Source organism: Equus asinus, chromosome 5 (assembly GCF_041296235.1).
Source record: "Equus asinus isolate D_3611 breed Donkey chromosome 5, EquAss-T2T_v2, whole genome shotgun sequence".
Lineage (NCBI taxonomy): Eukaryota > Metazoa > Chordata > Mammalia > Perissodactyla > Equidae > Equus > Equus asinus.
Window position 1 is genome coordinate 21674856 of NC_091794.1, and position 144179 is coordinate 21819034.

Below are 144179 nucleotides of genomic sequence, written 5' to 3' on the forward strand. Positions count from 1 at the left end.
TAGTTTTGGGGTGGTTTGTTAAGTGGTGATAGATACCTGATACAATTATGTCAAAAAAACATTCATGCAGGTTTGAAATGACTATGGGCTGCAGTGTAGACCCTCTGCTTTAGATAAATGGGTCTAAGCAATCTCCAGAAGTCCCCTGGCTCCAGCATACTGCAGTAGCAGCAGAATGATTTGCCTGTGTATGAGGCGTTAGCACAGAGAGAGCCAGACCAAAGGGGCCATGTCGATAGAAACAAGTGACAGGTTGGTAACAAACCATGTGGATTGATGCCTGCGGACCAGGCAGCTTATAGGACATTTCAGCGTCTGTCAGCATAGACAGATGAAATTGTGGTGTTATATAAGCTTCCCTGGAATTTATATGCAAACCTGAGAGGAAGTGGGGGTGCAGACCCCAGCTTCACTGAGGCTAAGTTTTTATTATTCCTGCAGGATACAGACTCAAAATCCAAAAGTGAATTCAAGAAAAATATTTCTTGCACCTGAGTTTATGAGTGCATTGGGTCTTGAATCTCTACTGATCTTGGAGGTTAGTCTTCAGTGGTTAGGAAAAAAAAATGAATGGGAGTCAATAAAAGACAAAGGAAAAAGCTTTACTGCTTTATTTTTCCATAAACTTCCGAGCTCTTTGCACTGAATCAGCTTTGAAGGCAGATTTAAGAGATGTTTCAGTTCTTTCCTAAGGTGTGAGAGATTTCCCAAAGAGTGAGAAAGTGGTAGCAGATCCCTGACTGGATAAAAATTACTTTGAGGGGCTTGAAAATATTTAAAATTGAATAAACCTATTGCCAAACTTTGGGGGGGTTTCTCCTAAGTGGGTTAACTTTATTTCCTGTTTTTATAACAATAATTCAATAAAACAAATATTTGCTTTGTAACTACTGTGCAGGCACTGTGCTATATACACACAGGAAATACAAGAATAAACAAAACAGGAACAAATAGTTCTGACTGTACATCTGATGGTTTTCTATTTTAATTAATGTAATCACGCACTCATCTATTTTACAATTACTGAGGACCTCCTATGTGCCAGACTCTGTGAGATGTGGGGGATACAAAAATGACTGAGCTTCAGTCCTGTTCCCTAGCAGGGCAGTGTACCGAGAAGACTGACCCACAATCGGGCTGCTACAACAGAGTGCCATTCATGCTAGGACAGGGAAGAGCCGAGGGTGCTAGGGGAGGGGTTGGGGGCACTCAGCCCTGCCCAGCAGGGCACAGAAGGCTTCCCAAAGGAGATGATGCCTGAGCCAAGTCACATAGAATGAAAGTTGGATAGGGCATTGAGCAGAGGGAACAGCGTGTGCAAAGTCAGAGAAGTGGAAGTGCAGGGCATTCAAAGAACTGTGTTTAGGGCAGCGTGACTGAAACAGCAGAGTGGACGCGTCTAGCGAGGAAGGCTTCTGGGAGAGGGAGAGAGTGGGCAGATATTTGAAGCAGGGGAATAGGGGAAACTTCTGGGCAGGGTGTGTCTTCTAGCACTCAAAAAGACACCCAGTGGAAGGAGCAGGTTGTGTGTTGGGGTAAGGCAAACATATACTGGACTGGAAGAGTCGCAATATGGAAATGCTGAACAAGAACAAAGATGCTAAAAACCAGACAAAGGAGGATGGATTCAGTGAACCAAAACTGGGAACATGTGAGGTGGAGAATTTGAAGAGGACCAGGCATTGGAGACCAGGTATCTCCTTCATATCATATTTCTGTTTTTTTTTTTTAAAGACTGGCACCTGAGCTAACAACTGTTGTCAATCTTTTTTTTTCCTGCTTTTTCTCCCCCAAAACCCCCCAGCACATAGTTGTATATGTTTTAGTTGTGGGTCCTTCTGATTGTGGCATGTGGAACACCGCCTTACCATGGCCTGACGAGCGGTGCCATGTCTGCACCCAGGATCCGAACCAGTGAAACCCTGGGCTGTCGAAACGGAGCGTGCGAACTTAACCACTTGGCTACGGGGCCGGCCCCCTCATATTTCTATTGTATAACTAGAAAGATGTTCCTTTTCTGTAGTGGGAAACGGGCGATTGTGAAAGTCGAGGTGGGAAATAAGAACTAGCAATGAGCTGCATCCACAAGCAGATCAATTTTAACATACATGCGAACTGATGATCTGGAAAGTGATTCCCTTAAAACTATCTGTGCCCATGAACCTCTTAGAGGGGATATTTGTACCCATCCCAGTCGGAAGACCACTGATCCACACCAAGATGGTGGAAAACATTACATCCAGGAAGCTGGGTATTGTTACAGGTAATGTGAAGGAGAGTGTGACAGGCTTATGGAGCAATCACTCCAGAACCGAGACAGAGGATGGAGGACGCCAGGACAGATGGCTTCAAGACAAAGATGGAACTGATAGATTACCTGATATACTTGATGGTACTGAGCAAGATTTTACATCCTTGTTGAGTTTAGGGGTTTCAGTCTTCACAATTACTTGTTGAAGACCTTGGTAAAGCTTAGTGGTTAGCCAGCTGAGAAAACAAACATGGTACAAGAGACGGGCTGTGAATAAGATGGTAAGGCATTTTATTAGATCAGAAATAGATATACCTGGAGGGTAAAAAATTGGTAGCAAATAAAAATGGTAGCAGTACCATTTCCTGTTTTGCCAATAGAGGGTGTGACAATCAGGTCATGATTACGGTGGCTTGTGTGGCCTTGAGAGGGAGGAGTGGCTCAGTTCATTAAGGTGAGATCATGTGAAGGAAGTCAAAGAACTTGACGAACTCTGCTATAACAGGGCCGTAAGGTACAGAATCTGTAATCCATGTATTCTCTACTTTTTTGATATTAGTCCATTATCTTTCTCAAAGGGTGAATCATGGTCTACCTACATCAGAATCACCTGGTTTGCCTATTAGAAATACAAAATCCTGGGGCCAGCCTGGTCGCATAGTGGTTAAGTTCGTGTGCTCCACTTTGGCGGCCTGGGGTTTGTTGGTTTGGATCCAGGGCTATGGACCTACACACTGCTCATCAAGCCACGCTGTGGTGGCGTCCCACATATAAAATAGAGGAAGACTGGCCCAGACGTTAGCTCAGGGCCAATCTTCCTCACCAAAAAACCCCCCAAAATCTGTACCTATTGCTATACATAGAATCGGGAGAGAAGGACAGATGAAATCCTGGAATCTGCATCTTAAACAAGTACTTCAGAGGATTTTTATGTACTTTTTTGAGTTGGAAAGCTACTGCTTTAAGTCCTTAAATGGAGGTGCTGATTAATTATAACTGGAAGTCAGATCCCTTTCCTACTCTATGGAGCAGCCCTGGCAGGCTCCAGCTCCAATTCTGCATGAGGCAAATACACTGTGGAATACCTGAGGCTCAGGGTTCTCCAGAGTTAGATTTCCTGGAACCCTTCCTCTCCTATCACAGTGATTTAACTCAGTCTTGCGATTAGGGAGAAGATAATTTTTCATTTCCTTCTCCTCCTTCCCCCTAAACAGTATGCTCCTTTGAATTTTAACAGATATTAAATCAATGCAGACATCCTGTTAGACCTTCAAACTTCTTAAAATAGATGCTACCTGTGCTTCAAAAATTTCAATTAAACCCCCCAAAAATAAATTTCAATTAAGTCAACACTTATTAAATACCCATATGAGGCCCTGCAATAGTGGGGCTACAGCACCCACTATTGAAATGAAGACTCAAAAGCTCCAACTAGGACAGTGATTAGGAGCTCTTCATCCTAGTCTAACAGCTGAGCACAACTGTTCCATGCAGTCCATCTTCAGAATGGATAGAAAAACAGCAGGGTCAAGGCACTTGGATTATATCATGGAGGCCTCAAGTTCAGGGCCTTCTGAGAAGCTGAGATTAAGCTGATGTGGATCACCCTCCTTGGGAAAGCGACTCTTAGAGCACTAAGGTGGAGAGACCAACCCAAATCCTTCGTTGGATTCCAACTAAGGGTCCTGCCACCTGAGGGACAGATGAGTGGCCATATGCCTTCACATCTGGTTATCTCCACAATGCGTAAGAACATTGGCTAGCCATCTAAATCACAACAGGAAAAAAAAAACAAAAACCTTTCTCCATGGTAGCAATTTGTTCCATCAACAAAGTAAGAAAATTAGAGATGAACATTCTTTAGAAAGTGTTTTCATATTTATACTTATTATCTAAAAGCAATTTTTATGAGCAGGTCTCAGGAAGTCTTAGTAAAAATTAGGCTTCAAAAACATTCTTTTGAAGAACTCTGGCTAATAACATTCATTTTGGCAAACAGCCTTTTGCTGCTACTAACACTTGTAACAAACTTACCCTAGATTATTAAAAATCATTTTTTCTTTGAAAACCATAACTCAGGGAGTCAAGCCCGACAGCAAGAAGGAATGGAGTTGAGTACTACTCATTTTTCAAGGCTGACCCTGAAGCCATCAGTGTTGGGTTACTTTTATTTTATTTTTCAATAAGGAAGAAAATAAAGAAATTGGGATTTATTTTAATTAAGGGAAAGAGGAAGAAAGAGGAGAAAAGGAGAGGGTTTTTGATTTATTTTTTAAAAGAGGAATACACAGCGCTTTGGCTGGTTTGGGTCTTTGTGGATGCATTTGGTTTCTACTTCCTAACTGCACAGCCTCTGTCACAACACACTTGTGCCAAATTCCACATACAGATCCTGATTTGCATAGCTCTCCTTTATGTCAAAAAAGAAATCAAGGCTAAGTCTTGTGGGGGAGGATGCAAAGAAAGACTGGAGAATATTCTAGCTGATGAAAAGTGCTTTAGCAATCCTTTTCCAAATTCCCAAGACTGCCTTTCTAAAAGCTCTCTCTAACATTCTTATTTTAATATCTTCTTTCAGAATACCTTGATTTCCAATCTTCTTTCAGAATACCTTGATTTCCAAAGTACTTCTGAAATTTAATTAAAATGGAATAGAAAGGGAATTTAATGTTTTTCCCCTAGTTTTAAAATGAGAAGCTGAAACTGTGTATTTATTATTACTATACTTGAATAGGGAGCAAAATGAGGAGTGCAGAGAGCTGTGGCAGAGCTGGAGAGAGAATATGTGTGAAAAGGTGTTACTGAATAAGGGAGCAACTTACAGTTTTTGGAAACCAGGTTTATATATTAAAGAACTGGGGAAGAGAGTTAAGCAAAAACGATGGGTAAAAAAAGTAACAATGAACAATTAATGCCCATACACACACACCGCCCCCCAAAATTCTGGATTATGAAAGCCAAGAATGCTAGTCCATAACTGATGTAAATATGTTGCTCTGGAACTTATTTTTACTTCTCGCCATAAATACACCATTGACACAAAGAATGATATTCTTAGTTTACGGACTATCGTTAAGGGACAAATCACGAGTTGATTTGTTCCTTCAAAAAAAATGAAAACTGAAGAGGCTGTAAATCTCTCTTACTGCCCTTGTGCAAGTCTTAGATTTCAGCCTATTTCCAAACTGAAAACAGTAAGAGAGTGCAGACAGCTGTAACCTAAAGAGTGAAGGATTTAGTGAGCCGTCAGTTTCTTGCAGAATTCTTCTTTTCTGGTACTGCTGTTCTCTATGTATTATTAATCTATTTATATTTAACTCTAGCTATTAGTCTGCCTCTTCCAGCCACGGAGCCATTTGCAAAGGAGAGGAGAGGGAGACAAGGGTGGCTATTATTAGGCATCCTTGTGTGTGATGAGGGTGGAGACAATTAAATAACACCATTTTGCTTCTTTGAAAATGACAGAGATTGTTCAGGGTGGACAACTTAGGGCTGGTTAACATAACCTTTCCCCCCAAGAAAGTAAAACAATAGAGATACATTTCTGAAGTACTTAATTAAGCCTTCAGCAAGGAGTGTGGGAGAATTACAGACCCATAAAATCCCTACGGTTCTAGGCAAGAGTCAATTTTCTGTGCGGCACTCTGTCACCGCTCATTTACTGCATCATTTTGACAACATCTCATATTTCCACAAGGCTTTTACATAATCTATAAACAGGGACAGAAAGGTGAGGAACAGAGAGAATGGGGACAAAGTTTGGACCGCGCCCCCCCCCCCCGCCACTGTCACTTCCTTTCAGTTTTTCATGAAAGGGTGAGGCTGAAGGGTGGCATCTTAAGATGATTTCTTCAAAGGCTGAGACATTAATAATCAACACAGCAAGAAGAAAGCCCTGAAAAACTGCCTCTGCTTGCTCAGTCTTCCAAAGGAGGAGTGTAATTCAGTCATAATGAAGGCTCTTTAATGTTCCGCCCCCAAACCTTTTTCGATCAGGAAAGCCTGGAATCTGCAGGCAAGAAAGATAATCACGTTAAGTCTCAAGCAGACAGAGTTCAATTGCTAACAGTCTTTAAATTTTACCCCCTATTTTTTGTTTCTGTATGTTGGCCTCTTTTTCCTTAAAGAATCACCATTATGAGGTTTTACTCAGAAAACCATGGCAGATTCACTAAGAAAAAGTCTACCAAATGGAAAACATTTGCCAACAAATTGGTGATAGTGTCATCTAAATCAGAGAGGATGAAGGTGAATCTCGTAACATTTACCTATTAGACTTTTATATGAATTATCTGCACTGTGGGAGACTCTGAATATACACCTTTAGTCTCAAACAAATGATTTTCTTCTTTTATTTTATAATGTAACTTTACCCCCACCCCTTTTTTTTGTCCCTTAGACACTTATTTTCCCTTGATCTGATTTTTTCTTTTTTATTTAACAGGACAGAAGAAAATCAGTTGCTTGTACCTACAAATGACTTCCCCTCACTTTTTTTTTAATCACTTCTGAAAATAAACTTGGAAATCACCTCTCTCTAAATTTAAGAACCCATTTTATCAAGAAAAGATAGATACTGACCTGATTACCATCTCTTAAAAAGTATCTCTTTTCTATGACCTGTGAAAAACAAATAAAGATTTTAAGGGTTTAGCACACATACCTGGAAAAAGTGGTTGACTGCAATGGCCACTAACAGGACTAAAAGGCACATATCCAAATTAAGAGTCTTTTCAATAGCTACAGATGTCTAGTACAATGAGTTAAATCTGGTGCTAATAAGATCAGGATTGTGGGAGTATTTCCATAAAAGCCTGCCTCATTCCAAAAAGCATTAGTGATAGAGTAAAGAAAAAAATGAACAAACAAAAACAACTGAATAATTAGCAAAAGACACAAGATCCCATGCAATTCCTAGTCTCTGACAGGAAATTTGCCTCTAAGTTTCCTAGCAGCCAGCCCCAAAAGGTACCAGAGAGAACCCATAAGACAAAAGCAGAGCACTTTTCTACTACAATAGTACAGCTATTCCTAACAGAGAATGCTGTGTAATATAATGAACTGCCACATCCCTCTAGTAAACACAGTGATAAATTCTGTAGGTCCTCAGTGGAGAGAGATGACACATCGACATCAGGCAATTAGCTTCTTTTTATGGACTTAATCTGTACCCTTCATTCAGTAGTTTCAGAAGTGTTATTTGGTCCGTGGGAGAAATAAGGTGAAGCAGTGGATGAATCTGCACAAATCCATCACTACTATTGAAAAGAAACCCTCAAAATATATGGCCTATTATAATGAGTTTAAGAGCACCATATGTTCAGATGATGAAAAACAATTGAAAAAATAATGAATTCTGTTCTAACACTTGAGAAACTGCAATGGTTGCAGAAGCAGTATTATTTTCTTTACTTAGAGCTGTTGTGATTAAGAAAAGTTAATCAAATAAGAATACAGATTAGCTGGAGATTAACTTTAAGACATTGGAATCTAGAATTATGAAGCTAAGAATTCCTCTGAATAAGAGCAGAGTGTCCTCCAGGCCCACGCCAGCTTGCTCTCACTGGCCTGACAGCCAAATCATCCAGATTCTATTTTCGTGACTATGGTTGGATTACTTTTAGCCACAAGAGACTCAGCGTAAGGTGGCATTCGCTGTCCTGAGAGATTAAAATACTCGACCCCACAAAAACCAAGAAGGGAATGATTCTCTTTCCCCTCTCCGGGGCAGGACAGGAAAATCCTATCATGTAGAGTAGGGAGGAATTACTACTGGCCAAATGAGTCTGGAGGAGTTAGATTTCCTCTTGGAAAAGAAATCTTTACACTAAATTCTGGAAGATATGATGTAGAGAAAACTGGGTGAAATACAGCTGCAAAGTGCCTTGGTTTCAGGCAACCGCCTCAGTCTGGAGGTCTGGCCAACCTCCTAATCTACATACGTGTTTTTATGATTTAGGCAATGAAGAGAGAAGCTGCCTTTTTGCTTTTGCTCATAATTCCCTACCCTCAACTTGCAACACCCTTTTCTTACCAAATCTTGCTCTCTTCTTAAAACCAACCAAGTTCCCTCTAATTTCTTTCTTTTTGAGGAAGATTAGCCCTGAGCTAACATCTGCTGCCAATCCTCCTCTTTTTGCTGAGGGAGATTGGCCCTGAGCTAACATCCATGCCCATCTTCCTCTACTTCATACATGAGATGCCTGCCACAGCACGGCTTGATAAGCAGTGCATAGGTCTGTGCCCAGGATCCGAACTGATGAACCCCGGACCTCTGAAGCTGAGTGTGCGAACTTAACTGCTGCACCACCAGGCTGGCCCCTGATTTTTTTAAAATAAAGCCTTACCTGAAAACTTGGGTCACACTAGTCTATAAGCCATTGTTTCTCTAAGATATAACTTTACTTTTTAATTTCAAAATTAATAAATTATTTAAAAATTTAAACAACATATTGTGGGATCTTTCCATGTCAGACACAGATCTGTAAGATGTTGCTTTCAGGGGAAAGAATTTTGTATTAGGTGAGGGCCAAGGATCTACACCACATGGAAGTTCTTACATTTTAAGTTTGAAAACAATGTGGAGAGAAAATCTGGTTTCTAGCAATGCTTCCCAACATTTTTCATGACATGGTACTCTTAGAAAATGCTAATATTTGTACAGCACATTTACCCCAGGGTATGGCACTGGGGTAAATGGAAGAGACTGCCGGTCACCCAGCCCAGGGGGCTCTGGTTGCACTAGAACGGAGGGGATCACTATCTCAGCACACCTGTGTCCCTTTGCCATACACCAATCGGGAAGTGGTGCAATGAAGCGAAAAATTCCAAGTGACCTAATATTAACCAGGGAGGGGCATGGGGCTTATCTTATGCTGGCACATTGGATAAAGGTCCAAATATTAGACCCCTAATCAGCTAAAAGAAAAATGATTCATAGAAAAGAGCTATGAGAAGAGAAATGATTTTCTTGGGAGATTATAGTTAAAAGGAACTATAATACAGAAATTAATCCTTTTCAATAATGCATAGAGAAATATACCCTATTTTACTTTACTACACAGTGTCAACACTGGGCAAACAACTTAAACTTGGTCAATACTATGTGCAATGCAGCCATGTGGCCTGGTGAAGGAAAGGCAAACAGTGCTCTAATTTCCCAGTATGCTGAGTCATTCTGTTTTCATCCCGGTCAGGACAATAAGATGATGCTAGCAGGAGTCAAGAATTGGAATGCAAAGGTTTCTGATGGGGAAAGATTAGGGAATCAAGAAGATGATGTAACCTTAAAAGTAATAGTAATGTTTATGTGGAGAATATTAATAGCTGGGAGAGCAAAAAGAACTCAGGGCTTTAACTAAGCTGAATTTCCTCAGTTCAGTGCCTTTTGAGGGGGTTAGGGGGAGAATAAGTACAAAGAGAGCCAGAAAACAGGAAAACATAAATTGCTCTAAAGAGGAGAATTAAGTATCTTTTAAAAAAACCCATTTAAATCCAGTAGCTTTCATCCTTTGCTTAGAGAACGCTGGTGAGAGAATAAATAGGCCAGCAGGACTTTAGCAACTATACCAACAGACAAGAGACATCAAAACAGGTATTATTCAGGCTGTGAAGTTCAAGACAAAGGAACAAAAGGACAAAGCATTCTACAAAAAATTTAAATTCCTGTAATATATAAATTAAGTTTAAAAATAACAATTGAAGCCATTACCTTATCAAAAAACCTACTTAGCTTGACAGCATTGGAAGAACCCGCAGCTAAGTATCGTGGATTTGTGCAATCCTAGAAGATAAAACATAAAATCCACAATTAAAAGTTAGGAAACATAGCTCTTTGTTAGTTATTACTGTTCCTGTTGCACATTTCTATACTAAAATATTAGGCATTTTACTCTCATAAAATATTCACGTAAATTTTCAAATTATGATGCACAAAGCAAAGATAAAAGTGCTAAAGGAAGATAAGGACACTTTTGTTATTTAAGCAATTTCAGAGGATACTGAACATATTCATCATAATTCATAAAGGAAGACAGGATTGTCAATATCTTACTAATAACAAAACCAAGACACCAATCAGGTGACCTACCTACATTTACCCTGAAAAGCAGAAGTAGAACCATTAAAAACAGTAAACACTTCACTGTTTAGTACTCAACTAATTAAGTACTGTGCAGTTCACACAAACAGTAGGAAGCATGAATAAAGAGTTAAGAGGAGTAAAGAACAAATAGAATAGTTGCCAGAGATTTCCCACTCATTGACTGCAGGGTACTACATCTCTTGGTAGGTCATAGAAAAAATAATAAACAATAGATACATTTTTTGATAATAAACAATAAGTTTATTATTATTAAATATCATTAAGTATTATTATTTAATAATAATTTTTTTTTGTGTGTGTGTGTGTGTGGTGGCAGATTGGCCCTGAGCTAACATCTGTTGCCAATCTTTCTCTTTTTGCTTGAGGAAGATTTGACCTGAGTTAACATCTGTGCCAATCTTCCTCTATTTTGTATGTGGGACACTGCCACAGCATGGCTTGATGAGTGGTGTGTAGGTCTGTGCCCCAGATCTGAACCTGCAAACCACGGGCTGCCAAAGCAGAGTGTGCGAACTTAACCCCTAGGCCACCACACCAGCCCTAATAATAATTAAATAAACAATAATAAACAATAGATATATTACTATTAAGTAGGATTTTTAAAAATAGAGAAAAAATGGGGCCCAGAAGAGACAAACAATCTGGACTATTAAATCACTGCAATGACTAGTAAAGACCTTAAAAAGTTTACTATCTTTTTCCTGGAATTCCAGTGTCGTGCTGCCTTCGCTTGTCATCATTGACTTGCCACCTCAAGAGAGAAAACAGTCATGAGCTGCATAACGATGTTTCAGTCAATGATGGACCAAATATACGATGGTGATCCCATAGGATTAGTACCATAGAGCCTAGATATAGGTAGGCTATACCATCTAGGTTAGTGTAAGTACACTCTGTGATGTCTGCATAAGGATGAACTTGCCTAACAATGCATTTCTCAGAATGTATCCCTGTTGTTAAACAACACGATTGTACTTTGATTTTTTTTTTTGGTGAGGAAGACTGGCCCTGAGGTTTACCTGTGTCAATCTTCCTCTATTTTTTATATGTGGGATGCCGCCACAGCATGGCTTGATGAGCAGTATGTGGGTCTGCACCCAGGATCCAAACCTGTGAACCCCAAACCACCAAAGCAGAGTGCATGAACTTAATGACTGGGCTGGTCCCTGTACTTTGATTTTTACCTCAAATGCCACCTAAGATCAAACTATGAGGATATCATGTAGGGTCCTTTGCAAGAATGATATTTGTCTTCCAGTTGTAGATCATCTGTGTCCCTTGGGAAATTACTGAAATTATTGTTGTTGCATTTATTCTGTTTTGTAATCCCTAAGCCTACACGATTCCTTCCCAATGGATTTTGTAACGATCACCTATTTTGTCCATATACAACATTTCAAGGTTCACATTTTAAAATTTGGCTGGAAACTATATAATACATTTTCCAAAACCACAAAAAAGAGATTACAACAAACTTTTCAGAGATCACAGAGTACTAGAAAAATTAGAGGTCTTTGAAGCCAGCAAGCTCTGAATCAAATATCCGTCCCAACATTTCTAGATTGTGTGACATTGGTTAGGTTACTAAATCTTTAAAGTAGAGTTTGCTCACTTGTGAAATGGGGTAACATCACTTATACTGCAGGATTTTTGTAAAAATTAAATGAGACAACGCATGTCTGGCACATAGACGGTACTGAAATATTAGTTCCCTTCTCTCTTCCTTCCAAGAAAATGCTATCAAATTGAATTTTCAGACACAAAAGCAGCTAACATAATAAAAGATAATTCTATATATGGATTAAACAAACTGAACTGTCATCGTGCAAACTGTTGTATTTGAAATAATGTTTGAACACATTTAAACAGCAGTTGGGGCACGTAAGAGACAAACTGTAGATAGAACTGTGTTAGATATGTTTTACAAAATGGATATTGATTACATAGTCATCAGAACGTCAAAAGACTTCTGAGGTGATTCCAAATAGAGCCAAAGTACTAAATACAAAAACTAAATCAAGCAGCAAACAAACAAAATCTCCCAAAAACTTAATTCTAAGGATCCACAATTTCAGGTTGACCGGGCTAGAGAAACCCAATGATTTTAGGATGAGAATTTTAAATTGAAAGAGCCATCTGCTTTTGATCATGGCTGAAAGCAAAGCCTGAAAACTAATAGCTCTAAATAGCTTGTCCAAGCTTCAGAAAGGAATACTAACTAAGGAAGATGTTTCAGTATGATCACTTTGAAGTAAACACAGAAAAATTTGTACTCGATGAAATAAACCTACCAGGATTTTAAAAAATAAGTAATCTTCTTCCTGTTTATAATGTAAGCAATTTGCCTTTTTTCAGGCACAAGATAACTGATTCCATCTTTGATGGATACACTTACGTTATATTCTTCCTTTTCTATAGTTTTAAGTAAATTCATACAGTAACCAAAGATGCTAGCACTAATATTGTTACATTAGTTTATTTGAGGGTTTATATTTACTTGCTGAGTCTTTTTGATTGCTATCTCTTTTTGATACTGTTACCCCATTCTCCTCTCCTTTTTCCTTCCCTGCATGCTCAAGACCTTCTTGTGGTTTCTGCTGTGTTCTTGAAGCCATACACTGATAACAGACAAAAGTATGTTGCATGTGAACTCTGTGGAGACTGTGTTTGCCACAGTACCACCACTTGAGTACCTTTAGATCTTGTTAACAATTAAAAGACAGCCTTGCCTTTCCAAGTAGGTGATTGTCACTGAAACCCACAGGCACTAGAAAGAGAGACATTCCAAAATACATTAAAAGTAATTACTGGAACAAATTAAGTGTATTTGATGGTAAATTTCCCTTTGGAAATAATGTTCAAAGGAAGTAACCTCAGCACTTCTTCAACAAGGACATTGTATATTCTAAGTAGCAGGAATCCTCTGGAATATCACAGTCCAGTGCTGACTACCTGGGGGATATATGCTGAATATTCCATGGTGGCAGCTAAGAAAAATAAAGCACCTCCACTGCAAAGTAGAAGGTAAAAAACAATGGCATGGCAGACAGAAGCTGACTCATTTATTGGGGCAGAGGTGGGGTTGAACCAAGCAGTGTTCACAAATGTTGACTCGCAGAATAAGGGCATTAGAATAACCTGAGTCATTTGTTAAAATTACAGAGTCCTGGTCCTTCTGCCAGACCTTATGAATAAACTGTGGGGCAGTTACTTAAAATTTTTCTCAGATGCTGTTGGTAATAAGAATATGCAGTCAGGTTTGGGTAATTGTTAATCTAGATAATTTTTAAGAGTTCTTTCAGCTCCAAGATTCTAAATGTTAGTTGAAGGATAATTAAGTGGAAAATAGGCTTAACTGTACAGCACAGGCTCCGAAGTCTGAGTGCCTGGTTTGACCTGTGTAACCTTGGCCTAGTTATCTCTCTCAGCTCCTAGTCTTCATCTTTAAAACTGGGGATAATAACAGTACTTGCCTTAGACGGATGATGTGAAGATGATGAATGTGAGATAATGTACATAAAGCTCTAGAACAATGCTCAGCACAGACGTGCTCAATAAATGGTACCCATTGGCATTATTATACTACCACGCCCACCCCACGTCTGAATGCCAGCACACTGAATATGTTGCAGAAATCCTACTTGTGAACAATGACATATAAACCATGACTGAAGCTGCTGCCCAGAATCCTTCTCTGGGCAACACTAACTGGTTTATCTGAGGGCTTATCTTAGCCTTTTTAGTGCCAGGTTCTAATTGAGCTAAATACCTCAGGAAAAGACTCAATCTTCTGTATACATTATACATATAAGTTTATACAAACTAATGCTTATGAAGCACTCCTGGTTTACAGGTTGTAATTTTCTCATTTATTTGTTAGCCCTTTTTAAGGTAAACTCTGTAGTTTAGAAGCTAAGAGGCTTTTCTGAAGCACAAATAGTCAAGGAACAGCATCACTGACATTCTTTGTCATCTTAATTCAATTATTTTTAAATTAATTAAATTATTTTGACTTTGGTGAGATATTTAAAAATCTTTTCAAGAAAAAGCCCATGATTTACATTATTCATAGAACAAAGTTGGAACATTCCAACAGATCAGTATACAAGGAGGCTGAAGTGACTGTGCACATCTGACAGTCTTTGTTGATCCCAATCTTTACTACATTTTGGACTAGAACCCTAAAAGCCTGATTTCAGGTATAAAGCTTCTTTTGCAAGAATATGTGACTTATGAAGTCTTTGGTTTTGCCTTCACCTGATAATAATACAAACATGCTTTAGTGAAAATACACACCAAATTAATCTCTTCCGCATTGAAATCTTCAGCCAGGAAAGCAGTCCTAGTTAAGACTTCATGGCGCTTGGTTTCATGAATCTGATCCAGTTTAGTCCCTATCACCAACAGCGGGATTTGGTTATCAGCAAACTGTTCCCGGTCATAATCCCTGTGATAAACAATAATGAAGAGGTGAAGAGAATTTACCTTTCTGATGTGGATGTGTAATATTTAAATGCAACTAGCTTATCCTACTTTACTGATAATTCACTGACTCTTACCTATCACCAATAAACCCATTTTTCTCCCAATTTCTTCCACCTACTTGTTTACTTAACAATTCATCACCATCTATCGAGTTCCAACTATTCATCTAACTACTCAAAATTTGTTCCCATGAATCTTTATAGATTACTTGAATAACTAAGTGCCCACCAGGTAGACCAAAGTAGGTTGACTTGTCTTCTCCCAACAGCTCAGGAATTTTTCTGTGTAGATGCAGAGACTGGATTCAAACCTCAGTGGAGAGAAAACTCAGGAACCTTGCACAGCACTCAAGCCTTGTGCCAGAGGGGAAAAATGGAAAGCTTCTAGGTACCTTCTTGGATATACATAAGCTCTACATCTACCATACATATTTTTGTCTATGAATAATAAAAAAATAGATCATTTTAGGGAAATAAGAAATAGGAATGCTGAAGGCCAGAATAAGTCAACCACAGGAGATGCCATATAGCCTGGGGAAAGATGGATTCAACAAATGGAAAGGGAAGGAGATAGCTGAAATGCAAAATGAATAGGAAAAGAAAATAATTAAGTACCAAATACCTAATACTTGTTTGTTCTGACACAAGAGCTGTGGGAGGCAGAGGACAGGCAATACAAATCATTTAGGGTTAGTGGCCTTGGGTCACTGGCTATTAGAATCCTTTTTTTCTATTCTTACCCAAAGGACAGAGTGGTGTTCTTTCTATTACCGAAAGGAACACAGAGCCCAATGTTGTTGAATTAATTTAAATTCTGTTCACATATGAGAAATAAAACAGATTTGAATTTCTGACATGTTATAGGCTTAATTTACAAAAGTCAGCAAAACCTGGCTGCGAACACCTTATGACAGTAAATCAATATTGCGTAATCCAATCAATACAACTCAGTTGAGCATAGCTTTTTTTCTTCCTTTAATATTACTTTTCTTTTTCTTTGAATAATCTAAATTGTGGGGGCATGAAAAATTATCAAATTCTTTTGCCCTTCATAATAATCTTACAGAGCTTCAGTTACTGTTCAGCCTTGGAACACAATTGTTTTGAACTATGTAACCTCCCATTTCATAAAAATATTATTTTATTTATGCATCAAAGCCAATAATAACTGGAGTTCAAGACTTTTGATTCTCCTTACCAACATCAACCCTGACTTAGGAGACATGGTCCAAAACTGCAATTTGCTTTCTTAGAGAATGAAGTATTGATTGTCTTCCTTTTGCATTATTTCCTTTTCCTATACTCACTAATTCTGGCTCAGATACAAATTTTTATATATATTTTATTAAACATCATCTTTGATACACATATATCTCTGTCACTTGTAGTCTTGTATAATTTCTTGCACATGTATTAACATATATATGGTACTATATATGTAACTTAAAATATATATGTTGCCATATATATATAATTTGTTCTCTTGTTTCTCTTTTCAGCTTTCCTTTTTTCTCACTTTCTTTCATTAAATCTTACATCCAATTTGAAGTCAGATCTTGAGATTCCTTTTTTTTTAACCGTTAGGTGAAAAACTAGTGGGGAATTTTATCGTGGATAGATAAGGCTGATAATACCTTAACACCACAAAGAGACAGACAACCAGGTATTGTAATATATGCAAAATACCACTATGGAAAAACAAAAAACTTGCATCTTTCAGGCCACTATATTTAATACCATTTTAGAGAAGATTTAGCATTCAGAGAAACAAATTTAACAGACATTATAGGGATACGGTCAGCAAAACCCAGGACACAGAAAACTCTCCAGGAAAAACAAGCCATCTTCTTTCACAAACAAACTGCTAAAGGGTAAAAAAAAAAAAAAGGAAGGGGAACTTAAGATCAAAGACACTTAAGAAACCAAACACAATGAGTGGATTTTATTGAGATACTGTTTTGAACAAACCACCATTTATGAGACATTTGGGGAAATTAAAATAATATGTGATATTAAATAATTACTGTTAAATTTTAAGTGTGACAATTATATTTTGGTTATGTTCAAAAGGTCTTATCTTTTAAAGTTACACATTGAAGTATACATAGATGAAATGATATGATGTCTAGGATTTGCTTCAAAAAATAAATGAAGAGACATACTGTGTTTATGGATTGGAAGATGCAACAAAAATTCTCCCCAATTTGATCTATAGGTTTTAATGCAATTCCAATAAAAATCCAAGTAGAATTTTTGTCAATATAGACATGCTGACTTCAATTTTATATGGAAAAGCAAATGAGCTGGAATAGCTAAACAATTTTGAAAAGTGATAACGTGGACGGAATCACACTGCCTAATTTTAAGACTTACTCTAATGCTACAATAATCAAAACAGTGTAGTATTGGTGAAGGGATAAAAACAGATGAATGGGACAGAATTAAGGAATCTAGAAATAGACCCATATAAATATGGTTAACTGATTATTGGCAAAGGAGTAAAAGCAATTCGATGGAGAAAGGATAATCTTGTCAACAAACGGTGTTGGAACAACTGAACATTCACATGCAAAAGTTAACCTCAACCAAAACCTCACACATTATAACTAATTCAAAAAGGATCATAGATCTAAAAGTAAACCTAAAACCATACAACTTCTAGAAGAACATAGGAGAAAACCTGCATGATCTGGGATTAGGCAAAAAGTTCTTAGACATGATGCCAAAAGCACAATACCTAAAAGAAAAAATTGAGAAAAGAGACTTTATCAAAATGAAAAATTATTGCATTGTGAAAGACACCGTTAAGAAAATAAAATGACAATCTACATATTGGGAGAAAATATTTGCAAATCAAACATCTTACAAAGTGTTATTTTGGGTACGTTCCTATGATTGCTGTAACATTTCAAGCCAATTGTGAAGTAATCTGGGCTTACCCATTTGTTACCAAGACTCCAGTTGGCACCAGATCCCTGTTGAGAGCTTCCAATGACCAACGATACAAGTTTTGGGATGACTTCTTATTTGTTAAGTCGTGTACTAAAATAATACCTAAAATAACCAGAGAAAATAATGTTGATACTGTAACAATTCCTCTTCGTTTTACAATTGGCAAAGTGAGGTGCAGTAAATTCAAGCATTAGGTTGCTTAATGAACCTAGCATTTTAGTATGACTAACAAACTCAGAGACAATTATTTTAAAATTTCCTCTACAAATTCTCACAAATGATTACCTACAAAATTTTCTTTGTCATTATGTAACTTTTTGTAATTCTACAAGGGCTGACAAAATGTCATCAAATTTTTAGAATGTCTTTTCTTTGTTTCTTCATTCAACACTTACCGAGTGCCTTCTTTGCCTGGTCCTAATTGCAAAACTACCTCATCAATAAAAATAAGCAAAACCACATCAAGTATATAGGGAATTATATTCATTCAAAAAGTTAACTGTTTCCGCACTGTGCATAGTACTGTTGTAGACAGTACTTATGTGCTACATATTGTACTTTATGTGCGTTATCTAATTTGATTTTTAGAACAGTCCTATGAGGTAAGAACTATTTTACCTCATTTTACACATGTGGAAACTGAGGCTCAGAAAGGTTGGGTAACTTCCCCTGGACACAGAGTGGTCACTCCATGAATTGCAATTATATCCTCTATTACATACGTCCATCTGGAAGTCTGTTCCAGGTATCTGAATTTCTACAACTGGATGAAATTTCTGCACCCTAAAAACACCCTTAGGTAGCTCTTTATTACATAAGACTGTCTCCCAGGAGCAGATGAAAGAAATCTCTATCTCTGTGACATCTGGCTTAGACTATGGGACTCCTAATGGTCCTATCATACATACTCAACTGACTGGAGAACAGAACTCCCAGAGAACAGTGTTTTGAAAGTTCCATGTTTTATGTCAAGTACCCAAAGTACAATTTCATTTCTCAATATTTAGTTTATGACAATAATATAAACAGAAACACTTAGACAAAGCAAATATTTAATGTTCTGAATTACATTGTTAGAACCTGGAAACACAAACTGGAATGTGATATGTAGATTTAAATTAAGAGTTGTGAGTAACTAGATCTTTCTTAAATTAAGATGAGTCCAGCATTCCACAGAATTTCTTAACAGATGATCTATACTCCTAGACCATTAATAAATGGTAGAAATAAAAAATGCTTTACCATTTACAGAGTTGTAGAATACTGCTCTTGTGCTTTTCACACTGCTGGCACTGCCCACAGAGCCTCCAACATCCCATAATTCTATATAGTAGGTCTTCTCTTCTGGTGTTCCTTCTTTGTAGTCATGAACCTAACAAATCAATCCATCAAAATAATTATGGCCACTAAGAAAACTGCTAAGCACCCTCATTCCAGTTTAAAGCAGTGGACATTCCACATGGGCATCTCACCCTCTGATTCTCTGCTCACCACCTCCTATCTTTTAAGCTTCCTTCCTCTAATATTCCAACTCTATTAATAGTCTTTGACCCCACAGTACCCTATAGTTAATTGATCTTAACACCTTTCACGGCTCTCCCTTCCACTTGCAAATCCTCACTTCCTTCCTAACTAAGCACAAATTCCATGACTATCTTAGTGATGAATCATACTGTATTCACCTGGAAAAATTCCAACCCAATTACAGTCAGGTGCCACTTAATGAAATGGACATGTTCTGAGAAATGCATTGTTAGCTGACTGTGTCTTTGTGCGAACATCGTAGAGTGTACTTAAACAAACCTAGATGCTATAGCCTACTACACACCTAGGCTATAAGGTACTAATCTTATGGGACCACCATTGTACACGTGTTACACAATGAATGGCTGTATATTCACCTTTTCCCTCATTCCATGTCTACAAGCCAGCTAGCTGAATGTGAAGCTCAGAAAAATACAGATTCAAGCTGACTGGATTCACTTTAAATTCAAGTGCACCTTTGGAGCTTCCCTTTAATCAGTTCCATAGTCCATTTCCTCTTTTCCTCTCCTAGATAACTCATACTTTCTCCTCTTTTTCACATTTCCAATATGTCTTCCCTATCCTCAAGCACAGCTAATAACCTTGCTTCCTGAGACAGAAGCAATCAGAAGAGAACTTCTACAATGTGTTCTTCTCTATCTATCTGAAGCATCTGTGCCCATATAATCTGCTTTTGCTCCAGCTATTATAGATAGGCTGTCTGTGTCCCTGAGGCCAAATCACCCTCTTGTGCAGGAGATCCCATCTCCTCTTTCTTATCAAAGATGTAGCTCCACCAATTCTCCCCTCTCTCCCTTTCATCATCAAATTTTCCCTCTCTGTTGGATAATTCCCATCAGCATACAAACATGCCATACTTTTTCCTATCTTAAAAAAAAAAACCTTCTCTTCACCACCTTCTCCAGCTATAATGCCACTTCTCCATTCCTTTTTATAGCAAAGCCCTCCAAAGAGTTGTCTATTTTCAACTGTCTCTAATTCTTTCCCTTACATTCTCTTCTGAACTCATGCTTTTCACACTTTTGCCCCAATTACCTCACTGAACTATTCCTTATCAAGGTCACCAATGGCCTCCACATTGCTAAATCCAATGATCAATGAAAAGTTTGCATCAGTTACTCTACTATTTGTCACAACTAATCACTATCTGCCTTGCAAGACTTTCTTCACTTAGCTTTCAGGATATCACACTCTTCTGGTTTTCTTCCCACCTCTCTAGCTAATCCTTTTTAGTCTCCATTTGGGTTGTCCTTATCTTTCTGATGTTGTATTGTTCGAGTGTCCTAAGGTTTAATTCTTGGATCTCTTTTCCTCTCCGTCAACACTTGCTCTCTTGGCAATTTCATCTAATCTTATGATTTTAAATTCATCATTATGTTGATGAATTCCAAATTTACATCTATCCTGGACCAGCCCCTTGAACTTCAGACTACCATATCCACTAGACTACAATTTGGATGTCTAATAGGCACCTCAAAATTAACATCTAAAAAAAAATTTCCTTATCTTCCTCCAAAATCTATTCTTCTCCCAGTTTTCTCTTTCTCAGTAAAAGGCAATTCCGTCCTTCCAGTTACTTGAAGGGCCAAAAACTTAAGACTGATCCTTAACTCCTTTCACACTGCATATCTGATTGTCAACAAATCCTATTGCTTTTGCCTTAAATATTTATCCAAAATCTGTTCATTTCTCACCATCTTCTTTATTACCACCCAGGTCAAAGTCTCTGTCCATCTCTTTGCCTGAATTAATATAATCATCTCCTAGCTGATTTCTCTACTAGAGCATTGCCCTGCTCATGTGGTCCACCCCCAACATTGGTTTTCTATATAGTAGCTAGAGTGATCCTTTAAAAATCAATGCTAAGTTAGATCATACCAACCTTCTGCTCAAACCCTCTAATTACTTTCTTACTCAGAGTAAACTTCCTTTCTCAGGTCTGGACTCTATAGGCATTTATTGCCTGTACTATATAACTATTCAGACACAAATTGAGATACGGGGCCACCTTATCTATTAGAATAAAGCTAAGAGCCAGATTATAGTATGGTGGTTTAGGGGTGTACATCAGAATCTTCTAAGAATTTTTTTTATTTTTAAAAATATACAAGCTAACAAAAGAAAAAACAAACATGTGGGACTACATCAAATGAAAGACCTTCTACACAGCAAAGGAAACCAGCAACAAAGTGAAAAGGCAACCTATGGCATGGGAGAAAACATTCGCAAATCATACATTTTATTAGAGGTTAATATCCAAAACATATAAAGAACTCACACAACTCAACAGTAAGAAACCCAAACAATCTGATTAAAAAATGGGCAGAGGAACTGAATAGACATTTTTCTAAAGAAGACACAGATGGCCCACAGGTACATGAAAAGGTGCTCAATATCACTAATTATCAGGGAAATGCAAATCAAAACCAGAATGAGAAATCACCTCACACCTGTTAGAACAGCTATCATCAAAAAGATAAGAGAAAACAGTATTGGCAAGGATGTGAAGAAAAGGGAACTCTTGTGCACTGTCGGTGGGAATGTAAATTGTTGTAGGCACTATTGAAACCAGTATGGAGGTTCCTAAAAAATTAAAAACATAACTACCATATGATCCAGCAATTCCACTTCTGTGTATACATTCAAAGGAAATGAAAACAGGATTTCAAAGAGATATCTGCATTCCCATGTTCATTGCAGCGTTATTCATAATAGCCAAGATTTGGAAACAACCTAAGCATCCATCAATGGATGAATGGATAAAGATGTGGTAAATATACACAATGGGATATTAGTCAGCCATGAGAAAGAAGGAAATCCTGTCATCTGTGACAACATGGATGGAACTTGAGAGAATTATGCTAAGTGGAAACGATCCAGACAGAGAAAGACAAATACTGCACGGTATGGATTATATGTGGAATCTAAATAAAAGGTCAAACTCATTGAAACAGAGAGTAGAAAAGTGGCTGCCCGGGGCTGGGAGGTAGGGGAAATAGGGAAAGGTTGGTAAAGGGGTACAAACTTTCAGGTATAAAATGAATAATGTCCGAGGATCTGATGTATAACATGGTAACTACAGTTGATAATACCATATTGTATAATTGAAATATGCTAAAAAACTAGAACTTAAATGTTCTAATCAAAAAAAAAAAAGAAAAAGAAAAAGATATGGGCCCAGCCCCTCAGCTGAGTGGTTAAGTTCTGTGTGCTCCACTTTGGTGGCCTGGGTTCATGGGTTTGGATCCCAGGCACGGACCTACTCCACTCACAGGCTATGCTGTGGAGGTGTCCCACATATGAGAAAATAGAGGGGGACTGGCACAGATGTTAGCTGAGGGCTAATCTTCCTCAAGCGAAAACAGAGGAGGATTGGCAGTGGATGTTAGCTCAGGGAGAATCTTCCTCAGCTAAAAAAAAAAAGATAAACCAAGCAGTGACGGATGTGTTAATTAACTGGATGGGAAGAATCATTTCACAATGTATACATGTATCAACTCATCACAATGTACACTTTAAATATCTTCTAATTTTATTTGTCAATTATACCTCAATAAAGCTGGAAAAAAAAGGGAGAAAAGTCCTCAAAAAAAGAGAAATATCCATGGCAGACTTACTGAATCAGGACCTTTGGGGTTCAGTCCTAGGCATGCTTACTTTGAACAATTCTCCAAATGATCTTGCTGTAACCTCTAGTGAGAACTGCTGATTTTATAGAATGGAACTATTCTGGTATCAGGAGGCCTAGATTATATTCCCTGATTGCCACTGATTATTCCCAATATCTTTGGGCCTCAGTCTGTCTATAAAATGAAGGAATTGTATTATGTGTATTATGTGGCTCTGAAATGATAAAAAGCAAGATATCTCAGTGGTTAAAACAGATGTCATAAAATGCAGTAAAACTCACATACTGTATTTAACAGAATGCTTTACACTTTTTACTTATTCCCATTTTTTTTGTCCAAATCGTTTTGTCTAAGGAAAAGTTTAAGTAAATAAGATACTCTACAGACAGCCAAATAGACATTAAGAGAAGACAATTATCAACTGACTGAATAGCACAGAAAAATGAGAATAGCAAAGTCATAGCAGTTGGGGACCATTTTGGACAACGAAAATTAATCCTGTTTACTGTGATAAAAGCTATCACTATTTTTCTATATGGCATAAATAACTGATAATATGTGATCATGCTAAGGCATCAATAAAAAGGTTAAATTACATGAGTTCTGTTTAAGAAAGCAGGAAAATGTATATTTTAACAAGATTTCTAAGCAAAACCACTCGAAAAAAACAATACAAGGTGTTATAAGAAGTCAGTTACCTGTCATCAAAAAGCTCAGCCACGTTAGCGAAGCTTTCTTGATCCTGCTCCCCTCCCCCTGTGCCCCAAAACCAACCAGGGCAGGTTAGGTACTCCTCCTATTTGCTCCCATAACATCCTGTACCCCTCTATCATTTCACTAACCACACTGTCTTATTTATCTGCTGATATCTCTTCTATTAGACTTTGAGCATAAGGACAGGGATCATGTATTATTCATCTTTGTAGGCCTAGAAAATAGCATAATACCCAGCACATATTAGATGCATGGATATGTTTGTTTAAATCAACAATTAAATTAGGATGTTTCTTCCTCCAAGGTTTTATTACATTCAGTTTACTATTTTACTGAATTCCAGTGCTTCTCAAGTGCAGTTCTGAGAATGAACTAAATTAGAACCATAGGAAGTTTGTTAAAAATACAGATTCTTGGACCACTCCTGAAGCTTCTCGCGTGGGGCTCAAAAATCTTTACTTTTAAAGAAAGCTCCGTAGGTGATTCTGATACATAATTAAGTTTGGCAATCACTGCACTATATGACTTTTTCTCTGAAATTATTTCAAATGTCTAATGTTGTCTCCTCTAAAAGACTAACTCCTCTAAGAATAGCCACTATATAAGACAATTCCCAGGTAGCACGCCCTCTCAGCTTTGCAATGTACCAAGTCTGCTAGCCAGCTCCCTTTTGGCTATGCATGCTCTCAAGCCAGATTGACCCACTCATCTATACTCTTCTCCATCACAAAATACCTTCCCTAATCAATCTTTTCATGTTTCCCTCCAGAATTAGAAGAGAAGGTGGCCTTCTTCTTTTCCAACTTGCTCAATTAATACTAAGTTTAACTTAATTCATATGGAATGAGTTTTAAGAACTTTAATCAGTAGCTTGTAGCTATGACATTCTATCTTTTACATGGGTGAGTGATCTCCAAGGGAAAACTTGACATTATAACAAGTATTGTTCTTGACACAATAAGTGGTACCTTGGTGCTATACTAAAAGCCCAACATGATGGGGGGTAATGCCAAACAACAAGAAATGTGTTTTATATTTAAATCAGGTCATCAAGGATATGATACTTAAAGGCATTACAGACCTTACAGCTATACAAGGAAGGATTTTCTCAACAGATAGCAATAGTACGTGCTGATCATCACATGTGAAGAGGAGCCATACTCCTCAATGCTGCTGTCACTTTGGTACTTCTCGTTTACTCACCTCTTGACTTTTTATTGGAAAATAAATCAAGACTAAGTACAAAGGTTTTATCTCATTTGAAGAGTTTATTCATTGTTTGTAACTTTTAAAAAGCAGAAAACAAATTTAGTAAAGAAAATGATATACATCAAGAGAGAATACTGGATGTTATAGATGCTCTCTAATAAGTTTGGTTTAGTATGTGTGCCTGCAGAATCATTACTAAAGAGAAACAGGAAGGTGGGAGGTTTTAGGAGAGAGTCGGGAGAAAAAAGAGAAGGATAGAAATGAGCAACTAGGACAGTGCACTGGGGAGCAGGAATTGAATTGGTTTCATTCACTGCTATACTTCCAATTCCTTACAGCGCCTGGTCCCCAGTAGGTATGCAATACATGGAGTGAATGAACAAAGTAATGAATGGATAGTATAAAGGTTACTGCTAATTGCCATTTCCTTTCCAGTAATCTTGTTTTGCCTTCAGCCAAGCTCATTTTCTCTATTTTGTAAAAAAAAACCTTCATTTTTCCTTCTGTTGTGTACCCATTCACTCCATTATTTAACCTCTAAACTTTGTGAAAGATTAATTTAAACCCTTGTCTCTATTTCCTCTCTTCCTACTCACATCATTTGGTTTCTGCCACTAACATTCCATTGCACTTTCAAAGATCAGTACTGACTTTGTCATCACCAAATTCAATTCTTTTTTCTCTCCCTCAGTCCTTATATTGCTATAGTATTTCATAGAAAAAGTCAAAGCCTCCTTCATGAAATTTCAAATCTCTCATCACTCGTGTGGTATTTCATCAACTTGGCTATCCTACTTCTTTGATCAATCTTTCTCTGACCCCTCTTTTTACCATCAATTCTCTAAATATACCCCAAGGTTCTCCCTCAGCTCTTCTCTTTGTAAATTTTCTTTTTTGAAAACCTCATCAGCTCTCATGGTTCAGGATTATCTCTATATGGATGATTCCAACTCAGAATTCTCTCTTAAGCTTCAGCACCTTATTTCCAAATGCTTTCTGGACAGCTTCAGTTGGATAACTCACAGATACCTCCCTTCATCATGTCCAGAACTGAATTCATTATCACTTTCCTTCTCTTTCACCTAGAATATATATCCCCCTCCTTGAGGAAGAGTCCATTTGTCCATTGCCCAGGCCACCCACTCAATCATTAACACCCGGTATAATTTTCCATTCTTCACAAGAGCCTAACTTTCTCACTTAAACTGCTGTAACACTAATTTTCAGTATCAGTGCTGTCCCACAAAACTTTCTGATGATACAAATGTCCAACATAGCAACCACTAGCAATGTGTGACTACTGAGCAGTTGAAATGTGGCTAGTTCAATTAAGGAACTAAATTTTTAATTTTAGTTAATTTAAATTTAACCAAAGTGCTACATGAGTCTAGTGGTTACTGTATTTAATGGTATTAGAATACTTTCTTCTTAATATCATTCTTGAACAAGAGGCAGTACAGAGTAGTGATCAAGAGTACAGGCTCTTGAACCAGACTCCCTGGGTCTGAATCCCAACTCCATCACTTATTAGCAATGTGACCTTGGACAAATCATTTAACAACTCTGTGCCTCAACTGTTTCATGTATCAAACAGAGACACTAATAGTACCTACCTTGAAGGGTTGTTGTGGGAATTAAATGAATTAGTATGTAAAATAGGTGCCTGGCCTAACTAAAAAGTGTTAGCCATCATTCATCATTATTGCTATTTTAAAGATCATTTATATATAAACCTTGTCCTGCCTCTAATCCCACCTCATATTCTTAGTGAGGATACAGTCTGCCTTTAAAAAAAATTGCTCTCCAGTGCTTGTACACTGTTATGCTGCCCAAAGAGGAATTCAATAAATATTGATTGTATGCAATGTGTAAAGTAGAGTTAAAATCCCATTAAAGTGAACCAGAAATGACAAATCAATTTCTTTATTTACAATTTGTGAAAAGATTAAGTTCTATAAGTCTTGTTTTCATAATTAAGAGTAGCCATGCATTTATATTAGTCCCATTAGACTTGGGGCAACAAAATTAGAAGACAGGAACAAATAAAGAATACCACAAAACAAAACTTTTCTCTCTTTTCCCTTCAGTTCAGTTATGAAGACCTCTGCACTGCATAGTAAATCCAAAATGTTAATAATTACTAAGTTCATACATTACGCTCACTAACTTCACCCAATACTTGAAATTAAACAATTACATTATCACCTTTATCCATCTCTATTTTTGGTTGGCTCTTAACAGATGTGAAATGAGTGAAATGGAGCAACTGTTTCTAAGAGTTCTGAAGAGTGTGTATTCATGGGCCTACGCTGATTCTGGAGATCCCTTCTCACAGGTTTCAATAACAGGGGAGCTGTAATTGCAATACAAAAGCTGCTACAGAAGAAAGGGTTCTTTCAAGCTATTTAGGTAAAGGTTTTATCAGATTTAATCATTCTTGCTAGAGGAAAGAAATGTTCACTTTATTATAACAAGAGTCAAGATGATTTACATGTCTATGACAGTTTTTTCCTTAAGATTATTGCTTAAAAAAGCATTTCACTTATTTTCTCACTCAAGAAATGCATTCTTCACAAAGATGGAGGACAGATATCCAAGATACAATGAAGAGTAATAAAAGCAAGGCCATTATCAGCCCCACACGCTCCACTCTTCCACAATAATGCAATTCAGGCCAGCCTGGCTTTAAAGGAGTCAATTAGTACCATAGTCATTCCAGTAAAATCAGTCACGTTACATGACATGTGTCTTTGACTACTGTAGCCTTTATTCCAGCCTCTTTTTGGGCAGTTTTGTGTCCTCCCCAGGGTTCTTTGGAATTATGGGAGGAGTTAAAAAATCTGCAGTCTAGCATAAGCATAACTCAAGGAAAGTCCAACTTAACATTCTCCAAAATCAGGGGTTTCCAAAGAGAATTGCTATTGTTACTTCTAAAACTTGGTCAGAGTCTCGAGAACTAACTAATCTCATGTTGGTCTGCCCTCTGGAACTTGCATAGAAGCACTCCTTGCAGATACAACCAAGTCTCCACTGTCATATGCAGGGGACGGTTGGGACAAAACTTCTTTTGGAAATTGTGCCACCAGTATACTCAAGACATTTTACATCTCTGTTATCCTCAGTTACCATACATTTTGGGTCCTTAATTGGTTTCTCATATTCTCATCCCTAAACTACTTTCTGCTTCCTCTACCCATCATTCCACCTCCAATTGTTTCCTTCCCCTAAATCTCTTCACTTTTCTCATGGAAACTTACTCCATGGTTACAAAATTCCAACATATCCTTATCCTCAGTCTCATTGTATTAACTGATGCCAGCCTCTACTCTGAGGACACAACATCTCCTGCTGCCCTCTCAGGTGGATGCTGTTCACTCTTCCTCATTCTAATTACCCTGGAGTTGAAAAATAGGAAATGCCTTGGTTACTCTCCAAAGTTACTTGTAGTACCTTATTCCTCTGCCCTAACATAAAAAAACCTGTTTTCTTTAGAGGCTTTGGACCATCTAGCTATACTCCCTTCCCTCTCCCCTTGCCTTATTGTTAATACCTACTAGCTTCCTATCAGCATCGGATTCATAGTCTTGCCCCTCTGCTCTAAGTCTCATCATTTAACCACTTCCATATCCACTTGGAAAACTGCTTCCACATCCTACCCAGTGTTCCTAAAACACTATTCACCTACACCAGAATCACCTCAGGTGCTTCTTAAAATGTCAATTCCCGGGCACCATGTATAACTCTGAATAACTCTGAGGGCAACGTCCCAGAATCAAATTAAAAGACTAAAACTGTCAGATTGGTTATCAGAACAAAATTTAACTATATCCTACTTCCAAGACATATATATATTTATACGTATTTGCTGTTGCAAATGGCAGGATTTCCTTCTTTTTTATGGCTGAATAATCAATTTTTCTTTACTCATTAATCTGTTGATAGACACAGAGCTTAAAAGCTCTCATCACAAGAAAAAAAATTTATAACTATGTGAGGTGACAGAGGATAACCAAACTTATTGTGGTAATAATTTTGCATTATATATAAATATGAAATCATTATGTTGCACATCTTAAACAAAGTAATATGTCAATAATATCTTAATAAAACTAGAAAAAATATGTTGGTTTAGCTATTTTATTATCAGACAAGATAGACTTGAAGGCACAATGTATTACCAGAGATAGAGGGACATATCACAATGATAAAATGTTAAATCCTTCAGGAAGTTTAAACAATCTTAAATTAGTACTTATCTAGTAATATAACCTTAAAATATATAAACAAAAAACAAACAGAACTAAAATGAGAAATGGACCAATCAACACTTTTAGTTGGAGATTATAACATTCATTCCTTAGCCACTGATGAAACAAGCAGGCAAAAAAATCAGTTAGAGATAGAGAGGATTTGAACAAAATGATTAACAAACTTGGCCCAACTGACTACACTCAACAACTACAGAATACGCATTCTTCTCAAGTGCACATGAAATATTTACCAAAATTGACCATATAATGGGACAAAAGTAAATTTCACCAAATTTCAAAGAATGAAATAATACAATGTATGTTCTGAGCACAATGAAAGTAAGATAGAAATCACCATTAAAAGATGATAAATGTTCTCAAATGTTTGGAAATTAAGCAGCACATTTCTAAAAAACACAAGCCAAATAAGAAATCACAGTGGAAATTAGACAACATTTTGAACTGAATGATAACAAACAAAATTTCAGAGATACAGCTAAAGCTGTGTTTAGATGGAAATTTAGAGCCTTAGAGCTCTAAAAGGAAGCCTGGGGAAAAAATCAATGAAACTACTTCCCATTTCAAGACGTTAGAAAAAAGACAGCAAATTAAACCTAAAGAAAGTATGGATGTAATAAGGAAAAGAGCAGAAATTAATGAAATACAAAATAAATATATAATAGAGAAAATCAACAAAGCCAAAAAATGGTCCTTGATAGACCTCTGGCAAGACTGATCAAGAAAATAAGAGAAAAGCTACAAATTACCTATACCAGATATGAAAAGAGGAATATTACTGAAGACTACATATATTGAAAGACAACAGAGGATACAAAACAGATTTTTTGACAATTTACATGAAATGGACAAATTCTTTCAAAAACATAAGTTACCAAAATTAACACAAGAAAAAAATAGTCGTTTTCATATTTTCTTTAAGGCTATTTAAAAATTTCCCACAAAAAAAATCTTTAGGCCCACTTGGTTTCACCTGTGAATTCTTTCAAATATCTAAGAAAGAAATAACACCAATCTTACATAAACTCTTCCAGGAATAGATACAGGAATAACGCTTCTCAACTTATTTTATGAGGCTAGCATAATAACGCTGATATCAAAACCCCACAAGGAGATTAGAAGAAAGGAAAATGATAGGCCAACTTGTCTCATGAATTTAGATGCAAATCTTTGAAAAAATATTAGCAAACTGAATTTAATGATATCTGAAAAGACTAATACATCAAGACCAAGTTGGATTTATTCCAAGAATACAAAGTTGGTTTAACATTTAAAAATCAATCAACACAATTTATCATAGTAACAAAATAAATCAGAAACACTATGATTATCGTGAAAAAGCAACTGATAAAATCCAATACTGGTTTTTGATACAAACCTTTACGAAAACAGGAACAGAAGGGAACTTCTTTAATCCGATAAAGCATATCTACAAAAAATTCTACAGCAAACACCATAGTTAACGGTATTACATTGAAAATTTCCTGAGATTGGGAATGAGACAAGGATGCCCACTGACATCACTTCTACTCAACGTTGTACTGGAGATTTAGCCAATTCAATAAGACAATGAAAAAAAAACAAGACAAAAGGTAAATTACAGGAGCAGACTGGGCTTTTGGTGGGGATAAGAGGGGCAGGGCAGGGGTAAAGAAGCTGGCAGAAAATTGAACAATTTCAGTTCTATTTCAACTTCAAGCTGTAAAGCACTATACCTTAACTTCACGTCTATTAAGCTTTTCTGATCCTCCCAACAAACCTGTAGGCTAGATAAAGCAGGTTTTATTTACCTCTATTTTGCAGAGGATATACTAAGGCTCAGAGAAATAAACTGATTAGTCTAAAGTCACTCTTTAAGAAGCAAAAGGCAGGGGCCGGCCCGGTGGTGCAGCAGTTAAGTTCACACGCTCCGCTTCTCAGCGGCCTGGGGTTCGCCGGTTCGGAACCCAGGTGTGGACATGGCACCACTTGGCATGCCATGCTGTGGTAGGCGTCCCACATATAAAGTAGAGGAAGATGGGCACGGATGTTAGCTCAGGGCCAGGCTTCCTCAGCAAAAAGAGGAGGACTGGCAGTAGTTAGCTCAGGGCTAATCTTCCTCAAAAAAAAAAAAAAGCAAAAGGCAAGATAGGGAGTGACTCAGGAGGTGGGAGTTTAAAGGGAGCTAGAAAAGTCCAAAGGGAATTTTGTCTAGAACTTGTTATTGGGTCTCCTGAACTTAAATTAAGTTTCCACTGAACTCATTATCTAGAATTTGTTTTTCTTCTATATCTAAGAATTTGGGAACATGGCAGGCTGAAATGACACAGACAGGCCCCCTCTGACTTCAAATTCATAGAAATGCCATAAAAATATTTTTTAAAAATAAAGAGGACAAGTTCAAGAGAAAGAAAGGAAAATCCCCAGATGCTAGAAATGAAGACAAAACTTAAAATCAGAGTGAGAAGTGGGAAATGACCCAGATTCAGATATAGCTTCAGGGGCTGGTCCCTGGAGTTTCAGTGCCCATCTGGGAATAGAAATCTGTTTCCCAGCTTGTGAGGCAAGAGCACACGTGGATGAGTGACAAAGACCAGACTGTAGCTCCCTTCATGAAACCCAGACCCTTGATGAGCTGCCCAGTCAGTGAAAGAGAGTAGGAAAAACTCTATCCACTGGCTCAGGAAAGCAGAAAAAACTTTCTGCCAAGGACCTTGGGTAGGGTGGTAGTGAGTAGATAAAAGGTCCACAAGAAATGGAAACCACAGGCCCATGCTACAATCAGATACTGGCGGAATTTACACTTATCTAGATAGCATGGAAACTCCAAGGTGAGAAATTACAAGGACCACTGAAATCTCTAGTGCATCTCCAGTGCTTTCACAGCAACAGAAATGAAAAGGCACTGTGCTTTCACAACACAGCATACAGGACTTCCACCGGAATGAGGAAAAAAATCCTGCTGAAGATGTGATCATCTTTAAGAATTACAAACCATACAAACAGATTCATTTTCATGAAGTCAGCAAATACAGCAAGTAGGATATCCACCACCCATCCAGAAAGAAATAGAACAAACCAAAAGAAACCATAAAATAGTATGTTGAAAATGATTAAAATTAAAGGTAAAACCATTATCGAAGATAGGATATTTTGAAAATTTTTGACATCTGAAAAAGAACCAAAAGGAACATCTAGAAATTAAAAATTACAGTTACTAAAATGAAATATTGAGTGGAGATATTAAAAAGCAGATTAGACATAGTCAAAGAGATTCTTGGTTACCTGGAAGGCAGATGTGAGTACATCATCCAGAATGCACCAAGGAGAAATACAGAATAGAAGACATGAAAGTGCAATTAAAAGATACAGAGGACAAAAATCTAATAGAAGTTCAAAAGGAGAGATAGAGGGAATGAGGGAAGACAAACAGATAATGGCTAAAAATTTTGAAAAAGGAAGACAGACATGAGAAGCATGACAACTTCTGAACAGGATGACTAAAAACTAATCCACACCTCGACACAGGTTGGTGAAACTAGAGAACACCAAAGACGCCGTAAAAAAAAATCATTTAAAAGCAACTAGAGAGAAGAAATTACCTTAGAAAGAAAGGAATAATAATTAGGCTGACAGCAGATTTCTAAGCAGCAGGAATATAAGTCACAGACCTTGGAACAATAGCTTCAAAGAACTGAAGGAAAATAACTATCAATGTAGCTAAATACCATTCCTTCCCTGTTTATTTCTTAATTCAGTGAGAAGAGACACTTGGACAGGACTAGCTGGAATTAGCAAACACCAACAACATCCAGGAAGATATTTAATTCAATAGAAACTGTACCTGTTTCCTAAATGTGAAGTGGAACAGACAACCTAGACAACAGGCTCCAGAGCTTTCACATTTACACTATATTTCTAGCCAAAATTTGGCCATCTCAGTGGCAAAGGCTTAGGCAGATTTATTTATGGAACATACTAAGTGAACTCTAGATATATGGCATAGTAATTAAAACTGAAGTCTCTGGAATCAGACTAATTGGGATCAAATCTTGACTTTGTTATGCACTGAGTGTATTTGGTGAAGTTACTTAACTTTTCTATGCCTTAGTTTCTGCAGCTATATTTCACAGTTTAAAAAAGATTAAATAAGCAAAGGCATGTAAAGCATTTGGCATGGTATCCAGCACAGAGTAGGTGCTTAATAAAGCCCAGCTATTATTATTACTCAGTCTTGACTACAGTAGTGTAATTTGATTATGTAGTTTGAAGGAGTTATCTTTAACATGACTATAAAAAAACTAAAATAAAAGAAACACATACTCTGACATCTACTGAGCAGCCCACGGTCCACGATGGATTTCCCAGTACTTGATTTTGGCACAGAAGATGAACTAGTGAAGATTTCCCAACTCCTGAAAGAGATACAAGAACTCTGGTCATATAAGAAACTCGCTGAAATCTATTATGGCAATAGTAAGTCTGAGAATATGGAGTAATAACGGTATGTAAAGTACGGTTGTTTAAAGGATGTTCAGCATACCAACCATTTAATAAGCTTTACTGATAAAGAGAAGATGGTCAAAGACAATGGTTCTCTCAAATTTAGCATCAGAATCACCTGGAATGCTTGTTAAAACACAGAATGCTAAGTCCTGCCCCCAGAATTTCTGATGCATCAGGTCTGCCTTGAAGCTCAAAGATGTAGCACTTCTAATAAATTCCCAGGTGATGCTGATGCTACTGGTCCAGGGGCCTCACTTTGAGAACGGCTAATCTAGTACAATTTCATATGAACTAATCCCTTTCCTTTTGAATGATTTCATCTATTTAGCCTATTTTAGAACTGTAGAATATTAACAGATCTTGGAGGTCATCCTCTAATCTGACCACCAAGGCAGAGGTCCCTTCCAAAGTACCTTGTTAGATAGTCTTCCAGATTGTGCTTGAACACTGTCAGTAACGGGGACTCATACTTCACAATTCCAAATTTAGACATTTCAGTTCTTCCACACAGTGATTTTTAAAAGGCAGCCAACCATTTGGCCCAGACTTACCCTGTGGAAAAAGAGAACAACTCAACTCTCTCTTCTACATCTTGGCCCTTTATCTTAAGGCAGCATTTTCTTTTCTTTTAGAGCTCCTGGATTCAGGGCAATCTAGTTATTAATGCTAGGGTTAGCATTCTGAGATCTGTACAAACAGGCAAGGGAATGACATTTCCCTATACATCCACGTGTAGTCACTCATTCAATTAACATTTTGAGATACCATCATGACAAGCATGGGTGGGGAATCTTTATGCATCACTAGTTGTATCAGAAATTTAGACCATCTATTTGTGTGCATTACTGTGTATGAAACTATCACTTATACTTATTTTTATTATAAAAAGTTATATTTACAGACAATCTAGATAGTATTAAAAAAAAAAGAAGCAAAAAAAATCACTTGAAGAGCACTGTTGTCAACATGTAGGTTTATTTAATTCCAGAAGCAGGGTTTTCCTATAAGCAGGTTGTTATCGTGAAATACACAGTGTTCTTAACAACAACACATATGCCTTTGTTTACACACCTGGTTCTGTCTGGAATGTCCTTCCCATCCTGCCCCCTCCATTTCCACTCTTCCGTTGGCCTGGTGAATTACTTTCAAGACTCAGCATCATGCTAATCATAAAGTCTTTTCTGACTCCACACACATATAACTATGGCACATCATCCACCATCCTCTGGGTCTCCACTATATCCTGTACGTTTTTCTATAGAGCACTTAAAATACATTATTACATTACATTTGTTTACAGGTTTTACCCACTTTTAATTTTAAGTTCTTTGAGGATTGGTACCAGGTTTTAGTTATCTTTTTTTACCTCGAATATTCAACATGGCCTTAATTAGTATTTATTTAGTGACTAAAACTTTCCATGTTACTACAGAATCTTCCTCAACATTTTTAATGTTTCCATTGAAGTTTAGAGAGTTGACATAACAATTTACTTAAGCATTACCTCATTATTAGATATTTAGTGTTTTGAAATTTTCACTATGCTAAGAAAAGATTTGTTTAAACGTTTGTTTAAAATTAAAATTATTTCCCTAGTATACCTTCCCAGAAGTGAGATTAATATGTAAAAGGAAATGAACATTTCAAGTCCTTGATATACACTGACACCTTTCTTCTGGTTACTCTGCCACTAGCCATACACATAAGCCTGCAGGTCTTGTTGCACCTCAATAATATCATCTAGTTGCTTTTTCCTTTTTGTTAATTTGATAAGAGAAAAAAAAGTGATATCTCACTTTAGTCTGCATTTCCTTACTTTCTGGAAAAGATATACACTATGATCATCTTTGCTAATCAGCTGTCTTTCCTCTCTTATGAATTATCTATTGATGTGCTCTACCCATTTATCTACTGGGTTTTAGTGTTAGCAATTCACATGACCTCTTCACATATTAGCCGTCTCTTGTAATTGATCAAACATTTTCTCAGGTTTCCCCTTCCTTTTTTTCTTTTTTCACATACAGACACTTAAGATTTTTGTGTACTCAAACTTAGCTTTGTCTTTGTATTTACTGCATTCCATCTGTGACCTTCAGGGCATATTGTCGATTTTTGTGTTTGCATGTAGGTTTGTTTATGTTGGAGACACATATCTAGGCATTTAGTTATCAGCTTGATGCAAGGCTTGAGCTTCTAGTTAGGCTTAACTGTGTCAAGAGTAAACATCTTTATGCAGTAATACTGTATAACTCTCCATGAATTAACTTTGGGTGATAAGAGTCAGCTAACACTTGATGAACTCTAAACAGCAAGAACAATTGAAAGTACCAGGAACAATGGCTAACTATTCATTTCTTTAAGAATTTTGGGAAGTTATGATTCTACATTTTCACCACTAGAACTAAATTAGATCAAAAGAATGCACTTGATTTGCTGGGGGAGAAAAAGGCCCAATATAATTAAATAAGTACCCAGTTCCAAATATAGTTGTTGGTAATGTGTTATGCTCATCTCTTATCTTTGAAAGAACAAAGAGAAAACAGCATGAGCATGTTAGTGAGACTTTCAGGATTACTAACTAAATTATCAAATATCTCTAAATCCCAAGTCATTCCTTTATTTATCTGTGAAATCCTCAACATTTCTTGAAGGAAATAAGCCTTTATTCAAAAGTAAAGTTTGAAGTTTGAATACAAGGGAAGATGAAGTGTAAAAAGTATATTCTAACCTGTCAGACAGCAAATCACTGTTAAAAGGGAACTGATAAAAAGGTAATAACTGACTTTGCACATATAGCCTAACAGCACTGAATGTGTGACAAGGTCAACCACTTTTCCTGGTGGGCATGGCTGCATCTTCTGTTTTACAACTAAACTATAAAGAAAAAAAAAAGCTTACTAATTGCCAGATCACTTTTCTACATTGAGTGCAGCAGCCAATTCAACTCTGTTTTGTAATGCATTGACTCCACAGTTATAACCCCAGCACCTAACACAGTGGCTGCTATGTAATAGGTACTTTAAGCATTTTTGGAGGAAAAAGAAAGAATAAATTGACCAATTCCAACAATATGTAACATGAAGGGATTGTTAGATGCAATGGAAAGGAGAATTATAGACGAGAGAGAACACCCACTTTACATATCATGAACTGTGTTAGCTCTGGATTCCTGTTCTAAATCCTATTTAATGATACTCTTACCAAGTCTCTTTAGACCACCATTACTTTCTTCATCTGTAAAACTGAGTCATTTTATTAAATTAACTTCAGGACCACCTCAAGCTAAAGAACTGGAATTGACACAAATTGGATTATGTTCATAGCATTTCATAATGCAGTTTTTTAAAGGGAATATTAAATAGTGCTCTCTGTAAAATATTCTGTAATGCAAATAATCTTTAGGCAATGTGAAAACTTCCTTAACCTTCTCCTCTCCCCTCAAATTTTCTTCAGTTCTTTAAGGCTAGTTTTCAAGCTCTCTGGGGTATGTACTCCACTCCCAATCATCTGGCACAATGTCTTTGCTCACAGCACACATTCAAAGGTCACCTCCAGAAAAGCAGGTCTAGGAAATGCTAAGTTAGCACTCATTCCAAGTTCTTAAGAAGCATAGGAGTGGAGGTTATAGTGAAAAAGAAAAGCTAGTGAGAGGGGAGTGGGGGAAATGCAGACTTCTATTCTAGTTCTCAAATTTCCAAGGTGTCAAAAGAAGAATTTTAACACAAGGATTAAATTGGGCTTGGCTTCATAATATGGTCTTTATCTTACTTTCTCTATTTCTTACAACCTAGCACATACTATGCTTTCAATTAAGATTAAAGAGAACAAAGCAATCAAGAAGCTCAGCTGAGAGTAAAATAGGACTACCATCCAATACTTCCTTTCATAAATAGCCTACTGTTAAGTACATTGACTCTGGGTTCAACTTGGTTTTATCATTCACATCTCTCTGCCTCAATTTTCTCATCTGTAAACCAGGGTAAGAGGGCTGATCTCAGGATTAAATAAATTAATACACGCAAAGCACTTGGAACAGCGTGTCAAAAATTGACTATACTGGAGCCATTTTAAAAGGAGTCAGAGCCACCTTTCCAGAGAAACTGCTTTGATGTCTTCAACCTCAGACTGGCCAAACCTTTGGACTGGGCCAAAATGGCATTTGTTCTACATGCAATTGTTTGAGAAGTCAGCAGGAGAATGGATAACCAGATAGCAAAGACTGAGGGTTGTGGACTTTCTGAAGACAGAATCAACAGTCAATCAGTTTAGCCAAGACCAACTCTCTGCCTCCAATTCCAATTAAATTCTTTGTAATACAACTGTCCCTTCTTTGCCTTTAAATGCCCAAGACTTTTATTCCTAGCGGAACATGTCTTGGATTTCTACCTGAATCTGTCTCCCGAATTATAATTCGAATGGCTGAAATAAATATCTGCTGCTTAAATTGTAGGGATTTTTACTCGGTTGACAAGTGTCATTCTTCTTAGAGTCCGTTTTGATGTGGGCTCGGGGAGCCGAGTCCTTGAAAGAAAGATTTCTTGGACTCTCAAGCTGTGGCAGTAATACTCTTTTATTCAGAGAATAGCGTGGAATAGCATGGGGACAGGACCCATGGGCAGTAAAGAGCTGCAGGCATGGGGAGAGGACCCATGGGCAGTGAAGAGCTGCAAACACGTGTTCAGGGCAAGGCTAAATTTAAGGCATAGGTATATGAGTTATCTCTTTACAAGACAAAGGAAAAGAATATGTAAAAAAAAAAAGTTGTTAAAATGGTATCAGTAGAGGCGAGGTCTGGTTATTGGGTGATCCTATAACTTTTAGATAAGAATCAGATCAGGTTAAGTGAATGGCTGAAGCCACCACCTTAAATATTATCTTCAGCTAAAGACAAAAGACGTTGGCGGGGGGGGGGGGGGGGGGGGGGGGTGTCAGTTACATGAGGTTACCAGACAGTAAACAAGAGCAAGATTATTATGTAGACTTAAGTCCTTGCCTTCCCCATTAAGAGTTTCTAGAGATAAGGTCATCCCCACTTCCTCCCGGTGCAGAGAGGGGGGACACCCCTACAGATGCAGATCTCCTTTACAAATGTAAACATCTCTTAACAAAGGGCAAGTAAATTCCACTTTTCAGAGCCTCTTTCCTGTCTGCAGTTTCAAAAGCAACCTGCCCAAAATAATCCTCATCGGTTTGACTGACTTAATGAACCAAACCTCTTGATGGGGCAGTCCTAACTTCTGTCTACTTCACACAGCACCCAATATAGTACTCAGCGTGAGGATATCTTTTAAAACAAAGGAATTGACAAAACACACTAGACTACAGGCGCCAGGGAGACCAACGTGGAGAACTGCGAGGGCGGAGAAGGACTGGGGCTCTGCACCCCCTACCCGCGCGACGCCACCGCTGCGTCAAACAGAGCAAAGTCCTCTGGGAAGTGTAGTCTTTAGGCTTGAGAGGGCTTTCAGCCACGGACCAGACACAGCGAGTTGTAGGGGAGAGAGTAGTGAAGGGGGAGGGTTATCAGATAACTCAAAAGTGCCGGGAGCCCCAGAATTGGGTTAAACCGCTCACCTGAGTCTCCCAACACCAGTACCTTCACCCGATCCAGGGACGCCATCTTGCCACAACCTTCCCGAGGTGAACACCTTTTCCGGGACTGTAAGCCAATCAGAGCTGGGTATGGAAGGCCGAGCCTTTAATTTCATTGGCCAATCGGAGCATGACGCCTTGATTGAAGGCTTCACTGTGCTGATTGGCCCGCCTGGTTAAGAGTAGCGGTGGTTTCCAAAGCTGGTCGCAGGAATGATGCGTTTTCGTTGTCGCACAGGTGGCGTGGCTCGGTTAAGCCGGTAGTTGAGGCGCTGAGGGAAGCTGTAGTGGGAGTGTTCGAGGATTCGCTTTGGTAAACCTTATTCCCTGTTCCTTGTTCTCGGTTCCCTGGCCTGGAGTCGCATTTCAGGGTTTCTCCTCCTTTTCGCTCCTCTCTCCTTAGCTACCCTCTTCCTCTTAGGTACTCTCTTGACTTGGTCCTCCAAAGAACCATTGACCCCGGAGCGGCCCGTGTGCGACCTCTGGTAGGACGGACTTGGCCTCGCCGAGTGTGGCCCTGGACTCAGCTGGCGGAGTCCGAGGGAACTTAGGGCCTCGGGGTCTCGCAGTGGGGAGTAGTGAACATGACTGAACCGGGCTCGTGGAGGGCAGCTGGTCCGGAGGTTTCGCGGTGATAGCCGCTTTATGTAGGAAGGCGTGGAGAATACCATGAAATATGGTAACCGAGAAAACCACAGTTAGATGTAGAGAATCCAGATTCTAGAACTGGAATAGTAGAATACTGAAATAATCCACCTGGGCTCTCCGCATCTGCTCCTTTCTCCCTTTATTTTACGCCCTGCAGTCAGAGTCATCTTTTAAAATCGCGAATTTGATCTTGTCACCTTCTGTTTAAAACCATTTGAAGTTTAGGAAGAGGATTTCTAATAGCCTATCCTCTACTCTGGAAGCAGCAGTGGAGGAAGTGAATTGGGGGAGGCTGGCAGGGTGGGCGTGTTGGCAGAACACGTGCTTATCTGTTGAAAGTTTTATGGAAGTACTTGCCTAGCTGTGCTGGATGCTGGAAAGCCGGTAAACTAGTTTAAGCCCCCAGCCTCAGAGATAGACATGGAGAAAGTACGAGTATGTGCCCTGCAAGAAAGAAGGGTGAAGTGCTATGGGAACGTGTGAAAGGGAGTCATACTAAGCTACCCAGGGGAATCTGGGAAGATCTCTCTGAGGAAATGTCATTTGAGATATGAAGGATGATTAGGAGAAGGGAGTTTGGGCTTAGCTTTGAGGGCAGACAGAACAGCATGTGCGAGGGCCTGAAAGTGGGGAAAGCACATACGGCTCATGTGGCACTGAGAGAATGCCAGTCTAGCTGGAGATGAGGCCCATGGGTAGACAGAGTGCAGAGAATGCATTCGTCTCAGTGTTGTTTCTCTAACTCTGTGCTTGGTGCACAGTAGTCCTTACGTGTTTTTATGATTAGAATAGTTCAAAAACAAAACCAATTTGCCTTTGGGGGTCTGGGCTGGTTAGGGAGATAGGTGAGGTTGGGAGACGACTGATGGACTCTGAGACAGAAAAGGGCTGGCCTGAGAGGTTGCACACTCAGAAGTCTCCAGAGGCCAGCCAAGCTCCTTCCCTCTTTAAAACTGTCACCTGCTCTTCAGCTTCAGCTTATTGTTTCCATGTGGTAACATGGCCTCACTTTTTTCCTCAGATAATTCCAATTTTCAAGAGGAGCTGAAAGTTGAAATTTATGTGAAATCTCACAATTTTAAATGTTGACAACTAATGTAATTCAGAAGATTTTCAAAACATTCTTTGGGTCAAACAGTGGCAAGGCTGCCAGTTTGAGACCTCTGACCCAAGTAACTTAAGAAATCCAGAAATTGAGGAGGAGCTTCAGCCTAAGTGGGGAAGTAGAAGTGGTGGAAGAGAGAACACAGTGGTCAGGAAGGAGCATTTTAGAAGACAGAGATTTTGAACAAGGTGGCATAACCTGGCTACTTTCCTGAGCTCCACTTTCATTTGTTCAGCTACCTGCTTGACATCTTCACCAGAATATTCTGTGGTGAAGATAAGCAACTAAAAGTTGAACACTTCATTTCTTCCAAACCTGTTCCTCTTCAGGTGCTAACCTATTTCTCATGGTAGTACTTTTGTCCTCCTAATTACTCTGTCTCAAAGCAGATAGCTACATGTTATTGTTTAATATTAAACTATGTTATTTTTTAATGGCTATTGCATTTCAGTTTTACAAGATGAAAAGAGTTATGGAGATGGGTGGTGGTGATAGTTGCACAAAATTATGAAAGTATTTAATACTACTGAACTGTATACTTAAAAATGGTTAATTGGTAAGTTTTGTGTTATGTGTATTTTACCGTAATAAAAAATTGTAAAAAAAACCCCAAATAGCTATTTAAAATTTTCCTACTCTGTTACTCTATTTCCAATATATTATTGGGTCCTTTTGATTTTGTTTCTGTAATAAGTTTCATTCATCCTAGCCTCTTGCAATTTTGCTCTCTTCCTTAGCTCCTCATCCTTCCACAGTGCGTCTATCTTCACTTACTTCAGTCCATTTCTCATGTCGTTATAAGAGTCACTTTCCTAAATAGGGGGTCTTATTGTGAATGCCAGTGCTTAATGGAACTCTTATGATATCAAGCCTTGAAAGCAGAACACTTTACATGAATTATCTCATTTAATCCATACATCAACTCTATGAAGAAGGCACTGTTAATCACTTTTTATATATGAGGAAGCTGAGACAGAATTTTCCAGGGTCACATGCTAAGAATGGTGGAACTGGGATTCAAAACTCAAAAACTATTGGACTGCAGAGTCCTCATGTCACTCTCTTGCTCAAATCTTTAGGGTCCCCTAAGGTGTTTCAGGCAAAGGAAACAGGGTGAATGGTAAGTGGCACTGGGTCCTCCCCATGCAGGATGTGCAATGGTAGGTTATGTGATAGCCAGGCACCAGATTTGTCTGAGCAGTGGTCAGGGACTTTTTATGTGTATTAGAGATACCTAAAGAGCTTTTAAAATAAGATAATGCCTAATCTGGCCCTCCCAGCCCAGCTGAAACAGAATCTCTGGGAATGGGGCCCAGGGTGGGTATTTTTAAATGCTCCGCAGATGATTCTGCCTAACAACAAGGGATGAGAATCATTGGTCGGAAAATGGAGTGTATGGAATGGGAGATCAGGGAGGGGAATACGATAGTAAGAAATAATACTGGAAAAGTGGGTTATTTTGACATTTGTCTGCCATTCTTTGGTCTGTTGGATGTTTCTGAAGCCATGTATTGTGTTCTGCCAACTGTTGAGCATGTAAAACAAAACAAACAAAAAAACCAAAACTGGGCTCAAGTACAATGTATAGACCAAATTGGAAAGGAGAACAAAATGTATCTGGTAGCGTGCTATGATACTACTTTGGTGTTGAATCCAGCCCTTGCTGGGCATCCTTAAGCCTTGGGACGAGCAGAAGGCTCTAGGACCACAGGTTTGGATGTAGGTGCTACTTTGTTATCTCTTGTATATAGTCATGCCTGTGTATTTAGAATATGAAGTATATATTACAGCTGACTCCTTTTATTTTCCCTTTATTACAAGTAGAGCATTATATCCCCCCCCCCAAAAAAAACTATGTGTATAGATTAGTTATTTAGGAATATCTTATTATAGTACTGTGGATATAAATAATTTCTTATAAAAAGAGATCAAATTTGATAGGATTGATGGTAACCACTGATTTTAAATAAAAGGTTCAATAGAAACTAGTGTTAATAACAGAATATGACTCCCTATTGAAATAGTTCAATGGGATATCTGTTAAAAATTTCTCTATGGTGCAGGGAAATTTCATTTGACATAGTCTGGGTGGATAGCCTGGTCATTTTTAGTTTAGGACCTTTTAAATCGATATGGAAGCTATCCTTATTAACAAGTGCTTTCTAAGCACATTACTTACATTCTCATTTATTCATCACAGCCTCATTGAGGTAATTGATATTATCCTTATTTCTCAGATAGTAAAGTGTGGCTTGAAGTTGTTTGAGGGATTTGCTTAGGATCACACAGCTACGAAAACAAAACACAGGCTGTCTAACTCTGAATTCCAAAGCCCAGGCTTTCCAACAACCACATGAAAGTCTAGCCCATGCCAGTTTGGGCTTCTAGAATACAGCTTTCTGGGTCATGGACAGGAGAATTGGGTACACTTAGCTTCTGCTTTGTCCTGCAAGGGATCCAGTAGTTAAGGGTATCTTGGACTTTTATTTTTTTAGGACTGTATGGTGTTTACTTAATTGGTCATTAGATTTAACTTTCAAGGTTGGTAAAGCTGTCTGGATCTAAGTGTTAATTTCTTTCAGATTTATAACAGTAATTTTGCCAAACACCCCAACTGGTCATTACTTATGTGTTTAGTGGTTTGTTGTGATTTTATTGTGAGAGCATGACTATGTAAAACATCCTAGAATATATTTTGATATACAAATTTTACTCAAGAAAGACACTTTAAGGATATGCTAACTGCTAGGTTTCTCAGGGGGTTTCCAGCATTCCCAAAGATCTGTGGCATTAAGAATAGTGAGACTTCAGAGCCTGCCCAGTGGTGCAGCAGTCAAGTGCGCACGTTCCACTTCAGCAGTCCGGGGTTTGCCAGTTTGGATCCCGGGGGTGGACATGGTACTGCTTGGCATGCCATGCTGTGGTAGGTGTCCCATGTATAAAGTAGAGGAAGATGGCATGGGTGTTAGCTCAGGGCCAGTCTTACTCAGCAAAAAGAGGAGGATTGGCAGCAGATGTTAGCTCAGGGCTAGTCTTCCCCCCCCCCCAAAATAAAATAAAAAGTAAAAAAATAATAAATAAATAAAAAGAATAATGAGACTTCAAGCCAGCTGTGATGGCCTAATGATTAAAGTTCAGTGCTCTCTACTTTGGCTGCCTAGGTTCAGTTCCTGGGCACAGAACCACACCCTTCCTCTTCAGTAGCCTTGCTGTGGTAGCAGCTCACATAGAAGAACCGGAAGGACTTACAACTAGAATATACAACTAGGTACTGGGGTTTTGGGAAGGGAAAAAAACAGAAAGAGGAAGATTGGCAACAGATGTTAGCTCAGGGCGAATCTTTCCCAGCAAAAAAAAAATAAAAAAGAATAGACTTTATTTAGCTTTTTTGTGTGTCTCTTTCTAAAGTAAAGTGGGCTTGATATGTCATTGCTGTAAGTAATAAGTTGCTTTTTGGGATCAAGCACACTGTAGATCATGGAAATAACTATTTAAGAAATATGTCAAGCTTTTTAGATGTAATCTTTTGTGTACTCTACAGAAAAATCTTGTTCTCTGTTAAATGCTTAGGCATTGTAAGTCTTAAAACAATGTTTTGAGTACCTTTGTGGCACTTCAAGAATAGTGGTAGCTACCAGCTACCTAATGGGTTGATTATTCTAGATTTAAAATGATCACTGTGTCTTTAGCCTAGCTAACCTTCTCTTTTTTTTTTTTTTCTGAATTCAGTATATCTAAAGTTGAAGTTTGCTGCTAAAAATGGCAGACCCAGACGTCCTCACTGAGGTTCCTGCAGCATTGAAGAGGTTAGCCAAGTATGTGATCCGGGGGTTTTATGGCATTGAGCATGCTTTAGCCTTGGACATCTTGATCCGGAACCCCTGTGTGAAAGAGGAGGATATGCTGGAGCTGCTCAAGTTTGATCGGAAGCAACTTCGATCAGTTTTGAATAATTTAAAGGGAGACAAGTTCATCAAATGCAGAATGAGGGTAGAGACTGCTGCAGATGGGAAGACCACTCGCCATAACTACTACTTTATCAATTATCGTACTCTTGTAAATGTGGTCAAATATAAATTGGACCACATGAGAAGGAGGATTGAAACTGATGAGAGAGATTCCACCAACCGGGCTTCCTTCAAATGTCCTGTCTGTAGTAGTACTTTTACAGACTTAGAAGCTAATCAGCTCTTTGATCCCATGACAGGTGAGATTTTTCCAGTTTATGGATCTTTCTTTTAAGTAACTTTAAAATAAAATATGTATGTATCCTTTTTCTTAAATTGATCTAATTTTTAAACCAGTCATATATATCCTTATGAAAGTGAATGAATTGGTATCAGTCAGCATACAGTCATTTTTAGTCATCTTACTGTCCAGTTTGACTGTCATACTATTTTTAAAAACTTTTACAAAGCCTTTCTGCTTCACCAGGGAGTGTCCTCTCCCACCCATGGCCCTCCTACCTCTGCTCCCTCCCCCACCCCTTATTTATTTATAGCTGTAGCCCAATCTGAAGGGTTGACTTCAATACTACTTTGAGGCTATTCTGACAGCTTTATTTTTGACCTCTTCATTCAACAAATATTTAAGTACCTACTTGTGCCAGTCACTGCCAGACAGTTACAATGCAGTGTTTTTAAACACTTTCTTAGTGGAAGTGCAAAGTGCTATCAGGAGTATATAACTAGGGCATCTAATCTGAATTTGGAGAAGGCCTCTAGAAGAAGTTAAGTAACAGCTGAGACCTAAAAGATAAGTAAGAGTTAGCCAGATGAAATAAGAGGGGCACCCTTTCCAAGTTAACAAGTTGATAAATATTGTCTCTTAGCCATTCATTAATGGAAAAGAATTGTCAACAAGATATATAATTTGTTTCATTTAATTAAATAGTTTTAAGGATTTTTCTTATCAACACAGAATTCATAAAACATGTATTTTCTAAAAATACAGTGTGTCTAGCATTAACATGAGAAACTTGAAAGTGCTAGGTTGTCTAGTTACTTGTCTTGTTATTTGGAAACTGGAAAAGAGACTATAGTTTTGCTAATTACTTGGTGAATCAATTTTGGGTTATTTTCTAGAGATAAAAATCTCTAGAAAGATTCAGTACTGTTAAGTTAGATTGTCCTTTGTTGGGGCTAAGTTCAGGAGTATAGGTCACTTTTTAGTTCGTAGATCTACCTTTTAAAAAACTATATGAAAAATGTAACTTAAACTTGCACACTTGAAACATTTTATTATAAAAAAATTACAGATTTACATACATATTTAATCTTCTGATTTTTGTATATGTTATGAATTGTACATTAAAAAATTTTTTTGATGGGAAATAATCCCAATATCAACTAAGATTGTTGACAAAAAGCTAGAGCTAGCCTGTGACTTTTTTTCCTTATTTACTGTGAAGCAGTCGTTTTGGATGAAAAGTCATTTAAAGTATTCACATTTGTGTTAAATGTTTAATTTGTCTGAACCTAATTATTTACCTTGAAAGGGCTTAAGTAGGAGAGATCTTAGTTACAAGAAAATCTTAACCATCCTGAGTATAAGAATTGCTTGAGTGTGCTATAAAGGAAGGTGGTAGAATATATCTGGAGCTCTTTCAAGATAGACTAGAAAAGTCTCATGATTTTTGCCATTCACTCTAACAGATTTCTTAAAGGAGCTCTGGGTTTTGGTTTTGTGATTCTCTGCAGATGTTGGTGTTACAGTGGTCATCTTCGTCACTCTTGACTGCAGTGGAAGGTGTTGTCCAGTCCCTCAGAGAGGGTAATCTAAAGTAATGTGCTTCTACTACATATATTCATCATTTGGTTCTTATTTAATTTCATGAAACTTTCTAAAAGGAAGTTATTCCACTCTTGTATATCAGTATTTAGGAGATTGGTCCATGATGCTCTTTGAATTTCACCTAGGGTTAGTGTTTGAATGAAACTAATTGTAATCAACAGGTGGCCTGTGGAAGAGATGGCCTAACACCCAAATATAGTCAAGGTTATTAGAATGAGGGAGTTGAGAAAGGGTAGGGGACAAGAAAACATTTTATGAAAGAGAGCTAAAACTGAAACAGTCATTGTGTGGCCAGTCTGAACAAAGACTGAATTAATATGAGGGTATGGTCAGCATGAAGTGGAGAAAGAAGGAGTTCAGGAGAGCAAGAATAGTCACTTTACCTTGGCATCACTCAGGGGAGGGTGCCCTGATCAGCCAACACTCATAATCAACTTAATTGGAAGTTATGTCTCTACAGTGAAGCCTGAGGAATCATAATTGAAAATTCTTCATCATTGGTGACCCTCGTTCTGAGAATGTTCTCGCCTTTTGATTATAATGTGGTTTTTCACTTGAGCTTTCCTTTAAGGAGAGCGTGTGCTGACTGGGTGATATTAGGCCCCAGTCTGCTTGTCAGCTCTGATGTGATGTTTCACCATTAATACCTTGACACCCTCCCTTGGTCTATACATTCCCTTTAGAAATCTTGGTCTTTTTCTCTCTGCTCCCTTCCTGTTTTGCTCAGTATTCACCTTCCTGCCCCTCATTTTCAAGAAGATGGGAAATAAACATTTGGTATGTGTCTCAAAGGAGGAGGAGGGAACTTTTTCTGCTGTAATATTTATGCTCTGTTGAAATTGATAGTGTAGTTTTCATCCTAAGCCCAGTCCTGTACAAAGCTGTTCTATTTCCTGGTTGCTATTGGAGATTGACGATATTTCTGATCAAATGATGGGGATATCTGATGGGCTTCTATCTCCATTCCCATATGAACAGTTATTAGGTTGAACTGTGGTTTATATTAGCAATTAGGGAATATTCTGAAATTAGATTTGAAGCCTTCTAGACTTTACGGTTTCCCTGACAAAAAGTTCATAACTCAAGTGTATGGACAGTTCTCTGCCACTGAACAAAGGGTAGTGACTTCTTAGATGAGCATTGGGAATTTCTATGCTCAGGGAACTCTGAGTCCAGCAAGAATTGTTTTACCAGTGTTGATTCGCACATAAGCCAGTGATCTTCCTACTTCAGTTTCCAGTTTTTCCCTACCCTCTCCTTTTTCCTAAAGAGTGTAGGTTCTCTCCATACTTTCCATTTAGATTTTGCCTTTGGTGTTCTCTCCGAATGTTTGGTGTTTGGTATGTATAGATACTCTCTTTCCTTAAAATGGAATAGCCTAGCCTTTGCCCACTACTTCTTGGTTTCAGAAACTTAATCAGGCAAAACCAGCTGTTTGACTTCCTGAAATATGGGGGTTTTATGTAATTAAAACAAAGAAAACATGACATGAAATCCCTCAAATTATCAAAATAGCATCTTGTGGTTCATAAATGTATGTTTTAGATTTAGCCAGCTTTCTGATCATGTAAATAGAATTTCTACTTTAGCAGTCTCAGTCATGGATGATTTAGTTAATGACACTTCTAAGTTAAATTCAGCAACAGACTTCCCCAAAAGGGAGGAGGAGACCATATTCTCTTTTTAGATATTAATGTTGGATGATATAGAAATAGCTTTATATTTTCCATTTTTAATTTAAAAATTATGCAGCCATAAAGCCAGAGAAATTTTTGAAGAGAAAAAAATTACCCACAAAACCACCAGCCTTTTGCATATTATCTATAATTACAATCATAGCCAAGAATAATGTGTTATCTCTCGGTTCCATAATGTACCAAACTCCGGTTTCTATCTAGTGTTTCATATATGTTTTAACAGGTATGATTTCCCCCCACTGTCCCATTTTCCTTTTCAACCCTTTTGGGGACTTTGATTTTATCTATTTTTTTGCTAGTATAAATTTGATGCTTTTGATACTTTTGTGTATATAGCATTTTATTCCTGTTTAAGTTTTTCTTTAAGAAGAATTCTGAGCAGTGGAAATATTGGGCAAAAGAATATAGTTTTACAGCATCTGTAAAGGCATATATGGCACTGTCATTTTATTGTGGCTGGGATTAACTTGTTAGATATTTGAGTTGGAAATAGTTTCGGAGCTGCTATTACTGAATTCACCTAGAGACCTGGCAATCTTATTTTAAATAAACTTTGAAATGAGTTAAATTTTTTAAAAAGGAATTTAATAAGGGGCCGGCCCGTGGCTGAGTGGTTGAGTTCGCGCACTTCACTGCAGGCGGCCCAGGGTTTTGTTGGTGGGAGTCCTAGGCGCGAACATGGCACCGCTCATCAAGCCGTGCTGGGGTGGTGTCCCACATGCCACGGCTGGAAGGACCCACAGCTAAGAATACACAACTATGTACCTGGGGGCTTTGGGGAGAAAAAGGAAAAATAAATCTTTAAAAGAAAAGGAATTTATTAAAATCTTAGAAATAGGAATTTAGAAATTACTTATCTAGTTCTGCTCATCAAATGATGTGTGTATGGGTGCACATACACATGCCTACGTTGTGCTCTAGGGATTGGAGGATCCTACAAAGTAATGGATAAATCTAGGGCTATATAGATTTCTAGGATGTCTTAGATTAAATATTAGGGAAGAATATATAGCTTTCATGGAGATTCAGCTTGTTTTGTGTGGCTCCCTGGAAAAGACTTAGAGACGGATTTTAGGATTAGTATGAAAGAAGTCTTTAATAACTAAGTCAGTCTAAAATAAAATAAGTCTCAAATAACTGCTAAAAATAGCCAACAGTGGGAATTGTACCTTTTCTAGTGGTTAGTTCAGAGCCACTTGGGATATTCAAGTAAACCCCATATCTACTGTACTTGGGATATTCATATACAAATTTAGGGTTAATCATGTGAGTTCCTTCTTGCTTTGTGACTGCAGGTAAAGCCTTTTGGTTTATAGAAGGATCAGTTTCCTGATCCCTGTTTCATTAAAATTCCTCTCTAATTCCCTTACCTAACCTTTTTAAATTGTTAAGGTCTTATATTTGTGAGACTCTTAAAGACTTGTTAATAATGTTTACCTTCATAGAGCAGGCTTTTTCCTGTCTTCATCTCTTTCTGCTTAGCATAGGAGATGTCTTATAAGCAGTATTTTCAGTTCCTGAAAAGCTAAAAACACAAACAGACAAACAAAAAAGAAATCTTTCAAGGTTATTTTGCTCAATTGCTGATTTGGAATCTTGCCCAGGATTGGTTCATTACAAAATTATGCTGGAAAGCTGAGCGGCGTGGATGTTTTTGGTGGTGGGAAGTGGGTATTATTAGAATAAGTTAAAAAAATTAAAAACAAGTTATGGAAAGATGTAAGGAACAAGTATGTTCCCTCTCTTTTTTTTGGTGAGGAAAATTGGCTCTGAGCTAACATCTGTGCCGATCTTCCTTCCGTATGTGGGATGATGCCACAGTGTGGCTTGACAAGCGGTGCTGTGTCCACACCCAGGATCCGAACCTGCAATCCCTGGGCTGCCGAATTGGAGCATGTGAACTTAACCACTACACCAGCAGGCTGGCCACAGTATCTTCCCTCTTTTACTCATTCTTCCCTGCTACCAAACCCTTAAGACTGATTTTTAAAAAAATTTTGTTGCTTTTGATTTTGTGGATTTGAGAGCTTTTTTTAAAAAAAATGTTTTATCTTTTTTGTATTTTGATGCTGATTACATAGGAGCTAATTTATTTGTGAAGAGTTGCTGTTAGTTTTGATAATAGCACATAATATTCTATTGATAATTGTCTTTCAAATAGTCATATAAAACCACAGACTTTTCGCCTGCTCACTGCATGCTGAAATGAATTTGTTTTAGGCCTAATTTAGAGGATTTATTGCAAGCTTTAGCATTCAACCAAGTACCATACTTAAATTTATTTTCCCTCCCAGGCGTAGTACATTTTTTCCCCTATATAATGAGTTCCAGAATCTAGGAATGATGCTTGATTAGACCAAATCTAGAAGTGTCCATTTAAGGAAGGACAGAAGCCAATTTCATTGAAAGATAGAGTTTTGGGGTGTGAGATTTTATTGTGTACGTCGTTAATACGTTTGAGATCTGAATTTAAAAGTACATTAAACTTGCTTGGTTTTTTCCTTTTGCATGCAAACAAATGAGTATTTTACAGTGTTACATGTTCTGCAGTGAACTGTTAAAGGATGATTTTTCAAATTCCTTTTTATTACAGGTAAAATAATTCTAGGAAATATGTGACTACGTCCCTGTCACGTCTGTTACTATTTTATAATAGCAATTCCTTTTCCATTCATTTACTTAGTCGAACTGAAGAAATTTGCTTTATGAAATAAAGTTTGGAAATTAGAATAGAAGGTGACTTTTTGAGACTAGTATTTTAATGTGTATGCCCCTGAACTTTTTTCTTTTTCTGCTTTTTCTCCCCAAATTACCCCAGTACATAGTTGTATATTTTTAGTTGTGGGTCCTTGTAGTTGTGGCATGTGGGACACTGCCTCAGCATGGCCTAACAAGCAGTGCCGTGTCTGCGCCCAGGATCCGAACCAGCGAAACCTTGGGCCGCTGAAGTGGAGGGCACGAACTTGAACCACTTAGCCATGGGGCCGGCCCAGTCCCCTGAACATTTTGAGTTATAAAAGTTACAACAAAGGACTTTGATAATGCTTTCAAACATTAGCCTAAGAATGACTGTAACTTCTGTGTATTAGTTAAGAGGGAGTTGAGTGTCGTTGGAGGACTCAAAATAATTGTTTTCTGTCTTCTAAAAATACATAAGTAATATATGTATATAAATTTGTTAAGGACTCAAATCATAGAAAACTATGTAGAATAAAATGGGAAACCTAATTTTTCCTCTCTCTTCTCCCACTCAATGCAGTCCCTGATCTCACCACCTTTCAATGTGTTAACAACTATTAAGTTTTGTGGTTATCCTTCCAGTCCTTTTACCTTACATCCCGACCCCACCTCACCACCCCGCATAAGCCCTTTTGAAATCTAAGAAAGCAAAATGATTCTTTTTCTTTTGTTTTCTTTTCTTTGGTGAGGAAAATTGGCCCCAAGCTAACATCTGTTGCCAATCCTTCTCTTTTTGCTTGAGGAAGATTGTTGCTGAGCTAACATCTGTGCCAGTCTTCCTCTATTTTGTATGTGAGCTGCCTCCACAGCATGGCTTGATGAGTGGTGTGTAGGTCTCCACCCAGGATACGAACCTGCGAACCCAGGCTACTGAAGCAGAGTGCATGAACTTACCCACTACACTACTGGGCTGGCCCCCAAAGTGATTCTTAATTAAATATTTTGTTGTTATAACAGCTTATGGTTATTAATGCTTGGCCAATTTCTGATAGTATTGTCAGGGATTTTTAGAGCGCTTATTACATAGGGACATAATCAGTGTGTTCAATGGATGTCATTTTCAGAATTTTTTTTATTTTAAAGCAATGGCTGTAATAGAGTAAAATGACAGTGTATTAGGATTCTAGAGCCCTGGCTTCTAGTCTCGGGCTATGTTAGTAACTGTTACCTTGGGCAAGTCCTGTAATCATTCGAGGCCTTTTAGCATGTGTAAAATCATAAGTTCAGTTTAGTCTATACCATACATGGTTTCTGTCAACTCTAATTTGAAAGCACCCTTTAATTTGGAGAATAGTTGACATTTTGACATTTTAAAAGTATATATAGGTTTGGGGTTGTTTTATCACTGCTGGTAGAGGATGGTGTTAGTGACTTGGTTAATTCGAAAGCCTTGGTTAGCAGTTGAAACTCCTGGTTATAGTAGTGTTCGTGTAGAGAGCATGCTCTGTTCAATTATGTCACCTTCAGAAACACATTGTGACATAATGGAGAATAATACTTACAATTTTCTGGCAGTCTTATTTTTCCAAGCTCCCTGGTTCACTCCCTTTCCCCAAATCTACAAAATCCATAAAATATTCACCGAGAGGGAAAACAATGTCCAAATATGCTTCCTAAGGTATATATGGTGGTTGGATTTTTAATCTAGTATGTTAGTGATGTGTCTTGCAGTTTTATAGTTTCCTCTTTATCTCACTAAAATCCTAGGAGTTCTGGTCCTAGATGCTTGGTTTTAACATGGAACTGTTAATTGTCATAAAATACTTTTATCCAAAGTTTTCTCATAGGATTGTCCAGGAAAGTTATCTAAGCTGTTCTCTCTTGCTTAGATTTTGCTGCCCATATGGAATATCTGTCACAGTAGCTCGTGGCCTTTCTAAAATGCACAGTCCCTAACAGAACTTATAAGGTCTTTTATCTATATTCCCCGCCCCCCCCCCCCCCCCCCCCCCCCCATTTCGGAGACTTTATTTCTACTGCTCTCTCCCATGTTCACTCCACAGCAGCTGCACTGGCCATGTTATTTGTGCCTTGCATGCACCAGGCCCACCTTCACTTTACGTGCCTTTTTACATGCTGGTTCCTCCTGCCCAGATATCCACCTGACTGGCTCCTTTATGCCTTTTAAGTCTCTGCTCACATGTTGCTGTATCAGAGAGGTCTTCCCTGAGTTAACTATATCATAGAGCAATGCTCCTTTCCCTTCACTCCCTTTTTCTTTATCCTCTTTCCCTGCTTTGTTTTTCTTTAGTATACTTATCAATTTCTGATGTTATTTTTTGTCTTGACTACCCCCCACTAGAATGTGAGCTCCATTCCACAAAAGCAGCTCAGGAGATAATTGGCTAGACTTAGGAAGGCAGATTGTGGGAAATCCTCGGGACATCAGTCCCTCTGGGCTGGGGTGAGAGCTCTGCAGTGGCAGACATTTGATCCTCCCGTTTCCTTGGCCAGCCTTGAGGACTTGGGCTGCAACCTGGCTCCCCCTTCGGCTCTGCGGCACCTGTGCCACCTCAAAGCAATTGGGCTTATTTTAATTATTTGGGGGGGAGGGGAGGAAGATGGCTGAATAATATTCCAGTTGCCACTAATACCTTTGACAGATCTTTGACAGTGAATTCTGGGCATTGGCTGATGACCTGTTCATTGTATATACTGGAGTGAAGAGGGAAAAGATACAATCCTAAATAATGTCTAATTTTGGGGGAATTTGACTCATAATGTTTTCTGCTCTTTTCCTCAATGATAAATTTTTAAAGCATTCTTTTCAAAGTAAGGAGGGTAAACATTTTTTCACCTTGATTTTATTTGTATTTATTTATTATTCCCTTGACTTAATATTCACATGACTGAGTGCTATGTTTGTTAAAATGAGTAACATGTTGGAAACAATTAAGTGGAAGACGTTGGCCAGCATAATAAACACCACTTAAATTTTCTTTTGTGGTTAGCAAAGGAAAAATATTAAGTTTGAATTTTGTTGAATTTTACTATTTTTTTTCTTTTGTTCCTAGTCCCTTCTCTCCCTTCCCCCCACCCCTGATTCATTTTTGTTTTTACATTTCTTATTTTGGGAGAAAGTTAAAATTGTGTAGAATTCTTCCCTCTTCCCCTCACTCTCCCTGCTCTCCCTTTTTCGTATCCATAATTAGGTCTCTTTCTTTTCTCATTTTGGAGTGATAACTTAATTCATTAGAAGAGTCCTCAGTCATAGAATTGGGATATTGATATACTACTGGATAGTCAACCCTAAAATGTGGTTTTGAAATATCTGTTTGTTAAAGATCTTTTTTTCCCTACTTTCAATGCCTGTTAGTTATCTACAACTGGATATATTTTGATCCTTCTGGCAAATCTGATAGATTAAAACTCAGGTGAGTAAATGCCAGGCATGTGATAGGCACTTAATGTCTGTTAAGTAAATTCTTTGTTATAAGTCCTCTCTCCTGTTTCTTATTTTAAGAAGGTAGAGCCTATGTTTATACATGGGGGAAGTTTGCTACACTGGAGCTGGCAGGGATGATAGGAGGTTGGGAAAGGGATGTGGAATTCAGGATGATACAGTGAATTTAGTCTTTTGAGTCAGAAAGATTTATATTTGCATCGAGGCTGGTGATTTTTGTTTTTAAGTTATGACCTGGTAAATTTAACCTCTCTGAGTCTTTATTCCCCTGTATGTCAGATTTAGATAATACTGTTGGCACAGACTTGGCTGTGAAGAACACATGGGAATATTTTTGAATTAGCTTTCTCAGTTCTTTTGTGGTTTGTGAATGTAGATAATCAAACGAATGTGTTATTATTGAACTTTTTTTCTCCTAATCCCATCATTTGTCAAACTTTGCCTAAAGAATCTTTGTAGCCTTCATTTTCTCCTTGCTGCCACATCCTTAGATCTAGCTTGCGTGTTCTCCTTTATGTGGCTTGGATTCACCATTTCCAGTTTTTGCCTTCTTAGTCTTATGTGTGGGAAGGGAAAGATGGTACAGAGCTCTGAGTTTCAATTCCAGTTTCTTCTCATACTTCAGCAGTGTATTCTGTGCACGCTACTTAGTACAGAGTGGTCTAGTTACAAGAAAAGTTGGGATATTTATTATATTGATTACTTAACAACAGGTCTCCACCAGGGGTGTACATTAGAATTCCTTGTGGGACTTTTAAAATTTGCATTCCTGGCCCATTCGAGACTTACTGAATCAGCATCTCTGGGGTGGAGCCTGAGTATAATTAAAAATTCTGCTAGTAATTTTATGCAAACACTCAGTTAAGAACTGGCTTATTGGAAGACCACCTCAAGCCACTAAGGCAGATCAATACTTATAAATATTAGTTTTGATGACCTCATGTTCTTTCCCAAAATCTTTCACTTTCCTATTACTAAAGAATGAAGTCAAAATGAAGCTTGGCATTCAAGACCCACTTATGACCACCCTAGTTTATCCTATTAATTCCATTTTTTACCATTCTTTTTCATAACCATATTCCTACTAGAATGAAATTGCAGTTTAGCATTATTTTCAGCTACCTACTTCTCTTATAATGATCTAGAATGTCCTTTCCTCTTCCACCTTTCCTTGATCTCTGTAACAACTGCTTTTCTTCTACCTCAAAAGGCACACCTTCTCCATAAACCTTCCCTAGTGCCCTCAGCTAGAAGTCATATTCCTTCTTTGAACTCCAGAACGCTTACATGCTTTATTTTTGTGGTGATCCCAGATCAAGAGGAGGCTGGTTTGTAATGTTTTGAAGACATATTGAAAGGATTGTTAGTGTTGCTCTTTGTCTTAGCTGTCTTTCTGTGGTCCAACCAGAGCACTTGCTTTTAGTTTATATGTTAGGTATTTCTTCACTTAAGGAATGGGATGTCTTCCTTTAAAAATAATTTTGAAAACTACTGAATTAGATAACTTCTCTGTAGTATTCTCCAGTTCTCATTGACAGTCTCTGTAAGTACCCATCTTTCAGCAGTCAACATAAGTCCCACATCAGTGTGTTTTCTTAATTCAGGTATCCAAGAGCTGATTTAGACCTTACTTTATATGATTTATTTTTTAACTCCCACGTGGATTATATTCCTTATTGCCATTGAAGAGAAGAGGCTGAGGCAGCCTGGAATAGTTAGAGAATAAGATGGCATACCAGCTAAAACCTCTCTAGTCAAGGTCACTAATTACTGTTTGTTACTAAATGTAAAAACTGGTTTTCAATTCTTGTTGACTTTGAAAAATTAACACCATACCATTTCCTCTTTGAAACACTTTCCTATCCCTCTGGTTGTACCATTTCTGTCTCAACGATTCCTCTTTCCTTGGGTTTTTACCTTGACTACCAATTCTTCTCACTCTTAATCTCTTTGGATGCTCTGATCTACTTTATGGCTTCAGTTACCATCTATATGTTGTTGATTTTCATATAAAAATTTCTAGTCCAAATTCCACTCTTGAGCTCTAAGCAGTTGTAATAATTTGGCTTCTCACATAGCCATTTTGATGGCCAGTGGGCAACATGGATTCAGATATCTAAACCAACTTTATATCTTTTCCATGTGAAGAAAGTAGAACTTGTTCTTCCTTTCTTTCTTTATTTTGGTAAATAGTATCCTTCTCAAGTTGGTCAAGCTAGAATCTGTATGTCAATGCCTGTTAGTAAAGACCATCAGGTACGTGCCCGTAGTCAACAAAGAGGGCTTTACTGATGCTTTCTGTAGCAGGGGAAGCATGGGGAACCATGGACTGTCTCAGTAAGACTGTACTGGACAGACTTAGAGAATTTGGTTATTTGTTAGGTAATTTTGGGGAGGATTCAGGGACATGGTGGGGGTTTGCTATGGGTTGGGTGTTGTCAAGAAGTGAGGATAATTCTGTGATTGGATATCTTAATAAATCTTATCTAGGAGGTAAGAGGAAGAGGACAAGGCTAAAACTGCAATCGTTAAAGCAGCATCAGTCATTCGTGTTAGCTGCGATTCTTTTTAGTTGTACAGAGACCTTGCTTTTGTCTGTACTCAGACAGATTCAGACTCAAACTGGCTTGGTGTTGCCTCACTTCCATCATGGTCACAGAGGACCTTATCTGATATGGGTGATCTGTGAGAATCTGTTTGACAGAAATCATCACAGCCTAGCTACTCATGCTGGGCCACCGCCTACCTGTGAAGGGCTGTTTTTCTCTATCTTTCTCACTTATTTGGAACAGATATAAAAGATTAGGTAGCATTTGGACAGCAGGAAGATGGATCAAGAGTATTTTAGACAAGGTATATGAACAAAGAATTTACATGGTGTTGGCTGTTTATATGTGAGAAGCAGTAAAGAAACTTATTCTGCTTGAAATATATCAGTAGGATCTCTTGTTATGTTGCGGTAGAGATGCTTAGTTTGTTTATTCCTTACCTGGGGAAGATGGGTTAGGGGGTGGGGTTATGTATCAATCATATATGGGGCTTTTTAAAGCTAAATGTTTGTGTACTCACAGTGTGCCAGGCACTAAGTATTGTATGATCTCTTTCAATCCCTCAGGTAAATTGGGTTAGAAAGGAAGGACACCTATCCCTGGCATTGGGAATAAGAACCAAACTGGAGATCCAAGAGGGGCTAGAGATGTAGACTGTTAAGTAATTTTAAGAGTGTGAGTTTCAGCATAATGTTTTAGGTTTGAGTCCTGCCTCCTTCACCAATTACTAGTTGTATGATCTTGAGCAAATTACTTAACCCCTTAGAACCTCTGTATTTTGCAGATTTAAATGGACAATCATACCAGCCTCAGACGATTGGTGATACTTGGTACTTAGTAAGCACTCGGTATATAATAGCTGCTCTTGTTACGTTTTTTTAATTGGCTACACGTTTTTGGACAAATCACAAAACTCCTCAAAGTCTCTTTCCAGGCTTGGTATAAGGATTGAAAAGTGTGCATAGAAGAGTTTTAGAAACAGAAAGCAGTATACAAATAAGATAAATAGTAATGTCTAGTATATCATCTCTCAAATGTTTGAATCTACTTGACAGGTAAAGGACTGTGTTTATGATGTTTTTGGGCCAAATTATATAGAGTCTTGAATGTTAGGATGCGAAATTTAGATTTGATGCCGTGGACTTTAGGAATTCAGTTACCAGATGGACTTTAGAGCAGGGGATAAGATGATAAAAATGGTGGGATAGGACACTTGGAATTGGAGAAGGAGAACCTAGGGGTTCAAAGACCAGATTGAGGAAGCTATTTCAGGCTAAGTAATGGTGGCCCAGATTAGTGAAATGATAGTAGAAGTGAAAAATCTGAGATGTTTCTAAGGAATTACCACAATTTAGTTACAAGTTGAATGTGAGGGATATAGAAATAAGAACAATAAAGGCTTCTGAACTTTAATTTTGGAAATGGATTGAATTAAATTTGTTTAGAGAGAAATAATTAGTAAGTTTGAGGAAATCGCCTTGAAACAACGTACAGGATGACTAAGGACTTGGTTTTAGGTGTTTATTTGGCTTTCCCCATAACGTAGACCCTAATGTGTCATATACAAAAGGAAGGCTGTTGGGAAAAGGTGCAAGTTTCAATAGGAAGCTATAAAGAATTTGGTTTTAAGTTAAAATAAGTTAAATGTTAGAAATATGATTAAAAACTGTTTGCTATGCATGGTACTGGTACAAAAACAGGTGCACAGATCAATGGAACAGAATTGAAAGCCCAGAAATAAAACCACACATCTATGGACAGCTTATCTTTGACAAAGGAGCTGAGGGCATACAGTGGAGAAAAGAAAGTCTTTTCAACAAATGGTGCTGGGAAAACTGGAAAGCCACATGTAAAGGAATGAAAATTGACCATTCTTTTTCACCATTCACCAAAATAAACTCAAAATGGATCAAAGACCTAAAGGTGAGAGGCGAAACCATAAGGCTTCTGGAAGAAAACGTAGGCAGTACACTCTTTGACATCAGTATTAAAAGGATCTTTTCGGACACCATGCCTTCTCAGAGAAGGGAAACAATAGAAAGAATAAACAAATGGGACTTCATCAGATTAAAGAGCTTCTTCAAGGCAAATGAAAACAGGATTGAAACAAAAAAACAACCCACTAACTGGGAAAAAATATTTGCAAGTCATATATCTGACAAAGGCTTAATATCCATAATATATAAAGAACTCTCGCAACTCAACAACAAAACATCAAACAACCCAATCAAAAAATGGGCTGGAGACATGAACAGACATTTCTCCAAAGAAGATATACTGATGGCCAATAGGCACATGAAAAGATGCTCATCATCGCTGATCATCAGGGAAATGCAAATCAAAACTACACTAAGATGTCACCTTACACCCGTTAAAATGACAAAAATATCTAAAACTAATAGCAACAAATGTTGGAGACGTTGCGGAGAAAAAGGAACCCTCATACACTGCTGGTAGGAATGCAAACTGGTGCAGCCACTATGGAAAACAGTATGGAGATTCCTCAAAAAATTAAAAATAGAACTACCATACAATCCAGCCATCCCACTACTGGGTATTTATCCAAAGAACTTGAAGTCAGCAATCCCAAAAGTCCTATGCACCCCAATGTTTATTGCAGCACTGTTTACAATAGCCAAGACGTGGAAGCAACCTAAGTGTCCAGCAACAGACGAATGGATAAAGAAGATGTGGTACATATATACAATGGAATACTACTCAGCTGCAAAACAGAACAAAATCATTCCATTTGCAATAACATGGATGGACCTTGAGAGAATTATGTTAAGTGAAATAAGCCAGCGAGAGAAGAATAATCTGTGTATGACTCCACTTATATGAGGAATTTAAAATTATGGACTAAGAACAGTTTAGTGGATACCAGGGGAAAGGTGGGGTGGGGGGTGGGCACAAAGGGTGAAGTGGTGCACCTACAACATGACTGACAAACATTAATGTACAACTGAAATTTCACAAGATTGTAACCTATCAATAACTCAATAAAAATAAATGGTCAAAAAAAAAAACTGTTTGCTATGTCACAGTTAGTGGTGAAATTACTTTGAAATGCATCAAAAAGTGATAGGTAGATAGAAATGTGATAAATATAGCAAACTATTAATTGTAGAATCTCGATGGTGGGCACATAGATGTTTACTATAAAATTCTTTCAACTTTTCTGTATATTTGAAAGTTTTAGTAATAACTTGTCAGAGGAGGAGTGGAGATATCAACTATTTGCTAAAGGATTTCTCTTGCCTGACATGAGACTATTTTTTTCTCTGTAGGAACTTTCCGCTGTACTTTTTGCCATACAGAGGTAGAAGAAGATGAATCAGCAATGCCCAAAAAAGATGCACGCACTCTTCTGGCAAGGTTTAATGAACAAATTGAGCCCATTTATGCATTGCTTCGGGAGACAGAGGATGTGAACTTGGCCTATGAAATACTTGAGCCAGAACCCACAGAAATACCAGCCCTGAAACAGAGGTGAGTGTAGGCCTTGTGTCTTACCAAAAACACTTTGAAGCTCACCCTTGTTTTAACTACCTGTACTTTGGAGAGCAGGAGTGGGTAAGTAATTTACCAGGAGACTAAATACTATAATGTTACATGGATTCTAAGCTCTGCCACACACGTCTTACTAACTTGTGCCTGTGATGAAATTTATACTGAATGCAGAACAGTGTGGGCCTTAGGCAAAAATCTTTAAATAGTCAGATTTGACTTCAAGTACTCACTCTGCTTGGGCCTGCTGCAACTCAGCCAATTGTTAGCTAATCCTAAATTGGTTGTACCTCTTGGGGATATTTGAATTTTCCTAGCCAACTTCTGGGGGCTGAAGTTCTTTAAGGGATACAGCATTCGCTTTTTTTGTTTTTAAAGTATTTTAACCACACATTTCTTGGCTGCCTTAGTTTTCAGTGCAACTTCCTTGAAAGTGAAACATAGTTGGTGTTACCTGTGGGTAAATACTTCTAACTATGGCTCCCTATTTTTATCACTGTACCCTAATGTTTGAATTGCAGAGAACTGTTGGCCTTTCAGCAAGCCAACCTGTTGGTGATATTTAAAGTCTTCCTATCTTTCTTCAATGGAATTCCTTGCTTTTTCCATTATATCTTATTTAATACTCACCTTAAAGATCTTTAAAATTTTAGTTTTGAAATAATAGTCTTCCCTTACCCTGAGAAGGGTTGTATCTTTTAGAAGTTCTAGAATTTTTAAAATAATAGAAAAAGATTCAAAACTGAATTGTCACTTTTGTCATCTTTAAGAGACGTTCTCTTTATAGAAGAAACTTAAATATACAGAAGGAGTGAAACTGGGTGTTTCTTATCTAGATTTTTTTTCTTCCTTTTTTTTTGCTGAGGAAGATTCACCCTGAGCTAACATCTGTTGCCAATCTTCTGCTCTTTTGTATGTGAGCTGCTGCCACAGCGTGGCCATTGACAGACAAGTGGTGTAGCTCTGTGCCTAGGAACCGAACCTGGGCCTCTGAAGCAGAGCATGCCAAACTTAACCACTAGGCCACTGGGGCTGGCCCTAGATTTTCTTTAGTATAACGTTTGCTGGTGATTTAGATTTGTCTTTATCTGTGGTAAGAGTAGAAATAAAATCTATGTAGTGAACTCTCCATAGTTAAAAATATCTTTCTAAAAATATTCTTCCAAATTTTAAAATTTGTTTGACTTGTGGTCAAATCTCTCTTGCCTCAAACTGGAATAAAACCAGTCTTGAGTTTCTATGATGGAGTACTAAAAACAAAAGACTTTTAAAAGTCGTCTTGTGCTAACATTTATTTTAATTGTCCTGTCCTTTATCTCTACTCTTGTTGTTGTTCTCAAAGTACCAAATTCTTGCTAACCTTCAGAAGATAGTCTTCAGAGTTAATGCTAAAGATGGAGCGTAGATGAAAACTATGTGTTCAAGGTTATATACGGAGAGAAACAGAGTAACTTCAGACTCATTTAAGAGTCTGGATGAAGGGGAGACAGACAGCTAAGGACAGGGATGTAGTTGGCCAGGTCAGAACTAGAGAAACATTGGTGGAAAGAGACAGAAAAGGTGTATGGTTAGCTCAGGGAGACACATTTGGGGGAAGACAGGCATATAGAGCAAGCTTGGCACAACAAGATAAGGATGTTGGCTGAGGATAGTAGAGATAGTAAAAGGGGTCACAGAGACAACCAAGTGAGAGAGGAGAGACTCAGAATGTAGAGCAAACACAGAAACACATAAATACAGATCAGGCCAGGAGAGAAGAGAAGAGAAAGAGAAGTGAATGCTTGAAGGAGACCAGAATTCAAAAAGCCAACTTCCACCAGTGTAGGCAGATTATAGTGAGGACAGAGACAACAGCCTTTTGGAAGACAACATGGGACAGGTAGAAGATAGAAAGAGAATGACTAGGGACAGAAAAAGATTAAATTGAGACAAACCTAGTAAATCATGAAAAAGACATTAGATGAATGCAGAAAGAAATAAAAGGTAGAAAGAGACCAGTTACTTGCAGCTGCAGGATAAAACTTTAATATAGCAAGACAAATAGATGGATTGGGTACAGAGAGATGCCTCGTAGACTTAGACTCAGAGTAGGAGAGCAAATAACTGGTACAGAGGTGATGGGAAGGGATGGTTTCCAAAGCAGCCCTGGGTATAGCTGGAGGCGATAGCTGGCAGGCATGGATTAAATGACTGGATTGGCATGGATTGGACGACTGGAGAGAGCACATTTCTTGATAGCAAAAATAGCACTTGATGGCAGTGGGCCTGTAGAGATCCAGAGGCAGAGCAGGAAGGATGGGATAAGCCCAGGGTTACCTGCAGAGGATGGTCAGAGAGAGACACAGTGCTCTCAGGGAGAGATGTAAGGGGCCAATCAGATACATGGGCAGAGATATATACAGAGAAATCTCAACTAAGCATGAGGCAGAAGGCTCAAGTAGGTAAAAGTGGGCCAGGAAGAGCAATGGAGTAAGTAGAAATGAAGTTGAACCAAAAAGAAGGAAAAATAGTGAACGACTTCTGAGAGAGAGAAGTGGTACAGAACATAAAAACAAGTGAAGAAGTATTGGTTAGGCTCAAAATGAGACAGGCTCCACTTAGGAAACAGTCCAGGATCCATGGAAAAGATTTAGAGAAGAATGGAAGAGAAGTAAAGGAGAAACATGGGGCCACGAGAGTCAGCCAGTGACTGAAAGGAACACAGCAAAAGGTATGGAGACAGATCAGGTCGTTTATGAAAAAAAGATAGTTTATGGGATAAAACGTAGCTGTGTAAACAGAGAGGGAGGGAGAGTCATGCACAGAAGTTGATGCAGAAAGCATCAGTAGCAGGCAGAGAAAGACAAGGCACGAGCTTAAACACACAGAGAATGGGGTATAGTCAAAAGAATGTGGAACAGATTGAAAGTGAAACAAGCAGATAAAACGGGGGAGCAGCAGAAAGACTGAAAACTTGACTTAACTCCTAGAAATGAGGCAACATACAAGGAATGAGCAGGCCTGGAACAAGCTAAGAAGATCATGGGTAGTAGCAGTAAAAAGCAAAACAAAATAGACTGAGAATTAGATCATGGTTACTGCAGGGTAGAGATAATGGTTGGGGGTGGACCTGGAGAGTCGGTGTAGGTGCAGGGATGGAAGAACACAACGCAGTAGAAAGAGTCTGATCTGTGCATAGGGATATGCCTTTTTTGGTGAGTAGCAGGAGAAAAGCGTTAACTCTAAGTTGAGGTCTGGCTTTGTAGAATACTTTTCTAGCTTCCCAGCGCACCAAAGAGAAAAGTGCACAAAACCGCTTTGACTTATTCTGTGTTGAGCTGAGAGAATGCTTTTAAAAATGTAACGCATTTTGTTTTGCTTGTTTTGTTTTTGTTTTTTTTTTTAAAGATTTTATTTTTTTCCTTTTTCTCCCCAAAGCCCCCCAGTACATAGTTGTATATTCTTCGTTGTGGGTCCTTCTAGTTGTGGCATGTGGGACGCTGCCTCAGCGTGGTCTGATGAGCAGTGCCATGTCCGCGCCCAGGATTCGAACCAACGAAACACTGGGCCGCCTGCAGCAGAGCGCGCGAACTTAACCACTCGGCCACGGGGCCAGCCCCTGCTTGTTTTGTTTTTTAAACAAAATACTCATGAAAGATGTGACTGGGAGAGATTTTGGGTTATGGATTATGTCACCATATCATTCTCCTCTCCCTAAGTAGATTTATTGAAACATCTTAAACTATAAAACCTTCGTCATTTATACACACCAGAGGATCCAGGAACTTAAATATAAATATGCCATGTTCTTCTAACCCATTCAACTTTCACCTTGAGGTATGAGAGAGGTTTCTCAGAATTGTTAAAGCATGATTGCTACATAGCATTTATTTGTAATACTTTAGTATTCACCTCCCCAGCTGCCCTTCTTTTCCAACACCAAGACTTTAATTTTTCTTCTTCCTGTCCTCTAATCTTTTTATATAGCAAGGACCGTGCAGCAGCTACCACTGGATCTGCTGGCCTGGCAGGTGGGCACCACCGGGAAGCATGGGCCACCAAAGGTCCCTCCTATGAGGACTTATACACTCAGAATGTTGTCATTAACATGGATGACCAAGAAGATCTTCATCGAGCCTCATTGGAGGGCAAGTCTGCCAAAGAGAGACCCATTTGGTTGAGAGAAAGCACTGTCCAAGGAGCATATAGCTCTGAAGAGATGAAGGAAGGTAAGAGTAGAAGTCAGTAAAATGAATATGACTTGGGTTCAGTAGAAAATGAACCTGACTTAATGGGAAATTGCCTGGGCAATTCTTAGTTTTATTGGTAATCCACTGTATCTGTTTTACGAAACAATTGCATAATACTAGGAAGTAAGAAATTGAGCAATAAGCATTAAAACCAACCAATATACTTGTATTATCCTTCAACTTAGTTGAAATAACAAATAGCTTTTTAAATCTCCATTTTTAAATTTCAGAAATTACTATCTATTTATCCTAATTTCTTAGAAAAGTGCTATTGTGTTCAAGGTGGCCAAATTCACCTCTTCTTTATTCTTCTGTTGCCCTAACTTACCTGCAGTTTTATTTCTCTGAATTGGGAGCCGTAACTATACACTAGACCAAATTTCTTATGTTGTTTCTTCATAAATACCAAGGAGTTTGTGCTGCCTGAATTATATAAAAAGATATTACCTGAGTGAGAATCAAGGATTCTCACCATTCAAGAAGAATTATGGAACTTTACACTAGAAGACTTTAGAAATTTCTGTGAGCCCTAAAGTGGTAAGAATTGCACAATAACCAGAAGTTTGAGAACTGCAAGATTTTACCTTTTAAGTTTTAGTCTTAAGTTACTGGATTCAAAGACTTTGGGTGATGATGGTTTAGGAGTATGTAGAAAATGGGAGGCTAAGACTGGACAAAGATCGCTCAGAACCTGGGAAGGAGGACTGAAAGGAAGTCTGTACCTCTGATTCGTTTCCTCAGCATTGGAATCTGTGTGCCCCTATTCCCAGGTTATGTATCATCACTTGCATATCACCTGATTATGCTGCTTTAATGCTAAAGAATCATCAGTAATTGAAAACCACTGTTGTTGTTTGGCCTTTCTCCTAACCTCTTTTCCCTTCATACTTCTTTACTGTGTATGCTAAGAATCGTAAAAGTAGTGTGGAGTTGGGTAGTGATGGTAAAAGCAGGTAATACCTTTAGTGTGATTCTCTTTGGTGTTTTAATTCCAATCAGAAAAAGTTTTCCTTGGCAACCATTTTTCACTCTCCCTCCTTGCCACTGATTAGCTCGGGTACGATGTTTGGTTATTTTGATTCAAGTTGTTTTAGTTTATATAGTAGTTAGACTGTCAACTATTTAATAGATGTGTTTTCCCCAACTTGGCTTCTTGCCTGTTCTTGAGGCAACCGAACGTTCCTTTCTTTGAACTTAGAAACAAAGTAAAATAAAATAAAACTATTGTTAGCCAATATTAAATATGGTTAGACTCATAAGCTTAACATTCGATGTTTACAGTTCCTTGAATGATAGAATTTCAACTGTAAGTGCCTTAAATAAGTCGTCTAGCCTACCCAAGTTAGTTTTGTGAATATTTCTTTCTCTATACAATAGGATAGTATTGCTGTCGTGTCTAAATTTGTCTTTAAGTTTTATGATAGTAGAATAGGCTCTATCCAGTGAATGTGTGAAGTGAGTCTTATTTGTCCTACTTAATTTTCCTCAGACTTTGTCTTTTTAATATCTTTCAGAATTTTATAGACTTCAGTCATGTCCTCATTACTATACTGAAAGTTCTAATTTCTTTTGATTCTGCTTTCCTTACAAATAGTCCTCTACCCTCAAGCGACCTCCACCCACAGTTTTTGTTTTATTTTAATTAGATGATGGTCTTTTTCTGGACCATCTTCCATCATATAATACTTTACTTGATACCTAGTGCCCAGAACAGTACATGTTGTTCATGCATGGATTTATTGTTAATGATCTGAGTTTTGTTTCCAGTATCCTTCTGATTTTTGTCTGACTCTTTGTTGCTTTGGTTCTGGAAGCATATTACGACCAAGAACTTGGGAGACACGTGCAGGGATTTTTTCAGACCCTCTCCTACCCTGTATCTGATAGCTTGGACCGTGTCTTTCAGTATATTTTACATTATTTTTCCATAGGCAGATTTTCTTTTGCCAGTATAGAAGTAGACGGTCCCTGACCTATGATGGTCTGACTTAGGATTTTTCAGCTTTATGATGGTGTGAAAGCGATATGCGTTCAGTAGAAACTGTACTTCAAAGTTTGAATTTTGATCTTTTCCTAGCTAGCAATATGTGGTACAATACTCTTGTGATGCTGGGCGGTTGCAGCGAGCTGCAGCTCTCAGTCAGCCATGTGATCACGAGGGTAAACAACGAATATGCTTACAACCAGACCGTTACTCAGACATCAACCATAGTCAGACAATCATTTTGTTTTTCAGTTTCAGTACAGTATTCAATAAATTACATGAGATATTCAAGACTTTTATTATAAAATAGGCTTTGTGTTAGATGATTTTGCCCAACTGTAGGCTAATGTATATGTTCTGAGCACATTTAAGGTAGGCTGGGCTAAGCTATGATATTCAGTAGGTTAGGTGTATTAAATGCATTTTTGACTTATGATATTTTCAACTTATGATGGATTTATTGGGACATAACCCCATCATTAGTTGAGGAAGACCTCTAGATCTGCCACTTTCCTGCCCACTTTACAACCTTCAGCTCTTCCTATGTATTTTTTGCCATCAGCTTGGCCTTTAAGCACCCACAATTGCTTAGCATCATCTGTGAACATGACCATTCCATGGTGTACATTTTCTTTGTAATTTTTAACTATTAAATAAGACTGTTCCTAAAACTAGTGTTTCTACCCTACCATCCAGAGATTTGCTCATTTATCTTTATTTTTTATTTCTTGTCTTCATCTATAACAGAACAATTCCTTTTTCCACAAATGTCTCAAGACCTTTATCTGTTAGATATGACTTCATTTAGTTTACAAAACTAAATTGCTTTTCCCCAAATTTTATATTTACTTTAAACCTTAATCAAAATATGTTGGTAATATTAAGCTATTTAGAACATTCTTTTAGAAGCGATGATTGCCTTAGAGACTTGTATGCATTCCTTGTCTTTCTTTTCCTGTTGAAATGCTGCATTGGCAGTAAGGGCTCTAGGGAGGAAGTTCAGCCTTTGGCAATGTTTTAAAGTAGAGTTTGATTTTAATTCTCAGTTTTATATCTGTGTTATCAAAAGCCTGTTTTCTCTGACCTAAACTTTCGCCTTCTGAATTCCTGTTTCCCTTTGTCTTATCTACCCAATATCTCACCTCAGGAGTTCTATACTTTCTAAAATGTCCAAGGTTACAGCTAATCCATTCTAATGTGTTAATGAGAAGATGCTTTCATTTCATCCATAGGCAGAAATGACCGTTTCTGAGCCTTCTCTTGATGATAATGAAGACGATAGATGACTATTCTAAGTGCTAGGGTTATCCTAAGCACACCACAGATATTCACTTAATCCCCACAATAATCCAGTGAGGTAGATGCTATGATTTTTTTTGATTTTCGTACTTGAGAAAATTGAAGCATAGAAAGATGAAGTAATTTGGCCAAAATCACACAGCTAATGAGTATTAGAGTCAGGATTTGAATCAAGGAGCCAGGTTCCAAACAACACTTTTGATCCTTTTATATATTTTAAATGGCAGTATGTTTGGTAGTATTTTCAGAATACTGAATACAAATATTTTTCTTAAATTTTTCGTCTGCTATATATCAGGCAAGATGTGTACACAAAATGATAGGAGGCGTGTGGTGAGAGAAGCTTCATTCCTGATACTAGATGCCTTTTTATAAAGAGTTCAAAGTACGCTTAGTTTGCTTTAGGAAAATAAGACTGCATTTATTCACGCATTCATTAAATATTTGTTCAGTGCCTAACAAATGATAGGCACTATTCTAGGTACGTGGGATATATCACTGAATAAAAAAGATAAATATCTGTTGTGGAGAATCTACATCCTGGGAAAAGGGGGTGACAAAGACAATATACATAAGTTTATATGCAAGTTATTTATTAAATTAGAAAATAAGTGCTATGGGGAAAAAAATAGAGCCTTGGGAATATAGGAGTGGGGGTGAATTAAAAGAAGATGACATTTGAGTAAAGACGTGAAAGATGTAAGGAAGTTAGCTGTATGATACCTAGAGGAAAAATGTCCTAAGCTGAGGGGACACACTGTACAAAGGCCCTGAGGTGGGAGTATGTGTGTTGTGTACAAGGAATACCATGGAGGCCACTGTGGCTGGAGCAGAAGGAGCAAGGGGAAGGAAAAGAAACAGTAGGTGGGCAGGAGGGGTTCCAGGTGATGTAGGACCTGATAGGCCATTGTTGAGCCTTTGGCTTTTACTCTGAGCAATATGAGGAGCCATGTTTTAATTTCTTATTATGCCAGCTACTATACTTGGCCCTTCATTAACATTATTTCATATGTTCTTATCCTGAGCCCTAGAAGGTAGATGCTTTTATCGCCCCATTTTACAGAAAAAGGTACTGAAATCTAGAGACTACATAACTTGACCAAGGTGGTACAGCTTGTATGTGAAAGAGCCAGGATTCAAATCCAGGCTATATTACTCTTAAAACCCATGTACTTAAACATTGTGCTATGTAAGTTCCAGTTTGTGAGAAACATTTTGAATATATTACGGGTAGCAGCTCAAAAAATGGAACCAGTGAAGTCTGTGTTGTTTACTACTGTTATCCTGTATGTAAATATAATATGTTAAAATGTTAAATATTGGTTATAAAGGAATGTCTTATATTAACTTTCTGGGTTTTGCCTCCCAGGTGGCATAGATATAGATGCATTTCAAGAGCGCGAGGAAGGCCGTGCAGGGCCAGATGATAACGAGGAGGTCATGCGAGCACTGCTTATTCATGAGAAGAAGACCCCCTCTGCCACGGCGGGCTCAGTAGGGGCAGCTGCTCCTGTGACCGCTGCCAATGGCAGTGACTCGGAGAGTGAGACCAGTGAGTCAGATGATGACTCCCCACCCCGTCCGGCAGCTGTGGCTGCACCTCATCGGGAAGAGGATGAGGAAGACGATGAGTTTGAGGAAGTAGCAGATGACCCCACTGTTATGGTGGCTGGCCGTCCATTCTCCTACAGTGAAGTGAGCCAGCGGCCAGAGCTGGTGGCCCAGATGACACCAGAGGAGAAGGAAGCATACATAGCAATGGGACAACGCATGTTTGAGGACCTCTTTGAGTGAGCTTTCCCTACCTTTACCTCCTTTCCCTAATGCTCATTTCAAAAAGAAACTCCCTACCTTTAAAGAAAAGTTTTTATTGGCTTTCTGATCCTCTTGATGTAAAGCAACTATTAATCTTGCAGAGAGAATAATGGGAGAGAAAGTTTGATTTTTATGCCAGAAACTTCTGAACAAGGTAGGTTGGCTATAAGCATTCCTTTTCCTGCTATTATTACAGTATTAATATTTTACCGTATTTCCTTATCTAATCTTTTTTCTTCCCTTTTTAAGACACATTTTTCTCCCTTCTGAATGAGTGAGGGAAGTCTGTAAGGTAGATTCTTCCTGTGTGCCTGCAGAAGCCCACCATAATAGGTTACAGTAATTCACTGATCACATCCTTTTTGTCTATTCTGACAAGCATTCCAGACAATTCCTGATATTGCTGCCAACCAAAGCAGTTTGCCAACAGGCAAATCATTGATGAGGGAAAAAACAATCTTAAAACTTCATACTGCCTCACAATTGAGGATGGAGTCAATATGTAAGGGGAGGTGGGAGTGTGTATGGAAGTGGGATGGGTATGCATAAATCTCATCATCAATATCTAAACCAAAATTTGTGTCTTGGGAACCGACCTGACTGGTAGATTCTTTTGTTTTGCTTATTGACTTTTGGTTTGGATGTTGGATGATAGAAAACAGAGTGTGGTGAACCCTTATGAAGAAATTAGAAACAAACATGGACATCGGACAAGGAGTTCATGTAAAGGGCTGAAGAGTGGAACAGTGCCTTTTAGAATTGCCTGAGTTTGTGCTGATTTGAAAATCGTTTATATAAAGCGGAGACTGGTCTCCTTTTTCCCTTCTTCTGCAATGCTAAAAATTGTTAATGAGGCCATTCCAGCAGAAATCAGCATATGACAGTTGATTACTCCTCTCCTTCTCTCAGCATCAGTGAAGGCCTTCTTTTTCTCCCTTTTGGTTCTTGTTAGACATGATATTTTAGAGTGCATTCAGTATATTGTTGAGCATTGTAACCTCAAGGAACATAGTTTATTTTTGGTTCCGATATGTAGCATGGTATTATTACCTAAGGCAGAACTTCAAAAATGAGGAAATTTCATACAAGGATCTATAACAATTGTATTTTTTGTAATATTTTCCCTTGCTTTGTAATTTTTAAGTATTTATCATTTGTGTGTGAAGTTAAGATAGATTTTAGAGTATCTGAGCCTTGTATGAAGTGATGTTTCATTTACCTGGGTTGTATTAATGACTGAATGTTGACAATAAATCTATTTTATACTGACTGAAATTTGCTCATTTCCACCTCTGTAACATCTTGGAGCATAATTAAAATGAATACTCTTGCCATTAAAAAAATGTTTCAGACTTTTTTCTCTTATTGATTATATTTCAAATAATAGATGCAATTGTATGTGGTCTAAACTTTTTCTGGCAATAAATTGCCTTAAGAATGACTTTTATATATTTGCCTTGTACACATGGGGCTATTCAACTTTAAACATTGTTTTTTAAACTTTCATAGTTCTAGAAAGAAGTTCATTTAAATAAAATAGTAATTAGCTGTTAAGTTTTAAAACATAGTTGTAGGTGAACTGTCAGCTCTTTATTTCAATGAATAAATGTTTATTGCTATTTTTTCTTAAATCTAGCTTGCATGTTCTACTTCCTAAAGCTACTGTTCTATTTTTCTTTCCCATTATCTGCCAACTTCTTAAAGAATCATGTAGACTAGTTGCATATTTCTTTCATCTCCCTCTTGAAGTCTGGGTTTTGCCCTGTTACTACACTGAAACAGCCCTCTCCAGTCCTCATTGTCCTACCTTACAGCTCTTTATTTCTCAGTCTCTTTGGCTGCTCTTCAGTATTTGATGCTGTCAACCCATCTTTTCTCCTTGAAATGTTTTCATTTGGTATCCTAGCCATTATACTGACCTGATTCTCTTTACTTCATTGGCTATTGGCTCTTCCTTCTCAGTCTTCAGACTTTATTTCCTCCTCTGTATGTATATGAGCATACGTCAAGGCCTAGTTCTTTTTTCCTTTCGTGTGTGTGTGTGTGTGTGTGTGTGTGTGTGTGTGTATGGAATCTGTGTTATGGAAAAACATCACAAGTGAAGACAAAAATATAAATAAGTGTATTCAGTGCAGCTGTGTTTGGAATAGACTAGATACATAGATATACTACATGTGCATTAATCATGAATTAGTTAAATTATTTTCCATGTAGCCATTAAAAAGAATCATTGTTGGGAAAAGATATTCATAATGTATTAAGTATAGAAGGATTCGATTTTTCTGCGTGTGTGTGTATGTAAAGAAAAAAGTAGCTAACATATAGTGCTTACTGTGTGTCAGACACTGAGTACTTTACATATGTTGACTCATTTAATTCTTTGTAACAAATCTGTGAGGCAGATACATGTATAAAGGTATATATAATTAGGAATGAGAATTACAGTGGTCTTAATGTGTTATAATGGAAAAGGTGCTCCCATTTTGGAAAAAGAATCAAATGGACATTTAAAGAAGTTCATGTAGAAAATACCTGGTAGAATTAAAGAAATAGCAGAGTGACAAAAGCAAGCTTTTTATGTTAATGCTAGGATTTTTAGGTGTACCATTTTTTTTTTAATCCTGGGTTCATCATTTCCTTAGACAAGCATCTCTGAATTTATACTCATAATTAATAGGGAAATATAATTTAATATGTAAAATTTTGAACATTACCATATATTTCAGTAACATATCTAATGACTCAATAGAGTTTGATATTACTTTATCAGACAGGTTTATGTCTATTGAGTGGCACAATATTCTGGTGAGAAAAGTCAGTCAGTGATAGAATAACCAAAAATGGGAGCCCTGCCAATTATCAGCCTCTGAAGCTCTGGTAAAGCAACTGACACACAAGGTTGGTTGATACATGTAGTCACAGTGTCTCTTGGCCTCAGGATGACTGGAGTTACTACCCAGAGCCTATAATAAGGGATGGCCAGGAGCTTGTTGTCTCTGAGTGAAGTTGGCTGTAGTATAACTCAAGTGTGAGCGGCCCTGGCGTCCCAACCTATCCACTGTCCTTTAAGATTTAAGTAGAACATTTTTATCCTAACATCATGGGATACTTCCAGTATTGTTTCTTTTTTCAGTGGAAGGGCTTGGTGGTTTGTATCCTCCTGCTCTGCCTCTCTGCTTCCCTGGCTTCTCTACGTCTCCTCTCTACCCACTATATGACCCCGATAGTGCCATCAACCCAAGTCTGTGTAGCTGATCTTCCCTGAAGTTTTTACAGTAATGGGCAGGGCATGGGCAGTGAGGGGTTTTTGTCTCAGCTTTGCATAATCAAGGACTATAAGAGTGGATCCTATACATCCTTGTTCTTAAAGAGTCCCTTCATCATTCTCACAGGTTTCATCCCAAGTAGAATCCAGCCTCCAAATCTTGCTAAAATTTCAGCTTTCTTCATTCTTCTCTTCATCACCTCTTTCTTTCCAAAGGCCTTGGAAAGTTATAAGTGTATTAGAGAAAATAACTTCATTCTTTATTTTATTCCTATTCTAAATGGTGCTTTGAAAGCTCCTATCCTATCCCAAGAGGCCTATCAAGATGTTTCCCTAACCAAGGAGCCATCTCCCCACCTCTAGGAGTCGGCATGGGAGGTTAACTGTGGCTTTAAAAGGATTGTTTTCTCTTCTCACTGCACTGAAAAATATTACTCATCATACTTTGCTACAAGTGAGGTGATGAATAACAACCTGGCCCTAGGTGATCCACAACCTTGTATCTGGTGGAAACTGCTTTCATTCTATCTGCCCTTGAAGGTGAAGCCTTTTTCTTATTTAGATACCCCTTTTTCTCAAAACTGTCAATACTTAAGGAGTATTAGTTTACACGATTAAGAGAAAATATCCAATTTGGCATAGCCCGCAAGTCAGGTGGCTAGGTTCTAGTCCCAGCTTCAGTTAACTAGACACTTGCACTGTGACACTGTTATCTAATGTAATCTTTCTGGGCCAGTTTCTTAGCTGTCAATAATCAGAGGATAATGCTAGAATCACCAATGATTCCCTTCTCTGATATTTTATGGAGGTAAGTGGTAGGTAATACCTTTTAAAATGAGTCCAAATAATAATAATCTCCCTAAAAAAACCAAGAAGTCTGATGTGGTACAGCAATTCAAACCAGGTGAAGGATATTTTAATTGAGGGACTAGTGTAGGTGGCAGGTTTACGATTTACAATGTAGCAAACCACAGCATAAACAATTGTTAATTAGGTTTCCTTTTTCTTTTCTTGCCAAGGTACTTCATTTCTAATTATCCAAAAGGCTGAGGGAAAAAAACTGAATATTTCATAACTCTTTTTGTATTGTTTTGAGAGAACTGGACACTCAATAGGAACAAGATTGGGAAGAGCAGTTCATTTTCTTTCCGACCAGTTGGCTCTATGGCTAGATTCCTAGCCAGGACCACAATAGAAAGACTGAACATATGTACTTTCTTGTTCTCTTTATTCCTGAGTTTTAAAAAAATAAGAAATGACAATCAAAAAAACCAAATATGAAAATCTTTAGAATTTAGAAATTGGTATAATTCCGTCTTCTATTTGTTTAGTATTTTGTTTCCACCAAAGCAATTTAATGCGTTATCTCTAGCAGAGCTGGGCTACCATGTCTTTGTTTTTTAAAAATATCTAGAAATCTCTAGGGGAGATGAGGAAGATTTTCAGAAAGAAACTGGCACTATGGTAAATTTACTGTCTGTTCTGTTGGCTTTTTATATTACAAAAGAAGCAAATAAACTGAAGATAAGTACAGGTACTCTTAAAACATGTAAAGCCAGATAGGTTGAGAAGGGCAAAGAGTCATGAAATTTTGCTTCTTCCTTTGAAGAGCTAAAGGAATGAACTGGTTTCTCTGTGCCCTCAAAGGGAGGAAGAAGTACCTTAGCTTCTCTTCAGAAAGAGCTTCACACCTTCTGAGTACTAGAGGCTGCTTTTCCTCTTCCAGTTGCAAAGCAGACCCAGTTTCAACAGTCAGCCCACGTTTCCCATCACACAAGAGGACACTATCGCCTACCTAATGTAGATAAGTCTGAGAAATTAGTCTGGAGAGAGGCTGGTACCAGGTCCTAAAGTGCCTTGAATCATGTCAAGGCATACAGGATGGTCGTAGAGTTTGTTGTTGTTTCTATTATATAAATGTATTATTTAGAAATTCATCCAATAAGATTTATACAGTAAAAAATGAAAACTCCCTACCCAGCCCATCCCCATCTGACTACTTCACGATAACCATTGTCAACAGGTGAATGTTTATCATCCCAGATTATTTCTAAGCCTTTAGAAACAACATTCACACATACTTGCAGTTATACTGCAATGCCTTTTAAATAAATGCAGTCACATGCACATTGCCATTTGCTTTTGCCATCTGCCCTTGAATGATCTTTCCATATCAATATATTTAGATCTGCTTCATTTTTAAAAATAAGGACTACATAGAATTTTATAGTTGTATGATACTTTGTGTAACAATTCCCTTACTGAATGGTATTTAGGTAGTGACCAGTTTTTCACTATTAAAATGCTATAATGAATTACCCTCATATTTTCATTCTCTGAGTATTTCTATATGATAGAATCATAAAAGAGAGCCAAAGGGCATGTTCATTTTAAACTTTGATAGACATTGCCAAATTGTTCTTTAAAAAGATTGTTGAATTTTAAGCAGAGGAACAATTTATAGCATTCATGTTGGTCTGGAATTTAAACTTGGAGATTATTAAGGCCATTTCAATAGTTTTGCTGAGTAATTTGGTCAAAGAGCTGTGCAAGTCAGTGAGGGTAGAAAGGAGGGGACAAATTTGAGAAACTTTGGGGAAGTAGAGTTAATAGATTTGGTGACTCTTTGTTTAGGACAGGGCCTTGGATGGGGCTCAGGTTTCTGACTGGATGGTGGTTCCATTTACCCAGATTGGAAATATAGGAGGGGCAGGTCCTCTTCCTGTTTCAGCTCCCCATCTCAGTAAATAGCACCACCATTCCAGCTAGAAGCTCAAGCCAGAAGTCTAATAGTTGGCCATCATTCCTTTTTTTCATCCCACCTCCAATTCATCAGCAAATCCTATCAGGCTCAAAATATACTCTAATTTATAGAATCTAATTTTGAAGGTAGAGCTGACAGGACTTGCTTATAAATTCGAAATATATTCTAAATCTGACTTCTCATTACTTCCACCACTACCTGCCTACTCCAAGCCATAACAGCTCTCACCTTGGCTACAGCAGCAACCTCCCAACTGGTCGTTCCTTTCTTAAACCCTCCCTGCCTACCCCGGCCCCTCCCAAGACACACAGGGCTTTTGACCATTCCCTTCATACAGAGGGATTTTTTTTTTAATGTAAATCAGATGATCTCACCCCACCCAGCTTAGAACATTTTTTCTAAGAATAACATCTAAACTCCTTACCCTTTTCTATAGACCCTAAGTGGTCTGGCTGCTGGCTGCCTTTATGACCACATCTTTTATGATTCTTCTTGTTAACTACACTCTAACCACATTGACATTCTCTCTGTTTTGCAAATATGCCAAGCTTTTTCCTGATGTAGGTCTTTGCCCTAACTATATTCTCTGCATAAAACACTCTTCTCCACTCCTGTCCATTATTTCATTCTCAGCTTAAATGCCACCTTCTCAGAGAAGCCTTCTCTGTCTGTCCTATCTAAAGTAATCTCCTCTCCCATTCAGGACCATATTTTCCTATTTTTTCTTCATAGCAAAATTGCTATTTGAAATGAACTTGTTTATTTCTTATTTAATTATTTATGTCTATCTCCCTCTGCCCCCAAAGACTGTAAACTCTCTGAGGGGAGGATACTGGCATATACAATAATTCTGGCATATAGTAGGCTCTCAAAAACTGTTGAATGGATGGATGGACAGGTGAATTGACACTCGGGGAACATAGCCTTTCTCCACCAAGGCTGATCATTTCATTCCTGCCTGCATTGCGGATATAACTATATTCTCTGAATCAGTTAATTATGTTCACTTGTGGTACATGGTACCTAGGGCCTGTCTCTAGGACTTACCGTAGAAGGTGCTATATTATAGCTTCTTGGGCACAGCCAATGAGACTTCTGGAAACTTCAATTCTGGGAAGCCATTAGCTTTAATGTTCATGGAAAAGGGAATTTAGTAAACACTCTGTCTAGGGCTGCACTGTCCAGTAAGGTAGCCACTAGCCACATGTGGCTACTGAGTACTTGAAATGTATCTAGTGTGAATTGGGATGTGCTATAAATATAAAACACCAAATTTTGAAGACTCAGTGTGGGAATAAAGAATGTCAAATGACTTAGCTAATAATTTTTATATTGATTGTGTCTTGAAAAGATAATGTTGTAGATATGTTGGGTTAGAGGAAATACACTATTAAAAATAATTTCACCTGTTTTTTAACTTTTTTATGTGGCTATTAGAAAATTTAAGATTGCACATATGACTCACGTCTGTCGCTTGCATTATATTTCCATTGGACAGCACTGATCTAGGGCATTGTCTTCAGGAGCTAGAGTTACATGTATTGTACTTAGTGATTATTTGCATTTTTCCTCATATACAAGTCTTTGACCTGAATGCTATGCCCACTTCCTCTCCTCCCCTACCCTCTACCAGAAAGGTGGGTTCTGTTTTGTTTGTAGGCTTTTTCTTGGAAACAATAATGGATTTTGCTTCTGGTTTAATTTTTCCTCTTTTAGGGATGGGAGTGGTTGGGGTGAGGTTTGTCTTATTTTGTTTTTTTCCCTGAAGTAGGGTGAAATGTAGGGATTATGTCAGCAATGGTGATAAGGAATTGAGAGGTTTTGACTACTGAGACCAATGTTGTGATGTTGAAAATGCTGCTGCTGACTCCTGGGTAACAGGGGAACCTCAGCACCCTGTGAAGCCCTGCTGGAGACAGAGGAGCTAAGAACCAGTCCTAAATCAGAGGAGAGTTGGAAGCCCAATGTGTCGTTCCCTATGCATTACGTTAACATAGAGTGCATGTGAAATTGCTTATCTGTTTACTGTCTGTTATCTCCCCTCGCTAGAATGTAAGTTCCGTGAGGGCAGAGGCCCTGTCTTCCTTGCTCACTGTAGTGTTCTGCTCAGCCCTGGCTCAATGCCTGGCACACGGTGAGCAGTCATCAATACATATTGAATGAAGAAATAATTATGTTTATTCAGGCCAGGAGTAAACTATGGCCTTTATATAACTGTTATTTTCAGTTCTGTCATCCCTCTTATACCTAATGTTTATGATGCTGTTTTGTATTAATTACCTTCCTGTTGGGAAAGCTTACAGATGGAGTGTTGATCTGCATAGCAAAGGGCATTGTCCCAAACCCAGTGAAACCATCTCACCAAAGTACAGCTAACAGATACATCCAACCCCAGCCTTATGTGTGGATTTATTCACTAGGTCTAGGTTAAGGTCACTCTCTAAAAAGGAGATTTGTAAAGAACAAAGATTGTGCTGTTTCTTCAACCAGGGGTTTTATTTGTCTCATAATAAAATTGATGATCCCATCGTTTCCTTCATATCAAAGACCCAGCTTCCTTTTATCTTTCTGCTCAGCCATTCTTGGCAAATATTTGTTGCTTCATGGTCACATAATTGCTGATCCACCTATACCTTCAGGTAGAAAGAAGGGAAGGAATAAGGGGATAAAAGTTTATGCAGCTGAGTCAGTAACTCTGTCCCTTTGCGGGGGTGGATTTTTTATTGTGAAATTCACATGATGTAAAATTAACCATTTTAAAGTGAACAGTTCAGTGGCATTTAGTACAGTCACAAGATTGTGCCACCACATTCTCTATCCAGTTCCAAACATTTTCATCACCCCAAAAGAAACCCCAGTACCCATTAAGCAGTTGCATCCCATTCTCTCCTCCCCCCAACCCCGGGCAATAACCAATATTCTTTCTGCTGTGGACTTACCTATTCTGGGGATATGTCGTATAAATGAAATCATACAGTATGTGACCTTTTGTGTCTGGCTGCTTTCACTGAGCATGATGTTTTCAAGGTTCACCCACATTGTAGCATGCATCAGTACTTCATTCTTTTTTATGGCTGAATAGTATTCCATTGTGTGTATATACCACAGTTTGTCCATTTAGCTGTTGATGGACTTTTACATCGTTTCCACATTTTGGCTACTGTGAATAATGCTGCTGCGCACATTCACGTACTAGTATTTGAGTACCTGTTTTCAATTGTGGGGAGTATATACCTAGGAGTGGAATTGCTGGATCATGTGATAATTCTGTGTTTATGTGCTATTTCTTTTTAAAGTAATACCTCTCCCAGCACTGTGTGCAATAATTACTGTCATTCATTGGGGAGTAAACAGGGCCTTGTAACCAAGATGTCTGTTTTGGATGTGAGTGTCAACAGAGAATACCAGAACTCTAGAGTTTGTGACGAGAGAGCCTTTCTTGACAGCAGCTACAGAGGACAGAGTAATAGGAGGCATGCAGATGAGGTAAAAATTCAAGAGTCCTGGATTTCCTTTCCTGAAGGAATTAGCTTCTCTGAGTTTTCCTCTTTACATCCATTCTGGGATACAAACCCTAAGTCATACCACGGATTCATCCTGGCCTCCCAGAGCCCTCACCTGAAACTGCCATCTGTGCTCCTATTCTCTGTTACATAGTCAAACCTTTAATCCAGGCTCAGAAGTGTGCTAATATCTTCATTTGGTTAAGCATGAAGTGAGGCCCTTCTGTTTGAACATGCTTGGAAGTGTACCAATATCAGGGGTGGGGGCGATGGCAATTGTTAAGATCCCGAGGGTGGATCCCGAACTAAATTACCTCTCACAAGTATTTGCTCAGTATGAATTCAGCTTTAATCAGCCCTATGCCACTGGCTTCAAAAACAGGAGGCTGGCAGCATTTCATTTCAGGGTAGTGACCTACCTGGGAGGTCTAAAGAATGATCCTGACAGTGTTCCAAGAGAATCCTTCCCTGCTGTTATGTGCCTGTGTGCAGGTATAATGTGCATGTAGGAGGGCGGAAAAAGGCAAGACAGGGTGAGCCTCTGTGTTTAGCAGGTGGGTGGAGAGGACCTACCGTGCTGCGTATGTCAGTCACATTTCACATCTCTTTGACAGGCTGTAACTTCTAGTAAATTTAATGATAATTTCTTTGCTGCTTTTTCCACTGAGACTCATTAAGCTATAAAATTATGGCAGTGTTATGGGCATCTATGTCCATGTCTCCTGCATTAGTCTAGCTCCTTCAAGACTGGCAGTCCTTTCCCCTCCTCCATCCCTCCCCCGTCCACAACAGTTAGGGACAAAAACACCATTCAAGCAAAGAACTAACTGGAAGTCTGTTTCAGTGGCTGCTTTTGCCTCCTAAACAGCTATTTCTCAAAGGGTGCCTTGGGCTACTTTGGGAATTCTTAGATACGTCCTCACTGTGTTCTCACTGACAGATCTCTGTGTTTCAGCACCTGTCTCATTACACCAACTCCCCACCCCCAAAGTACACTCAGTAAATCCCTTTTAAACTTGCCTTTCTTTCTCTAATAAGTGCTACTCTTCCTCCGCCTTGAATTCTCCCTTGATTTTCATCCTTCCTCTGTCCTGTGTCCTCTTCTCCACAATCAGCACTTCTTGAACAGGCCTCTGACGCCTGCCTCCTGTGGTAGATGTGGGTGGCTTTCATTTGCCCCCCACAGCTTGCATTCCTCTCTGCCCTCCGTCCCTGTGATTCAGCTGGGGTTGACGGCGGTCACAGGGATTGGTTCAGAGAGCAGCAGATGATCCAGGCCAGGAGAGTCACCTCAGCGTTTTCACTGAAATGAGAAAAAGGCACCCTCTTTTTCTACTATGGTTACTAAACTGGTAGAGCGTAACTGGTAGCTGCTGGGGACAATCTTTGTCACCATTTGAGGAATACCTGCCTGAAAAATGAAACCAACACAGCGGAAGGCAGACACTAGAGATGGAGAGAGACAGATTTCCAAGCATAACACTTGAGCATCTGAATCCTGCCACACTTGAAGCCATTTTTCCTCATGCAATTATTTCTATTATGTGGGTCAATACATTTTATTTTATTCTTAGGCCAATCTGAGTTGGGTTTCTATCCCTTGCAATTAAAAGTCTTGACTTAGACAGTGCTTCTCAGTCCACTGATATCTCCAATTTACCTTCACTCTGTCTTTCCCTCCAGACCCTAGTCAGTTGGAGACAGCATCTCACCCATACCCTAAACCTCCTCACTTCCTCCCGCTGACCCACATCAGTGTTACAATCCCATACATATATTTATCTAGGGCTTTGTAGTCTACCGAGAAGCTTTCCTATCTCATCTGATCTTCACATAAAGCTCTCAGGAAGGTAGAGGAGCCACTATTGCCCTCTTTCTGCAGCTGAGGAAACGAATTGAAGAGAACTTTATGATGACTTGCCCAGATTGTATTCATAGTCACTGCTGGGACTCAAACCCAAGTTTCCTGACTGCTGATCTAGCAGAGTTCTTCCTTTTATACTGTGTTGCCTCCCCTGGGTAGAAACCTGAAACACGGCTCTAATGTAAACTCACACTCTCCTCTCCCATGGAGACCTCCTTTCTCTAACACCTGTAGGCCCAGTGGGACAAAAGTCCTCATCTTTGTTTCAGTATCTCTTTCATGTTGTCTGTGTAGGGGAGCAGAGTTTACCACCCCAAAATGTGTCTCTTTGGCCTGATTATTTTTAAGAACAAAAGACGCAGGAAGAAACTTTGAACTTGCCCCTAACTGCCTAAAAGAATTTAAGGTAGAAGGCCTGTTTCAGGAAGGAGCTATCATCATAGATAACTATAGTATAATATAAACTAGGTGTGGCAGACAGGGAGGAACCTTGCAAGGCCCATTTGATCAAAGTCCTCTCCATGTCTCATTGTCTCTGTAAGGCATGGCAAATATTTATTTACCAAACATTTGTTTTTCCATTTTCATGTGAATTGCCTTCCTCCCCTTTGAAGTCTCAAACCACTACCCCCAACATCCTCTTTTGTCTTTAGCTGAAGATGATATTTAAGGTGGTGGCTTTAGCCGTTTTGGTGAGTTACTCAGTCTTCCTGCATTTCTTCCATGTATACATGTTGTTAAACCTGTTTGATTTTCTCCTGTTTTTCTGTCTCATGTCAATTTAATTCTTAGACCAGTTAGAAGAACCTAGAAGGGTAGAGGAAAATTTCTTCCACCTCTGCAGCTGTCCTCCATTTTTTATCATTTGGATTCCATTTCATCTGTCTGGACCATCTGCCACAAGTCTTTGTCATAGGTTACTTCTCAAGAACTTAACCTAGTTTAAGAATATGACTGATTCTGGGTTATATTATGATATTGTCCCCACTGCTCATTTGAGAACCCCTTGACTTCTTCAAGTCTCCAACTTCTTTAACAACCCAAGACCTCCCACAAAGCCCTTCAAATCATCCTCCATCCCTACATATCTTCCTTCTCTGCTTTTATGCTCCCATGCCTGGGCTGGAGAGTGTAGCAGCAAAGCTAACTCAGGCACTGCTGGCCCTGCTGCCTATTTTCATCTGGGTCTTCCTGCTGTACAGATCTCTAGTTGCCTACAGTCCTACGGTGGTTGCTTCTCTCTCCCTTAACCTTTGCCCATCTGTTCATGATCTTGTTTTCTCCATTTCTTTGATGTCTGAGATCAGTTTGCCTTCATATAACTTCTATAATAAACATTATTGGTTGCCTATTCTGCATCCCTTGCGCCCTTCCTAGTAGTACCTGATTTTTGCTAAGGGATCCTCTTCCCAAGAAAGTACACGTGCTTCAGGAGAAGCTAATGCTATAGTCTTCTGTACAGTTGGTCCTGATTGAGCCAAGGATAATTGTAGTGGTAGCTGGGGCTATTCACAAATACTCTAGTTCTCTTAGATACATGGTAAGTTTGCATTTCCTAGCTTGTTGAAGTTAGGTGTGACCACGTGACTTGCTTTGACCAGTAAAATGTGAATAGAAGAGATATATGTCATTTCCAGGCAGAAGATTTTAAGAGCCAGTGTATGATTCACTAGGTCGCCTTCCCCCTGCTGCATTGATTGCTAAAGCAAGTGTCAAGATGAAGCCTCCATCAATCCGGGTCCCAGAGTGACTATAATAGTAGAGCTCCCCCTGCCGATCTACACTGACATGTAGTGAGAACAACAAATACATCCTTGCTGTATTAAGCCACTGAGATTTGGGAGTTAGCTGTTGCTACAATATAAGCAGGCCATTCTAACAGATATAGTAATCTCATCCTCTTACCAGTGTCTGGGTCAGGAATCTAGCCTAAGCCAAGCAGTCCATGGCATTCTTTGGTCAAGTAATTGGTTGAGAAAAAGGCTTGTGAGTCACTTGGTACAATGAGATGAGAAGGGAGATTTTCTGGGGCCGTAAAAAAATAAGGTCCCTCACTTTTAAGAGAGCCACCAGAAGAGATAGATTCTCTTTTCCTCTGGATATTATGTGTAAATGTGAAACCTGGAATTACTACAATCATCTTGCTAACAGCCTGAGGATAAAGCCAACACACGGAGAGAGTAGTACCAAAAGAATCACAAAGAAATGAAGCCAAAACTCTGATTGAGTCATAATCAATCATTACCCTACCCCTGGACTTTTTCAATTAGAAAAGCTAATAAATCCCCTTTACTATTTAAGCCATGTGATTTGGGTTTTCTGTTACATACCTCCAAAAGCAACTGAACAGTTGTAACTTCCTTTGTCATTTCTCATCCCTACTTGCCACTCTTCCATCTAGTCTCAGAGAAATAATAACTAATAATAGTGTCCATTTACAGAAGACTTACTGTGTGTCTGGCACTATGGTAAGTGCTTTACAGAAAGAGATTCTGATTCCATTTCAGAGTAGTAAATACATGTGTGACCTCCTTGAGAGCAAGAACCTTTTCTTATTTATATTTGTTTCCCCCACAATGGCAATTTGGTACAAAGTAGCAAAGTAACAAATATTGATTAACAGAACAAATATAAATTGAGCTTTAACCCTTAAAGAACTTACAGTATTATTGACTATCCAAGTCTCACAAACCTGAAAGATTAGAAACCAATACAAGACAGTATAAGATGTTAGGTACTAAATTGAAGTTCCTAAAGGCATATTAGGAACAGCAAGGCGATGGAGAAAGCTATCAATATTGCCTGAAGGCTGGGAGTGAAAGGCTTTTGGAGAAGATCAGACTTGATCTAAAAAAAGAGTCAGATTTGGATAAATGTAGCAGAGTGGGAGAGTGGATATCACTTAAAGTTAGGGCAAAAACAAGCAACAGCATGGTGTCAAGAAGGAACATGGCAAATTGAAGAACATTCAATACATATAACAGAGATGCTCAATAAATGGCAGTTTTTAAATTTTTCTCATCTTGACACAATAGAGAGCCATTTTCCCTTGAAATGTTTGATGTGGGCTTGATAGAAAAAAGGTGTGGTGACCACTAACCTATTTAACTACTTACTTTCTCAAACCCCTTGCACATAGTAGGCAGTCAAAGATGTTTGTAAAATTTCAAAGACATCCATGCACTATTTCTCCCAGAGACAGGAGCTTCCAAGGGCTTGTCTGCCAAGCATTCTACTTCTTTTCTGGCTCTCTTAACTCAATGCTTGGCACACAGTAGGCTCTTACTTAAGTACTTGATTGAATTGATTCAAATTATCTGGTTTAGGAAGAAGTTATATGCCTAGTGAGCCTGGTTTCTCAGCACATCAACACTTCATCGAACCTCTGTCAGATCAGATTCTCAATAGGGTATCTTAAATACATGCTATTAAAATACCTAAGTAGAAGTCCCATCTGTTTGAATAGACTGAGCCTGATGAATCAGCTAGAGAGGTGGGAGGCTGATCGAGCCAGACATGAACTGATCGGGTGGGGAACAGGCAGCTCTCTCTCACTTTGCCATCCCAGAGTGCTTACGCGAGAACGTACAGATTTATAAAGAGAAAACTGGATTGCCAGTTAGCAAAAACACGAGGACTGAAGCAAGCCACAGGGCAGTGTCTGTTGGCTAATTAGCAGAAGTCTGGCTGGAGCCCCTTGTCCCGGCTGTGGCTCATACGGAAGCACGTGTCAGTGCAAGAGAAAGAGGAGCCCAGGGACTTGCCCCTTTCATAATTCTTGCACCTCTGGAATCTAGATTTTGTTTTCATGCAATTGTAAAAAGCGTTTTAAAAAACAGGATTTATTTCGGAAACTGTCACTGGTGAGGTCACCAAGGACTTAAAGACCTAAGATAAAACACAATGATAGAAAAGTGTGGAGGAAGCTGCATCTTTTTTTATTCCCCCAAGAAGGATTTTGCACAAACATCCTTTCCTGATGAGATGTCATGAAGCCCACATTTCCTTGGTCTTGGCTGCCAGAGTCCTAATCACAATCAGCTTCTTAACTACCATCATCTCCCTTTCCCACCGCCCCTTAAATACCCTAGGTGTGGAGTGTACTCTGATGCTGCCATTAAAGAAGGAAAAAGATCTGGGGGTCACTCTTCACCACACCAAAATACATGTTAAAAAATGTTCTTTCCTAAGCTCTACTCCTCTTGGTATCACCTAGTGTGCAAGGCCTTGCATACAATAGGTGCTCAATAAATAATCTGTTCAATTAAATTGAATCACTCCTCAGTTCTCTTGGCTAAGAAAAAAATTTTGTGTGCTTCCTTATTATCACCAACAATCTGATTTCTCTTCTGCTCTGCTGTCAACTTGCCCCTCCACATCTGTGTCCTTAACCCAGCCCCGCATACACACAGGCAAACACAGTCCCACACTATCTCATTCAGGTGTTTCTATTGCTCCTTTAGAGTTTTTTTGTTGTTGTTGTTTTAAGGTATTTCTTTATTAAATGAGAGAAGAAGTGGAAGAATAATGTATAAGAGTCAAAAGATCTGGATTCTGGTTCTAGCTGTGCCTTTTACTTTGGATCTGAGGTAAGTGACTATGGGCTCAGAGTCTTCATCTCTGAAATAATAATAATAATAATAATATTGGGGGCCGGCCCCGTGGCCAAGTGGTTAAGTTCATGCGCTCTGCTCCAGTGGCCCAGGGTTTTGCTGGTTGGGATCCTGGGCGCAGACATGGTACCGCTCATCAGGCCATGGTGAGGCAGCATCCCCCATATTACAACTAGAAGGACCCACAACTAAAATATACAACTATGTACTGGGGGGATTTGGGGAGAAAAAGCAGAAAAAAAAAAGATTGGCAACAGTTGTTAGTTCAGGTGCCAATCTTTAAAAAATAAATAAATAATATGTACATGACTTACCTTGTAGGTTGGCGCAAGTGTCAAATGAACTAAAATATATGAAAGCCCTTTGAGAACAGAAAAAGTATTTTAAATGAGTATTTTTATCATAAGAACCTCACCCCTTCTTCCAAGATCATGTTGTCAGTAAAGCACATGTAGTAACAAAAAAGTCTTCCGTAGTGTGTTTCCCTGGAAAATGGGCTCCCTTTCACCTCCCTTCCCCAGGAGAGGCCAACTGGCTGGCCTCCTGGGGCCTGGATGGGACACTTCTCCTCTGGTGAATTCACTGGGGTCCAGGGTCAGGCCCTCTGTTTTGCAGCATCAGAAACTGGATCTTGGCAGAGCGTCTGAGTTGATCAGACTCTGGGATGCTGACTCATCTAACTCACGAGAGACTGATATATAACCAGAATGCCAGTTGATTAATTTAGAATGGGAAACATTTGGCCTCATCTGCCCCTTTTCTCCCTATAGGCCAGTGGCAAGGGAAGGGACATCATCAGAAGGTTGCTCAGTGAGTAGGGAGCCTTGATGAGGGGAGTTAGATGATTCAAATGTTTAATAACATCAGGATCTGCTCATCTGGCTCTGCTAGCTCCTCAACAGGCATCCTCCCTCCAGGTGGTTTAGACGTTTCTGGCACTCTGGCAGGGGACCCAGTTCCAGAATCCTGCTTGCATGAGCCCTAATGTTCCAAATGTGCCCTTTTCCCACATTCCCTTTGCTCACCAACCCTTTTCTGACCTACACATTGCTCTTTATATATGTTAATCCCTGTCAGACTTCTTGCAGTGGAACTGTGCTTCCCAAAGCCAGTCTGCTGACCAGCACTGGGCTGATTGCCACAAAAGCACCTGGAGGATTTACAAAGAAATAAAGACTTTTTTGGCTCTACTAGAAATTATAATTTATTGAATCTGTGGAAGAGTTTAGGAATCTGAATATGTACAGGGATCCCAAGAGACTCTGATCATTAGCCAGGTTGGGGAACCACTGATACAAAAGTCTTATAAGTCAGAGGGAGAAAGCCAAATACCATATGATCTCACTCATAAGCAGAAGATAAAAACAACAACAAACAAACACATAGCAACGGAGAATGGATTGGTGGTTACCATGGGGGAAGGGAGGGCAGGGCAAAAGGGGTGATTAGGCTCACATGTGAGGGGATGGACTATAATCAGTTTTTGGGTAGTGAACATGATGTAATCTACACAGAATTCGAAATATATTTTGATGTACATCCAAAAGCTATATAATGTTATAACCCAATGTTACTGCAAGTAAAAATAAATAAATAAATAAAATTGAAAAAAAAAGCTTTACTTGGCTAAGAATCTGTACTGTCACTTTAAGATGACTTTGCATAGTCTGATCTGATCCACTATGGATTGATTGTATAGATTAACTCTCAGAACAGAACGTTATTTCCTAGTTCTCAAGGGCCAATCACTGTTGCATCCTTGAACCAACCTACCTTCCTTCCTTCTTTCCTTCCTTCCTTCTTTCCTTCCTTCCATAAATATTTATAAATACCTAATGGATAAGGAAGCTTACCAAGGGAAAGTTGTGGCAATCAACACTCCAAGTGCCAAAAGCAAAAGCTGCTTTTAAGTGATAAAAGACTTTGAGGATTAGCATATATAATCCTGGTGCATAGACAGCTCTAAGGCCAGCCAATAAAAACCAAGGCCCAACACTGAACAATCTAGAGACAATTTCCCTGTGGTAAGTAACACTGGGTCTTGGCATACTTCCTGAGCCTATATCCTCTAGGAAACAACCTTATGCTCACAAGTGGCCTTGAGGGAAACTACAAGTACCATGTCCCCATCCCACTCACGGCAAAGAAAACAGCTGTCTTTCCTCTTAAAATGGGACATGGTTCCCATCTCACTAACACCTGGCTGGGTCTTGCTTCCAGTAGCACATCTAAATCAGGGGAATCAACTAAGAATAGTCTAAGGAGGGGTGCAAACGTGTGATGGGCATCTCAATATACCAAGCATTATGCCCCCATATTTGATATGCCTTTTGTTTCTGTTGGTGCTGTCCAGTCGATTCTGACTCCTAGCAACCCTGTGTACAGCAGAGCGAACCCTGCCTGGTATTTTTTGCACCATCCTCTCACCTTCTGGTGCTATATCAAACAATGCTCTGCTGCTATTCATAGGGTTTTCATGGCCAATTTTTTTGGAAGTGGGTGGCCAGTTGCATCTTCCTAGTGTATGTCAGTCTGAAAGCTCCACTGAAACCTGTCCACCATGGGTGACCCTGCTGGCATTTGAGATACCATTAGCATAATTGTCAGCATCACAGCAACACGCAGCCACCACATTATGACAACTCACAGATGGGTGGTGCATTCCCTGACCAGGAAGCGAACCTATGCCGCAGTGGTGAGAGCAATGAATCTTAATGAGTAGACCACCAGGGCTGGCTTGATATGCGTTCTGCATTACAAAAACTACTGATAGGGGTTAATATCCTCTTTTTCCAGAAGAAGAAATGAAGCTCAAAGAGGTTAAGTAACTAGCTGAAGATCACACAAGCAGTAAGTGGTGGAATTGGGATTTGAATCCAAGCCCACTCAGTTCCAAGATCTACATTCTTTCCATGAGCCATGCTGCTTAGTAAATGCTGTTTTGAAGTGGGAGTTTTGAGCATAAAATTCATTGTGCTATGCATATGTATTTATAGATAATACTTAAAATGTCTCTATACAGAAATATATCTATATATCTATATCTATATCTTTTTCATATATTCCACAATGACAACTACCACATTCCCACATATAAAATATATGAGCATCTAAATCTGTATCTGGTTACACAGCTAATTCTGATTCCTTTCTGGGAATAAAAAGGCTATAATTGGGGACAGGATGGGGAGTCAGGAAGCTGGGATACCTGGTTTATAGTCCTGGCTCTGCTGTTCACTCACCATGGGGCTTGGAAAACTCCTTTTTCCTCCCTGTGCCTCAGTTTCTTCATCTGTAAAAGGAAGGGTCAGACTCAACTCAAACATGCTAGGATTCTAAGAATTTGGTGACAACTGTTACCATGTTTCTTAATTGTTTTAGATCAAAGCATAGCAATTGAATACTAGAAAAAAAAAAGCTGAACACATATATTAGAAAACTACTTAAAAATTACTAATATTTATGAAGCACTTTATACATGCTATGGACTGTACTAATTAGTTTACAAGCTTTTGATTCATTCTTATCACATCAACTCTATTTTTATTTATCCATTTCTGAGGAACAGAGAGATGAGTAATTTGCCCAAGATCATATGAGTGTTAGGTAGAGAAATCACTGCTGAAGTCCAGGCCTGCTTCTAGGGCCAGCTCCCAACCACGGTCCTATCTTCTACTCTCTTGCTGTATGGCACACTCTGATGACTTGTGTAGGACATTTCTCAATGTTCCATGAGTGGTTATCCGACCTTGGAATATGAGGAAGAAGGAGCCCGTAGAGCCCACATAAGCCCAGGTAAGGGAATTTCCTAGAGATTATTATTATGATTATCTCCCTCTGGGAGGAGAGCTGTAAAAGTCAGACTGAATATGTTCAGGTTCAGAAAGTATGTTTTCATTTCAACTGCCTCAGAGAAAACATTATACTGGTCAGCAGGCCCTGGCCACAAAATTGTGTCTATTCCTTAGTTTTATTAGTAAGCTTTGTTTTCCTAACATTAAGTTCATAAAAGCAAGGCCCCAATTCCTCTGATTGGGTCTAAACAGGAGGAAACAAATCAAAGGGAAAGACTCTTTTTCTGTCTGGTACTTATCTGTGGAGGGGAAGGAAAGTGGGAGGAAGGGATGGTTGCTGGCAGGAAGATGGCGAACCATCAAAGGTCTGAGTCTTGTACAGACTGGGGCTGCTGTATTTGACATCCATCCTATTCAAATGATGCCTTGATACTGGCCTGTTGCCTCTGATCTTCCTGGAAGGGAAGTTGAGCAGCTAAGCTGAACCCTCGTCTAGGAGAAGCTATAAGCACATCATTAGCCTCATCCACCCCCAAGGGATGAGACTGGGATCAGACCACAGAGTGTCCAATCCTGGGACCAGGGACAGGAGAATAGGGAGGAAGGTGCAGGTAGTGTCACTACTTCTTTCTGTTTTCTTCCTTGCTCACTAACTGCATTAGAGAGGCTTCTTTTTTTCTTCTTTGTGTGCTTTATATTAACATGTCATGCAGGTGGGTTGGAAGGAATTGAAAAAGGCTGTCTATAAATTGCTCAAGCTAATTTAGAAGTCATTCTGCATCATGTACCCAAGCCTACACTTTCAATAATGTCAGAAAAGTTTGCTTTACTTTTGCAATGCATCAGTAGGTTAGATGGCATTTTTACTAAACCTACAAGTGACACAAAACTGGAAAGTATAGCTACAAACCTAAATCAGAATTCAAAATTGTCTAGACCGTCTGGAGTATCTTGCCTAACTCAATAAGATGAAATATATCAGAAATTATTGCAGAATTCTTTATTTAGAGTAAAAACAGAAAACCAGCTGTTCAGGATGGAGGAGATTACCCGGCCAGTGTTTGTTCATATGAAAGAAATAGGGGCTTTAATTAACCACAAGTTGAATATTTTCCAACATTAGGTTGTGCCTGCTGAAAAAAACCTACCCAATCTTTGAGTATGTGAAGAGAAGTGAGGTAGAGATCACAGGGAGCCCTGGTCCTACTGCAGTGGGCTGTGGTCAGACCACACTAAAGTACTGGGTTCTGTGGTAGGGACCACAATTCTTGGGGGATATTGACCAACTAGAGCAAAGCAAAGGCAAATGGGATGATGAAAGTCAGGAAATCAGAGAGAATTAGTAGAAATGGTCACATTTTGCCTGGAGAAGAAAAAAAGTCAACCAAAAGAAACCAGATCACTGTCTGCAAATATTTCAAAGGCTCTTGTGTGACAGGCAGAATAAATCTGTTCTTCCCTGTCAAGATGCGGAGCTAGACAAAGGAGCAGAAGTTAGGAGGGCATGTTTCAGTTCATTGTAAGAGCTGTTTAACAGCTGAGCCATTGTCCTAGTGAGAGGGAGCCTTCAGATGCCAGAAGTACTATGGTAAAGGCTACCGTGGAGGAGACCTTCACACTGGGCAGAGGTGAGGTGAGAAGTGAGGCAGCATTATTTGTTTCATTCATATTCCTTAGACCAAAGGAGCCACCATTGTCTGTTTTACCCCAACTGGATTCATTTCTCTGATTTCACATGATATTTCATATTTACTCTTGGGCCTCAAGTTTGAAGCCACCAACATCGGCCGGAGGAACAAGCCTGAGGATTCAAGGCCTATGACTTTCTAAGCAGGAACCATCACTTTTGAAAACCTGAGCCCCTTAGGAATTCTCCCTACAGTGAAACTCGAGCTCTTGTACTCATCCATTTGCTTAATAACAGACTCACTTTGCTTTTTGAGCATATATTAGGCAATTATTGTTTCTGCTGCAGAAATATTTTTATTATTCCATACATTGCACTTTTATTTCTTTGAGTTTTATTGGGTAATTCCTAGACACTTTTTTCCCTGCTTTTAAAAATGATGAACAGACCTTTGATAATATGATAATTTTAATAACTAAATTTATTACACAAAGAAAAAAAAGATGAACAGGAAGTTTCTGCTCTGAGGCTTGACCATGCAGCTAAAATGATAGCAGGAGACTTTGCTGTATGACGTGCATCTACTCAGCCCTGAAAGAGATTGACCACCAAGCCCGCATCATCTCTTCCCTTACAGCTCTCCCACTAAGAAAGGCAGGCAGTCTCATTCTTAAAATCCTTGATCCAGGAGCTTAGGAGAATTATAGCCCAAATTTCTTTTCAGGAGAATACAAGCTTGGCTTCAAAATCTTTTGGAATAAAATAATAACAACAACAAGAAATATGTTCATAACACTTACCATGTGCCAGCACTATTTAAGCTTTTTTTTTTTTTTTGAGGAAGATTAGCCCTGAGCTAACATCTGCCACCAGTCCTCCTCTTTTTGCTGAGGAAGACTGGCCCTGAGCTCACATCTGTGCCATCTTCCTCTACTTTATATGTGGGACGCCTACCACAGCATGGCGTGCCAAGTGGTGCCATGTTCATACCCGGGATCTGAACTGGCGAACCCTGGGCCACCAAAGTGGAACATGTACACTTAACCGCTGCGCCACCGGGCAGCCCCTATTTAAGTATTTTATGTAACATAATTCATTTAATCTTCACAATACTCTGTGGTAGGTGCTATTATTATCTCCATTTTCTAGATGGAGAAAATAAGTCATGGAGAAGTTATGTAACTTGGTCAGGGTCACAGAGATAGCAAGACAGGAGGCAGGGAGTAGAGCTCATGAGTTCTGGCTCCAGAATCCAGCCTCCTAACCATCATACTATATATACTACTATACCATGCACCCTCTCATTTTTAGAACAGCACAATTCCTTAAGATAAACTCATGACTAAAGTTTCTAGTTTCAACATTTTATAATCTTTTTAAAAAATGTGTACTTTTTCCGTTATAAAAATAATAATGTAGTAGCTAAGAGTCCTGACTTTAATGTCGGATAGACCAGGACTCACATGCAGGCTACCCACTGATAAGTTACTTAATTTCTTCACTTTCCTTATATGTAAATTCATAGATTTGTAAGGAGGATTAAGTGAGATAAAATACGGAATGTGCTTAGCAGAGTGCCTGGCCCAGAGTCAGTGCTCCAGAAAAGTTAGCATTCATTAATATGTATTATAATAAAAAAAAATGGGAAGATTGAAAGTAGAAAAAAGAAAAAAAATTACCCATAGTTCCACCACCTGAACTAAATTTGAGCTATTTTCATTTTGTCTTTTATCTATGTGCAAGAGAAAGTAATGTTCTGTTGTTGTTTATAACTCTGAGAGTGGGATCCTGGGAGCTAGGATGCCCTGTTTGTTGAACATGATTGGAAGGTGAGGATAAAATTTGGAGGTAGAAGTTGGTGTGTACATATGTGCAGAATTGCTCTGCATAATACAGGGAGGTAAGTGAGATTCCCTAGGGGAGAAATGATGTAATTTCTGGATTAGATCTTCTGAAAAGTCCCTGTTAAAGACAGAGAAGGAAGCCATTGAGGGCCCCAAGTTTTAGAACTGCCCCTGTCAGAATGGACTGCCTTTGTGAGGTCTTTTATACCAGTTTCCAATTCTTTGAAAGTAATGATGAGCGTCTAAGAGCTGAGCACACACGTGTGCGGAGAGCCATTTATCCAGCCCGCCATCCCTCCAAATCATTCTTCTCTGACCCATTACTCCCACAGGCAGCCAAGGTGGTCTCTTTCATGTTTCTTTATCTCAAGTTGGACGCTTACGGAAGTGGGAGCACACGTGAGCCAACTTAAATCACATTAGTCAATAGGCCTGCAAATGCTTTAATAGTAGAGAATCTGGACCAGGAAGATTGATTCCCTGAGGGCTTGAGTTAAGGCTAGCCACCTGAATCCAAGGAGAAACTACTTGACCAAACTAATTTATAATCACAAGCTGACATTGTTGAGTGATAGCCTAGGGAAGAACTATACTTCCCACTAAAATCAAGGCACCAATGTTGCTATTTAATAATTTAGTTTTCTTTGCTTATTTATATCCATGGTTGGATATTTTAGATTGGTTTGAAAGTTATCACTTACCCATTAAGTAAATTTGGACCCTAAAGATTGCAGATCCTGTGTGTTGCCAGAATCACACCTCAATAAGAAAGATTAAGGGGCAAAAGTAATAAAATAGAATAAGGTCTCTATTTCTATGGCTAACATTTTATAGAACCAGAAGCTTCTTCATCAGCCACCTGTGGATAGATTTTCAGCTCGATCTAATCAGCCATGATTACCCCTTGCTGGAACTATGGGGAACTAGTCACTCAGTTTGATAGACTGTTAGGAAGGGACAAAATAAATCTGGGAATTTTAGATAAAATTTGAGCACATCCTAGAGGATGTTCTACAAAGAAATATTACACGTAAATCTTCTGGTAAGTATTTAGTAGAAAGTTGGTCAGGACGACCACTAACAGGCGCACAAACCAAATTAAGGCGGGGATGGGAGTGAGGGGGTGGGGTTTAGAAGGAGCAGCAGCTTCCCAGGCAAAACCAGGCCCTTCCAGGAAATGCAACTGGAAATGGGCAAAGGTAAGAGGAAAAGAGCCCAGCCCTGGGAGTCCAGAGATTCAAATCCAAAGACTCCAAGGGGTAGGGTCCAGGCCTTGTCAAGGCACCAGTGAGGGAGGTAGAGGTGCATAGAAAGGAATGGGAAATCCCAAGGAACCAAAAGATCCAGACTTAGAGGAACCATCATTGAATCCAGAGACGGCGTTCAAGGGAAGCTGTCTCTGAAAGCATTTCAGGGTCATTTGGGTCCTGTATCAGTTAGTAATTTTTAGCTTCGAGTAAAAGAAAAATCTGATAAAAGTATGACTTAAACAAGATGGACATATACTTTTCTCTGAAATAACATAAAGGTGGGAAATTGGTAGCCCAGAGCGGGTATAGCAGCACCACAACGTCATTGATGTCCCAGCCTTATTCTCTCAGATGCCAACATCCTTAGCTTGTAGTTTCCATCCTCAAGATTGACTCACCATCAACAAAACAGACAACCTAACAATTGGGAGAAGATATTTGCAAACTGTAGATCTGATAAGGGGTTAATATCCAAAATATATAAAGGACTCATGCATCTCAACAACAAGAAAACTAACAACCCAATTAAAAAATGGGCAAAAGATCTGAACAGACATTTATCCAGAGAAGATATACAGATGGCCAACAGACACATGAAAGGATGTTCATCATCATTAACTATCAGGGAAATGCAAATCAAAACTATAATGAGTTATCACCTCACTCCCATCAGAATGGCTATAATTAACAAGACAGGAAACAACAAGTGTTGGAGAGGATGTGGAGAGAAGGGAACTCTTATACATGAGTGCAAACGGGTGCAGCCATCATGGAAAATAGGAGATTCCTCAAAAAATTAAGAATAGAACTACCATACAATCCAGCTATTCCACTGCTGGGTATTTATCCAAAGAACATGAAAACACAAATGCATTAAGATACATGCACCCCTATGTTCATTGCAGCATTATTCACAATAGCCAAGACTTGGAAGCAACCTAGGTGCCCATGAAGGGACGAATGGATAAAGAAGATGTGGTATATATAATGAAACACTACTCAGCCATAAGAAATGATGACATCCGGCCATTTGTGACAACATGGATGGAACTTGAGGGTATTATGCTAAGTGAAATAAGTCAGAGGGAGAAAGTCAAATACCATATGGTCTCACTCATAAGTAGAAGATAAAAACAATGACAAACAAACACATAGCAACAGAGATTGGATTGATGGTTACCAGAGGGAAAGGGGGGAGGGAGGAGGGCGAAAGGGGTAATTAGGTACATGAGTGTGGTGATAGATTGTAATCAGTCTTTGGGTAGTGAACATGTAATCTACATAGGAATCAAAATATAACAATGTACATCTGAAACTTAAATAATGTTATAAACCAATGTTATCTCAATAAAAAAATAATAATAATTCCAAAAAAAAAAGATTGCCTCACAGTCACAGTTGGTTGCTGCAACTCCAGCCATCACATCTACCATACAGGTAGAAGGAAGGAGGAAGCAGGTGGGGTGGGGGGTGAGAAAATAAACACTTACCAACTGAGTCAGTCAGTCCCATTGAAAGAGTATTCCTTGAAACAGTTCATCCTGTGATTTCTGCCTACATCTTTTCACCAAATCTGTTTCATACGACCAATCCTAACTAAAAGAGAGGCTGCAGAAATATAGATTTTGAGCTGGGCACTGAGTTGCCTTAGGTAAAATTGAAATTCTCTTAGTAATGTAAAAGGGAATTATGGATATTAAATAGACAGTTAGCAGTCTCTGCCACAACCCCCAACCATAGAATGACAGAACAAGTGTTTCCAACTCTCAGCTATGCATTGGGTGAGGCTGTAGATGTATTGGTGTGTCTGGATGTCCTTTCACTGATTGTGAGGAAGAGCAAGACAGTTTATAGACACCTTATTCCAACACTGGGTTTGAGCTAAGTCAGGTTAAGGACAGATGACAACAGTATTAAAAAGGGATGCTTATGAGAACAGCCTAGAGGAAGCACATCATAAGGATTCCAGTGATGGGGAAAGTGATGCGATCATGACTTTTCTACTTCTCTGTTATGCATTTGTTTTATTTTAAATTTTCTTTTTTAAAAATAGAGGATTTTCATTGAGTTCCTTTTCTCTATTTTGAGACTCCTTGTGGAGGGAAGGCATTTGGGCCAGCCTACTTAAAGTGAGACATATGCCCAATGTGCAAAGTAGGCCAAAAGGCCACAAAATGTTTTTAAGAAACAAACCAGGGCCTGTGAGATTGCTCTTGTACAAACATATTGTGTGTGTGTCATTTTGAGCTCCATGTCATAGGGGAGCCATAATGAGCTGCCTAAGGACCCCAGGAGGGAAAATTAGAAGATGAGAGAGCCGCCCCAGGAAAGTTACTGAAGAGCAGGTGGCATAGTAGGAGGCCTTTGGGAGGGTGACCTAGGTTCTAGGTCTTTCACCGCTCTTGCCTTTAATTAGCTGTATGATTCTGGGGAAATTAACCTATTTTGTCCTCTATTTTTAATCTATAAAATGAGAGAAGAGGACAAGATGATCACTAAAATTCTTTGCCATCATAAATAGCTTTATTTTCTGGAATTGTAAAACCAAGAGAGAGAACTGAAATATTTCCCAAGGTTAGGGTAAGGGAGAATGAAAGTAAGTAAGTAGCCTAACATGTAAAGAGGTTTAGCCAAGAGTAAAAAGACTTGGAAGAGGAACATGAAAACAAAGGAAGCATTTGGGGTGATTTTAGGCGCATGGTAGCTATAGGGAAGCCCTTTGGTTGGGGGATTTAACACACCTTTTTGATGAATTGAACTTTGTGATTACAATTCTAGCACTAGGAGGGGATGTGCATCTGGTTGCAGCCGCCCAATTAAAATTCCAGAAAAAAGGAATTATTTTTATAATCCCTAAGTCAATGAAATGGACTAATTCCCTTAGAAAGAGTTTTAATGCAATTATTATTATTATTATTTTAAAGATTGGCATCTGAGCTAAAATTTTTCTTCTGCTCAAAGTGCCCCCCGCAAGTACATAGCTGTATATTTTAGTTGTGGGTCCTTCTAGTTGCAGTATGCGGGACGCTGCCTCAGCACGGCCTGATGAGCGGTTCCATGTCCACACCCAGGATACGAACCGGTGAAACCCCAGGCTGCCGAAGCAGAGCGTGTGAACTTCACTACTCGGTGACAGAGCCTGCCCCGAACGCAATTATTTTTAAATAAGATTAATTCCACAGTTCTCCTAACCTTGCTGTACAGCTTTCCTTTACGTCTGTTCCTCCAAACTCCCAGACCTTTTCTCTTTAAAACTCCACAACCTTTCCCTCTTTAGATTTAGGAACATCTGGTCACCAGTTTCTTACTTTCTGAATGCTTTTTAATTGAAAAAGTATGTGTGTACTTATACTCTAATATACTGCTCTAACGAGATTGTTTTTCAAATGGAAATAAGTTCCCGAATTGTGCAGAAGAAATGGAGTTTCTCTGTCTGCACTATCACACTAATTACAATTATTTTATTATAACAGCTCTTCCTTGAGCAAAGCTTTGCTCATTCTTCCTGCCAGCAGCAACTTGGGGATAAGGAGGTAAAGTCAGTTTCCTGGGTTGGTGGAGAAGTCAACGAGCAGAATATTAAGAAAGAGGAAGCAGAACAATGCAAATTTAGCTCCAAATTGGTGAAAACTCAGGCTCTTCACATTCACTGTGGCCTGAATGCAGCATCCACTCCTTGGTCTCCCTAAGCCTGAGCCTTCAGATTGCTTTGATAAATTTGGCAATTCCGCTTTTATTTTCAGCACATGGCACTGACATCATTCCACGAAACTGCTCTTTCAAAATCTCCCTTCACTGGGACAGAAAAAACCCTTCGCATCCTGTTCCCTCATCTTACCCTCTGGATTTAGAGAAAGAGGTCTAGCATTTGCCTAAAGTTAATTTCTGTTATTCATACTTCTCCAAAGTTCTCGGAGGCGTTACCTCTGGGTAAACCTGAAGGAGCTGGGCTATCTAACTCTCATGAAGGCCAGACTTGGCACATTATTGGAGACTAAAGAAAATCCAGGGCAGAAAATTCTAAAGAGGAATGCAGATCTTCACCGAAGTTTCCGAGGGAGATGGAGACAGTCTAAACAAAACTTCCTTAAAATATCTTATAAACGTCTCTCCTTTGAAAATCCCACTTCCTTCTTATCTGCTTCTCCTCCCTCCAATTCCCACCACCTGATCTTTCCCTCTGGAAGTCAACTTCATCTTCTGAAGCCGTTTGGTTTCCATCAGCTTTTCCAGTGACCCTCTCCCCTCCTCACCCTATGGCACAATTAAGGCTCAATAATTAGCTGCTAAAGAAAATCTTCTTTCTCTTTAGAGCCCAGAGGACTGGATAATACTCAACATTCAATATTACAAAATAGGGATAAGAATCATACTTCACAGAGCTGTTGTGAGAATTAAATGAGATAACATATGTAAAGTTCTTAGAATAGTGACTGGTGCAAGGCAAGTGCTAAACACATTTTAGTTCCTATTATTATTAACTTTTTTTTTTTTTTCTGGCATGTCACGTTTGCTTTTCCTTTTCTAGCAGTTTGTATTTCCCATTTGCTCCTATTGTCCATCCTAAACAATCAACACTGACCATTTCAGACTATTTTTTTCTTTGTTTTTAAATGCTAACCTTCTTGGAAAGATAAGCTATTTCTCCACATTTTCATTTTCTAAATGCCTATTACCTCCTCAAGTCCTTGATTTCTAGAAGTTCAAAAGAGGTGAAAATAACATGAAAAGAGCACATTGCAACACACACCCTAGCCTTACAAAGCTCTGTTGGTGCCAGAAGGATGATGGGATGGAGGGAATATTGGGCTAGGTGGAGTGGGCTGGGAAGACTCGAGCAGAGTTTGGGAAGAGAGGAAGATACTTTTTGGCAGAGAGTGAGGAAGGGCATCCGGATGGGCATGAACTGTGGTTTGGAGCAGAAATGTGTAAGTTGTGTTCAAGGAGTAGTAAGGTTGTTATAATGAAACAGAATGTCTCAAACAGAGCAATGAAATGTGACGTTATTGAACAGTATAATTTGTGATGAATGAAGATTAGGCTGGAGGTAATTGGTTGAGAGCTTAAAGCAAAGGCAAATGTCTGGATGTAAAGCAGGGAAGAAGCATAAGATCGTGTAATTCAGGCTCATAATTGTTAATAATGATGATGATCAGTCTTACTTCTGGAGGGTCTATTGCGTATGAAGTATTGTGCAAAAACCTCCTAAATGGTCTCCTTGCATTTTCTTTTATTCTTCTGCTAATTCTTTCCTCAATATAGCAGCCACAGTAATTTTTTTTAAATGCAAATATGATCATATTACTGACCCCACCCTCACTCTTCTTAAAATCGTTCACTGGCTTCTCTTCGCTTTTATGAAAAAGACCGAAATCCTTTACATGGCCTGCTAGGGCCTGCCTCACCCAGCTCCAGCCTCTTCAGCTTCAAGTCTTGTTCTCTCTTGGTCCCTTAACACAAGTCCTGCCCTCTCCTGGTTCAGTGCTTCACAGATCCTCTTTCTTATCCTGGACAACTCCTGCCTGCAGGTCTTGGTCTGATTAACACTGCCTTGTCCTCCAGATCTCCATTTAAATGACACTAGGTCAGGGAAGCCTAGGTTAGGTTCTGCATTAACCTCTCTTACAGTTTTCCTTCATAGCACAGACAGCCATGGAGGTCCAACAAGTGGATCTTCCTTCAAGAATTTGCTATTCAGTTGCAAAGAGTGCAGTTGACTGACTGCTTTCTTTCAGAGCCTTCAGGACCTGCCTGAGCTTTCTAGCCAAGGTCACATTCTTCTGTGGCAGCCCCAATCTAATGACTGGACATAGTGGGTGGTCCTCGTGCCTGGTCATTTCTGTCCAGTGTGGGATTCCCTAATGGGCAATCTTTGTTCCTACATCTCTCTTGAACTGGCCAAGCCTTTAATAGAGCTGCATTGCAATCTGAGGCTCCTCCTGCCCGATCCTACTTCCTCTTTCCTTAAAGTTTCTCAGGCACTAGCTTCAATAAATCTCTAATGCTTCTAATTCTGTCTTTGCATCTGCTCTCTGGAGGATCCAAGTGACACATAGCACTAATCACTATTTAAACTTATATATTTATTTGTATAATATCTAATTCATGTTTGTACCACACTGAGAAATTCTTCAGGGGAGGCGCCCCTTCTACACTGGAAATTATATATAGCCTTAGTTATCTTCCAAAATACATAAAAGCCCTCAAAAACTATTTGTAGCAAGAAAGTGAAGAACTTTCACATGCATTATCTCACTAATCCTTTGAGAGAGTTTCTATTATTATGCCATTTTGAAGATTAAGAAACTGAATGAGAGATTAACTTGCCCAAATTTGAATCCAGGTGCATCTCACATCAAAGATCTTCTAAATCTCTACTTAATTCCCTTCCTGAACAGGTGAAAAAGAGGCTCAGAATGACTCTTCAAGTAGGACCCTTGGGTTTTGTACCCTGCTGGGTCCTTGTTCCTACTAAAAATTGTGAGCTTGATTTGAAAAGGGATCTTAATTAATTTTTGCATTTCTAAGAGCGCCTGGAACATAATAGTGCTCACTCTGTGTGTAGTAAACTAGATGGGCAGTGGAGGGCAGGTATGATGCTTAAAGAAGATGATTCTTGCTGCTTCTATGGATGCCAGTAGAGGAGTGTGAGTCAACTCTACAGATTCCTAAAGAGGAATCGATGCCCAGGACTCTGGAGCACAGTTTTCTTTGATCCCAGCTCCCCTACTCCCATGTCTAAGGTTATATGGCAGTGCCCTCTGTAAAGTTTCCATTTATGCTGCAAAGAGAATTCAGTGCATCTGAAAGCCAATGATTTTCCTCTTGCCTTCAGAGTTGTGTTGCACTTGATGCAGCTAAGAATGAATTATTGCAGCAGAGCCTGGAAGGAACCTTACAGAAAGATTTAGCCTATTGATTCTGCAGGAGGAAGAAATTGAGGCCCATAGAAGTAAAGCAACTTGCCCAAGTAGCTGAGGTAGAACTGGAACCAAATCACGTGTTTCTCCATTCCTGACTTCCAGCCTGCAGAAGAACTTAAGGATCTTCATTTTCCTTCTCAGCAGTAAGGCGAAAGTTTGCTTCAGAGAGAATCATGCAACCACATTTTGCAGGGATGTGGCCCAGGGGGAGAGGAATGGGCCATGGGGATGAATAGGAGGTTCTAGAATAGCAGTACTGTGGAAGAATCAGTATTTCCTAGACAAGCCTGACTTCTGAAAATAAGATAGACTCACTGGAAAGAGAAGTGCAATCCTTGACTACAGTTACCTATTCTAATTTGGATCTTATTATTGGAAAGTCTGACCAAATATGAGTTCTCTTGCACTACTTTCTCAAATCTTTAATAGTTCTAGCCTAAAGCAATCACTGCTTTCTTCCAAGGAGCTCTTGCCACTGCTCTGACAGTGAGTGTCTCTGTGTGAATATTTGTGCCTTCCTGGTGTTATTTTCACCTTATAAATTAAAAAAAGGAGGCAAAAGCAGGTCATGCCAAAGGTCACACCACCTTAATATTAGGACCAGTCTCTCTTCATTACAAGGGTTAAAGGGATTCTCAGACTAGGAGAGATGGAGAAGAGAGTCCTGGTTCTTCCCCAGCCGCCGGTCCTCCCTGGTGTCTCTTAGCTTGCCAAGAGCCAGTGCCGCAGCTCTCTTAGTGCCCATCATTATTCTGGTTGGCAAGAAGGCCCTGCTGGGTTTGGAGAGGGTCAGGGCACAGGGCCAGCCAAGATGAGAGGCCACAGAGAAGAAATGAAGAAAAAAAATCCTGGGGAAATGGATCAAAACAGTGCTGAGAGAAAAACTCTGGCTATGGACTGAGGATTGGCAAGAAAGTGAAATAGCCCTGTTCAAGGTCAAAGCAGTGAGGACATCTCTTAAGTTGGAAACTGAAATCAATTCTTCTTTCCTTTCAGCCTGGCAGCTGCGTCTGGTGGGTGCCTAGGAAGCTGGAACAGTAAGAGACAGGCCCGGTAGCAGCACCAGTAAAAGGCAAAAGGGCCCACAGACACAGGGCTGGAGCCAGAAAGGAACCCATTCTTTGACCCTTGTCATGGACCCGTTGCTAACAAAGGCAGAGGCCCTCTATGGCCTAGAAAGGACATCATGCCATATCTATTCTTGAGGGTTCCCATTTTCTTCATGATTAGTTTTTCATAAGTTTGTTTTTAACATATAGGAATCATATGTTCTTGTAGCTAAGGCTGTGTTTTGATGAGAGTGAGGTAAGAGGAGACACTTCTTCTATTATGAGGCTTAAAATTCAGGACAGGAAAGCTGCTGCACTTCTTACTAGAGTCAGTTCTTGCCAAGACAGGTCCAAGTGTTTTAGATCAAGGGAGCAAGAGGAAGGGAGGTAGGGAATATAGGAAAATAAAGCCCCTTTTCTCTCTCTTCTGCTTCACTGCTTGGTGGGGTGCATAAACGAGAGTGTAATTCAGGGATGGAGAACAGGAAGGGAAAATAGCATCCAGAGAAGAAAAGTATCACAGAATGAGAATTTCTAGAGATAGAAGAAAATTCATATTTTGAAAATTTCAATGTGAAAGATCCATTTTCACACATATATAGTTTATGTAGATTTATAAATGAGCAAATAAAATGAGAAGGGACATGAAGAGAGAATACAATGGCCAGAACAGTGTGGACTGGAGGCAGATCTGACAGCCTCTATAATGGAGAAGAAAGAGAAAAGATGAGGTGGAGGCTGATAGTCCACCCTTTTCACATTTCAACTTAACCAATATTTATTGAGCACCAATTAGGTGCAGGCATTGTGCTGGGCACTGGACATTCACAAGCTAACAAGATAAAAGTTATACCACTAAGGAGTTCACATTCCAGAGGAGGAAACAGATTTGTTCACAGAAAATCTCAAAACAAGGTATTAAATGGCAGATTCAATAGAGGTTCAAGCTGTGTGCTACAGAAGACAGAGGAGGCTGAGATTAATGCCATCTAGCAGATCATGGAAACCTTCATGGAGGGACTGATATTTGATCTGGAATTTAAAGGATGATTTCCTTTTCCTTTGCTCTGTGCATTGATGTTTTGCTTATTTGAATAAGTAAATTTATTAGCTTAGGAAAATTAAATCTCTCCATCCTGAATTAAAACAATAATAGCAACACCATGTGTAACGACTCCTTGGGGATATTATCATTATCAGAGCTAAGGTCCACATTCAGTTACTCCAATAGCCATGCAAAGGGTCTTTTGGAAGCATGAGAATGCAGAGTCCAGAGATAATCCAACAAACTACAATAAGAAACAGAAACTTCTCCAGGGCAAATGACAACACATTATTTACAAAAAGCAGTATTGCCTCTTCCTCTGTAATATGTAGCTGTTGCAGCCTTGTGATCCCAGCTCAGATCATATTTATAATTCACTTATTTTTATATGTGAAATTGCTTTAAGAACATAGCAAATATTAAAGTCAGAGATTGGACAGCCTCACTCAGACGTTTTAACCAAAGGTCAGCAGACTTTTTCTGGCCCACATAGCAAATATTTTCAGTTTTGCAGGCCACATGGTCCCTGTTACAACTACCCAACTCTGCCATTACAACATGAAAAGCAGCTGTAGGCAGCTCTAGGCAATATGTAAATGATGAGTGTGACTGTGTTCTAATAAAACTTTATTTACAAAAATAGCAAGCTGGATTTGGTCTTAGGGGCATCGTTTGTTGACCCCTGCTTTCAACTATCAGTTTAGCGTGACTCTCCCCAAACCCAGCTACCCTCTCACTTCTGTACCATGAAGAGCAGTGAAGGTATCCGTTAAGAGCATAGACCTCTTCTTCAACCTCCCATTCGTATTTTCTCATCAATAATTTCCTTTTTATACTTAAAATCAAAACATTCTATCCCCGCATTCTAACTTAGATTTCTGCCTCCATTTTTTTCTGCCTCTAGCCAGGCGTATTTTAATAGTGACATGGATTAATCTTCTCATCCTTAACAACAGCTGTGGCTACGCTGCTCTGGAAACAATTTCCAGAGCTCTATCCTGAAACGCGGCATAGATTGCTAGTTGTTAATCTCAAATATTTATTCTTCTCTTTCCTTAGTAATATAGTCCTCAATATTTACCTAGGCATATAGCCACCTGGAATATAGACATTTCTCAGTCTCTCTGTAGCTGTCTATGATCAGGTAATTAAGTTTCAGCAAATGCAACGTGAACAGAAACATTGTGCAGCACCTTCTAGGAAACTATTTGAAAAGGTAGCTGCTGAGAGTCCTCTGCCCGTCTCCTTCATCCCTGTCTCCACATCATGCTACCTGAAAAAATGATATGATGACTGAACTCTAGTTACCCCCTTGGACCATGAGGACAAGGACTTTGTCATAAGGATGTCAAAACAGTGAGCTGGAAGAAGCATGAATATCTGAGGATTTTGGATTCTCATACTAGCCCTGGGCCACCTTTTAACTGATAGAGAAACAAACTTCTGACTTGTTTAATCACTGTCACTTGTAGCCATACTTAATGCTAACGAATACATTCAGATGCTTTAAAATTTTAAGTAAGGAAAAAAACTTTTAAACGACTGAGATGAGTTTCATTGTAGTTCTTAAAATGACTTTTTTTAAAAAAAACAATGATCATTTGAAGTTTTAAATCATTGAATATTTATGATTGTTAAATGTGGCAGAAAAGAGCACAGGTGTCCATTTGAATTTATTGCAAGTTTTTTACCATAGTTTGTAAACTTTCATTGCTTCTTATGAATTCAAACAGAGGGAACTGAGAAACATTTACTAATACATTAAGTAATCTTGGGATCCGGAGCCTGCTGGTTCTCTCAGCAACATTGTTAAAGCAACAGGGCAAAGGTCATGCTATATAACCAGGTTAAATTGACACCGTTAGGGTGCTGAACAGAGCAGCAGCTCTCAGAAAAGCTGAGGGTGTACATCTTCTACAGTTCACCTGTTTCCCACACGCATTGCAATCTGCAGCCATACCTCCCCCTCCCCCAGGCTTGCACTCTAAGGCCAGCTTGTTGGAGGATGTAATCAAGAGGACATGACCGCTGGTTGACCTGAGAGCTGAACTCGGGCAAGCAGAGGCTCCTCACCCCCTCCTCTGTCCTTGGAATGGATGTTTTACCCACTGTTCCCACAGTGGGAGCTGTTCCACAGACACAGCCTTGAAAGAGTAATGTGGTATTGAGACCATCTGGACAGTATACATGACTGAGCCCAGTTAAGGCCTTTCTATAAACTTCAAGATTCTGGCAGGCAGGTGCGGAAATCTACTTCTCTTGCGGCCACCCAAGACAAACCTTGTAAGTAAGTTCTCTTGCTTATTGAAACTACCACCTACCAATCTGGAGTGGTCTGCCTCCTTCTTCGGTCTTTCCCTGCTCTCCATGTTGGGGGACCAGTTTGCGAATCAACATAGCTTTTTGTGGATGGTAGGATATATAAGGACCAGGGAATCCCATAGGCATCAGCTTATACTCTCGATTCTTTGGAGAGGGATTTGTCCTTTGGTCTCCAGTCACACTGAGTTCTCACGTTGTTGTAGGAGTTCCCCATAAGGGGAGGCCCAGCAAAGCAGTCCTCTTCTGCCTGATACTGCAATTCTGGGTGGCATAATTTGTCTTTTCCTTCTTTGCAATTGGTGTGGTGTTCCCTGCCATGTCGATTTCAAAACACAGGTCAGAGGCAAAATGGTTGCACACTGGTCCTGTTTTTCTCTATCTGTGCTGCCTGGGTAACCTGGAAACAAAGATTGCCCCTTTCCTGCTGCGCTTTACTAAAGAAGATGAAAATAAACTACTATTCTTTACTTTAATTCCTCAGAAATACTCTAACGCAGTGGCTACAAAGTTCCTGAAAGGTTTGTCTTTCAGGGGCCCAAGATATCCCAGCCCACAGCTTATCTTTCCAGCCTTACCTCCTCAAAACCTATACTTCCTCCTTCTCATACAAGATGGGAAGATGTGACTGCTCCTCACCCTGATAACAGACCAGAGCAAGTACCACACTTTCTTTGGAATTTTTATTTGACGCCCCATTCTTGGTACCATTTTCAGGTTTAGTTACTTTCTTGTGGTTGCAAAGAACAGAGACAAATGAGGAGGAGGAGTGACTGTTCTAAGGATATACTTGGACTGTAACTGAACCTGGAAATCTCATAGGAGCCAAAGCAGTTCCAGAGACTGGCTGCTTTCTCCAATTCTCTCAGAGACTTATGGCTTCTGTAACTAATGTTGTCTCAGATACTTTCTTTTTGCTCTCCTAATTGGCTTTCTCTTCATTCATCCACCAAATATTTATTGGTCATTTACCATGTGCCAGGTATTGCTCTAGGCACCAAGAATGCAGCAATGAACAAAACAGACAAAATCATGGAGTTCAGAATTGAATGGGAAGAGACGGGCAATAAATGGATGAAAAATGTGTAATGTCAAGGAGCAATAAATGCTACGAATAAACATAAATCAGGGTAAGAAGAGAGTAGCAGGGTGCTATTTTACACAGGATGGTCAGAGAAAGCCTCTCTGAGAATGAAATGGGTAAACCATTCATACCTATGAGGAGGTACAAATTGAACATAGACCTGAATGAACTGAGAGAGGGATCTATGGGGGAAGGGTGTGCCTACAGAGGAAACAGCAAGGTAAAGACTCTAAGGCAAGAATATGCTTGTCATATTAGAGAATCAACACAGAAATCAGCTGTGGCTGGAATGCTGAGAGCAGGGAAAAATTCATAGATAATAGAGGTCAGAGAGGTATCCAGTGGCCATATTACATAGGGTCCTGTGGGGCATGGTAAAAACACTCATGACCTGATTTCCAAGTTAGAAGTATCATTCTGGCTGTTGTGTAGAGTCTAGAATCTAGGGGAGCAAGAGTGAAAGCAGAGAAGCCAATCAGGAGGCCAGTATGGTAATCCAGAAGAGAGATGATGACAGCTTGGACTAGCATACTACCGCTAGGGAGGCAGAAAGTGGATGGAGTGGGATAAATTTTGAAGAATTTGCTTATGCATTGGATATTGAATATAAGGGGAGAAGAATAAATCAAAGATGACTTAAAATTTTTTTGGCTGGAGAAACTGGAGGGTGTTATTTTCTAAGAAGGAAAACATTGGGAGAAGAGTAGGTTTAATTAGAGGATATCAAGATTTTAATTATGTTAATTTTTTTCTCATATTGATGAGTTTATTTTAGTCTCTGAAATTATCCGTTAATTCTCAATGGCAATTCTATCGCATTTAAAGATAGTAAATTAAGTGTGACAATTGAGACACTTGTGGCATAGCAGCAAATACAATTTGGAGTTAGAGAAGTCATAATTTTCATGATCCTTAGCAAGTTTAGTAATTTAAAAAATAGTGAAATAATAACAAAAGTTAGTGACTAGCAGTTACGATGTATCAGGCACTGTTCTAAGCCCTTTACATTATATTGGCTTAATTCTCAAAACAACCTCAGGGAAAAGAAGCATAGAAAAGTTTCCAACTTGCCCTAGACACACAACTAGTGGTGGAGATAGTACAGAACCTTATGTAGTTGGTTCCATGGCCCATGCTCTTAGCCATTGTGCTCTACTACCTCATGTGGCTTTGTCCTTAGCCTGTTAACATGGTATATTACACTGATCAATTTTCATATGTCAAACTACCCATGCGTTCCTGGGACGAATCCCACTTGGTGGTGATGTATGATTCAGTTTTCTGGTACTTTTTTGAGAAGTTTTGCACGTATCTTCATAAGGGATATTACTCTGCAGTTTTCTTGGGATCTTTGTCTCATTTTGGTATTAGGATACTACTGGCCTCACAGAATCAATTAGGAAGTATTTTCCTCTCTGATTTTTTGGAAGAATTTGTGAAAGATTGAAAAGCTGGACTTTCCTTTTTGGAAAGTTTTTCAATTACTAATTCACATCTCTTTACTAATTGCAGGTCTATGCACATTTTCTATTTCTTCTTGAATCAATTTTGGCAGTTTGTGTCCTTCTAGGAATCTGTCCATTTCACCCATATTTCACATGTATTTTACTGGTACAGTTGTTCATAGGGTTCCTTTACAATCCTTTTTATTGCTGTAAGGTCAGTAGTAGTGTGCCCTTTTTTATTCCTGATTTTAGTAATTTGAATATTCTCTTTTTTTTTCCTTGGTCAGTGTAACAACAGATTTGTCAATTTGTTGATCTTTTCAAAGAATCAACTTTTGATTTTGTTGATTTCCTCTATTGTTTTTCTATTCTCTTATTTATTTATGCTCTAATATTTACTATTTTTCCTTCTGCTTGCTTTAGGTTCAGTTTGCTCTTCTTTTTCTAGCTTATTAAAGAGGAAGTTTAGGTTACTGATTTATGACTTTTTTCAGCTTTATTGAGGCTAATTGACATATAAAATTATAATATATTTAAAGTATACACATGATGATTTGACATAGGTAGACATTGTGAAAGAATTCCCACAATCAAGTTAATTAACACATTCATCACCTCATATATTTAAGTTTTTTTTGTGGGTATGAGAACATAAGTTCTACTCTCAGCAACATTCAATTATGCAATACAGTATCATCAACTATAGTCACCATATTAAATATTAGATCCTCAAACCTTATTCATTTTATAGCTGAAAGTTTATGCATTTTTACCAACCTCTCCTCATTTCCCCCACACCACAGTACCTGGCAACCAACATTCTACTCTCTATTTCTATGAGTTTGATTTTTTAAAAAAAGTATTCCACATGTAAGTGATACCATGCAGCATTTGTCTCTCTCTGTCGGGTTTATTTCACATAGCATAATGCCCTCCAGATTCCTCCATGTTGTAAATGGGATTACTTTCTTAATTTCTCTTCCCAATCTGTTGTTAGTGTACATAAATGCAACTGATTTTTGTATATTGATTTTGTATCATGCAACTTTATTAAATCAGCTTATTAATTCTAACAGTTCTTTTGCAGAATCTTTAGCATTTTCTATATATAATATGTTATCTCAGAACAGAGACAATTTTACTACTTCTGTTAAAATTTGGATGCCTTTTATTTCTTTCTCTTGCCTAATTGCTCTGGCTAGGACTTCCAGTACTATGTTGAATAAAAGTGGCAAGAGTGAGCATCCTTGTCTTCTTCCTGATCTTAGAGGAAAACCTTTCAGGTTTTTACCACTGAGTATGATGTTAGCTGTGGGCTTGTCATATATTTGGCCTTTATTATGTTGAGGCACATTCCATCAACACCCAGTTTGTTGAGAGTTTTTATCATGAAAGGATGTCAAATTTTGTCAAATGCTTTTAATGCATCATTGAGAGGACCATATGATTTTTATCTTTCATTTTGTTAATGGAGTGTATCATATTTATTGATTTATATATGCTGAACCATTTTTGCATCCCAGGAATAAATCTCACTTGATCATGGTGTATGATCATTTTAATGTACTGTTAAATTTGGTTTGCTAGCATTTTGTTGAGGATTTTGCACCTATGTTCATCAAGGATATTGGCTTGTAATTTTCATTTCCTACAGTGTCCTTGTCTGACTGTGGTATCATAATAATTCTGGCCTCATAAAGTTAATTTGGAAGTGTTCCCTCCTCTTCAGTATTTTAGAAGAGTTTGAGAAGGATCGGTATTAATTCTTCTTTAAATGTTTGGTAAAATTCACCAGTGCATTTTGATTGATTAAGTGTTTAATCCATTTACATTTAATGTATTACCGTTAAGGATTTATGTCTGCTATTTTATTATTTATTTTCTACATGTCATATCTTTTTTGTTCCTCTATTTCTGCCTTCTTTTGTTTTAAATAGATATCTTCTAGTGTACCATTTTAATTCTTTTATTATTTCTTTTACTACATTTTTTGTTATTGTCTTTTTTTATTTTATTGAAGTCATACTGGTTTATAACATTGTGAAATTTCAGGTGTACATTAGTTTTTATCAGTTTGTGCATAGACTGCATTGTTCTCACCACCAATAGTCTAATTTTTATCTATCACCATATATATGTGCCCCTCTACCCCTTTTACCCATGCTTCTACTCCCTTCCCCTCTAGTAACCACTAATCTGTTCTCTTTGTCTATGTGTTTATCTTCCACACATGAGTGAAATCATGCAGTGTTTGTCTATCTCTGGCTTATTTTGCTTAATGTAACACCCTCAAGGTCAATCCATATTGTTGCAAATGGGATGAATTTTTCTTCTTTTATAGCTGAGTAGTATTCCATTGTATATATATATATACACACACAAACACACATATATACTATGTCTTCTTTATCCATTCATCAGTTTATGGGCACTTGATTGCTTCCACATCTTGGCTATTGTGTATAATACTGCAATGAACATAGGGGTGCATAAATCTCTTCGGAAGGTTGATTTCAAGTTCTTTGAATAAATACCCAGTAGTGGGACTGCTGGATCATATGGTATTTCTATTTTTAATTTTTTGAGAAATCTCAATACTGTTTTCCGTAGTGGCTGCTGTTTGCATTCCCACCAGCAGTGTATGAGGGTTCCCTTTTCTCCACATACTCTCCAACATTTCTTGTTTTTTGTCTTCATAATTATAGCCATTCTGACTGGTGTAAGGTGATATCTCATTGTAGTTTTGATTTGCATTTCCCTAATAATTAGTGATGTTGAACATCTTTTCATGTGTCTATTGGCCATCTGTATATCTTCTTTGGAAAAATGTCTTCATATCCTCTGCCCATTTTTGATTGGGTCGTTTGTTTTCTTTTGTTGAGTTCTATGAGTTCTTTATATATTTTGGATATTAACTCCTTGTCAGATATATGATTTGCAAATATTTTCTCCCAGTTGGTGGGTTGCCTTTTCATTTTGTTCATGACTTCCTTTGCCTTGCAGGAGCTTTTTAGTCTGATATAGTCCCACTTGCTAATTTTTTCTTTTGTTTCCCTTGCCTTAGTAGACATGGTATTCAAAAAGATGCTGCTATGACTGATGTCAAAGAGTGTACTGTCTATATTTTCTTCTAGGAGTTTTATGGTTTCAGGTCTTACAGTCAAGTCTTTAATCCATTTTGAGTTGATTTTTTGCATACGGTGTAAGATAATGATCTACTTTCATTCTTTTGCATGTGTCTATCCAGTTTTACCAACACCATGTATTGAAGAGACTTTCTTTTCTCCATTGTATCTTCTTGGCTCCTTTGTCAAAGAGTAACTGTCCATAAATGTTTGGTTTTATCTCTGGCCTTTCAGTTCTGTTCCATTGATCTGTGTGTCTGTTTTTGTGTCAGTACCATGCTATTTTGATTACTACAGCTTTGCAGTATATTTTGAAGTCAGGTATTGTGATGCCTCCAGCTTTGTTCTTTCTTCTCAGGATTGCTTTGGCTATTTGAGGTCTTTTGCTGTTCCATAGAAATTTTAGGATTCTTTGTTCTATTTCTGTGAAGAATGTCATTGGGATTCTGATTGGGATTGCATTGAATCTGTAGATTGCTTTAGGTGATATATACATTTTAACTCTGTTTATTCTTCCAATGCATGATCATGGAATATCTTTCCATTTCTTTATGTCTTCTTCAATTTCTTTCAATAACATCTTATAGTTTTCAGTGTATAGGTCTTTCATCTCTTTGGTTAAGTTTATTCCTAGATATTTTATTCTTTTTGTTGCAATTGTAAATGGGATTGTATTCTTCAGTTCTCTTTCTGCTAGTTCATTATTAGCGTATAGAAATGCCACTGATTTTTGTAAGTTGATTTTATATCCTGAAACTTTGCTGTAACTGTTGATTCTTTCTAATAGTTTTCTGATAGATTCTTTAGGTTTTTCTATATATATAGAATCATGTCACCTGCAAACAGTGAGAGTTCTGTTTCTTCATTTCCAATTTGGATTCCTTTTCTTTCTTTTTCTTGCCTAATTCCTCTGGTCCAAACTTCCAGTACTATGTTGAATAGGAGTGGTGAGAGTGGGCACCCTTGTCTTGTTCCTGTTCTCAGAGGGATGACTTTTAGTTTTTCACTGTTAAGCATGATGTTGGCTGTGGATTTGTCATATATGGCCTTTATTATGTAGAGGAATTTTCCATCTATATCTATTTTATTGAGAGCTTTTATCATAAATGGATGTTGAATCTTGTAAAATGCTTTCCCTGAATCTATTGAGGTGATCATGTGATTTTTATTCCTCATTCTGCTAATGTGGTGTATCACATTGATTGATTTGTGGATGTTGAGCCATCCCTGTGTCTCTGGTATAACTACCACTTGATCATGGTGTATAATCCTTTTAATGTATTGCTGTATTTGACTTGCCAGTATTTTGTTGAAGATTTTTGCATCAATGTTCATCAGTGATATTGGCCTGTAATTTTTCTTCTTTGCATTGTCCTTGTGTGGTTTTGGTATTAAGATGATGTTGGCCTCATGGAATGAGTTAGGAAGCATTCATCTGCTTCAATTTTTTGGAACTGTTTGAGAAGGACAGGTAATAAATCTTCTTTGAATGTTTGGTAGAATTCTCCAGAGAAGCCATTTGGCCCTGGACTTTCATTTTTTGGGAGGTTTTTGATTACTGTTTCAATCTCTTTACTTGTGATTGGTCTATTCAGATTCTCTATTTCTTCTCGATTCAGTCTTAGGAGGTTGTATGAGTCTAAGAAGTTATCCATTTCTTCTATGTTATCTAATTTGTGGGCATATAGTTTTTCATAGTATTCTCTCATAATCCTTTGTATTTCTGTAGTACGTGTTGTAATTTCTCTTCTTTCATTTCTAATTTTATTTATTTGAGCCTTCTTTCTTTTTTTCTTGGTGAATCTTGCTAAGGGTTTGTCCATTTGGTTTATCTTCTCAAAGAACCAGATCTTAGTTTCACTGATCCTTTCTACTGTTTTTTTTAAGTCTCTATTTCATTTATTTCTGCTCGAATTTTTATTATTTCTCTCCTTCTGCTGACTTTGGGCTTTGTTTGTTCTTTTTTTCTAGTTCTGTTAGGTGCAGCTGAAGATTACTTATTCGAGGTTTTTCTTGCTTGTTGAGGTGAGACTGTATTGCTATGCATTTCCCTCTTAGAACCAATTTTGATGCGTCTCATAAGCATTGGTACGTTGTATTTTTCATTTTGATTTGTCTCCAGGTATTTTTTAATTTCTTCTTTGATTTCTTCATTGATACAATGGTTATTCAGTAGCATGTTGTTTAGTCTCCACATATTTGTGACTTTCCCAGCTTTTTTATTGTAGCTGATTTCTAGTTTCATAGCATTGTGGTCAGAAAAGATGCTTGATATGATTTCAAACTTCTTAAATTTATTGAGGCTTGCCTTTTTTCCCAACATATTGTCTATCTTTAAGCATGTTCCATGTGCACTTGAAAAGAATGTGTATTCTGCTGGTTTTGGATGGAATGCTTTCTATATATCTGTTAAATCCATCTGATCAAGGGTTTCATTTAAATCTACTATTTCTTTGTGGACTTTCTGTCTGGATGATCTATCCATTGATGTAAGTGGGGTGTTCAGGACCCCTACTGTTATTCTGTTGCTGTTAATTTCTCCCTTTAGGTCTGTTAATAGTTGTTTTATATACTTTGATACTCCTATGTTAGGTGCATTATATTCATAAGTGTTGTGTCCTCTTGGTGGAAAGTCCCTTTTATCATTATATACTGTCCCTCTTTGTCTCTCATTGTCTTTTTTGTCTTGAAGTCTGCTTTGTCTGATATAAGTATAGCAACACATGCCTTCTTTTGTTTGCCATGTGCTTGGAGTATCATCTTTCATCCCTTCACTCTGAACCTATGTTTGTCTTTAGAGCTGAGATGTGTTTCCTGGAGGCAGCCTATTGTTGGGTCTTGTATTTTAATCCATCCAACGACTCTATGTCTTTTGATTGAAGAATTCAATCCATTTACATTTAGAGTGATTATTGACATATGAGGGCCTAATATTGCCATTTTATTTATTTTTTTTCCAGTTGTTCTATGTTTCAATTGTTTCTCTTCCTTTGTATTGCTGACTGCCATTTCAATTTGGAGGTTTTCTGTGGAGGTTTTCTCAGTTTTCTCTTTTTTTATGAATTGTGGCTCTGTTCTGATTTTTTGTTTAGTGGTTACCTTGAGATTGGTAAAAAAGTTCTTGTAGATGAGATAGTCCATTTTCTGATGGCCTCTTATCTCCACTAACCTAAGCAGGTTCCATCCCTTTCCTTTTCCTCTTCTGAGTTATTGTTGTTACGAGTTATTCTATTTTGTGTTGTGAGTTTGTGACTAAGTTGAAGTGTTTATAGTTATTTTGATGCTTTCTTTCTCTTTATCTTTTAAGTTATTATTAAGTATTTGCTTCTCTGTTCTAAGGAGATCTGAAGTTTTCTGATTTTGTCTATCTATTTATCTTCTTGCTCAAAGCTTTGTAGACCTTTGCCTTTTTGTTTCAGGTGTGAGGGCATCCTTAATTATTTTTGGTATGGGGAGGTCTAATGGTGATGACCTCCCTCAGGTTTTGCTTATCTGCAAAAGCTTTTATTTCTCCATTGTATCTGAAGGATAGTTTTGTTGGATAGAGTATTCCTAGCTGAAACTTTTTGGCTTTCATAATTTTGAATATATCATTCCACTCTCTCCTAGCCTGTAAGATTTCTGTTGAGAAATCCACTGAAAGCCTGATAGGGGTTCCTTTGTAGGTTATTTTCTTATGCTTTGCCCCTTAATATTTTTCTTTGTTGTCACCTTTTGCCAGTTTTACTATTATATGCCTTGGAGAAGGTCTTTTAGCATTGATGTAATTAGGAGTTCTATTGACTTCGTGTATTCCTAAGTCCAGTTCCTTCCCCAGGTTTGGGAAATTCTCAGCTATTATTTCTTTGAACAAGCTCTCTGCTCCCTTCTCCTACTCTTCTCCCTCTTGAATACCTATAATCCTTCTGTTGCTTTTTCTAGTTAAGTCAGATATTTCTTGAAGAATTCCTTCATTTTTTAAAATCTTAGTTCTCTTTCCTCCACCTGAAGCAATTCTATGTTTATATCCTCTAAATCACTAATTCTTTCCTCCATAACATCAGCTTTATTTTTAAAAGATTCTAGATTATTTTTTATTTCATTAATTGTGTTCTTCATATCCAGAATTTCTGCTTCAGTTTATGTTACAGTTTCAATCTCTTTGGTGAAGTATTCCTTCTTCTCATTAATTTTATTCCTGAGCTCATTGAACTGTCTTTCTGAGTTGCCTTGTAACTCATTGAGTTTCTTTATGACAGTTATTTTGAATTCTCTGTCATTTAGATTGTAAATTTCTGTGACTTCAGGGCTGGTTTCTGGAGAATTGTCATTCTGCTTATGCTCTGAACTGTTGCTATAGTTTCTCATGGTGTTTGATGAACTAATCTTTTGCTGGGGCATTTGTGGTAGTATCAATCACACATTCTACCTGCTACCCTGGGGGGAAGTAGGAGCTGTGTTTCCGATCCCACCCCATCTGCCAGATGTTGCAGGGTATTATGAGTGCTTTGCCAGCTGGGAAGGTGTTCACCTGGGTGTGTAGATCTGCTTCTGCCTCTTATAGTCATGCTGGCCGCTGTGCTTCGTGGGTGGGTCTTCCTCAGGAGTCCAAGCCTGGGCCCTCCTTCGATCACAGTGGCACTGTGGACTCTCCAACCAGATTGGAAGGTGATCATGTGGGGACTCGGGGCTGCTGTCATCTGTTCCCACAGTTGCGCCAAGGTGTGCTCCACCTTCTGGGCAGCAGCACTACTTTGGGCACGAATGCCAGCTGGTAGAGCAGTCAGGTGCATGCACAGGGCTGCCAGGGGCTGGCAGGGGCCAGGGAAGTACTCGCCTATCTCTACCACCTGCTTGAGGGCAGTCCATCCACCTTCAGATGTATAGCTGCATGGGTCTCTCAGGTGTCCTGTCATGCTGTTTCGGTGTCCTCTGTTGATCAATGCAAGTCCATTTAGTTGTAGTCTTAAGTGGGAGAGATCAAGGGAACTTCTCACTCTGCTATGTTGCTGTCATCACTCCTATTTTTTATTTTAATTTTTGCATTTTCTCCCCAAAGCCCCCAGTACATCGTTGTATATTTTAGTTGTGAGTCCTTCTAGTTGTGGCATATGGGATGCCACCTCAGCATGGCTTGATGAGCAGTGCTAAGTTCGCATCCATGATCCAAACTGGCAAAATCCTGGGCTGCTGAAGCAGAGTGCTTGAACTTAACCACTCAGACACAGGGCCAGCTCCACTCCTGTTATTTTCTTAATGGTTGCTCTGGGGGTTACAATTAAAATCTTAATTTATAATAATCTAGTTCAGATTAATACTAACAATATAACAGTATAAAAAAACTTTGCTCCTATATAGCTCCATCCCCTCCCCCTTCTTTGTTCTATTGTCATACAACTTCTATTTTTATTCATTATAAACCTATTTACAGTTTTGTAATCATTGCTTTATGCAGTTGCCTTTAAATCAGATAGGAGAAGAAAAGAGTTACAATTAAAAAATATGTTTATATTGTCTTTTACAATTACCCAATTAACTTTGCTAGTTCTCTTTATTTTTTCATGTGCATTTGAGTTATTGTCCAGTGTCCTTTCATTTCAACCTAAAGATCTCCCTTTAGCATTTCTTGTAAGGCAGATCTGTTAATGATAAATTCTCTCAGTTTTTGTTTATCTGGGAATGTTTTAATTTCTCCTTTGTTTTTGAAAGAAAATTTTGCTGGATATAGAATTCTTGGTTGACTGTGGTTTTCATCTAGCATGTTGAATACATCATCCCACTGTCTTCTGGCCTCTGTGGTTTCTAATGAGAAATCAGCTGTTAATTTTATTGAGGCTCCCTTGTACATGATGTGTTGCTTGTCTGGCTGATTTCAAGATTTCTCTGTCTTTGGCTCCCAGTAGTTTGATTATGGTGTATCTCAGCATGGATCTCTTTTATTATTTATTTATTTATTTTAATTTTTTTTATTGTGGTCATATAGTGAGATTTCAGTTGTACATTATTTTTTGTCATACACCATATAAGTATGCCCCTTCACTCTTTGCCCCAGTGACCACTAATTTATTCTCTTTGTCCGTAAGTTTGTTTATATTCCACAGATGAGTGAAATCATATGGTGTTTGTCTTTCTCTGTCTGGCTTATTTCACTTACCATGATGCCCTCAAGTTTCATCCATGTGGTTGTGAATGGGACGACTTTTTTTTTTTTACAGCTGAGTAATATTCCATTGTGTATGTGTGTGTGTGTGTGTGTGTATACACCACATTTTCTTTATCCAATCATCCATTGATGGGCACTTGGGTTGCTTCCACATCTTGGCTATTGTGAATAATGCTTCAATGAACATAGGGGTGCATAAGTCTCTGAATTATTGATTTCAAGTTCTTTGGGTAAATACCCAGTAGTGAGATAGCTGGGCCATATGATATTTCTATTTTTAATTTTTTGAGAAATCTCCATACTGTTTTCCACAGTGGCTGCACCAGTTTGCATTCCCACCAGCAGTGGATGAAGGGTTCCCTTTTCTCCACAACCTCTCCAACATTTCCTGTTTTTTCCCTTGGTGATTATAGACATTCTAACAGGTGTAATATGGTATCTAAGCATAGTTTTGATTTGCATGTCCCTAATGATTAGTGATGTTGAGCATCTTTTCATGTGCCTATTGGCCGTCTGTATGTCTTTGGAAAAATGTCTGTTCATATATTCTGCCCACTTTTGATTGTTTTTTTTTTTTTTGTAGTTCATTTGTGTGAGCTATTTATATATTATGGAGATTAACCCCTTATTGGATATATGATTTGCAAATATTTTCTCCCAGTTGGTGGGTTGTTTTTTCATTTTGATTTTGGTTTTCTTTGCCTTGTAGAAGCTCTTTAGTCTGATGAAGTCCCACTTGTTTATTTTTTCTTTTGTTTCCCTTGTCTGATTAGACGTGGTATTTGAAAAGATCCTTTTAAGTCTGATGTCAAAGAGTGTACTGCCTATATTCTTTTCCAGAAGTTTTATGGTTTCAGATCTTACCTTCAAGTCTTTGGTCCATTTTGAGTCTATTTTTGTGCATGAGGAAAGATAATGGTCTACTTTCATTCTTTTGCATGTGGCTGTCCAGTTTTCCCAGCACCATTTATTGCAGAGGCTTTCCTTTCTCTGTTGTATGTTCTTGGCTCCTTTGTCAAAGATTAGCTGTCCACAGATGTGTGGTTTTATTTCTGGGCTTTCAATTCTGTTCCATTGATCTGTGTGTCTATTCTTGTACCAGTACCATGCTATTTTGATTACTATAGCTTTGTAATATGTTTTGAAGTCAGGGATTGTGATGCCACCAGCTTTGTTCTTGTTTCTCAGGATTGCTTTTGCTATTTGGGATCTTTTGTTGCCCCAGATGAATTTTAAGATTCTTTGTTCTATTTCTGTGAAGAATGTCACTGGGATTCTTATTGGGATTGCATTGAATCTGTAGATTGCATTAGGTATTATGGACATTTTAACTATGTTTATTCTTCCAATCCATGTGCATGGAATATCTTTCCATTTCTTTGTGTCATTATAGGTTTCTCTTAGTAATGTCTTATAGTGTTCTTTGTATAGGCCTTTCACCTCCTTAGTTAAATTATTCCTAGATATTTTATTCTTTTTGTTGAGATTGTAAATGGAATTGTATTCTTGAGTTCTTGTTCTATTAGTTTGTTATTTGAGTATAGAAATGCTACTGGTTTTTGTCAGTTGACTTTGTACCCTGCAGCTTTGCTGTAGTTGTTGACTATTTCTAGGTTTCATGATGGATTCTTTAGGGTTTTCTATATATAAAATCATGTCATCTGCAAAGAGTGAGAGTTTCATTTCTTCATTGCCTATTTGGATTCCTTTTATTTCTTTTTCTTGCCTAATGGCTCTGCCCAAAACCTGTAGTACTATGTTGAATAAGAGTGGTGAGAGTGGGCACCATTGTTCCTGTTCTCAGAGGGATTGCTTTCAGTTTTCCCCCATTGAGTATGATGTTGGCTGTGGATTTGTCATATATGGCCTTTATCATCTTGATGTACTTTCCTTCTATACCAATTTTATTGAGAGTTTTTTTTTTAAATCATGAATGGATGTTGGATCTTGTCAAATGCTTTCTCTGTATCTATGGAGATTATCATGTGGTTTTTGTTCCTCATTTTGTTAATGTGGTGTATCACTTTGTTTGATCTGCAGATGTTGAACCATCCTTGTGTCCCTGGTATTAATCCCACTTGATCATGGTGCATGATCTTTTTAATGTATTGCTGTATTTAGTTTGCCAATATTTTGTTGAGAATTTTTGCATTTGTGTTCATCAGTGATATTGAAGTGTGATTTTCCTTCTTTGTGTTGTTCTTATCTGGCTTTGGTATCAGGGTGATGTTGGCCTTGTAGAATGTGTTAGGAATATTTCCATCTTACTCAATTTTTTGGAATAGTTTGAGAAGAATGGGTAATAAATCTTCTTTGAATGTTTGGTTCAATTCTCCTGGGAAGCCATCTTGTCCTGGACTTTTATTTTTTTAAAGATTTAAAAAAATTTTTTCCTTTTTCTCCCCAAAGCCCCCCGTACATAGTTGTGTATTTTCAGTTGTGGGTCCTTCTAGTTGTGGCATGTGGGATGCAACCTCAGCATGGCTTGATGAGTAGTGCCATATGCACGCCCAGGATTTGAACTGGCGAAACCCTGGGCCGCCAAAGCAGAGCACGCGAACTTAACCACTTGGCCATGGGGCTGGCCCCTGGACTTTTATTTTTGAGGAGGTTTTTGATAACTGTTTCAATCTCTTTACTTGTGATTAGTCTATTCAGATTCTTTATTTCTTCTTGATTCAGTTGTGGGAGGTTGTAAGGATTCTAAGAATTTGTCCATTTCTTCTAGATTGTGTAGTTTATTGACATATCATTTTTCATAATATTCTCTTACAAACTTTTGTATTTCTGTGGTATCCATTGTAATTTCTCCTCTCATTTCTAATTTTATTTATTTGAGGCTTCTCTCTTTTTTTCTTAGTGAGTCTGGCTAAGGGTTTGTCAATTTTGTTTATCTTCTCAAAGAAACAGCTCCTTGTTTCATTGATCCCTTTTACAGTCTTTTGTTTCAATTTCATTTATTTCTGCTCTAATTTTTATTATTTCCCTCCTTCTACTGAGATTGGGCCTTGTTTGTTCTACTTTTTCTAATTCTTTCAGGTGTAGTTTAAGATTGTTTATTCGAGCTTTTTCTTGTTTGTTAACATGGGCCTAATTGCTATAAATTGCCCTCTTAGAACCACTTTTGTTGCATCCCATATAAGTCGGTATGGTGTGTTTTCATTCTCATTTGTCTCCTAATATGTTTTGATTTCTCCTTTTATTTCTTCGATGACCCATTGGTTGTTCAGTAACATGTTGTTTAGTTCCACACTTTTGTTCCTTTCCCTGCATTTTTCTTGTGGTTGATTTCTAGTTTCATAGCATTATGGTTGGAGAAGATAGTAGATATGATTTCAATCTTCTTAAATTTATTGAGGTTTGCCTTGTTTCCCAATATATGGTCTATCCTTGAGCATGTTCCATGCACACTTTAGAAGAATGTATACTCTGCTGTTTTTGGATGGAGTGCTCTCTCTATATTAAGTTAATCTGGTCTAGTTTTTCATTTAATTCCACTATCTCCTTGTTGACATTTTCTTTAGATGATCTATCTATTGAAGTTAGTAGGGTGTTGAGGTCCCCTACTATTATTGTGTTGTTGGTAATATCTCCTTTTAGATTTGTTAATAGTTGCTTTATGTACTTTGGTGCTCCTGTGTTGGGTGCATATATGTTTATAAGTGTTATGTCTTCTTGCTAGAGAGACCCTTTTCTCATTAAATACTGCCCCTCTATGTCTCTCTTTATCTGTTTTATCTTGAAGTCTACTTTGTCTGATATAAGTATGGCAACATCTGTTTTCTTTTGTTTGCCATTAGCTTGGAGTATCGTCTTCCATCCCTTCACTCTGAGCCTATGTTTGTCTTTAGAGCTGAGATGTGTTTCCTGGAGGCAGCATATTTTTGGATCTTGTTACTTAATCCATCCTGCCACTCTGTGTTTTTTATTGGAGAATTCAGTCCATTTACATTTAGAGTGATTATTGATATATGAGGGCTTAATACTGCCATCTTATTGCATGTTTTCCAGTTCTTCTGCATATCCTTTGTTTCTAGTCCCATGTATAACAGGCTACCAATTTGATTAGGTAGTTTTCTGTGTTGGTTTTCTGCATTTTCTCCTTGTTTATTGTATATGTCTCTGTTCTAATTATTTGTTTAGTGGCTACCATTAGGTTCATATAAAAAGTCTCGAAGATGAGATAGTCCATTTTCCAATTGCCTCTTAGTTCCTTAGATTATACTGACTCTGTCCCTTTCCCCTTCCCCTTCTAAGTTATTTTTGTCATATCTTATTCCATCTTGTGTTATGAGTTTGTGGTTAAGGTGAAATAATTTTTATTTTGGTGTTTTCCTTTTCTTTATCCTTAATATAAGAGTTAAGTGTTTATCAACCTGATCTGATAGAGAGTTGCTGATTTTTGATTGTTGCATACCTATTCATCTCCTTACTCAGGGCTTTGTAGCCCTTTCCTGTTTTCTTTTTTTCCCTTTCAGGTATGAGAGCCTTCTTGAGGATTTCTTGTAATGATGGTCTTGTAGTGATGAACTCCTTTAGCTTTTGTTTATCTGGGAAATTTTTTATTTCTCTGTCATATCTGAAGGAGATTTTCACTGGATAGAGAATTCTTGGCTGGAAGTTTTTGTCTTTCAGGATTTTGACTATATCATTTGACTCTCTCTTAGCCTGTAAGGTTTCTGCTGAGAAATCTGCTGAAAGCCTGATAGAGGCTCGTTTGTAAGTTATTTTCTTTTGCTTGCTGCCCTTAGTATTTTTTCTTTGTCATTGACTTTTGCCAGTGTTACTACTATATGTCTTGCAGTAGGTCTTTTTACATTATCATAGTTTGGAGTTCTAGTAGCATTTTTCACATGGATTTCCATCTCCTTCCCAAGATTTTGGAAATTCTCGACTATTTTTTCCTTGAACAAGCTTTCTGCTCCATTCTCCTTCTCTTCCCCCTCTGGAAGACCTATAATCCTTATGTTGCATTTCCTAATTGAGTCAGAAATTTCTCTGAGAGCTTCTTCATTTCTTTTTAGTCTTAGTTCTCTCTTTTCCTCCCTCTGAAGCTTTTCTATAGTATTACCTTCTAAATTGCTAATTCAGTCTTCCATATTGTCAGTTTTGTTGTTTAGGGAGTCTAGATTTTTTTTAAATCTCATCTACTGTGTTTCATCTCCAACAATCCTGATTGGTTCTCCTTTAAAGTTTCAATTTCTTTTGTGAAGAAGCTCCTGAATTCGTTAATTTGTCTTTCTGTGTTTTCTTGTAACTCATTGAGTTTTTTTATGATAGCTATTTTGAATTCTTTGTCATTTAGGTTATGGACTTCTGTGTCTTCGAGGTTGGTTTCTGGGTACTTGTCATTTTCCTTCTGGGCTGGAGATTTAATATACTTTCTAATACTGCTTGATGGTGTGGATTTTTGCCTTCACGTGGTGTTACTATCTGGTTGCTGCTGCCACATGCCTCCACTTGGTGAGGATAAGGCACTGTGTATTCTGGGTCCAGCATAATCTGCGGCTCCCCAGCTCTGGCCACTGGCTTTATATCTCACTGTTTGATTCTCTGGCTGATGGCAGATCTGGAGCACTGGGAAGGAGAAGGGCTGTTCTCCTTCCCCTGTGCTTCCTCCAGCCTGTGCTTCTCACTCTGTGTGGAGTTCTGGGTGATAGCAGGACTGGAGTGCCAGGTGGGATAAGGAGCACTTTCTTATACCTGCATTCCTCCGCAACTGCTGCCTCTCTCTCTGCATGGTGCTCTGGGTGCTCATGGAGCTCCACCTGCCACTGCTTCTCTCTCCATGTGGTGCTCCCAGCATTTGTGTGGCTGGAGTGCAGGGCTGGAGCATTGAGCAGGAATGGAGTGCCTCTCCCCAGCTGAGCTGCTCCTCTAACCGGCCCCTCTCTCACTGTGCTGCTCTCTTGGTGAATCTGGGGCTGGAGTGCAGGGTTGGAGCACCAGGTGGGAACACAGTGCCTCTCCCCAGCTGAGTTGCTCCTCTAACCAGCCCCTCTCTTGCTGTGCTGCTCTCTTGGCAAATGTGGGGTGGAGTGTGGGGCTGGAGCACTGGGAGGGAACAGAGCACTTCTCCCAGCTGAGTCACTCCTCTAACTGGCCCATCTCTTGCTGTGCCACTCTCCCAGAAAACATGGGGCTGGAGCATGGGGCTGGAGCACCAGGTGGGAACAGAGCACCTTTCCCCTGCTGAGCTGCTCCTCTAACTGTCCCCTCTCTCACCGTGCTGCTCTCTTGGTGAACTTGGGGCTGGAGCATGGGGCTGGAGTGCTGGGTGGGAACAGATTGCCTCTCCCCAACTGTGCCCCTCCTCTAGCCATGGCTCTTCTCTCTTCACAGAGCTCCTCTTGAGCAAGTTCACCTTCTTCTGGAGGATCCAGCCTCACCACCACCTTCAGGCATATGGCTGCGTGGGTCTCCCAAATGTCTCCTGTGTTTAGTGTGTGTCCTCTGTTGGTGTTTGAATGTCCTTTAGGTTGTATTTTAGAAGGGAGAGTCCAAGGGAAGAGCTCACTCTGCCATGATGCTGACATCACTCCTGGATCTCTTTGATTTTATCTTACTTGTAGCTTGACTTTCTTGGATGTTGATTAATGTTTTTTCATCAGATTTGGGATATTTACAACCATTAGTTTTTCAAATATTCTCTCTGCTCCTTTCTCTATATTTTCTCCTTCTAGAACTCCTATTATGTACATGTTGATATGCTTGATGGTGTCCTACAGGTTTCTGACACTCTGTTCACTTACTTCATTCTATTTTCTCTCTGTTCCTCTAATTGGAGAATCTTAATTGACCTACCCTCAAGTTCATTGATTTTTTTCTTGCAGCAGCTTAAATCTGTTGTTAAGTCACAGTAAATGTTTCATTTCAGTTATTGTACTTCTCAACTCCAAAATTTATATTTGCTTCTTTTTTAAGAATTATATTTTTTTATCTCTTTATTCGTATTCCCTATTTGATAAGACATTGTTCTCATATTTTCCTTTAGTGCTTTAGACAAGATTTCCTTAAAGTTTGAACATATTTATAATAGCTGATATAAAGTCTATATTTAGAAAGTCCAATGTCTGGGCTTCCTCAGGGACAGTTTCTAGTGACTACCTTTTCCTGTTTCTTTGCATGTATCTTACTTTTTTGTTGATAACTAGGCATTTAAAATAATATAATGTGTCAATTCTGGACACAAGATTGCCCTCCTTCCCCAGGGTTTGTTGGTTTTGCCCTTATTGTTACTATTTGTTTGTTTAGTAACTTTCCTGAACTAATTCTGTAAATTCTGCACTATTTTTCATGTTTCATCACTGAAGTCTCTGCTTGGTTATCTTAGTGGTCAGCTAATGATTGCACAGTGATTTCCTTGAATGCTTTGAACCAATACATCTCTTAGCCTTTGCTGATGAGCTCTGTGTATAAGCTGGGGCACACCTTCAACTCTCTGGCAGTTTAAAACTTTGTCTTATCCTTCACTTCCTGCTTATGTAGAACCTCACTGTTAGTCAAAGTCAAGAGATTAGGGCCTTCTCAGGTCTTTCCTGGGCATACACACAGCCTTGCACATGTGTGTAGTCTTTTAGATTTCCAGGAACATGTAGGAGGTTTTCAAAGCCCATAAGTATATCTTATTCCTCAGCTTTTCTTTTTACGTTTTCTGGTCAGCCTCTTATTTGCCCCAACAATGATCTCCCCTTCAGGCAGTTATAACATTAAACAATGACCACTAATTATTTTTGACAAATGCCCCAGGGAAAAGGCTGTACACACTGAATGAACTCTGAGCTAGATTAAATAAAGCCCTATGAGTTGGGGTTTCCAGGGAGCTGTCAGACAGGTCAAATAATGATAGTTCTCTGATATGGGAGTGATCCAAGCCAATTCTCTTTGTCTCCAGTGGCTGCTAGGCTGTTGATTTCCACAGCTATTGTATTCACAAGGCTGTTAATTTTCAAGGCTACTGGGGAGTTGGGAAGAGGGGGATGGGAACAAGGCAAGTTAAAACACCACAAACTTCACTGTCCTTACCAAAATTTGACCATTTTTCTTGAATAAATGCCTCTCAGATAGTTGCGAGTATTTGGTTAATTTCAAGAGTTCTGAAAAGTTGATTATTTGTTGCTAGTATTCTCTTTGCTTTTATGGAGGAATGGACTTTTAGAGGTCCTAACTCTACCATTCTGGAAGTGCTTCTCTTGAATATGTTAAATTTGAATTATTTATTAGCAGAAGGCAGGATTGCAAAATTAACAGCATGTAATCTGGAACCAGATTGGCTTGGTTATGCCAGTTTCTAGCTGTGAGAACCTTGGCCTCAGTTTCCTCTTCTATGAAGTAAATATATCAATACTATCTATCTCATAGGGTTGTTGAGAGTATTATATGTGTTAATCACAAGTAAAGCTTGTAGAATAGTGGTTAGCAAACTATGACTTGTGGGCCAATACTGCTCACTGTTTTGTTTTTTAGGGCACACGAGCTAAAAATGGTTTTTATGTTTTTAAATAGTTTTAAAATCAAATGAATATTTCCTGACACTTGAAAATTACATGAAATTCAAATTTCAGTGTCCATAAATAAAGTTTTCTTGATACACCACCATGCTAATTCATTTCCATATTGTCTATGGCTGCCCTTACAGTAAAACAGCAGAGTTGAGTAGTTGTAACCAAGGCTGTATGGCCTAGAAAGTCTCAAATACTTACTATCTGCCTATTTTTAGGAAAAATTTGCTGACCTTTTGTACACTGACAGGCACGAAAGAACTTAATCATCGTTAGCAATAATTTTTACTAGATAGCTTATAGTTACTGCTCAGTCTCTGCTCTTTTTAAAGGTATGTTCCACATAGTCCACACTGATCTCCTCTGTCTCATTAGGTCACATTGTACTCACTGTGGCCTCCCGATCTCAGCATGGTCTGGCTCCTGTCTCTCTCTCTGAGCTCATCTTTCCCTCTTGCTCCCTCTGATCCGGTTGCTCTGGCCGTCTGTCAGTTCTGGGAATGTGCCGAGCAACTCCCTTCTCCAGGGTCTTTGCATTTGCCTTTCTCTGTGTTTGGAATACTCTTTCCTTGACTCTTCACAAATCTGGGTTTATATAATTTTTCAGGTCTCAGTTTAAATTTCATACCTCAGCAAGCCCTTCCCAGACCTCCTTATATAGAGTAAGTCCCTCCCCCTTGCTATTCCTTATCCAAATATTCTATTTACTTCCTTCAAGGCAATAATAATAATCTGTTATTATCTAATTTATTTATTTATTTTAACTACTTTTTGTCTGCTTCCCCACTGGAATGTTAGCTCCTTGAAAATAGGGACTTATGTTTCTTATTCTTTATTAAAACATGGTAGTGCCCTCACTCAATATTTGTCAAATGAATGAATCACATTTTAGCTTCAACTCCCATGGTTAAGCATATTGATTCTTTTATTTTTCTCATATTCCCATGCCTAGGAAACTGATTTCCTTTACTTATCTTTTTCTCAAGGGCATGTCACAGGTCTCTGGCTGAGCTGTCATTTGGCTGACTTTGGTCAGATACCCTTTGCTGGTCTGGTCAACTATGGCCAGGAATTGGGAGTGAAATGGAGTCACAAGGGTCAGAATATGGCTCTCTAGGGTCTGTCCTTTCAGCACAAGCTGTGGATGTATAGGAAAAAGCAGGGTGCAATCAGAAAACACCTTTGTACTTTTCTTTCACTGCCCACACTCTGTGCAGTTATGTCTTCCTCTGCTCCCAGATGAAATCTTGGGCAGACCTCATAGTTTAAATGCTCAAAATTAGATAATAAAATCTCGTCTCCTCTGGTCATTTGATTTCCTAAAACAGTCTTAGTTCAGTAATGAATATGTCTAGTCCAGTGTAATAGTAAATTCTGAACTTCTGCTCAAGGGAATGTCAGAGATCCCTGGTTGAGCTATCATTTGGCTCGGCTACATCATCTTCTTTCCCCCAACCTGGACCTGCTTCAACTGGAAGCTTGCTGTGCAGGTGGGTGTGGGTTCCTTTTCTTCTGTGCCACTCACTGGGCTCACTCTGGCTCCTTTAACATTGAAGTGTGGGGAGGCAGGAGAGGTGTGGGACAGCAGAAGTCTGACCAGCACCACTGTAGTTGTCTTAATTTTCTCGACTGGGGTAGAGATGCAAGCCATCTCTCTAGTGGTGCTTTTGTGGCCTCCTCAGAGATCTCCCTGGTGGGTAGTCAACTGTATCCCCTTCCCCTGGCTGCTGACAACCCCTCTGTGCCCCTCCCCAGAACTTTTATGTCCATTGATACTTCTGAACCTCTTTCTTCTGAAGGTTGTCTTGTCCCTCACAGAAAACCCTCCTGGACACTATTCTAACCAGTTCCAGGTCAGCACCTCTCTCCTGAATTGTCCACAACAGACTCACAGCAAACACCTTGGCTGGTTGTCAGCTGGGATGTAGTTACCTACCAGCTGCAGTGCTCTGTTCTGCTGCCTCAGGTTACTTCAGGCAGTCTCTAACCCTTTAGACTTCTCACAGTTGACCTGGAGACACATATTGAACTCTGGTGTCCTCTTTGACACTCCTTTCACTGGGCTTGAGGTACAATACAGGGCTCCATGTTGGTGCAAGGTAGGCATGATGAGGAAGGAAAATGTCACCACCCTTCCACAACTCACTCTAGCAGAAATTCTTTTCTCCATCTTCAAATACTCTCTTGGCATCTCCAACCTTATTTTTCTAGGTAGGGAATGGGTTATCAAGTAATCATTACAAAACCGCAAGTCCTGCCTAGGGGATCCAGCACTTCACTTTGGAATGTGGCAGTGGTTGGCATTCATTATCATGAGGGCTTTGGCCCAAGGCAACAGATTCTCATTTTAACATCTCATTACACATGTCTGGTACCCTCTGAAACATTACATGTCTCATGCATGAAACGCTCAGTTAACTTGTGTGTATGTGCGGCAGTTTTTATTAATTCCAAGGATTGCATCATACACTTTTCAATCTGTTCTGGAGGGTTTGCAAAGGCCCGTGGCCAAAAAGTTTTAGCTTCATTTATAAACTAACTTAGACTATTGGGTCTATATCAAAAATATCATAAGCAAAATTGAAATATTTTTAAAATAGTTTCAGGTGTGCTAGGTGGGGTGGTACAGTTTTATTGCATGACAGATTCTACTTGTATCTCTTGAAGCATCATTTTTGTAACACAGCTCATAAAGGCAACAGAAGGTAGTTCTGCGTTTATTACTTATGTGTTGGTGGAGTGAGAAAGAACAATTTCTAATTTCTGCCAGTAAAATTCTTTTCTGTTCCTGTCTGTTGAGCTTGTTCTGGCAGTAATCATATTCTCCCTCCCTCCTTCTCCCCCCAGCCTAACAGAGATACATTTGTGCTCATGCTGGATTGATGTAGGAAAAGTGGAAAAACTCTTCTTGTTTTGGAACCACTAATTTCTTCTTAAATTCAGAAAGTAGGATTGAGTAGCCTACACATCTAATTGTCTTCTCTGCTATAAAGTGGAGGGAGCTTATAAAGACAGATGAAGAGTTAAATGCTTTGTGGCATTTTATTAACAGCCTGAATCTCTTTAGCCCTTACTAATTATTTTGTCTCCACTCCCCTATCTATTCATTGACTTACTCTTTTTTTTAGAATCTTCTTTTTTTATTGAGTGTGAGTGACATTGTACCTGAATAAGCATAGGTGCTCAATACATATTAACAAATGGATAAATGATTTTCCAGGAGCATCTGCCTATATGGGTACCATGGGTACTATGGTATTTACAGAGCCTTATGTTAGGGATGCTTGATTAGAGAGCTGTCCAGGTATGTTGAGCCGAAGTCAAGTGGCCATGAAGTTGGAGAAATGCTACAAAATAGAAGTTCCTGTTCCAGTTGATGCTAACTGCCCATGGATTCAACCCAAGCAAGAATAGTTTCCCCCATACTTTTTGGTCCCAAGGCTGATCTTAATTGGCTAGAAGAAGAGTAATCGTAGACTTACAAACTCTGACTTAAAAAAAAAAAATATCTGTGGGTCATATTTTATATCACTTCCAGTTCATGTCTAAATAATCAATTAACATACCTCTCAGGAATTCAACCCACCAACAAAGCTGTTAATATTCAGTTCTCTTCTATACTTTGTAAGTTTTGAGGAAGATGATCCTTTGGAACCTTGGGGCACACTGAGACCCAACTCCTTTACTATGGAGACATTGCTCTCGAATCAGAAAGGGGAGCTGCTATAGTTTACCATGCACCTCTCTCCTTTGAAAGTTCCTTGTCTGCCTTATCATCTAAATCTGTGTTCTTAACTATGTATGGTAAAAGCTGCCATTTATTGATCTCTTACTATATGCCAGTCACTGTGCTAAGTACTTTACATACACCACATTTAATTCTCCAATGTTCCACCCTAAATCCTAAATTATACGCTCTCTCTTTTCTCTCTTCACCAGGGGAGCTCATCTGTTCCAATGGCTTCGATTATCACCATCATACTTAATCTGGATATGTCCACATCATCAGGTCCACACACCAAAAGTTCAATCAATGTTTCTCCATGGATGACTTGCCATCACTACTCTCTAATTCAACATGTTGGAAACCTGTTCTATTCTCCTCTCCCATCTTCTTTCTCTGTTTATTACATCATCATCCTTGCCATCATGAGGTTTAAAACTTGCAGTCATCCTTGACTCATCTTTCTCCTCTTTTCATGTATATATGTGAGAGATTCACCAAGTCCTACTGATTTTCTTCCCTCTGTTCCATGTACCACAGTACTACATCAGATCTCCTCACCTTACACATGAATTATTGCAACTCACCTCTTGAGGGACCTTCCCACTTCCAGGCACTTTGCTCTCTGATGCATTCTGCCACCACCCTTGGCCAATCTTTTACACACACTTTTCTCATATTACTCTGATTGCTAGTGGCCCGCTGAGCTGAGTCCACATCTTATTATGGCCTTACTTATCTAACTGTATCCATGTGACCTCTTTTTTTTCCCCCCAATATATAGTGTCCGCCCTAGTCAAGGCCAGGGTCTTCTGTCACCTTTATCCCCAGTTCTCTGTTTATAAAGTTACCTTCATCTAGAATTTTCTCCCTTCTATTTTTTGGATGAAAAATCCAAGGCTCAGAGAAGTTGAATTATTTTCTTGAGGTTGTACTACAAGTGACTGAGCCACATTTAAACCTATTCTTCTGATCCTCAAGACAGTGCTTTATTGCCTTAGCCACAACTCCTTGTTTCAGAATCAGATTAATATAGGATGGAATCCATAGATGGAAACTCAAATTGCATTTGTGTAGCACCTGCTTGACAATAAAATACTACCAGCCAAGACAACTCCAGCCTCTGAAGACGGTCACCCTTATACTAAATCCCAGGCATGGCAAATGAAGACATTTAATATGTCCAGTCAAATTAATCTGCAAAATATGTCTTAATTTTTAATAGCTTTTTGATCTGTAGTCCCTTCGAGAAGACTTAAAATTCAAAAAAATGATAGTGGGGTGCCCATAATTTGTTTCAAAGTTACTGAAATTCTCCATTCAAATTCAAAATCAATTATAGGGGCATTGCTCTTAGTTGTCCTAGGTTTGTACTTTAAGCTGCACCCAAAGTTCTAGCACTGGTTTTTTTATGATTCTAAAAAAGGATCAGATAGCATATGTTCAAGCTGAGCAAGCTACTAGGATGCCAATAGCATGTTTCTGTAAACTTTTGATTGTAGATTTCCTATGCAAATAGGATTTCTTAGGGTCTTGGCTAGTGCTGCTTTTAAATGAGGACATGACCTTTAGTTCAAATGGATATCAAAGATGACTAGACTCTTATCCAGAATCTTTCTTAGGTGTCCTAAGAGTGCAGAAATCTGGATTTGTGATCTGGCTGCTAACTTGCTGAATAACCAACGGATGTCTTTCTCCATCTCCATTTCCTCTTCTAATGAAGGAAGGTAACAATGTCTTTCCACGCTCTCAGGGGTATCAAAGGATTAAGGATGTTGTGAACATTATTAAAAGAGAGGTTATATTTTATTACATAAAAATCTCATGAATGTAATCTCCTCCTGGCAATAGCTGAGTTTTATTGCAGGTACATGCAATGGGCAGTTTTTGTTCTTAGTCAGCTGCATTACTTGTCATGACCACATTGATTTCAGTCTGAAAAGCTAGATTCTCAGAAACATAAACATCAAATTTGATTCAAACTAGCAACACTCATGGCCCTGACAAACTTTTAAAGAGAATTAGAAATTAGACAGTTGTCAGAATCTGCTTCTGGAATCTTCTTCTCATTTCTTAGATTTAGTGTTTCAGTTCCAGAGGCTAGTTGCTAATAGTAGCAGAAGATATGTCAACGTCATTCCAAACTCTCCAAACCATGATGAAAAGCTAATACTCTTCTGTGGTGAACACAGCAACTTCTTCCTACTGTCTTCCCAGTAAAAGAAAACCACATATTATACCACAAACCAGATACCATTGACCACTCATTCTTTTCTTATTTGACACCTACAGTATGTAAAACATTCTTTGCAATTATAGGGGGTGGGGAGGAAGGTTCAAAGCAGAATAAGGCACAGTCTCTGCCCTCTACAAACTCATAATCCAACACAAATTTGTTGCACTACCCAATATCATAATTTGTATTTCATATCTAATAACTGAATTATTTTTCTGCCTTTCTTTTAACACATGGAATGGTGTAAAAAGCTTCAAATGAGTGGTTCAAAAACTTGGGTCTTAGGACTGGCTCTGACATTGACCAGCTTGTTTGACCTTGACAAGTCAGTTTACTTCTCTGGGCTTCACTGTTCTCATCTGTAAAATTCCAAGCTTTAGTGCCCTACTCATTCTTCCAACATTCATCAGCTATTGTTAGAGAACCTCCTGTATGCCAGGCACTGGTCCAGTACTTGGGTTATCTTGGTGACCTAAACAGACACAAATTCCTGCCCTCCTCTTCTCTTACATTCTATAGAGGAGGAAGACAATGAACAACACAATGATAAATAAATAATAGAGTATATTAGAAGGTTGTAGTGCTTTAGGATAAAGACTACAATGTAAGGAGGAATCAGGAGTGCGGGATGAGGGAAGAGTTGCAATTTTTACATAGAGTGATCAGATGAGACTGAAAAAGTGCCATTTAAGCAAAGACTTGACAAAGCCATGTCTATTGACCTCTCAAATTATTTTTTCCTATGTGGTAAGAGGGAAAAGAATCAAGAGAAATGCTGGAGCAAACACCGCAGAGATGATTCAACCTTTTATTGCAGCTTAAGTTAGATATACGATCTAGAAGTTCTCTGTCGAATATAGTAGCCACTAGCTATATGTAGCTATTGAACTCTTGAAATGTGTCTAGTCCAAATTGAGATATTCTGTAAGGGTGAAATACAAACCAGATTTCAAAGATTGTAAAATATCATATTAAGGTTTTTATGTTGAAATAATATTGTGTGTATGTTGGGTTAAATAAAATATATTTTTAAAACACATTTTACTTGTTTATTTTTTTAGTGCTGCTACCAAAAAATTTAAAATTATACGTGTAATTCACATTATATTTCTACTGAGTAGCTCACATCTAGAGCTTGAAATGGAAGTTTTGCTATTAGAGAAAATGTCAGTCTTGTCTTGCTAGGTAAGTCCTCTCTCATTTTACGGAACGTCTTTCCTCTGGCATTCCTCAAAAATTTTCCCCCTGTGGCCCCTGGGTCAAGGAATGCAATCACAGGGTTCACATTTCTAGAATTTAGGATGCCTTAGGGTTATAATTATGATACAATGTGGTAGGGGCAGGGGAGGAAAAGAAACTTAGGTTCTGGGATGGAACATAATTTCACAAGAGCATATTTTAGAAACTGTAATACAGGCCATTTTGATTTGGTGGTTATGCTAATTAGAATGAATTATTTCTATCTTAATCTTTGTTCTGAATTTAATGATAGAAAATGTTAGCTGCCATAAGTAGTGAATGAGGGTATGCTGGTATAAAATAGGTACCATTTCTCCAAACCACAGCTAGTCATGGAGGTCAACAAACCTTTGCGAGTCAAACTAAAATTAGGAGAAAGGCCTATATAAAATACAAGCACCTCTTTTTTTTTTTTTTAAAGAAAGTCAGGGTATAGCGTGGGACCAATTTAACATACAGCTCTAAACAATTCACTTTCTAGAATCCTGAGTTCTCCTGAATCATGGTTTTGGAAGTATTCTAGAGCCACAGAGAATGCTAAAACATCCTTCAGTTACCTTTCTTTAAGCGGGTAAAGAACTAAATTTTCCAGCTCAGGGCATTTTTTGTTCTCTTTATGATGATTCCCCAGGGATAGCAATAAATACTTATCGAATGACAAGAGATTCCATAATCTGCCTTAGGAGCCCATTTCAGTATTTCATCCCTCTGATAGTAAAGAAAGCCTTGCTGGTATACAACCCAAAATAGTATTCTTTATTCTAAGCCAATTTTCTTTTCTTTCTTTCTTTCTTTTGTCCATGGAGAACAACCAATGAGCACTAGTCTCTTAAAATTTTTCAGGTATATAAAAAGTTTGAATGTAATTCATCCCTCTCTTCTTCCCTTCAGCAAATTACTGTATTAGCTGCAAAGCTCTACACAGTTGCACAGTATTGTTCCCTACCTTGTATTTATGTTTTATTGCCTCTGTCAATAAAGCAACCACCTTGAACTTTGTTGAATTTCATCCTGATGTTCTACTTTCTCATTTATCAAGGTCATTATCAATGTTTTTTCTTTCACCTCATCTTACCAAATAGATATACTCCTGAACCTGCAGTATCAGAATGCCATAGACCATGGCACTACTAAAATATATGTTCCAATAGGGAACCAAGAGAAACCAACTTCCACTGAAGAACACAGAAGAGAAGGAACAAGGAATGTGGGATTATGAGAAAGTCAGTAATTGAAAACCAGGTAGGAGCCATTCACCGTAGAACACAGGGAAGAGGAAAAGATAGAATCCATTGAAGATAAAATGATTCCTAAATATCCCAAGTTAAATTATATAATCTGAATCCTCTCAAATAGGTTATTTAGAAGTCCCCTGCCCATCCAGTTTAGAACAATTCAGTTTGAGCTCTTTTATTCAGAGCACTGTTCTTTGAGATCAATGGAAAGTAAATCTTGCTCAAGTCCCAAAGGTTCTTCTAGTCAGTCTTTTTAGACCAATATCACCATTGGTGAGTTCTCAATCTAACTGCTGTCTTGCTGGGCACCAAATAAAACTGTAACTGAAGGGAATATAATTTTTTCCCACTGGTCTGAAGAATCATTGCCTCAATAAAAATGTAAAATACTCATGAGTCAACTGCTTACTGATGAATCAATCATCTTGGGGTAGAGAGCGTAGGGTAATACTGCCTTTTGTTGCTATATGGATGGGGGGAGGGAAACTCCTATTAAAGTAGATGGCAATTCCAGGTGTCTGATATAATTGCAATTATCTAGTTTCTTTTCTGTCTCCCTCACTGCTCTGTAAGCTCTTTGAGGATAGTGACTGGGTCTTATTCATCTTGGGATCTTCAGGTCTCACTTCAGGGCTCAGAACAAAATGTATTCAGTAAGTAGTTGATCAGTGAATGAAGGAATCTATATGAATGAATCAAGTAATCTATCTTTTCATGAAGGAAAATAAGTGGCAATATCAATATTTCAAAGCAAAATTATTCATTTATTTCTTCTAAAATCATTAATAATCTGTGTATAATTCTACTCTATGCTAATGAAACAAAGTAATAAAGTACCTTAATTTTATATAAATTAGTTTGGAAGATAAATAATATATAAAAATAATTATATATATACATAATGCATATGTATATATATTTGTGTATATATGATAGTACATGCAAATGAAAATCAAGGTGATCATGAGTGTGGCCTACCTAGGTTGAACCAAGGAAAGCAGCAAGTGAATCTTGAATCTGATTAATTGAATGATGGCCATGAATTGATGGGAAGATGTTGAGAGCCACCCCGGCAAGGGAAAAATCATTAAAAAACAAACAAAAATGGGAATGACCAGGAGTTGGAAGGAAAATGGTAATATCAATTTGACTTACACCATGCACAGAAAACAAAGAAATGAGGAAATATTAATACATAAATATCTAACTACCTATTTTGACTTACACCATGCACGGAAAACTAAGAAATGTGGAAATATTAATACATACATATCTATCTAACTACCTATCTATAATTGAGTCAATAGGCAATTAGAAGAAATTGGTGGTTCTTAAGAGAACTGCAGGATGAAAAGGTTTTTTAGAAAGCTGTGCTTTCCAGGAAGAACTGGAGACCAGGGGAAGGAAATCCAGCCATGAGGATATTGTGATGACATGAAGGTGAAATGATTAGGGTCTGTACAAGAATGATGACTATGGGATCAGACAAGAAAGGAGAGAGAGGAAAGGCATTCATTGAAACAAACCACCAAACTTTGTACCAGGATATATACATGGAACAAAGAAAAGAAAAAAGTAAATTTGAGATTGTGAGTAAGGGTAATTTGAAGACATATGTGTCATTAAGAATAATGGAGAATTTAGGAAGGTATTATATTTTGAATGGGACAGTTTTTGATCTGTTAAGTTTTAGTGTCATTAAAACAGCTATCTCTGGAAGTAGCTAGAAGTTTAGGACTAACAAGGAGAAGTCAGGGCTAATCCCTGAATCTTCCTTCCTCTCAGCCTGATTGCTTCTCCACTCTAGGAATGATTTTCTGTTTGTTTATTTGTTTGTTTTATTTGCTGGCTTTGGACCATATTGGAGGCTGACCTCTGCTTTTATGGGAAGGCTGTACAAGTCTCTGAGCCAAGACAGTTCTTTCATTTATTCATTTATCCAAGTGATATGAACTGAGTATCTTCTCTGTGTCAGGAACAATGCTGAGTGCTACAGACACAAAGATAAAAAATGACCAGTTGGTAGTCATCCAAACAAATAATTACAAAAAATATAATAATTACCAGTGAAACCCAGCTTATTTCATCATCTTTGCTTGATGGTAAATTTCAGGGTACAAAATTCCTCATGAAACTATGTCTCTAGCTCTATCCCAAGTCTACTCAGCAGAAAATCCAGCCCTTTCAAAAGCCTCCAAAATAATTTAGGATTCCTCAACGTGTCACACATTTTCTCTCAGCTACCACATGCATCTCTTTTACATACTAGAGTGCATGGAAAGTTCTAGATCTAAACCTACTTCAGTATTGCTAGACTATAAAGTATGGAGTGAAGTCTAGTAGGATATGAGGCTGGACAAGCAGAGAGAAGTCATATCCATACTGGATCTCTCTGACTTCTGTAAATTTCTTCTGTAGATTTCTTCATAATTCGCTTTTATGAAATAGTACAGAGTCTTCCTAGGAATATTCCACAGAACTGCTGTTCGTTCAGAGGAATAAAGAAAAGTAAACAGATCCCTTTGTTCTGCATACTTGGAAATCTTTTGATGTGAGTTGGACTGGCTTCCTCTGATGGAATGCTGCCATTTGCCTTCTTTGGACTCTCCATCTCTCTGTTTTTCTTCTTTTCTGTCTTATAACAGAGCTTCTCACCAATTTAATCTCTGGCTCTTCGTGACTAGGTAATCTTCTCCCAGTCATCTACCGCTCTAGGCCTGAACACTGCCTTTGGGCCTTTCTCCTGAGGGGGTCTTTAGGGATGCCTGATTTTTTTCTTTCTACTCTTACCTGCTTTGCTGGCCAAGGAAAGGAATCTGTTCTCTCACCAAGAGATGCCATCCTGCCACCTGCAGTAGTGCTGGCTCTCTATCCTCAGATTTTCCTGAGTCTAGCTTTGGTTCAAACTGCAACTCATCATCTGCCTCCAATTCCGCAGATTACCCACTTCCTCCTGTCCTTTCTTTATATAGTCGGTAATGCTCTTTTGAATTCTCCAGGGATATCCTAGAATGGTGCTTTTCAAACTTTAAATTACATAGGAATCACTTGGAGGTCATGTTAAAACACAGATTCTAATACAGAATGTCTGGGCTGGGGCCTGAGTATCTGAATTTCTAACAGCACACCAAGTGAAGCCAATGCTGCTGGCCCATGGATCACACTCTACATAGCAAGATTCTGAAGGTTTTTCTCTTGGGGGTCTACCCTAGCTCAGGTCTAAGTAAGCTACCTCTTCTGAAGATCAGATAGTGGTCCCCACTGTATCTGGCTGGTCCAATTATGCTTCCTTACACCGCATTCCTAAGCTTTCAACCTGGCCTCTCAGGACTTAGCATAAGTTCAAGTGCAATCAACCTTATGTCTGGTCACCAAGTGTCAGTGAACCTCACCAGACCCTTCAACCGGTCACCCCCAAGTTTTCTCCTGTTTTTCTTTCTGCAGCTATCGCCATCCTTTGAGATGTGTTTCCCCCCTAGTTTGGCCACAGAGTGGGACACAGACCTTAGCATTCCAGTCTCTTAGCCCCTTGAGGCCCACAGGTCCTATTAGTTTTAAGGGTATTCCTTCTAACTGTTTTGGCAAAAATTTTTTTCTATATTTATAGTAAAAATTATAAACATAAGGAAGTTACAGAGATTAAAGTTTTAAAAATCCTGATCTCTGTTTTGCAACTGCAGCTATCTTCCTCTGAGGTGGTAAAAATGGATGCCTAAAATCCCTTCCCTCTGGTATCAAAGTCCTACTTTCTTCTGGATGCCTTGTACCTGCTATCTTTTGGTTTCTCCCTGCTTCTCTGGTTTTGTGAACTCCCTCCTTGGTTGCTCTCCAATATCTGACCCACCCCCTCATGACCCACTCCCCTCTTGTATATTCTGACTCTGACTTCCTACTTCTGGTCCCTTGCCTGGTCTAACCTGTCCAACTCACCATTTTGCTTCCTCCAAGGAGGCAAGAAACCAGAAGACCCTGCTGGTTTTACAGCAATCTTGTAGATGATTTAGAATGTTGACCTTGCCAATATTGCTTGACTTTGTTCCCCTTGACCGCAGCTCTGGCTCCTGACAAGTACTTTGGACCTTAGCTGTGTTAGTACCATGCCTTTATCAACTGCCTGGTTATGCCATTGAACTGATTATTTTCTGCAACTTAATTTGGACTCCCTGTCCCTATCCTCATTTTCTAGTTCCAATCCACAGACCTGCTGCCAAACAACAAATATTTAGCATAGAGCAATTAGGGCCATCTCCCACATTTGTACAAGATTTACTATTAACAAACTGACTGTCCTTGCTACCTTTTAAAAGAGCTGAAAAATCCAAATTTTGTATTATAGATTCAAAATAAATTGAGAGAGAATATGGATTTCTTTGAAAGTTGACCACTATTCTTCAACTGCACTGGTCCCTTTGCATATGCTGTTCCCTTCTAACACTTCCCCCCACTGTTCTTTACATGGCTGGCTCCTTCTCATCATGTATGTCTTGGCTTAAACATCACCTTCTGGAGACCCTGACGTCCTATCTAAGAAGTTTTGCCTTCTTGTTTCATTATGCTTGGATACTTTATTCTGTTTATTTTCTTCTTAGCCTAATCACAAGTTGTGCTTATATATTTATTCATCTATTATTGATTTTTTATCTACCCACTAGGCTGTAAATTCTATAAGGACATAGGAACTGTGTCTGGTTGTCCAATATTATATCAGCATATTAAAAAAATTTAATACTTGGTGAAAGGATGCTTGAATTGGATCTAACCTTGGTAGGAAACAAATATGCCAGCATTAACTCAACCAAAAGAGTGTTTTAAGACTTCTCAGTGAGGGTGGAGGCCCAAAATTTTGAGTTGAAATAGGCTGAATGGAAAGCCTGGAGAGTCATGTGGAGTTCTATAATTCCAGAAACCCCAGATGGGTTTCAAGGCTAATCAGCAATCAAGCATGGTTGGTCCTTTGACCTAATTTTTGCTGAAATCCCTCCTGAGACCATCAGACATGATTAATTATTGGATTAACAGACAAAGGATTAATGGTGCCTCCTGGTTCAGATGTTTTGAACTGTTGATGTAAGGCATTCATATTCTCTTATATTCAAGTCTGTCCCTTGAAAGATTATTCTTTTTTCTCTGCCCTTAAATTTGTTGCTATAGCTCCTGTAAATGACTGTAAATATTATCACCTATTGATTTTTATTTTTCTTGCAGTACAGTTAAAAAAAAAAAACCAGATGTGAGGTCTCTAAGGTAAATTAAGACATGAATGGGGAGAAGTAGAGCCTGGTGTGATTAGGGAATAGAACTCTGCACGATTTTAGAAAAGTTAAATATACAGTTAGCTCCCTGAAAATAGAACTGAAGAAAATGAAAATAATTTTCTGTTATGGTTGTGAGAAGGGAAAACAGGAGCACAGTGAAGGTTTTTATACAACATTTTCAGTCTCTGGAAGAAGACTTCATTAGGCTTAGACTATTAAACTTATTAAACCTATGAAAACCAAATAAGCTTCTCTTACGAGAATAACACATATATGAATGTCTGTAAGTGTAACTGCAAGAGGGGAGGAAGAGTAAAGTCATTCTTTGCGTTCACAGCGAAGTTCTTTTCCTGGAGTGTGAAACCATTAGAACTGCAAAAGTGCTTGGTGGAAGTAAAGCCAAATATGTGCCTACCGTATGACTCAGCAATTCCACTCCAGAATATACCCAATAGAAGGGCGTACGTAGATTCACCAAAAACATGTGCTGGACTGTATAGAGAAGCACTATTTATAAGAGCCTCAAACTGGAAACTACGCAAACGTCTAACAAAAATAGAAAAGAAAAATAAATTGTGATATATTCACACAATGGAATACTATCCTGCCATGGAGAAATAAGATCTAAATCTGAATACAACAACCTGAAAAAACTTCACAAATGTAATATTGAGCAAAAGAAAACAGACACAAAGAGTCTGTATGAAATGATTCAAATGATATAAAATAGGAATACAGGCAAATCTACGCTGTTAGAAATCATGATAGTAGTTACCCTTGAAGAGGAAAGTGAGGACTAGGAGGGGGCTTTAGGGTTTAGTGTTCTAGAATGCTCCTAATTTTCTATTTCTCGATCTGGGTATCAGTTAAATGGCTGTATTCAATTTGTGAAACTTCATCAAGCTGTATGCTTAAGATATATGCACTTTTCTATAGGTATATATTACATGTTAATTTTTAAAAATACAGTTCTCCTTTGGGACTAAGGATTCTCTATTTTCCCAGCTATCAAATAATTCTTGTCTTTTCTCTCTGCTTTTATCCTTTTTGGTTGATATCTTGAAAAATTTAAAAGAGGGACAAGAAGCAGTGATTTCAATGGCTAAATCCAAATGAAAAGAGTGAAAATCAAAGAAAGTTTTAAAAGAAAGGAAGAAAAGCAAGAAAGATAAAAGAAAAAAAAGGAAAGAAAAAAAAGAAAGAGGAGAAATCCCATCACCTAGTGTCAGCCCTTATCGCTCCCTTCTGGTGACTGAGCTTCTGGACCCTTAAACAGCTCCATCTTCCCTCAGCCTGTCTGTTACAGAGTAGCCAAGTTCTACACAGTCTGAGGGCTCTGTCAGGAAGACAGGGCTGAATGGAGAAAGGAGAAAGAAAAAAAGGGGAGGAAAGGATAAAAAGAAGGAAAGGGAGACGCCATCTTCAATGAGGCGCTTCATAAATCACCACCTGCACACCGTTCTGAAACTTTTACTTATTTTCTTGCCATTTAACTAGTCAATGGCCACTTTGAGAAATGCACTCAATAAAAAAACAGTAGACTGTAGTTTCAAATCAAACACAGTTAAACTAGACACAAGACTTTCAAAAATTTCAATGGCCTACAGTAGATAAAACTAAAAATTACTTTCTGACAAGACTCTTGAGTGGCTGAAACCTGACCTGGGTGGGGCCTGTGAGTTTAGCCATGGAGTAAAAAGACAAGAGCCAAATAGTTTGATCCCAGGTATCACTGATGTATAGGATGACTTGTGATGGCTCTTATCTGTTCCTGGGGTGCCTACATAGTAACTTCTAAATGAAAAAACCCAGTTGGCTCTTTTGTCTACAGAATACCAAACCTTCAGGAATATCTGGATGATCCATTTTCCATCCAGAAATGAAACATTAACATAAACTTTGTTACTTATTTCCAATAAGCTGGAAAACAAATTCTCAGAAGTCGATAGAAGCCCCATGTTCTATAGTCCTAGGTAGAAGAAACTCTAATGATCATCAGATGCCAATTTCTCATTTTATAGACAGAGGTGAAATAGCATATTCAAGGTTAGACAGGGAGTTGGTAATTAGAGCCCAGGCCAATCCCTTTGGCATCCCTGGGTAATGTGTGATGCATGTTATCATATATTCTTTTTAAAAATCTGGTTTCATTTCAGTTTCGGGGCACAGAAGAGAATTAAAACTGTATTCAGTTTTTAATTTTTTAGATATAGGTTATCATAGAACTGGGAGTACAGATTGTAGAATAAATTCCTCCTAAGAGCTTCTTCCTTAAAAAGTGTGTTTCAGGGTGGCATGGTGGTATAGTTGTTAAATTCATGTGCTCTGCTTCAGTGGTCCAGGGTTCACTAGTTTGGATCCCGGGTGTGGACCTACATACTGCTTATCAAGCCATGCTGTGGTGGGCGTCCCACATATAAAATAGAGGAAGATGGGCTCAGATGGGAGCTCAGGGCCTCTCTTCCTCAGCAAAAAGAGGAGGATTGGTGGCAGATGTTAGCTCAGGGTTCATCTTCCTCACCAAAAAAGAAGAAAAAAAAGAGAATGTGTTCCTACAAGAATATTTTCTCTGTCCCTTATCTTTTCCCTGCCCTTTCCCAATATCATTGTCTTTCATTATCTGTTTTTATTCATTCATTCTTCTTGTTTCTGGATTCAAATGGGAGATGATTTAAAAATAAATACATGGATGAAAATGTTCACATATAGACGTCTTACTAGTTTAAAGGGCCTAGTTATAAGAATATTGAAGTAGGAATAAAATTCTGTCTTGCATAAAATTTTACCCAAATTCTGGGGCCGGCCCAGTGGCTGAGTGGTTAAGTTCGTGTGCTCTGCTTTGGTGGCCCAGGGTTTCGCCAGGTTGAATCCTGGGCGTGGACATGGCACTGCTCATCAAGCCCTGCTGAGGTGGCATCCCACATACCACAACTAGAAGGACCCACAACTAAAAAATACACAACTATGTACTGAGGGGCTTTGGGAGAAAAAGGAAAAAAGTTTTTTACCCAAATTCTATTTCCTTTTGAAAAATATCTTGGTACAGAACATTATTCTGAATTTTTAAAAATAAATTTTCTCCTCTTTAATCTTGAATAACTGTGGAAATTTAAAGAATATTAGGTAATAAATAAATATTTTGTTATGCAATAAAGTTTTTACAAAGTCTTTAAAGAAGAAACATTTATCTTTCTCCTTTGGAGAAAGCAAGGTTTAAAAGAGTTGTCTTAGGTACTACGGTATCATGAGATGCGGATATAATCTTAGTTTACAAAGCATTTTAACACAAATTAAACTTGCTTAATCCTTATAAAAGTATGAGAAGTAAGCAGGAAAATACTATTATTCCCACTTCACAGATGAGGAAACTGAGACTAAGAGAGGTGAAGAGATTTTTGCATAGTCACATAGCAATTTAGTGGCAAGAAACAACTTGAATAGATTTTGGTCTCTAAGTTCCGTGTTTTTTTTAAACACTATATCATGGCTGTTACCCCTCTTCTCCCTAACTCCTCTCCCCCATTAACTGCCCTCCCCCTTCCACACAGTGCTTCTAAGGTAGACTGTTCAGAGAATATACTCAGGAAGACATATTGAATTAAGCGTTCTGGCTGTACAAGCCTCTACCCTCCTACCCAAGCAAAAAAATTCTGGCAAGGCCATCTGTTTAGTCAAGCATGTGCCTGATGGCTGTGGGAGGATCGACAACTGTACCGCCATGGATTCAGGCCCTAGAGAGTAAATATTGAAACATGTGTTTGTTTCTGTACATGTGCCTCAGGGCTCAGTGATGGGCACATTTTAAGGATCTAAATAATAATAGTGATGGTGATGCTGCCAGCCCTCGTATTATTGCAGTACCTGAGCTTCACTTGAAGGAGAGCTGTGGTTATTTTACTGACTTCACATTCTCTCTCCCATTTGTGCAGTGTCTTCAAGCAAGTCCCTGCTCTCCCCATACCCGCCTTGGTTCTCTCCTTCCTCTTCTCCCAGCCATATTTTCTCTTTTGAAGGGCCCATTGTGTATTCCCACGGATTCTTGACAACTGATTTCTTCCAAGGAGATGCCTAAATTCCTAGTTTTTTTCTCCTCTATATGATGGGCTACCTCACTCCATGTATCAGTAAGAAGCAAATAACACAGTCATGATTTCTTGAGTGGGGTGTGCATCAGGTGTCATGGGAAAATACAAAACAAATAGGAAACTGTACCTGCCCTCAAACACCATCACAACTGGTTTGGAAGGTAAAGGATCATATCACCTACGAAAAGCAACCTTTAAATAGGTGTCCAAGATCATACGTGATGGCACATAACAAGAGAATCAAGGG

General features: G+C 38.6%; 2 protein-coding genes across 8 annotated transcripts; one reads left to right on the forward strand and one right to left on the reverse strand.

Annotated features, from left to right (window-relative positions):
• Positions 1-1224: 1224 nt before the first annotated feature.
• GTF2E1 (general transcription factor IIE subunit 1) lies at positions 1225-71344 on the forward strand. 4 transcript variants are annotated; one of them, XM_044771521.2, is made up of 6 exons: positions 39530-39546; positions 44148-44254; positions 44716-45193; positions 60455-60656; positions 64641-64882; positions 69556-71344. In XM_044771521.2, exons 3-6 carry the CDS (start codon positions 44746-44748, stop codon positions 69978-69980), a joined length of 1317 nt encoding a protein of 438 aa, XP_044627456.1. In that variant the 5' UTR covers positions 39530-39546; positions 44148-44254; positions 44716-44745; the 3' UTR covers positions 69981-71344. The 4 variants fall into 4 exon arrangements, with proteins under 4 accessions (XP_070365038.1, XP_014685058.1, XP_070365039.1 ...); XM_070508937.1 differs by lacking the exons at positions 39530-39546; positions 44148-44254 and adding an exon at positions 1225-1693; XM_014829572.3 differs by lacking the exon at positions 44148-44254 and having other exon boundaries at positions 39374-39546.
• RABL3 (RAB, member of RAS oncogene family like 3) lies at positions 1693-39364 on the reverse strand. 4 transcript variants are annotated; one of them, XM_014829573.3, is made up of 8 exons: positions 39216-39313; positions 33459-33550; positions 19034-19163; positions 17779-17893; positions 14652-14802; positions 9963-10034; positions 6833-6871; positions 1693-6260 (listed from the first exon to the last, which is right to left on the reverse strand). In XM_014829573.3, the coding sequence occupies exons 1-8, from the start codon at positions 39259-39261 to the stop codon at positions 6195-6197; spliced, it is 711 nt and encodes a 236-aa protein (XP_014685059.1). In that variant the 5' UTR covers positions 39262-39313; the 3' UTR covers positions 1693-6194. The 4 variants fall into 4 exon arrangements, with proteins under 4 accessions (XP_014685059.1, XP_044627457.1, XP_070365040.1 ...); XM_044771522.2 differs by lacking the exon at positions 19034-19163 and adding an exon at positions 34055-34193 and having other exon boundaries at positions 2521-6260; positions 39216-39348; XM_014829574.3 differs by having other exon boundaries at positions 4382-6260; positions 9980-10034; positions 39216-39317.
• Positions 71345-144179: the final 72835 nt, after the last annotated feature.

Coding starts and splice junctions, on each gene's coding strand:
- GTF2E1 (XM_070508937.1), top strand. CDS start 44,746: ATGGCAGACCCAGACGTCCTCACTGAGGTTCCTGCAGCATTGAAGAGG. Junction 45,194..60,454: donor GCTCTTTGATCCCATGACAG/GTGAGATTTTTC, acceptor TTTTCTCTGTAG/GAACTTTCCGCTGTACTTTT. Junction 60,657..64,640: donor ATACCAGCCCTGAAACAGAG/GTGAGTGTAGGC, acceptor CTTTTTATATAG/CAAGGACCGTGCAGCAGCTA.
- RABL3 (XM_014829573.3), bottom strand. CDS start 39,261: ATGGCGTCCCTGGATCGGGTGAAGGTACTGGTGTTGGGAGACTCAG. Junction 10,035..14,651: donor ATGCGGAAGAGATTAATTTG/GTGTGTATTTTC, acceptor TTTATCTTCTAG/GATTGCACAAATCCACGATA. Junction 6,872..9,962: donor TAAGTAGGTTTTTTGATAAG/GTAATGGCTTCA, acceptor TGTTTTTCACAG/GTCATAGAAAAGAGATACTT.